General features: G+C 38.2%; 4 protein-coding genes across 11 annotated transcripts; 3 read left to right on the top strand and 1 right to left on the bottom strand.

Moving 5' to 3' along the window:
• Positions 1-9,880: 9,880 nt before the first annotated feature.
• Positions 9,881-42,105, top strand: LIPK (lipase family member K). Of its 4 annotated transcripts, none has more exons than XM_057735938.1 (10): positions 9,881-9,982; positions 21,389-21,504; positions 23,484-23,598; positions 27,462-27,660; positions 28,777-28,886; positions 29,942-30,078; positions 32,901-33,047; positions 34,929-35,000; positions 37,706-37,777; positions 41,244-42,104. In XM_057735938.1, the coding sequence occupies exons 2-10, from the start codon at positions 21,400-21,402 to the stop codon at positions 41,481-41,483; spliced, it is 1,197 nt and encodes a 398-aa protein (XP_057591921.1). In that variant the 5' UTR covers positions 9,881-9,982; positions 21,389-21,399; the 3' UTR covers positions 41,484-42,104. The 4 variants fall into 4 exon arrangements, with proteins under 4 accessions (XP_057591921.1, XP_057591923.1, XP_057591922.1 ...); XM_057735940.1 differs by lacking the exon at positions 9,881-9,982 and adding an exon at positions 22,648-22,708 and having other exon boundaries at positions 27,386-27,660; positions 41,244-42,105; XM_057735939.1 differs by lacking the exon at positions 9,881-9,982 and having other exon boundaries at positions 27,386-27,660; positions 41,244-42,105.
• Positions 42,106-51,869: 9,764 nt separating this feature from the next.
• Positions 51,870-70,365, top strand: LIPN (lipase family member N). 4 transcript variants are annotated; one of them, XM_057735944.1, is made up of 11 exons: positions 51,876-52,033; positions 52,950-53,031; positions 53,322-53,437; positions 54,580-54,697; positions 56,825-57,023; positions 58,674-58,783; positions 61,198-61,334; positions 63,106-63,252; positions 65,257-65,328; positions 65,879-65,950; positions 68,960-70,365. In XM_057735944.1, exons 3-11 carry the CDS (start codon positions 53,330-53,332, stop codon positions 69,191-69,193), a joined length of 1,197 nt encoding a protein of 398 aa, XP_057591927.1. In that variant the 5' UTR covers positions 51,876-52,033; positions 52,950-53,031; positions 53,322-53,329; the 3' UTR covers positions 69,194-70,365. The 4 variants fall into 4 exon arrangements, with proteins under 4 accessions (XP_057591928.1, XP_057591929.1, XP_057591927.1 ...); XM_057735942.1 differs by lacking the exon at positions 52,950-53,031; XM_057735945.1 differs by lacking the exons at positions 52,950-53,031; positions 65,879-65,950 and having other exon boundaries at positions 51,870-52,033.
• Positions 70,366-79,992: 9,627 nt separating this feature from the next.
• On the top strand, positions 79,993-111,628 carry LIPM (lipase family member M). 2 transcript variants are annotated; one of them, XM_057735936.1, is made up of 10 exons: positions 79,993-80,116; positions 94,270-94,535; positions 98,092-98,209; positions 101,827-102,025; positions 103,249-103,358; positions 104,295-104,431; positions 104,564-104,710; positions 106,047-106,118; positions 107,542-107,613; positions 110,951-111,628. In XM_057735936.1, the coding sequence occupies exons 2-10, from the start codon at positions 94,389-94,391 to the stop codon at positions 111,218-111,220; spliced, it is 1,272 nt and encodes a 423-aa protein (XP_057591919.1). In that variant the 5' UTR covers positions 79,993-80,116; positions 94,270-94,388; the 3' UTR covers positions 111,221-111,628. The 2 variants fall into 2 exon arrangements, with proteins under 2 accessions (XP_057591919.1, XP_057591920.1); XM_057735937.1 differs by lacking the exon at positions 79,993-80,116 and having other exon boundaries at positions 94,171-94,535; positions 104,358-104,431; positions 110,951-111,320.
• Positions 111,629-112,061: 433 nt separating this feature from the next.
• On the bottom strand, positions 112,062-134,430 carry ANKRD22 (ankyrin repeat domain 22). The gene is made up of 6 exons (XM_057735947.1): positions 134,230-134,430; positions 121,648-121,839; positions 118,700-118,807; positions 116,204-116,281; positions 113,851-113,949; positions 112,062-113,521 (listed from the first exon to the last, which is right to left on the bottom strand). Exons 1-6 carry the CDS (start codon positions 134,248-134,250, stop codon positions 113,444-113,446), a joined length of 576 nt encoding a protein of 191 aa, XP_057591930.1. The 5' UTR covers positions 134,251-134,430; the 3' UTR covers positions 112,062-113,443.
• Between the last annotated feature and the right edge of the window lie 6,781 nt (positions 134,431-141,211).

The following is a 141,211-nucleotide window of genomic DNA, read 5'->3' as shown; positions in this document are numbered from 1 at the left end:
AGCTGCAAGTGGCACTAGTGCCTTAAATTTTGATCACATCTCTCAATTAGTTTGAAAATCTGATCAAAAGAGGGAAGTGTTTTTTAAAAAAGGCTCAAAACAAAGTCACTTGTGCCAAGTCCCATGTCAACAAACCAAGACTAAACCTTTCCCAGGAATGTGAAATTTAACCAGGCAATCTGGCCAGCACTAATGAGGTAAGCCACCTGACAGACCCCTGCCTTCCCTCAGAGGAAACTGACTTTGACTGAGTAATTCTTTCTTTGGTTTAAGACTTTCTTGTTCCACCCGCTTTCTGCCCTTAAAAACCTTTCCCCTTCTGTAGCTCTTTGGAATGTCCTTCTCTTTTCTATGAAGACGATGCTGATTCATAAGTCATTGAATAAGCCCAATTAGATCTTCACATTTACTCAGTTAAATTTTGTTCTTAACAATATTTAACAAGTTGTTGTCGTTCCTGAATTTCCACCCTCCTGTCAAAATATGGAGATATGCACCAGGAGTAATTAGGATGTCATGAGGAAGTTTTTCTTCCCGGACTTGTTTGGTTACTCATTTATCCACGTCCAAATTTGATTTCATTTACATCACCAATGAGCCAACTATTCTTATTAACAACTTAAAGCTCTTTCTGGAATCTTTACTATATCCACTGACTAAACAGCATGGTGGAATCAGAAAGACAAATCTTTCCAGAGGATCATCAAGGATACAGGAAGGTGGTTAATAATACCTGCCACTTGTTCTGCAAGTGCTGTAAGATTCCGGTACAAAGTCATTCTTATGTGTTCTCAAGTTAGTAAGGAAAATGTCCTCATTCAAAAGTATTTCCTGGACCCTAGTCACAAATGATCCAAGGTATAGCGCTTCCTGTATTTTAAAGTTGAACTCAATGCCTACCATAATTAGGGAGATGCCTTTAGGCTGATTCGTGAGCACTTGTTGGGATAATTGCACTGTCCGTCTGAAGTGACTGAGCCAAATAGCACAGCCAAATTATGAACTCTTAATAAAAGATTTTGACCATTAAAATATTTTAAAATACTTACTGATCTTAAAGTCCTGGTTAGTTTATATAGAAGAAATAAACATAGGCTCATGAGAAGATTTCTTTCCCCACTGTTTATTCCATATTTTCTTCTTTATTGCAAGGCAGAATATTAGAACATATGCTTTAGAGCTGGGTCTAAATCCTATTTGTGACTAATCGTGTTGAAGGAGAGCAAAATTTGTCACCCGAAGATATGCCTCTTTGGCATAATGATTATTTTAGGCTGACTACTTTTAAGAAATAGTACACATAGGAAAGACTCTCAAAACTAGGTAAAAATTACCGTTTTGTAAGGGACATTCACATTTATAAGGGAAATCTTGGTTTGTAAGGCAGTCTCTCTCTCTGTAGTACTAGAAAGAGAAGAATGACTACATCTCTAGACACCCTTAGGTATAGGGAAGACAACAGCTTAACTGTGCATAGCCACCCTCCCCTTGTTACTGTGTTTTCCTGTTCGCGTCTCATAATTGCACCCCCCTCCCAAGATCTTTTTTTGTCTTTAGCTGGAGATGGCATTTAAGGTCATAGCTTGGGCCATTTTGGGGAGTTACTCAGTTTTCCTGGGTCTCTCCTATGTTGCATACAGGTGGTATGCATGTTATGAAACTTGTTTGTTTTTTCTCTTGTTAATCTGTCTTTTATTGCAAGGGTCTCTCAGCCAAAAACCTAGAAGGTTAGAGGGAAAAATATTTTTCCTTCCCCTCAGGGTCAATTTTGGATAGGTTTTCTATCATTTCAAAACTTGAGAATGTTTTATAATGATTCTTTCTTTCTAAGTGTGATGCTTTTCCTCTATGATCCTAAGACCCATCCAACTTATTTTCCAATTTTAGCCTTTAATGTACCTTTTAAAATTATTTTTATTATATATTATTATATATTACTGTGTTATGTATATTATTTTTATTATATGCATATTATTTTTATTACATATTATACAATGTACTATACATTGTATTTTTCTATTTTATAATTGCTTTTGGCCTATCTGTTCTGCTTTGTAAATCTGTGGTCGATTCTTATATTCCGCTACACTTTGAAAAATTTTAATAGCTTTAAAACACTTTTTAAAATATAGTTGGGTAAGTTCTATCTTGTTACTCTAATTTGAATATTTTTTTAAAAATTTCTTTAAAAAATATTATTAAATAAATAGTCTTGCCCTTATATGCTTAGTAGAATTTACATTTTCAACGTTTTCAAAAAATTACTGGGATTTTGATTAAAATGGCATTAAGCTTTTGCAATAATTCTCAAATCATTCATAATTTTTCAAGCAGAATCTTCTCATTCAAAATAGTGTATGTCCAGACATTCATTCAAGTTGTCTTCTGGGTCCCTTGGGAAAATTGTGTAGCTTCCTATGTATGTCTTTCTCATTTCTTATTCAAGATATTCCTAATAATTTTATGATATTGTTCCTGGCATGAATTAGACTTTATTCTAGTATATATCTAAATCATTATTTCTTGTATATAGCTGAGGGGTTATAAAATTGTTTATGAGTATTTTGGGTTTTTTTTTTTAATTTCACTCCCTTCACCTTCAGGGATTGGGTGACACCCCCTGCCAGACACTTCCACACACACACCCTTTACATTTGATTGTATGTATGACCCCTCGGGACTGGAAGGAGAAGCAATGTTAAACTGCACTGAGGTAAAACAAAAGTATTGGGTTCATTGTTTTTTATTTTGTTTGCATAGAATCATGTTCTTACTTTTCTTCTTATTTTTAAGACTTTTTCTTTTACATTTAGCTACTTGTTTTCTAAAATAAAAATCAAGCATTTTCTTAAAGAGGGAAAGAAAATTGCCTGTTATTCAATCATCAGTGAATCTAATAGGTGCAAAAAGAATGCTGAGTGCTTCAGGAATATACAGACTTGAGATCTTTGATACATGGATCTGAGAACTCTGTCAATGGTCGGTCAAGTCTAGGTACAAAGCAGCGCTAGATAGTTGGGTTAATTGAGCTAAGCTGAAAACAGAGCAACAAAAGAAATAAAAATATATATTTTCATAATACTAATTAATAGTCTGTGCTTCTGAATAGAAGCATCATGTAAGTAAAAATATGATAGCCGAGGTAAAGTGCTAAGGCAGGAATAAACTTAAGTTCTGAAAAAAAAAAAGTCAAATTTCAGCATTTCTCCAGTTCTTTTTCTGTCCTCACAAATCAAGTGCACATAGAAACCTTATATTTGATCCAGGATGTGCAGATAAATCAATGTCTTGAGGTTGGAAGAGGGAGAGTGAGAAACTTTATTATCTGATCTGCTCCTTGAGACAGTTTGAATAGGCCTCTACCTGAAATAAGGAGGTTGTCTCTTCTCATTTTCACAAGGTCAGCAGTGCCTACACTTAATAATGAATTGTCTATGAATGCTAATTTCTAGGTTTTTCATTTGGAACTTGCAACACATTTTCCTGTGAAATGATTTCTTTTGAAAATTGTGCTTTAGATCAGAGCATCTCAGAGTCTAGTATATGTTACAATCTCCTGGAGAACTTGGTAAAGCACAGAGACCCAAGTCCAGAAATGCTGACTCAATACATCTGGAGTAGGACGCAAGGACATTGCATTTTTAATAAGCTCCCAGGACTGCTGGTGCTCCATGGTCCATAGGAGCCATCTCAGTTTTGATAATACCCAGCACGCGTGCGCGCGCGTGCACGCACACACACACACACACACACTGATACACTGCCACGTGGAGCCTCTTCTCTCCTCCACACAGCTTCAGGCAGCCGTCAAGCTGATGTTGGTGGTGCTGCTAGTCAGACAAAAAAAAGGTTTCGGCAAAAGGAGAGGATTAAGAAAGGCAGGTTGGGTGGAGGAGGTATCTACAGGTGCCCGACTGAAGGACAAGGTAGGAGAGGGGAGGACTGTGGGACTGGGCTCCTTATTGTGACTATTCTCATCAAGTTCCATGGAAACGGGACAGAGAAGGATTATGCCCACAAATGACAATGACTTGCAGGCAAATGGAGAGGATCTAGTGGGAGGAAAAAGTGTGAGATTTAAGAAGACTGGCTTCCCAGAATGCCCTGTCCTGCAATTCTTGTCCAGTCATGATGATTTCATATTTTCTGACTACATTTAAAAATGTAATCTAGATATTTCCTAAAGAGGAAACAGACTGACAGTATGTACCAGCTATGAAACATCAAGCACAATGCTAGGCACCTGGCCTGCATCATCACATTTCCCTTTGTCCTCATTTCACAGATGAGAGCCTGCTGAGCAAAGGACAGGTGCATAGCTCCCACCTTTGCCTGGGTGAGTGGCTTTAAAGAAATCACTGAACCTCTCCAAGCACATTTTTTATATGTAAATGAGAGCAATCATTCATACTTTGTAGGATTAAAGTATTTAGGTCAACTACTTAGTGTCTGATCTACTGTTGATGCTGAATAAAGGGTACCTACAGCATCATAATTACCATGGTTGTCTTCATTATTCAAAAAAAAAAAAAAAAAAAGACCACAACGGGAACGTACTAAAACAGCAGAGTCAAACCTCAAATCTAGGCACAAACGACATTGCCTTTACCTTAGCCTTGCTACTCAAAGTCTGGTCCAAGTGCTAGCCGTATGTTGGTATCACTTCGGAGCTTGTTAGACATAGAGAATCTCAGATATCACTCTGCTAACTGAATCAGAATCTGAATTTTCACAAGATCCTAGTTGATTTGTATGCACATGAAAGTTTGAGAAGCACGACTCTACAGTAATGGTGCCTTTATTTATCTGCCTGGTAAAGTGTTATGCTTAGTTAAGTTGATGTTGAAAATGATCCGTGTGCCTACTGGCGACAACTAGAATGTAAGGCTGAGGATTCTAATCCGTCCATGGCTAGATCTCCACTGCCTGGAAAAATACCTGGTACAGAGTAGATGCTCAGTAAATATCTACCAAGGAAAGACATCTAAGGCAAAATGGGGACAGGGGGCAAATCTGTTAGGAATGTTTAAATATTGAAGCTGAAGGAAGCACTCTTCCATAGGCATCATTAAGGTGCCAAACTAGGTCCAGATAAGATGGCTCCACATTCTATCTGCCACAGATACTGGGGGACAGAAGGAAAGAACCTGTCATTCTTGATACCCTGGTATGTTACCTTTGTGCAGACTAATCTGCACATAACCTCAGAGACCCAGGGTTGTTAACACACTGTTGTGTACAGAATAGTCTTTTCAGAGAGCTTGGGTTCCGTTATCAATGTCTGAAAGCTCTTAAGAACTTGGATTCCACAATCACTTTTCAGATGAAAACCTTAGTCATGAAGATGCCTAAATTCACATAATATGTAAAAGTAACATCTTTCTAATATTCATTAGATGACCCTCTGCCTAAAAGGGTGGTTTTTCCTTATCAAATGGACTCAGTGTTTTTTAATGGGTTCCTTTCCATTGAGGGATCATAGTATTTGTCTGAACCAAAAAAAAAAAAAAAAATTAACTACAACTGTCTTCTGCATTTTTAGTTATTTGTGTGCATTTCAAACTTCTACCACTAAACTATAAATTTCTAAATGAGTAAATCCTTTTAAAAATATTGTTGTCACATAATATTTGATATATTCCAGAGAATACATAAAACATAACAAATCTAACACTCTAAATCCAGACCCAACATGAGAGGAAAAGATTATCAATTCTATTGTATCCACTTGTGTGCTTGTGGTTGGCTGGGGGAAAAAAATGGTCCCTCAGAGATATAGTCAGCTCATAATCTCTGGACTCTGTGAATATTCTGTAAATAATCTGTGTGTGTACATATAGTTATATGTACATATAGTTATATGTACATATATACATGTAAAGTTCCTTGTGAATTTCCGTAAAGGAAGACAGTAATTTAGTAAAATTAATACTGTACAAGAAATCAGTTTTAGCCTTAGTTCTGTCACAACCTTTTTTTGTTTTTAACTTTTTAAAAAATTTTATTTATTATTATTATTTCATTTATTTTTATTTTTGGCTGTGTTGGGTCTTCGCTGCTGTGTACGGGGCTTTCTTTAGTTGTGGCGAGCAAGGGCTACTCTTCGTTGTGGTGCGTGGGCTTCTCAGTGCGGTGGTTTCTCTTGTGGAGCACAGGCTCTAGGAGCGAGGGCTTTAGTAGTTGTGGCGCATGGGTTTAGCTGCTCCTCGGAATGTGGGATCTTCCCAGACCAGGGATCAAACCTGTGTCGCCTGTATTGGCAGGCGGCTTCTTAACCGCCACCAGGGAAGTCCCTGTCACAACCTTTAATTAATTCTAAGTTCTTAATATGAAGTTTTTCTTTAAATGAATAAATATGAATGCATAATCCCTGAGGATCCCATGAGCACTAAAATGTCATGATTTTATGGAGAAATTTTATGAAGTACCTAAAGAGAGAAAGACAGGGAAAGTTTAAGATAACTATCAATTGGATTTGGAAAAAATTCTTTTATTTTTTGAAGTTAAATCCTCATGCAAACAATTAATGAAAGAAGAGTAATAAACACCATTTTGTTATTGATGCTTCAAAAATCTGAAATGGTTGCAATTGCATCAGACCCATAGTTGACCTCTTTCTCTAATAAACTCAAATGGGCAAACTTTAACATTTTATACATTCTTGCTTGCACTATGTTACACTAGGGTTAAGCAACATCCCTACCCTTAAAGTGCTCAGAATCTAATGGGAGAAACATACAACAAATGGGTAGATAGTGTGTTAGTTTTCTTTTGCTGGACACCACAAACTTAATGCAACACAGAATTATTATCCTACAGTTCTGGAGGTCAGAAGTCCAAAATGGGTTTCACTGGGCTAAAATTAACTAATAAATTCTTAGATTTGTATATAGTTCTTGGGGGTTTTAAAATGGAAAGTTCTATTGAGACTCAATGCAATAAAACAATACTCCTAAGTGAAGGGCTACACTCCTATGCAAGACTTACAGTAAAGGTAGAAGAATATATTTTACCTCTTAGATTCTCATATGTTGCTTCCTAAACTCGCCCCAAACAGGAAGGGCTAGGAGAGACTGAAGAAGGAGGCAGGCCTCTTCAAATTGGTAGATGGCAGAATCTGATAAGCAAGGGAACTTACTTAGGAGGCTTGTCTTGGGTGGCCACAAGACAGGTTATGTCTGCACCCATCCACCAGAACCTTAGGAGTTTATACAGCAGCTTTAACTGGGCGCAGTCACATAGTCTGTCCAAATGGTCTCAACAACTTACTATGTATGTGTATAACTGAGTCACTTTGCTGTACACCTGAAACTAACACAACAGTGTGAATCAACTATACTCCAATATAAAATTAAAAAAAAAAACCTTACTATCTCAAGGCTGTGTCCTTGCAGCTGCTTCTAATGCAGGGACAGCAGGCAGAAGGCACACTGCAAGGACAGGGGAGGGGTGAGGAGCCTCTGGTTACCCAGGTCCAGCTCATGGGTCAACTGATAGTCACCTCCTCTCAATGACCTTCTCCAACATACATGTTAAGGACCTGAAAAGGTCAGAAACTTTGGATTTCAGAAGAGGATTTTTGAAGAAACTTATTACTATGCTGTGAATTCTACCTCTTCCTCTCCCTACTCACTCTCCCTCCTTCAAGGACCAAAGATGTAAGTTCAGGACCAAGTTCAGGACCCTCAGTTCAGAACCAAGGAAAGAACTTCAACAGGGTAACAGCAGCCTGGTGTCTGACTCCACCTGGAAAACTAAAGATCTAGAGATTTCCTGACTGGCTGCACTGTAAGCTACGAAAGAAGAAGTGGGATAGATGTGGGTAAAGGAGAGACAGAAAGCTTGAATGGGAGATAATATTTGCAAATAGTATGACTGGTAAGGGGTTAATATCCAGAATATATAAACAGCTCATACAACTCAACATTAAAAAACAAAAACAAAAAACAAAAACAAAATCTGATTTTTTAAAAACTGGGCAGAAGACCTAAATACACATTTTTTTCCCAAAAAAGACATACAGATGGCCAACAGGCACATGAAAAGATGCTCAACATGGTTAAACCATCAGAGAAATGCAAACTAAAACTACAATGAGCTATCACCTCACACTTGCCAGAATGGCTATTATCAAAAAGGAAAGTTGTTTATTAAAAAAGCCCCTATAAAATTTAGAGAAGAGATATTTGGGGCTTGCAAAATCCTAGGTGATTTCACTTCATGATTTGCCAGAGCACGGAAGTGTTTTAACTCTGCACTGTAGCTAGTCCCGTTCACAAGCATAGTGTAGAGTAAGAAAAGTAGGAAACACAATGAGATTTATTATAAAATACCATACAAAAAGCTTATATACAATGGTATGTTACAATGACACTTTTGGATAAAATGGAGGTTGAAAATGTAGAGATCAGAGACAAAGATTAAAGCCAAATTATATGAGAAGAATGAACAAAACAATAGAGGACCCTTATATGCCTAAATAACTCATTCGCTATAAAAATTTCCTAATTACCATGATTTGGATTTCCTTCAGTGAAGGATGCACTGCAGGAAATTTTTGGTAAAATATTCAATATCAACTATGCAATACTTGAAAACTTCACCTACCTTTTTTTTTTTTTTTTTTTTTTCTGCTCAAGAATGATCTGATTTTCTAGCATAGACTCGATTCCAGTTGCTTATGTGTTGCCAACATATGTACTATCTTTCCATTCGGTCTTGTTTTTCTTTCAGGGACTCAAAATGACATGTTAGCAGAATGTTTTGCTTGAAAGTGTAATTGCCTGTTAAAAACACAGGGATACAAAATATTTTCTAACAAAGTAAATAAATATCTAAACAATTTTAATTAAACTTCTGAGACTGTTAGAGTAACACAAGCAAAACCAACTCCAGCTACAATTTTGAATCAAATTGACTCCAATCTAATTACAAATTGACACAATCCAAAGAAACTTGAAGATATTTAAATCAGCTTCCTGCCGCTCTGTTCTGGCTGCCTGACCAAAATGCAAGTTCTGAAGCTGTAGCCATCTCCTGTAAGTTGAGTGGACACAAATATTCCTGAATAAATGATGAAAATTCAGGAACTAATTCAAGAATGCTCCTCCTCCACTTCCGATGCCTTTTACACGTGTAAGATATTAATTTTGGATCACTTTAGAAGTTTGGTTCATTTATTTTAAGTAAATTAGATCTGCACTCTTATAAGTATGAAAGTGGAAAATAGAAATCTATGCAATTCTAAAATTTTTTTATAGGTTATATAACACCAAACCTCCTCTGCCCAGTGTAGACACAGGAGCTGTTTACATGGTAGGAAATAGACAGGTTAGAGAATAGGAGAAAAACCTCTTTTCGTTTGTTTTGTTTTTGTTCATTTGGTTTTGCCTTTAGCTAGCTGGAGATCTTGAATGAGATACTATTTTTCTAGGCTTCAGTCGAAAGGATTGGGAACAACATTTTCTGTGTTTCCTGCCAGTTCTAATATGCAATTTATATAACAAGGTAGAGAAAATTTAGGAAAGCCAAAATAGTAATTGGGAATGAATAGAATTACTGGTGTTGTAGTTGGATGATGAAGCGGGATTAGGCATTTTATAGAGATGCTTACATGACTGGGTGATTGCATCCATCCTTGGGTGAAAATTATTTTCTGAATGGAGAGTTTATGTCCTGCTGAGAAGTTTTCAATCCATCTTGCCCTTGAAGGGACTGGCTTGACAGGAGCAGGGACTTTGGTCCATTACAACTCCTTTTTCAACACTGGCTAAGAACTCACCTAACAAGGTTGTCTGGGTAGCATATGTTGTGTTTCAAGTCATAATTAATCTGCCTCCAGTTGAGAAATTTCTGGTTGCAACATCTCCTGGGCTGTTTCAAACAGACCATGCACCATTGACAGCTGCCTCTGAAAGGAGCTGAAATCTATCTGAAGCTCCCAGGACTTGAAGACAGATCCCACACAGACTTCAGAAACTGGGTAATGACTATAGATCTATTTGCAGAGCCTGGATCATGGTAATTCATTGAGACATGGGAAATATTTGGAGGTACAGAACTTTAATTGTTGGTGAGGAACATTGTGTTTTGATAGCAAGAGTAAAACGTGACCACTCCAGATGAAGAAGATACACTGCAGAGTTTTCCAGGCATGTAATGATGAGTTTTCCTTTCAGAAAGCTGTAGTATTTACAAAGCAGATGTTGCTATTTTTGAATCTCAATGAGAGGTGATATCACAAATCTATACCTGGAAATGCTAGTGACTGATACTTTTAAGAATTTAAGAGATCTTTCTTTGGGGTTGTACATATAGGGGTTTGGGAAACAGTATTTAAATAATGTTTTTAAAACTGTTTAGCATTTTCAAAAAGCCCTTTAATGTCTCATTCCAATGGCCTTGAGCCTGAATATTCTTTCTTATGGGCAGGGTCACCTGCAGGGAAATGTGGGGCCAAGTGATAGGCAGGAGTCACTGTACTAAGTGAAATGCCTGCTTATGGACAGTGTGAACACCCTTCCAAGAGTTTGTGAAGGACCTGCCATTTTTTCCCTGCTGCTTCATAATGAATAGCCTTGCTGAGTGAAGAGAGAAAAAGTGGTTCATATTAATGTTGATGTTATTTAAGAGTACGTGCTCCTCTAGTCCTCATATCTGCAGTCCTGCGTTCAAGTCTAAGGAGATGAGGATGGACTAATATCCCCCACCAAGACATTGAGAGATCAAATGATTGTCCTTTAATTCTGTATATCAAAGCCAAAAGGCTGCTATTTTTTGTTTGCTTGTTTTTACAATATACTTACTCTTTATTTTCTATTTCCAGAATTAAGAACTTGTTGCCAGATTTGTCTCATGTTTGAAAAAATATATAATCACATATATCAAATGAATAATCATTTTAGTACATTTAACACTTCAGGCAGGATTATGATAGTGTGGAACTAAATGTGGGGATAGGAATGTGGTGTTAAAGGAGTCATTTTACTCTAATACAGCTTGCTTTAATATTTCTTCACTGACCTATCTTGTCTTCTTTACTTTATAAAAGACACTGAGGGGGAAATTATTTCCTCCACAGCTCCTCCTTTGTTATTTATTTTATTTTTTTAGATTTTGAGGCAGCAATCTTTCAGAGGCTATTTTGCCAAGCAGAAAAGTGCTTAGTTCTTAATATTGTAGAAGAACCATGAAAATTAGTGCCCTGCAGATATTTGCTACTTATTATTCTTGTCTGTTTTGGGTCTGTTCTTCCTCATTCACTCTAATACTTCTTTGTCTTCGGATGCCTCTGGGGTTGGAGCACAGAGCTATTAGCCTCTCAGTCCTATTTGAATATTCTATCACAGCTACCTAGTCCTTCTTCCTTTGACTCAAAGATATTTAATCCTAAAATCTAAAATTTGCAGCCCTGGTCAGCTGAGTGTGTAATCATTTCCTTTCTTGAACTTGTTAATAGCTTCCTTAATCTTTCTGATTCATTAAGTCTTTCACCTTGTGGGTGGGGGAATTCAGAAAACAGAGAAGCAATTTAGATCTAGATTTTTTATTAAATTTGCTACCAATAGTTGTATAACCTTGAGTCGCTATACTTTGGTAACAGATGAGACTATCAGAGTTTTGCGAAGGATGTTGAGGTAAGGGCAAGACAGAATCTAAATTTTTGTAAACACCCTGATCAGTTTTAGATTAAATATGTCAGGTAAAAAGGGAAATTGTGTCAGAGGCCAAAATATATTAACTGACAGACAATAGGCTTCTGGCAAACCCGGTTATTTCTGTTACTGACAAAAATCTCATGATTAAGAAAAACTATGGGGAACTGCCAAAATAGTTATAGCAAGGTGGAAATACTAACACTTGTGGACTTTGTCCCATAAGAAGACTTTTAGAGCCTTTATTCAAGTTCACTGTGTTTAACTCTACATCTAATTATTTCTAACTATTTTTATTTAGTATATTATATTTTATATCATAAATATTCACTATAATAAATATTTTAGTATATTTTTATTGTAAGAATAACTCAAACTAATAAAGTCATTGAGGAAAATATATAACCAAGAAGTAAATTAGTAGAAGACAGAAAATTCTTATTCCTAGTATTTGAATAAACCATTATCATTTTGCAGTAATCCTTCCAGTGTTTCTGAAGATCATACTTTTTTAGTTTATTTGTTTGAGATATGCAAAAAATAAAATTGTAGTTGCTTAAAATTTGGTTTTACTTCTAAAGGCACACATTTTGCAAAACTCTATAAATGTTTGCATATTTTTAGGCTGACATATGAAAAATTTTTATCACAATTCTAAATAGTTTCAAAGGATGTTCTTTAAGGTACCTCACAAATATTGCCAGTTTAAATTGAAATTGTAATACAATTTTTAAAACATATTCAATAGAATAGTTTTTTAACATTTCAAATCATCCATTGAAAAAATATTTTATTTAATGGATTAAAAGTTTATATCTTTTGTTTTCTTATTGAACTCATATTTCCATTCCACTTTTTTCTTACAGGTGTTTTATACATTTTCATAAATATATATCCTAGTGTCATTTATTTATATACTTAAAAAGTCTTTTATTGATAAATTGATCAATTGATCTTTCTTCTCTGGAATTAAAAAGTGGATATACATTAACATTTTAATTGTTTTCACTTCTTGTGAGTATAAGGTTGCATTTTTCTTTTAACTTTTTAATGATTTGTCATTATAATTTTTATTAGAATACAATTGGTCAAAGGATCATAAGTATATTAAAAGTTCAATGTATAATTTTTAGGCATTAAAATCAAATTTTATTAGCAACAAATCTCTTAATGACATGAATGAAACTTTTCCTTTTCATTCATACACCAGTGATAATTATTATTTATTCACAGATACAAAATTTAGGATCAATTCTTTTGCATTTATTCAACAGATGTAAGTTGCTGAAAAAGCATGTTTACCTAATGCCATTCAACTCTGAACTTTTCAAAGCTCTGTATCACAAATCACTTAGTGATGCATCTACAAAAATGATATTTAGTGATTTACCTCCTAACAACTCAAGTAGATCCTTTCTCAATGTTTTGAAAACAAAGAATTAGAAACTACATGATTCATAGAGGTTAATTGCTTTTGAAGAAGGATTAATGCTTTATTAAACTCTCCCTTTCCCATTACCAACGTCAATATTGTGAAGTGTTCCTTTGTTAGGGGCCCCAGATTTTTTTACAGCCTGGGACAGTTCTTCATAGTTAAGATTCAGGAGAGGAGAGAGTTTCACCTTACCTTTGTAAAGCAGAGTTAGAAAATGAGAACTTCCTTGAAGCTAGAAATCTTGGGCCATCTCAGATTTAGGAGAGAATATATATGAGAGGGAAAGATCTAGAATTTGAATTTTTAAAATCTATTTATGTGCCTATGTATTTCTTGGAAAGTCATTGCATGCCCTACCATGAGGACTATAATCCTTCCTCCCACAATAATTTTTTTCCCCTTTTAACATAATGTTACAAGTGTGTTTTCATGTTATTATGCAGTCCTCACATATACTTTAATGGTTTTAGCTACAAAATTTAATTAACATTATAGTTTATTTAAGCATCTCTTTATAATTAAAAATCTGTTTTTAATTTTTTATGATAGATAACAAGCATAAAAGCAATTTTGCACAGAGGGAAACTCCCCCACATTCAAGTTGAGAATTTATCCTCTTAGTATAAATTTATTGAGCAGAACTTCTGGGACATAAGATAAGGATGTTCTTAAAAATTTGTAAATATAACAACACTTTTGGGGTTTTTGGGATTTTTTTTCTTTTTTGCTTAATTATAATAATTTCTTCCTTAAATATTAAATAGGATATTTACCAATATAACCATTAGATCTGAAAATTCTGTTTGTGTATGTGGAAATTTTTTTGAAAACATTTAATTTCTTTAATAGACATAGGGCTAATAAAATATTCTGTTTTTTCTTTTTTTTATTGTTGTTTTATTTTTTAATTTTTAATTTTTATTGGAGTACAGTTGATTTACAATGTTGTGTTACTTTCTGCTGTTACAAAGTGAGTCAGTTATACATAGACATATATCCACTATTTTTTAGATTCTTTTCCCATATAGGTCATTACAGAATATTCAGTAGAGTTCTCTGTGCTGTACAATAGGTCCTTATTAGTTATCTATTTTATCTATAGTATAAAATGTGTATATGGTGATCCCAATCTCCCATTTATCCCTCTCCCCATTCCCCCTTGGTAATCATAACATTTTGTTTCTACATCTGTAACTCTATTTCTGTTCTGTAAATAAGTTCATTTGTACCACTTTTTTAGATTCCTCATATAAATGATATCATATAATATTTGTCCTTCTCTGTCTGACTTACTAAATCCAGTATGGCAATCTCTAGGTCCATCCCTGTTGCTGCAAAAGGCATTATTTCATTCTTTTTTATGGCTGAGTAATATTCCATTGTATTTATGTATCACATTGTCTTTATCCACTCCTCTGTCGATGGACATTTAGGTTGCTTACGTGTCTTGGCTATTGTAAATAGTGCTGCAGTGAACATTGGGGTGCATGTATCTTTTTGAATTGTGGTTTTGTCTGGATATATGCCCAGGAGTGGGATTGCTGGATTATATGGTTGTTCTATATTTAGTTTTTTAAGGAACCTTCGTAGTGGCTGTACCAATTTACATTCCCACCAACAGTGTAGGAGAGTTCCCTTTACTCCACCCTCTCCAGCATTTACTGTTTGTAGATATTTTGATGATGGCCTTTCAGACTGGTGTGAGGTGATACCTCATTGCAGTTTTGGTTTGCATTTCTGTATAATTAGTGATGTTGAACGTCTTTTCACGTACTTTTTGGCCATCTTCTATTTATTCTTGAAACAGATTGTCCCTGATTTTTTTCCTTGATTAGTCTTGCTAGTGCTTACCAATTTTATTAATCTTTTCAAATGACCAACTTTTGACTGTTAATTTTCTCTAATATTCTGTTTTTTATTTTATTGATTATTGCTTTTTTCCTGTCTACTCACGTTGGGCTTAATTTAATTTTCTTTTTCTACTTAATAAAGTAGAAGTTTGGATTATTGATTGTAAACTTTTCTCTTTCTAATAAAGTTAAATCTTTAAATATCTTTCTAAGCACTACTTTGGCTGCATCCCTCATTTCGATTAGTAGTGTTTTTATTATCATTCAGTTACACATCTTTTCTAATTTCCCTTTTTAATTTTTCAGCTGCCTATGTGGTCTTTAGACGTGATCTGCAAATATCAGATCAACTTAGCTATAGTATTGTTCAGATTTTCTATATTATTACTGATCTTGTGTCTACTTTTTCTATCAATCAGTGAAAGACAGATGTTGTAATCTCCAACTAAGAAAATGAATTCCCTTTGGTTCTGTCAGTTGTTTTTTTTTTTCTTTTGCATTCCTAAGTTCTATTATTAGGTACCTACACTTTTAGGATTTTGTTGTTCTCATGAACTGACTTTTGTGTTTCAGATGAGTAAACACTATGAAACATTCCTCTTTATTGCTGATGATACTCTTTGTCTTGAAAGCCTGCTTTGTCTGGTATTACTGTGTCCATGTACACATGCCAGCTTTCTTACATTTGCTACTTACATGGTATATGTCTTTATTTTACTTTCAACCTATTTCTCTGTATATTTAAAGTCTATCTCTTGTTCAAAGCATGTAGTTAGGTTTTCCTTTTTTAATCCAGCCTGACAATTTCTCTCTTTTAATTGGAGTATTTTGCACATTAACATTTAATGCAATTTTTGATGCATTTGGGTTTGTCTGCCATCATTTCCGTTTTCCAAATGTCATTTCACTTCTTTCCTTTCTTCCTTCCTTTCTTTTCCTGTTTATTACCCCATTTCTGCCTTCTAGGATCATCAAATATTTTTTAGCATTTTATTTTGATTCTTCTAATGCCTTTTTAAAATAAACCTGCCTTTGGATTTTAATATTGTACCCTGTTGTCTGATGTCTGAAAATAATGGACTTATGTATTTTATCAGTGAGACAGCTAGTCTTGTGTGGGTTACTGAGTCATGATTGGAAGTAAAAGCTTTTCATTATGACTTCTTGAATGAAAATTTGGCATGAGAAATGGTTTTGTAAAAATTAACCTGGCAGCAACATATATAATGATTCGTGTCATAAGGACTAGAAAATGAAAGCCTAACCAGGAGCCCAGTAAAAGATACAGGTATTAGGAATGAGATAGTGGACTGGAGAGGTAGCAGAAGTAATTGAAAATATTTTTGAAAGAATAACAGAAAAAAAATTGAGCAAAGTTTTGAAGAAGAGTTTTAAGAAATTTAAAAGAAGAACATCATTATTTAGTAATAGAGTGAAGATAGAGTTTGAGGAAGTCACAGGATATAAGAAAATATCTAAGATTCCAGCTTTCAGGATTAGGGGGGAGAAAAGAGTATCACTCTATTTTAACATTAGCACCTTGGACCCTCACAGCAACCTAAAGAGGTAGGCTGCATGGGGCACGTATTTTCAGCCCCGTGTGTTATCCCAGATAGGGAAAGAAAGGCCAGAGAGGCTTTTTGTCTTCCCACTTCCCCAAAGTTCTTTCACTAACCTCCAGTATGTCTCATAATTCTATGTTATTATGGAAAAGAGGATAATAAACTTTCCCCACTTTGTGCCTAGCTGGCAAAATAATGACATACTATCTGATTGCAGAACAAAAATAAGCAAATGTTTAATTGCCGTAAACTGGCTAATATCTCACTGGAAAATATATAGAGGTACGTAGGTCATGGCCATTTGAATTTACTGGGTGATTTGTAAACTAACCACTAAACATGGGGAAATTGCTCAAACATAGACAATTTTAAGATAGGAAGTAAAAAACAAAAACAGAAACAAAAAACAAAAACAGCACCCAGGTTGCCTAGAAGTGTTATTTGATGTACAATTCTTTCTTTCTTAACTTTTCTCCTATTTGTTTCTCCTTTGGGGCAGGGAGAATGCGCTTTCAGTGTGCTGTTTAACCTGCGTGTAATCATATAAGTAACATTGATTCATTATAAATTTGCATCTTTTTTCCTTTAGTCCAAATAATTATCTAAGATATGATTGCTTTCTTTCTCCCACTCTCTCTTCCTACATTTACTTTCTCATTCTTCTCAGTTCATTAATTAATAAAATATGAAACAATAAAAGTATGCCATCATTGATGACAGGGACGATATGGCATCACTGATGACAAAGAAGTGTCTTACTAGTATTGTACTTGGTATATATATATATAAAATTTTCATCGCAATTGTCACATCTCCCTTGGGCTGTGAGAATATCACACATTTTATTTACATTTTATAGTGCTTGTGAATGCAGGCTTTGTCTTCTTATCTTTTATTTGGTTGCCAAGCAACCTGCACACACAGGATGGTTTCATATTTCTAGTCCCTATCTCATTTTCAATTTTGTCACTGATAAGAATTTTATACTCAAATCTATTAAGACAAAATTATTCCTCTGTTCAAATCTTATAAGTTACACTGTATACACCTATTAATACTTTGAGAAAATTTCATTATAGAATAATTTTATAAGATGAAGCAGAATTCAGTGAAAAGAACATGGAGTAAAATAGATCTTGTTCTTCCCTAGTACAAACACATGCCTAGAAAGCACAGGTAAGCACAGCCCTGGTGAGAAGTGCCTGAAGAAGGGTTGTTTGGTTAGGAGCTGCTACTCTACAATGAGACACCTCTTGCCTGGGTGTGTCACCCTCCCACACCCAGATCCATTACACAGAAGAACAAAACAAAGGCAGCTGAATGGGCCTTGTGTCACGGCTGCAAAATAGAGTCTGTCACGCTAGTACGTTCCTGTGCCGTTGTTGGGGACTAGACTTCAGCTCTTCCTGTAAGCAGCACACAGCCCTCCTCCCTGCATCCTTAGAAGCCCCACAAGCTCTCCAGCTTGCCCATTTCAGAAGAGGGTCAGATTTGCTCTAACTCAGGGGTCACTGGGTCACTTGCCAGAGATTATAACTCAGAGGCCTTAAGAGTCAATCACTCAGCAGAGGTTGGAGCATCTAAATTGTAAATGTCTTGAGAGAAAAGACTAATTTTTTAAAATTACCCTTTGACCTTCCTGCAAGATACAGACCTGAACTAAGGACATAATCAACTTTCAAATCTTACTGTCAGAGAGGACCAATGCAGTGGGGTAAAATGAAAGCAGGCAAGAAAGATAGGATACAAAATAGGGAGTCAATTTGGGATAGTCTTTAAGATTAAATGACGTACTCATTCTCTCTTCCACACATCTATCTATTTGGCAAACATTTATAGGAACCATCGACTAAAAGATAAACACGCAACCAAAAAGTTGAGAGTTATGTTTTACTGAGCGGATACTGAGGAATTCAAGCCCAGAAGGCAGCATCACGAGTAACCCTGAGAAAACTGCTTCAAGGAGGCAAGGGGGGAGCTAGGACAAATAGGAGTTTTGCAACAAAGGGCAGGTAGCAGGAACGAAAGATTACTGTTAATAAAAGAAAGCTACACAGGTCAAGTTACGAATTCAGCGCTTTTCTATGTAAGGGAAGATGCAAGAGTCTGGGCTCACTGAAATCATTCCTCGGATATGCACCTCAGCTATCTGGGGCCAGTATCCTGTGTTTTCACATCCTGAGCTCCCTCAGGACTCACCGTCAGAGTGGCTGCAGTCTGATGGCTGCTAGGTGGCAGGTATTCTTCGTTTTCTTCCCGAGTTTCCTCAGGGCTCACTGGCTCACTGTTGAAGGGCTGCTGCAATCGCTGATGGCTGTAACGTTCTTTGTTTACTGATGTGGCAGGCAATATTTTATTTCTCAGAACCTTCATGCCAGGTGTCAGAGGGACAGAAGTGAGAATGAAACATTTTCTCTTCTCAAGGAATCCAGTCTGTCTGTCTGTTTTTCACAGGTTGGAATGCACATGAATCACTTGAAATGAGGGCTTAAAATGCAGATCCCTGGCCACACTCCCACAGAGTCTCATCTGGTTTGGCTGGGGTGGGTCCTAAAAGTCTTTATTGTTTTTAATGGTGATTACGATGCCAGTGATCTATGGGCCACATGTAACACTAATCAGGTGCTTGGCAGAGGGCGCTAGTATGTCTTTTCTGAATGGACCGAATGGTTAAGAGCATAGCAATTCAGAGCATTTCCTTTAGAGTCCACAACCTGAGTTCAGATCCCGGCTCCATCACTGCCTCTTTGTCTTTGGGCAAATGACTTGAACTCAAGACCAGGCTTCATTTGAAATACAATTGGAATAATATTTCTTATCCCTTGGGATTATTTTGAGAATAAAATGAGCTAATCACAATCACCTCTGACACCTTACTTGGCACACAATAGGTGTTCAAAGCAAGTTTTGGTGATGGTATTATTATCACTACCATATTAGCATAGTTTCACCAGAATTTGGCTATATTAATATTAGTTACATGTAAATTTATTAATATAAAATTACATGTGTACTATATAATCCATATATTATTAATCATATTAATTATATATAAATTAATTATATTAATACATATAGTCAGCAGAGATTATGACTTTGACAAATCCAAGAGAGGAGCTCATGAAATTTTCTACAGCAGAATAGTGAAGGCACAGTCTGAAAAATCCTTCCATTTCCCAAAGGGTGAGATTTGCCATCTCTTATATGTTAATTTGATATAAAAATCCTATTCACAATGTAGAATTGGAGCAATTTGACTAAGAAAGAGAAAAGAAAAAAAGGAAGTAGGGGAAGTGATGTTGAAAGGACAGAGAAGAGAGAGGTGGCTGCTCTGCTTTACAGAACCCCATAATACACGTTTGGCCCTTGATATCTGTCTCTATGTTCCACATAGAAAATATTCAGAAAAATAATTCCAGAAAGTTCCAAAAAAGCAAACCTTGAATTTTCCATGTGTCACAACTATTTACATAGCATTGACATTGTATTTACAACCATTTATATAGCATTTACATTGCATTATAACACTTACATGTTATAAGTAATAGAGAGGTAATTTAAAATATCAGGAGGATGGGGATAGGTTATATGCAAATACTATGCCACTTTATATAAGGGACTTGAGCATCTGTGGATTTTGGTTTCCATGGAGGAGGTAAATGGGGGAGTTCTGGAACTGATCTCACCTGGATACCAAGAGAAGACTACCTGTACACACACCTCGTGTGCCTGGCCTGGGCAAATGCATACTCCTGTCATAAGGGCATTTGCTTTGGAGCTAAATTTACTTTGGCTGAAATTTTGTCTTTATCTCTTTCTAAAGGAAAACAAAACAGATTAGCAGATAGTGTATTTTCTAATACAATTTGAAGACCTTCATTTTATATAGTAGTTAATGGGAGGTCTCCTGCAAAATGTCCCCCTCTGTTACTTTTGCAGTTGTTGTTTGTTTTTAAACTTAAATAGTTTCAAAGCCAAATGAGGGATATATGTCATCTTTTCCCTCCATAATTTTTACAATTTTCTATTTGAAAAATAACTGCTTTCTTATGATAAAATAATACTGAATATATAAAATTTAGAAAATATGGAGAATTCTTTAAAAATAAGAAAATAATCACCTAAATATTTACCATCTAGATATAACCATAATTAAAACTTGATGCTTAGTCCTTTTTTCTCTTTACAGTTTACTATCAAAATGCATGCATGAGTTTTGTTTTGCCCTTAATATTATATAATAGGAATTCACATGTCACAGAAAAACATAATACTTGGTGACTGAATAATTCCTTTCTTCCTTCCCCATAATTTATTTTATTAATCTCTTATTTTAGCAAACTTCGCTATATTAAGATAGACAATAAGGGAAAATTTTGTACATGATGCTTGCATATATTTCTTTTTCTTTTGGCTAGATGCTTGGAAATAGAATTATATTGAGTGAGGGGTATAAATATTTTAAAGGTCACAATGCATGTTAATAAATCTCTTTCCATTAAGGTTGTGCCAGGGCTCACTACCACCATCAGAAGGGTACTAATTTATCTGACAACTAGAGATACTAAATTCGCTTTGATGAATATATTTGCCCTTATATTTTTCTGTGAATCATACGTTTCCTTTTTTGGTTTGATTATCTATCGGAGATTTAATGGATATTGGTTTCTTCCTTTCTTCTTTCCTTCCTTTCTTCTTTCTTTTCTTACTAAAAATTCACCATTTCAGATTTTTCATGAGATGAGTCTTGAATAATTAAGTATATTACTTGTTAAGACACAAGCTCGAAGCATCTTTCTACTCCCTGCCATGGTAGTGTTACAGAAAGATTACACCGAGTTTTGCTTTTAGAATTCTCTCTGATGGCAAATATGTTTCCTTTCCCAGGCTGATTCCAAATGTGGCAGCTTTTCGTAGCAACATGCTGGATGCTTCTTCCTGGGCCTATATATGGTTGTCAACAGGAAGCAAGTACAACGAATCCTGAAGCTAATATGAATATTGTAAGTCACTCTTTAGGGAAAAAAATTAAGAGAAGGCATTATTGTTATTGTCATTTAGATATAATCCGTGTGCCTGTCTAGTTTTTAAAAATTCTAAATGGACTAAATCTGTTTCCTTCCTTGTTCCTTGTCATAGCTAACTAACCGAAGAATTGAAAGACCTGACCCAAAGTGGGGCAGTAATACTCGCTCTGCTGGTGGTTTGAGCTACTATCTCATGGTGGTTTCCTGAAGAGAAGCTTCATGAGTTCTTACTGATGATCTCTAGAGAGTATACCTGAGCTTTTCTTGAGGCTCTTTCTAGAGCAGTTTCTTTGATTTGAGAACTATATCCACATACTTTTCAGTTTAGTAAGCCAGATTTGGTTTCGGTTGCTTATAAACAAAATATCTTAACATGCAGGAATTCATACCAGAAGTGGACTGGAATAAAGTGGAATGGAACAGATCTAGGCGGAAAACAAAAACAAAAACAACAAAAAGACAAATGACATGTTTACTATATGCTTCATCCCAATGGAATACACGTTTCTTGTGCACATTGCGCACCCTGATGTCCTCACCCACACCCAAGTTTGTATTAGAACTTTAGGAATGGAACTGTCAATGTTTTTAAATTACTGTCTCTCTTGTTTCTCTCTCCAAAGTATCTGGCAGGTACCCCTAACTTTCTACCGTACTGCTGAACTTACAGTCCGTGAAAATGTGTCCTCAAATCCAAATTTTCCTTTTCTGCCCACATTCACAGACATTTTCTTCTTCCCTCATCTGGGTGCTTTTTGCCATTTGTGATTCTCTAATTATAATAATTTATACAGCACTTACTGTGTGTATAATTCTCACCACATATCTGTGAAGAGATACTATTATTATCTTTATTTTATAGTTAAAGTAAATGAAGCACAAAAGGATTAAATAACTTGCCCAAAGCTGCATAGCTAATAAGAGGAAGAGCTGGAAATGGATGCCACACAGCTTGTCTCTAAAGTCTGGGCGCTCATAACCACCGCTTTATATAGCCGCAGAATATATGCACACCTCTTGTGTGTGTCTGGCCTGGGCAACTGCATAATCCTGTCATAGAGACATATGCTTTGGAGCTAAACTAACTTTGACTTAAATTTTGCCTTTATCTCTTCCTAGTGTGTAGTCTTGGACAGATCATTATCCTCCCTGCAATTCAGTTTTCTCAACTATAAAACAGGTATGATTATGTCTCAAAGACCTGTTGTAAAGATGAATAAAACAAGAGATATTAACCATCTTCTATGCAGAAGATGACCAATAAATGGTAGTTCCCTCTTCTTTGTATACCTGTGGATGAGGTATCTTCTGTTTTTACCCCTTTAGGTCCACTCTCTGTTCTTTACGGCTTTCTTTCTGCCCTGTAAGAACTAGGGCAATTAAATTCCTTTGACCTGTGGTCTTCAGTTCAGTTCAGCCAATGGACATATTGAGCAGGAGATCAGAAGGTGGGAGAAGAGTGAGATTAGATGGTTTATTTCCCTGGTTCTGTATATAAGGTCACCTTGGGCAAGCTGTCTCCCTCTGCTGAAGGTCACAGCTCCTCTCAGTGTGGCCCTCTCTACTTGACTTTCTCATTCATGGTCTTGTAACCTCTTTCTCCCATCTCCCTTCAGGTTGGTAACAGCTCACTTGTTACTAGCCACAGGTTCTGCAAAATGCCATGTGGTTTCCCTCATAAGATGACCATATAATTTTCATCAAACATTTGGAGAGTGAACTAAAGTGCATTAATAATACCAGGCTAAGAAAACCAGCATGTATGGACACCCACCTTGCCTTTGCATGCATCGTTCTTTTAAAACCCTACTCAAGTTATCCTGATTTTCCTGCTACATTTTGTTCCAATACATAGATGAACAGTAGGTTGTGACTTAAAGTTTTATATTGAAATGTGGGTATAAAAATCAAGAGATTACATCAGAAAGGTATGCATTTCCCTTTCCTCTTTTTAGAGCCAGATTATTTCCTACTGGGGTTATCCTTATGAAAAATATGACATTGTGACAAAAGATGGTTATGTCCTCGGAGTTTTCAGGATTCCTCATGGAAGAAAATGTCCAAGAACAGGTAGGATTTATTTCATTATCAAAGGAATAGTGCCTAAGGAGAGATTCCGATATGTGCTGATAGCAGCAGGGCAGCTTTTATTCTGAAGTAGAATTTCTTCCATCAGTGGAAGAAAATCATCACCACCACCTCTACTATTTCATTTCATTTGTATAACACTTTGGAGTTTTTAAAGCATTTTCACATACACTATTTAGTCTTTCCTTTTCTCCATCACTTTGTCCTCTTTCCAAACAAACACACACAAAGAAAGAAAACTTGGTCTTACTCTAGAGATAACCACTTTCCAGGCTTAAAAGCCAGAACTCTAGGATCATTTTGATACTTTCCACTCCCACACTTCTTATATCCAGCCATCACCAAGACCCATCAATTTTGCCTTCTAAACTTCTCTCTAATCTGAAGACTCTTAGCTTCAATATTGCTCAGGTCCAGGCTTGGACATCATCATTATCTTTTGCTCCAGCTACTACAACAGCTTTCTAACGAGTATTATTTCATTTGTAATTTGCTCCCTACACAAGTCACCGCGATTTTATTTTTTAAAGTAAATCTGACCCTGTTAGTTCTATACTTCAATGTAATTAAAGAGCCATTTCTAGCCCCCTATAATATAGGGAGGTTGATATCTGTAGAGAAGCGAGGAATCCGCTCAGCAAGAATTGCTTGCTTTCTTCTCTCATTTCTTAGCTCCTTTTGTTCTTTGGAGCGTTGCTATAACCGAACTTTCCAATATCACAAGGGTTAGTTATTTAAAGAGACAATCTAGATTTTAAAAAAGAGAGTGAGATGGAATGATGTTGTTCACTTTATAGAACTGACCATCCCCTAAAATAACTGCATTATCTTTGAAAATACTCACAAGAACTTTGTTTCTCCAAACTATTATCCCATCAGTTCTGCCAGGTAGCTGCCAAAAGGCATGCGATGAAAGATTTCTCTACAATGAGAAGCTGCCTGAATGCTCAGATTAGACAGGGGCTACAGATTATGACTGCTCTTTGGCAGTAATTTAGCAGAATTAGCAACACCTCTTCTTTCTGGTTTTTTCTCAAAAGATGGATTAATGGATATAGACTTTACTCCTTGCTTCCAGATGGCTGAGGCTCTCTGAGAGTCCAGTCTCACCTACTCAATCTCGGGAAGCTGGTCTAGCTCCAAGGTGACCTGAGGGAAAGTCCTGGGGTACCAACACAGCATCACAAACCATTTATAAAAGACAGAAATAACATAGTCACTTCTCTTTGTTTTCTCTATGTTTTCAGCACCACTTCCCTGTTTCCTTCTTTTTTTTTTTTTTTTTTTTTGGTAATTCTGTGTTACTTTTTTTTTTTTTTTTTTTTGGGGGGTACACCAGGTTCAATCAACTGTTTTTATACACATATCCCCATATTCCCTCCCTTCCTTGATGCCCCCCCCTCGAGTCCCCCCCACTCTCCCTGCCCCAGTCCTCTAAGGCATCTTCCATCCTCGAGTTGGACTCCCTTTGTTATACAACAACTTCCCACTGACTATTTTACAGTTGGTAGTATATATATGTCTGTGCTACTCTCTCGCTTCTTCTCAGTTTCCCCTTCACCCCCCGCCCCCTCCCATACCTCGAGTTCTCCAGTCCATTCTCTGTATCTACATCCTTGTTCTTGTCACTGAGTTCATCAGTACCATTTTTAGATTCCGTATATGTGAGTTAGCATACAATATTTGTCCTTCTCTTTCTGACTTACTTCACTATGTATGACAGATTGTAGTTCTATCCACCTCATTACATATAGCTCCATCTCATCCCTTTTTATAGCTGAGTAATATTCCATTGTATATATATGCCACATCTTCTGTATCCATTCATTTGTTGATGGGCATTTAGGTGGCTTCCATGTCCTGGCTATTGTAAAGAGTGCTGCAATAAACATGATGGTACAAGTTTCTTTTGGGATTATGGTTTTCTTTGGGTATATGCCCAGGAGTGGGATGACTGGATCATATGGTAGTTCTATTTGTAGTTTTTTAAGGAACCTCCAAATTGTTTTCCATAGTGGCTGTACCAACTTACAGTCCCACCAACAGTGCAGGAGAGTTCCCTTTTCTCCACACCCTCTCCAACATTTGTGGTTTCCAGACTTTGTGATGATGGCCATTCTGATTGGTGTGAGGTGATACCTCATTGTGGCTTTGACTTGCATTTCTCTGATGATGAGTGATGTTGAGCATCTTTTCATGTGTTTGTTGGCCATCTGTATGTCTTCTTTGGAGAAATGTCTATTTAGGTCTTCTGCCCATTTGTGGATTGGGTTATTTGCTTTTTTGGTATGAAGCTGCATGAGCTGCTTGTATATTTTGGAGGTTAATCCTTTGTCCGTTGTTTCATAGGCAATTATTTTTTCCCATTCTGAGGGTTGCCTTTTAGTCTTGTTTATGGTTTCTTTTGCTGTGCAAAAGCTTTTAAGTTTCATGAGGTCCCATTCGTTTATTCTTGATTTTATTTCCATGATTCTAGGAGGTGGGTCACAAAGGATCTTGCTTTGATGTATGTCAAAGAGTGTTCTGCCTATGTTTTCCTCTAGGAGTTTTAGAGTGTCTGGCCTTACATGTAGGTCTTTAATCCATTTGGAGTTTATTTTTGTGTATGGTGTTAGGAAGTGTTCTAATTTCATTCCTTTACATGTTGCTGTCCAATTTTCCCAGCACCACTTATTGAAGAGGCTGTCTTTTTTCCATTGTATACTCGTGACTCCTTTGTCAAAGATAAGGTGCCCATACGTGTTTGGGCTTACTTCTGAGTTCTCTATTCTATTCCATTGATCTTCCTTTCTATTTGTGTGCCAGTACCATACTGTCTTGATCACTATGGCCTTGTAGTATAGTTTGAAGTCAGGAAGCCTGATTCCACCAACTCCATTTTTCCTTCTCAAGATTGCTTTGGCTATTCGGGGTCTTTTGCGTTTCCATACAAATCGTAAGATTTCTTGCTCTAGTTCTGTGAAAAATGCCATTGGTAATTTGATCGGGATTGCATTGAATCTGTAGATTGCTTTGGGTAGTACAGTCATTTTCACAATGTTGATTCTTCCAATCCAGGAACATGGTATGTCCCTCCATCTGTTTGTGTCATCTTTGATTTCTTTCATCAATGTCTTAAAGTTTTCTGCATACAGATCCCCTGTTTCCTTCTTTTTCTCTCTTTCTTTAGTTAAATTGTTCAAATTCTACTTGTGAGTAGCATTTCTATATCAAATTAACAATTTTACCTTGTGTAAATTTCACCTAAAACCTTGCATTTTGCTTTCTGACAATGCAAATTAACTAGCATAGTGCCTGGCATTCAGTAAACATTAAACAAATGGCATTTTTATTGGCTTTGTTATTATCTCGGAAAAAACTTAGTTTTGTAATCAGATGCTTTTTGAGAAACAAAATGTTGCTAGTGTGAATAATTATAGAGAAGATATTTATTGTGCTGGACAGAATTTTGTGTATTTTAATTCTAATTTAATTCTTATGACTACACCATAAGATAGCAATTTTTATTATTTTACTATTTTTAATATTATTCTCCATTACAAAATAAGTTAACTAAGGCACAAAGAGATTTTAAATCAGGGCAGAAAAGATTTTTAAATCAGGGCAATCTGATTCCAACAGCTATATAACAATACAATACATTGCAAAGAGAAAAATAAGACATGGAGAAGATAAATAACTTGCCCAGCTTCAGAAGTAGTTCAAAACCCTAGAACCTAGGCTTGCCTGGCACCAAATTTCATCTCTTAACTTTTCTTCTGTATTGCAGGGAGTCAGGAAGGAGAATTTTCTTGTAGGCACCAAGGATGTTCATATAAGAAATTCTTGTTGCCTGTGTTTTGCAGCTCCAAAGCCTGTTGTGTATTTGCAGCATGGCTTTATTGCATCTGCCAGTAATTGGATTAGCAACCTGCCCCACAACAGCCTGGGCTTCCTGCTGGCAGATGCTGGTTATGATGTATGGATGGGGAACAGCAGGGGAAATACCTGGTCCAGAAAACACTTGAAATTTTCAACCAAATCACCAGAATACTGGGCCTTCAGGTAAGGAGAATACTACCAATGAATAAAGTGTGTATGTTGCTCGTTTATATAGATCCCTACCCTTTGAATTTCCCCTTTCCCTTCCCCTTCCCTTTACGTGGTACCCTTACTGAAGAGGAAAAATGACACTGATCAAGAAATGGGATCAGAAACAAGGCTTTGGTTGAAAATCCTGAGAACCAGACATTCATAACAAAACAAAATGAGCCAAGCCCTTTAGCACAGATGACCCTCCAATGTCTATTCACTGAGTAGTGAAGGAACTCTACCCTCCATAGCCTAGGGGTGCTGAAATCTGGCCCTGGAGCTGAGCTGCCAGAAGCAACCCCTGGGGATGCTGTCTGCCTTAGAAGTTAGGCCAGCTGGTTAGACGTTAGAAGCAAACCTGGCACTTGTAGCAGAGCTCTGTCTGGGCTGAGGTCTGCAAGTCTCTTCACTTTATTCTGTTTTTAAAATAAACATTCTGGGTAATTTTTCTTTTCAAGGGAGTTTGGTAAAACTGCTATAGAATTAAGCGAAAAGCCTCTGTAGGCTTTTGCAAATCAGATTTTCTGATTTCAGTTTTTTAATTTTATTTTATAAATTTTATTTATTTATGTATGTATTTATTGGCTGTGTTGGGTCTTTTTTTGCTGTGTGTGGGCTTTCTTTTAGTTGCGGTGAGTGGGGGCTACTCTTTGTTGTGGTGCGCAGGCTCCTCATTACTGTGGCTTCTCTTGTTGCACAGCACGGGCTCTAGGCGCATAGGCTTCAGTAGTTGTGGCACATGGGTTCAATAGTTGTGGCTCACGGGCTCTAAAGCGCAGGCTCAATGGTTGTGGCACACGGGCTTAGTTGCTCCGCGGCATGTGGGATCTTCCTGAAGCAGGGATCGAACCCGTGTCCCCTGCATTGGTAGGCAGATTCTTAACCACTGTGCCACCTAGGAAGCCCTGATTTCAGTTTCTTAGCAAAGTTATTCTTGCAACCAAGGTGATATCCTCAAAAGTTGCACAGATGCATGATATTTAACAAAAGTTAAGCATCTAGGTCTACAATGAATATGTTTAAGTATTGCAAGCCTAACAATTAGATGGGTATTTTTTTCCTAACGTTGTTGTTCTTTTTCTTTGGCAGTTTGGATGAGATGGCTAAATATGACCTTCCAGCCACAATCAATTTTATCATAGAGAAAACTGGACAGGAGCAACTCTACTATGTGGGCCACTCCCAAGGCACCACCATTGGTGTGTTTGGGGCAGGTGTGATCTGAGAGTGTCAGGGGATCTTGTGCATATTCATGGAAAGAATCAGGATTTCTTTCCTCTGCAGTCCCTAGCTTGGGGACTTTGAGTTGGGAAACCATTGTGTCTGGCTGGCTTCTGAAGAGTAAATAAAGTGTCAGTGACTTAGGGATTATCCCCCTGGCACCTGAAAGAGAGACATTCATTTGTATATCCAACAAACAATTGCCAGACACTGGGTTAGATACTGGGGAACCAAAGATAAATATGATATGCATCTTTCCCTTAAAGAGCAAGTGAGAGACACTAAAAAGAGATCAGAGAATTACAAATCTCAGTGATTATATGTCACACTCAGTGTGACTTTACGTTAGTTCCCCAGTGGGTGCTGGGATAGGCTAGCCATGGGTGGGCCACGTCGGCAGTGTCACAAGGCACTTCAGTCTCTTCACTGTTCTCTGTTGGGCTAGAGACCTTGACAGTACCAACGGCATCTGCACCCGTCATCTGAGAGCATTATCATGTGTATTCTACAAATGGCTGAGTTTAGGAGTCCTTTCTAATGGTGCCAATGCCATTAGAAAGTGTGTATGTGTGTGTGTGTGTATAAATCTCACCTTCAAAAGAATTATTCTAGAAGGATTCTATTTTCCATATTTACAGATAGAGAAAACTGAGACTCACATAGGAGAGGTAAGTTGCCCAAGTTTTCACACAGCTAGCAGATGGGAAGCCAAAGTGATAGCCCAGTTTCGTCTGATACCAAAGACTATGATCAAGCTAGAATGGCCCTTAGAGTTAACTTAGGCATGCCCCACAATGTATGTTTGAATCCTTTCTGCAGCATTCTCTATAAGTAGACTTGCATCCTTCAGGGACAGGAAACACTTTATTCTGAATTAGCCAGTTCCACCTTTGGAAATTAAAAATCCTTCCCTAAAAATGGTACTCTCTCTGAGTTTCTTTGTTTTATTTTTTAATATAACTACTTTTACTATAATTTAAAATGAATTAAGAATTTTTCTAAATTTATGAATTAGCGTTTTCTTCCCTTTCAGCTTTCATAGCATTCTCTACTAATGCAGAGTTGTCTAAAAGGATTAAGATATTTTTTGCATTGGCTCCAGTCACTACCGTGAAATACACCCAAAATCCTATGAGAAAATTTACAATTCTTTCCAGACAAGTATTCAAGGTATGTGACAACTTTTCCCTAAGTTTAAATCTGTAGTAATTAAAACTAGCTCTATTTCCACTGATTTCAAGAGAAGACAACTTGAGACAAATAATATTTTACAAACTTCTAAGAATATAGTAGGTCCTCAAGGTGCCCATGTAGGTTTGCTGGTGATGTACAATTTACCAGCAGGGTTCAGGGTGCTCACTCTGATGCCATTCTATACTATTGTCTTCATCTTTGACTTTGAGGCTTCTCTCTCATGTCATTTCTCAATCTCAGATACAGCAAGAGCTGATTTGATTGATTGATTGACTGGTTGGCTGATTGGTTTAATCCAGTAGGTTAAATTTCTCCCTGGTGCCAACAAGTTTGTCAGGGAAAGTATACTGTAGTAGCTGAGATCACAGCATGGAGTCTGATGGCATGAGTTTGAATCCTAGGTAGCTGGATGAATTTGGACAAGATCTTAAATGTTCTAGGAAATATTTTATTCATCTGCAAAGTGGGGATAATAGTACTCCCTACTCATAGAGCTGCTGTGAGGATTAAGTGAGTTCAAATATGTGAATCCTTTAGAGGCAAGGCTTACACATTGTTAGCCTTTAGTAAATGCCAGCTATTGTTATTGCTGTCATTATTTTCATAGAACAGTTTCCCTCATTGCCAAGAGTCCAACCTATGTCGACTGCACACACTTCGTAGACTCTCAGTCAGTCAACTCCTCAAAACCTAGGTGGTATCCTAGACCTCAGATGGCTTCTACCAGCTTCCAGATAACTAAACTGATTATTTACTCAGTGGAGAGAATTGTTCTATATGGGTTGGTGTGTTTTCCTGTTGCATAGCAATAAGGGCTTCTCCTGCGGCAGACTGAAGGTGATCATACTGTTTATTAATTTCAATGAAAGCATATGAAAGTGAAACAATTTTTATAGAAACCAGGAATTCTGGTTGGTGAGAGATAAGCAAATTAGCCCATGGTGATTCAATTCCCTACCTATACAACCAAGAAAGATAGTAGCAGGAAGGCTACCAGAACAACATGGAAAATGCTCATTTGTCCCTCTTAGTACGTGGGCTTCTTTTACCATAAAGATTTCAGTCCAGCCTGGTGCCACGTTATTGGATAAGCAACACTGGACTTCTTGTTAAATTATTTCAGCATTCCCACACAGTTAAGAGATATTTTGAGGTGGTGGGATCTTTGCATTCTCCTCAATTTGCACAGCTCTGCTTCAACTTTTCATGTTTTGACATGCCTGTAGTGTAGTGCAGTTCAATTCAATTCTGTACAAAGATATCTAGGAGCTACTATTTCAAAAGCATGGTATCAGGAAACAGCTATGTCTATAAAGATACTTTTCAGCCAACTGGTATGACTGAAAATTCAGATGCATGTGAGAATGGTGGGAGATTGACCAAGAAGAGAGTAGGGGACAGTTAATGGAAACAGTTATGTCATGTTAAAGAGTTTAGGTTTTATTCTGTTGGTGATGAGAAGCCATTGTATAACATTAAACAGGGAAATGGATTGATCAGTTTTGTATTTTTTAGAAATATTGCCATAAAGGAGCTTTAACTCCAATAATGAAGCTACCACATATGACTCACTACTTCCTAATAGAGATTCCAGCATCATCATAATGATAAAGAAAAAGAAATTATCGCTAGGCAAACTCAGAGAAAATGTTTCTAGTTGGAATCATGGAAAGCTTCTTGGATGGCATTTTTGAGTTTGGGCTAAAGGACAAGATTTGAGTTTACAGCATGGTATAGAAAGTCTTTCCAAACCAACAGGGAAATATGAGCGTCCTTGAAGGGGTGAAACTCAAGCCATAGGAAACCACATGTAATTGACTTTCCTGAGGCTTTACATTTGTGAGGAGTGTGAGAAATAATATTGGAAATGTAGGAATAGATTCTGAAAGGACTTAAATACCAAGTTAATAGGTTTGGATTTTATTTCGTAGATAGTGGGTGATCATGGAAGTATTTGTACAAAGGAATGACATGCATAATGCTCTTTTTTTAAAAAAAATTCTCCTGGTGACCAAATGGAAGTGAATAGGAGTAAAGGATATCAAGAAGGGCAAAAGATGAGGGGAATGGTCATAGAATTATTGTTACACTTCAGCTGATAGATGCTGAGAAACCGAGCCAGAGTTGTGCAAAAAGAAGACAAACTCTATAGGATTTGACAATGAAATGATAGGCATGGTATAAAATTTAGAGGCTTTTTTTCTCTTTTCCTCTCCTCTTAGCCAAACGTTGGTCTTCCAGTTTTTCTCATCATTAGTCGCTCTGTAAAAAGTTGTAATTTTAGTGTGCTCATGGGGAGAGAGGAGCTCAGGGTCCTTCTACTCTACCACCTTGCCTACTCCCCTCTACACTAGGTGTGTTTTAAATATGACCTATTAGCTATGCAGCAGTTCTACTTAGTGCATATTAATTTTCTATTTTATAGTTGAGGAAATTCAGGATAATAGAAGTTAAATACTTTCCTAAGGTACAAGAGACAGAGTCTAGAATCAAACCAAGGTATCCCTGACTCGAAACCCTTGCCAGTTTCCTATGGGGACTAGTTTTATAGGGGACGTTCAAAAAAACACTCCAAGTAAAAGATATTGGGGAAAAAACATCAAGAAGTGAGTTTGGGGAACCCAAAAGGTGGGTTGGGAGAACTACAAAGACAAAGTTGAATGGGCCGCTTGGTTTCACTGAGGATTAGTACTGAGCAGATGTCACCTGTGTCCAGTCCTTGTCTGAATTACCACTCATTTCCCACTCTTGACATTCACATCCATGAAAGTTGATGGTGTCTTAAATTGATCTTGCAGGTATTGTTCGGTGACAAGATGGTCTATCCTCACACGTTTTTTAACCAAATCATTGCCACCAAGGTGTGCAACCGGAAGATATTTCATCATATTTGCAGCAAATTTCTATTTTTTTTGACTGGATCTGATCCAAATAACTTAAACATGGTACGTGTTAAGTAGTCATATCCAGGAAAGCAATTGTTTTTGTTCAACAGAGGTAAAGAGAGTTCATTCTAAATTGCATGGAAACCACATTTCAGTCTCCTTTTTGTCTCCTGGAATGTAATTAGCATGTTCATGGCTTCCAACCACAGCTGAGAGTCCACGTGCTTTAGCTGGAGGATTTGAGAAGAAGGATTTGCCGCTGAAAATTCTCACCAACTCTTGTGGTTGGACAAAGTGGCACCATTGAAAAGTCCTCCACTTCGGCTATGTTTTTGAAATTTATCTTGCTATCCCTGAGCCCTATCTCAGACTTACTGAAGTTGAATTTCAGGGAGTGGGCCCAGGCAACTATTTTTTAATCAATTTTCTACTTTCATAGTAATTTGTAAATAGTCATTTTTTGAATAATTTATGTCTTTCATCCAAAGGGATAAAAGAATGGCTTTTCAATGCTAGCTGCAGACTCACTGTTCAAGTGATACTGAGAGGGATAAGCGTTGGGGTTCTTATCGAGTCCTTTCCAAACTAACTGAGAGCCTTTCCTCTCTTAGCTATCTCTAGCTGCCCCAAAGAGTGGGAGGGAGAAAGAGACAAAGTTACTGTCCCCAGCTAAAGTGGAGACAGGTTTGAAACCAGGGTGGAGGGTGGGGATGGGATCAAAGCTGAAGATGGTCTCTGTCTATCTCACAGACTTCGGCCCAGAGTCTCATCTCCCTCAGGGGAAAGTGCTGATTAACTTTCCTTACTTTCAAGTAAGATTTGTAAAAGGCTGTTTATGCAAAGCATGCCTTAGCCACTGCCTTTCACATGACTTTCTTACTTTCTCAATTTACTAGGGAAAGCATGCTTGCCTATCCCTTAGATGGAAGCATAGCATGTAGAGCTAAGTAAAAAGACCTTTAAGCAAACTCAATAGAGACAATTTCAAAATCACCCTCTCAACAGGGCCTAAGAGTTTGCTAAAGAAAGACTTCACAAAATGACACCCTAGAACATTCATTGGGGGCCCTCGTACATTTACATAGTCAGATTGCCTTTTTTTCTCTCATTGTTGTGGACTGGATTATAGAATATTACAGTGCCTGCAAGGATGTTTACTTTAGTGGAGCACAACCAGGGATATATAAGTGGAGTTTGTAAACATTTGAAACATTACACATGTCCAGAACTCAACCCTAGAGATTTTGATATTATTTCATAGGTTTGGGTAGCTCATAAGTAGCTACATTTTTTAAAGCTCCAAAATGTTTCCGATACTCACTTTGGTAGAAAATAACTCTTGTATACTAAAGAAAATGAAATATTATTGGAAATGTTTAAAAATTAAGATTTTTTTTGATTCAAAAAGAAATCTAAAACGTTAATCGAGATTTAAATACTGGATGCATTATGTCCCACAAACTGTCAAAGCGTCCTGCAGAGTATTTACCAAATTTTTAAAATCAAAAAGCAGAATGAAACATTCAGACCTGTTCTCAATGTTTTATGATGAACAACTTTCTGGGAATGTCCCTGAGACCTTAACACAGGGTGAAAGAGAAGATCACTGGGGCTTTTATCGCTTGACAGTCTATATTCTTGGACCTGTCTGAGGTGAGGCTGGAAAGAAAAGATGCATCACTTCTTGTCTTTGACATGCAGGATGCCCTCTGTGGGCTTTATAAAGATTCTGCCCAGGACAGAAGTATGCAAGTGAGGAAGGAAAAAGTTCTTAAAGATGGGCTTCTTTGGTTAATATGACTTTAGAGGGTAGTTACATGTTTATTCCTTGATATAGAGAGAGAGAGGGAAGAGAGAGAGGAGGAGGAAAATACTCAGGTTTATTTGTGATGTGATTATATGGTTAGCCTTCAGATAAAAAATGATCTTTTTACCTTGCAGAGTCGCTTGGATGTTTATTTGTCGCAGAACCCTGCAGGAACATCTGTTCAAAACATGCTGCACTGGGCCCAGGTACTTGCTTCCTATTCCTGACATGACACACGCATCTCTCTGCAAGATCCCTGAGGAGCACTCCCAGAGAGCTCACTGCACGGTGTTGTGGGTTCTGCCACTGTCAGGTGGATGTTTCTGGAAACAGCATCAACTCATGTTGATATCCTTTCCTCCCTTCTATTCTCCGTGTCCTCTGTGTCTGGTGTTTGGGGTCCCAGATATTCTGACTAAATTCTAACCTTTAGATTACTCCTGATTGCCTTTTCTAAGAAAAGCTTGTATCTCCTCTTTAGGGAAATTATTAGCTCTAATAGAGCTTTACATACAGGCTATTCTGCAAAGATCTGTTTATCTTCCAATTGAGATATGGGCAATTTCAGAGTGTGGAAATATTGCTTAATTCAGAGGAAATTAAATGTTAGGGATTAAAATAGATTAAGCATTTCTGTTTTTACTCTCAGTTTAAGTTTTGTGTGTGTATGTTACTATATTACTCAATATTGAGCAAGCTGAGATGTAAGTCAAATTCAGTTTGTGTAGCTTTCTGAGCCAAGTATGAGCCGGGGTGGGGGGGGAGTCTTCCCAAAGTTTTAATATTTAATTAAACATTTTAATTTTTAAATACTTTAAAAAGTTTAATAGGGATCTGAGATCCCTAAAAATTTGAATTTTAATTTACAGCCTAATAAATTTGTTCCATGCTTTAAAGTTGAGAATCACTGCTATAGATAGTCTGAAATATTAGTTGAGGATTTCTGAAATTCTTTGAAGAGTCCCACCCCCAGGAGATAAGCCTTCAAGTTCCTACAGGAAGAAAGATATTCTGGACATAGGGCCTCCTACTAGTGAGGAGACAGGTAGACTCTGATAGCCATGGCTTTCCAGGTAACACAACTTCGATATCACATTTATTGAGCATTTACTATGTGTTCTTGTTGTCCAAATATATGATTTAATTCAGTCTCATTCTCTTTTACGAATTCTCATGACAATCTTTCAATGAAGGCATTGATATTCCTCATTCTACAAATGGCGTAGCTAATTCCTTACACATCTCACAGCTGACTTTCTTAAAGATATCTCTTCTCCTTTGACAGAAAGTTCTCTACAGAATAGAAATAAGTGGGGGTGGGGAGATAAAATATTTGGTCATGAGTTATGTAGACAGCTGAGGTAAGAATGACAAAAATGATGATGGTAGTAATATTAATAAAAAGTGATTTCTTGACCATTCCTAGGTGCTACATGCTTTTTATGCATTACCCTATTTAATAGTCACAACTCTATAAAAAGAATGTTATCATCATTTCCATTGCATGGATGAAAAAACAGGTTTAGAGAAGATGCATATCTTGTCTGGATCACAGATTTAATACTCCATTAAGCCTGTACTCATGCCAGGTCTGTTTGATCCTAGGACCCAAGTTCCTAACTAGTACACGCTCTTGTCTCATTGCTGAAAGCCTGCAGAATTTCAACAGCAGCAGAGTACTGCCTCTGTCAATAAAAATCACAATGGGAACCATTTCAAATAAAAAGTCAGAATTAAATCAGTTAATGTGAAAAAATCTGAGATTCAAGTTAAGGAAAAAAAAAAAACCCCTTGGAGTAGTTTGAGAATAATTTAATGAAGTGCTTCAGGTAAAGGTAAAATTATCTGTCTCCTCAACCCAACATAGGTGGCAAAAAACAGAAAAAGGAACCCCTATAAGTATTAATGTTTCTATTCTAATATGTGAAGTCTAAAAATTAAAATGAAAAAAGTGGGACTTCCTTGGTGGCGCAGAAGTTAAGAATCCGCCTGCCAATGCAGGGGACATGGGTTCAATCCCTGGCTCGGGAAGATCCCACATGCCATGGAGCAACTAAGCCCACATGCCACAACTACTGAAGCCCATGTGCTTAGAGCCCATGCTCCACAACAAGAGAAGCCACCACAATGAGAAGCCTGTGCACAGCAACAAAGAGGAGCCCCTGCACGCGGTAACTGGAGAAAGCCCACGTGCAGCAACGAAGACCCAACACAGCCAATAAATAAATAAATAAATAAATAAATAATTTTTTTTTAAAAAAACAGAAAAAATATTACACTCGCAGTCTCAGACACTCAGTCGGGGCCGTGTTACTGACAGCATGTCAGGCTGCTTGGCCCTACAGACTGGAGACAGAGAGACAGATGCTACACCTCAGAAAGCCCTAAGGGTGTTCTTTGAATGAGCATTCCTTTCAGAAGTAATAAAAATGTTTAAGAATAAGGAATACAGTCATAATATCCTAGATCATCTGACAAGGATAATAAGGTATAAAGTTGTTTAATAATAATAGCACTCATTTTTTCATGTAGGAAATGTATAGCTGGTGCCTTTTTAATATATATATGTGTGTGTGTGTATATATATATATATATATATATATATATATAAATCCTGAAGCCAAGATATTCAAGAATCATTCAATTTAGCATCTTCTAAGAAATTTCTATGTATACAGGTATCACTGCTTGAGGATTTTCACTGGAAAAGTATAGAGGGGAAGAAAAAATTGTCAGTCATTTCCTTGAATTAGTATCAATTTTTATCATTTGATTTATTAAACATTATTGACTTTTAGCTTATGTGCTAAAGAGTGTCAATACTCTTTGTATACTTTTTGTTCACTGTCTTTAAGTGTATGTTGTTTTCTTATATCATCTGCACATGTCTACTATTTTTATCTTATTACAGGCTGTTAATTCTGGTCAGTTCCAAGCTTTTGATTGGGGAACGCCTGAACAGAACATGATGCACTTCCACCAGGTACAATATCAACAGTAATCACTCAACTGTATACTGCAAATGAACATAAAAAAATAGTATTTACTCATCAAGCACCTACTAGGCCCCAGTCACTATGCCAGATATTTTGTATAGATCAGGTTTTACTTATTGGGTTTCTACCATGTGCCGTATCATTATTTTTGATTCTTAAAATGACCTTCCAAGGTAAATATTATCATTTCTATTTTTCCAGAAGCTCAGAGAGTTCAGGTAAATTGTCAAAATTATTTAGATAGTGAAGAACCAGAATATGACCCAGGGATTCCTGGATCAAAAGTCCATTCTTCTTCCACTACACTTATTCATTTACAAAAAAATAGAAACTCTCAGCACTTAATTAAGACCATATTTTAAAGAAAGCACTAAAGATATATAATTTTGTTTCTGGAGCATATTCTCTGGCTTCTTATCCATCTCTCATAAAATGAACTAACGCTATCCTAATAATTACTTGGGATGTCATTTACTACTCATTTTTTTAAATATGTGAATTAATATTAGAGATAGTCCAGATAGCGATATCACCTTTAGGGAGAAGCTGTGCTATCTGCCAGATAATGATATGTCAGAATATTTCTTGACATTATATATGCAAACTTTTGGAGAAAAAAATCTATATTAAAGCAAGTAGATGTCATTATTGTTAATTTTTGTTTTTCAGTATGTAAGGAAATCCAGTGACGGCTTTGGTCTCTTGCTGATAGACTGAGCTTAAATTAAACAAATAATCATTAAATCAAGGACATGGATGGAAATTTTTTACAAAGCAATTTCATTGCCACCATAATAACCACAATAGTAAAAATGCATAATTTCAACTAGTGTGAAAAATCTGATTTTTCTCCTAAACTGCTATAGCTATATGTGTGTTGGGGAGGTGCGAGCCCACACACACCAACTCACACACTGTGTCAAAGTACTATTTCCTCTTACCATTAACCAATTCCTTGTCCTACCAAGCGTATACAGTTGCTTTAAGAAAAGCTTTGTAGATGATGACCTCACCCTATAAGACTCAAATACCTACTTGAATGAGAGTTGAATCACAGGTATTAACTTAGTCATTGTGTTTGCAGATTCTATCAAAACACATGGCCATTCAGGTTCAATTATGAATCTTTTGCTTGGAACTTTTGGGGGAAAAAAGAAAACCTAAAACAAACTGAGGGTGAACAATATACAAGTTTTAAAAATCAATAACATTTGTCACAACTATAAGTAATATCAATAAATTAGGCGGGTGTAATTACGAATATAATCACCAATCCTGTATTCTTAAGAGAGAAAAACAATAATTTCTTAGCTGAAAGCCACCATATATCATTTGAATCCTAATCTTGATGTTCATTTTTGCTTTGCCATCTTCTGGGCTTTCCCATTCATTCTCAGCAGGGTATTAAATTATTGCAGTAAATGTATTCTGATTTCAGAGGCTCCTCAGACACACTTGTGCCTTACAACTTGCTAATATTTTTGCTGCTCTGTCCTGTGCTCTTTTTATATTCTTTATCTCTCTCCATCCTTGCATTTGAATGTTTATGCTTTATATTTTTCTACTGAGAAAACTGTCAAGTCAGGAAAAGCATCCCTCTTCTTTCATCAGGTGCACTTTTGCATTGGTGCCTTGCACCAGGGTTTTATGAGTCCACCCTTCCCTTGCATGCACTACTGGTCAGTGCTAATCTGCATTCGTTTCCTTCTTTGCCCTTCATATTACCTCCTCATAGCTACACATTCCCATTTACCACCTGCTCCTAAGCCCAGGTTCAGGGATTCCCAGTATTCCAGGGTAGGGGATCTATACTCAATGTATATGGTAATGTAAAGACCCATCCACTGACAGTGAAATGTGAGATGACTATACCAGTGCCCTGTGCCTGCATATCACTCTACTAAGAGAACTCAAGGTGCAGAGTCACCGAGTCGGGGTCTCCCCCAGGCACATTTCTAGTCCTCTTAGAAACCTCTCCCTGGCCAAGGTTACTGTTTCCTAAGGATTTATGACTTGATTCATGTTACCTTTTCTTCCTAGTCTTGCTGCCAAAATTAACTATGATGTATTAATCTCCTTGGGCTACCATAAAAAATCCCATAGACTGAGTGGCTTAAACAACAGAAATTTATTTCTAACAGTTCTGGAAGCTGAAAGTCTGAGCTCAGGGTGCCAACACAGTCATGTTCTAGTGAGGACTCTCTTCCTGGATTGCAGAAACCCACCTTCTTCATGTGTATCCATATAGCCTTTCCTCTGTGTGGGTGACAAGAGAGAGATCTTTCTCTCTCTCTTCTCCTTCTTATAAGGCCACCAATCCTATTGGATTGGGACCCAAACCTTATGACCTCATTTAACCTTAATTATTTCCTAAAAGCCTTATCTCCAGATGCAGTCACCTTGAGGTTAGGGTTTCAACATATGAATTTGGGGGGAACACAATTTAGTCCATAAAATATGCACCTCTTTCCATTGCAAGTAGCAGAAATCAACTTTATTTTAGATTTTTTTAAAATGGTTTAGTTTTACCGAAATGGAAGTCATAGTGGTAAACTCACAATAGCCAGGAACTTATACACCGTCCTCAGGCTCTCTCTTTCTCTCCCAATTCTGCTTGCATATGCTGTTTCCATTCTTAGGCTATTTCCTAGTACAATGGTGACTGTATGTACTTAGCTTAAATAGCTTTTTTAAACTGCAAACCCAAAGAAAAAGGCAATATTTTCTCAATAGCTCTGCCAAAAATTTCCCGAAAGAACTCTGGCTCAGTTTTAGTAACATGCCCACCTCTCATACAGTTATACTGTGACCAGAAGAATGAAGGGTTAATTGGTAGGACTGATCACCCTGGAACACTCTGGAACTGGGGTTTTGGGATTTGTTGAATCAGCACAAGAAAGGTTGTGTTACCAAAAGAAGGGAAACTTGCCAGAGAATTAGGATCACAACTCCTCTATTTCTCTGTAACAGGCTAGCTCCTTTCAAACATTATTTTCAAGTGTCTTTTTTGTACATTAGTCTCAATGCCCCCTAAAAAGTCTGCTCAAGTGTTACTAAATACCCTGAGCTCAGATTTCTGCATGTGAGAAGGAGTATTTATATTTGTTCTATCCAATATTTTGTTTGAAATGGATACACTCCCTGCCCAGGTGCTACTAGAAAGATGGTTCCCCATAGAAATAAGAGGTCCTCTTCCTCTGGGATCCTTTTCTTTTTTCCCCAAAGGGAAAATCAGAAATATAATGGTGGCCTTTTTTTAATCCACAATTCATATTATTGCACAAAAGTGCTTTCAAGTATTTTTTAACATGTTAACGTTTATATATCAGTAAATATGTCCTAATTGCACATTTTTAGCATTTGAAGAACTTGCTTAACATCTGATAGTTAACGTTACTTCTGCAACGTGGTTTTCTGTGAAAACTATTTTTTTCTCTCTTCAATTTTATTTAGCTCACACCTCCCCTATACAACGTTTCTAAGATGGAAGTTCCAACAGCAATGTGGAGCGGTGGACAGGACATTGTGGCTGATCTCAAAGATGTTGAGAATTTACTCCCTAAAATTAGAAGGCTTGTCTATTACAAGTTGATTCCCCACTACAATCATGTGGATTTTTACCTTGGAGAGGATGCGCCCTATGAAGTTTACCAAGACCTAATTAGATTGATGCAAGAATATTTGCAAAATTAAATACACTTTTCTTTCTCTAAGGAAGTGGGTTTTTGTCATAAGAATGCGGTGCACAGACCCTAAGGTGACCCCTCCAATAATTTTCACCTTGCAGTGTATGAATTTGTGTAATCCTCTCTCCTTAAGTGTGGGAGGTACCGGAGACGTGCTTCTAGACAAGAGAATTGGCAAAGGTGATGAGATGTCATCCTCTAATTACATTCTACTATAGAAGAATCCACCTTAGCAGACTAGAGCAAGAGATTCTCCTTGCTGGCTTGATAAGGCAAACAGATATGTTGAGAAAGCCCACATGGGAAGGAACTGTTAGTGTCTTCTAGGATCTGCAGTTGGCATCCTGCTGATAACCTGCAAAAGATTGGGACTATCAGTTATACACCTATGAAAAATTGAATTCTGCCTAAAACCTGAATGAGACTGGAAGCCCATTCTTTCCTCGTAAAGTCTCCAGTTGAGAAACCAGCCTGTGTAACACCTGGATTGCAGCCTGGTGAGACCCAGAGCAGTGACCTAGCTATGCCATTGCTGGACTACTGACCCACATAAAGTGAGATAATAAATATATATTGTTTTAAACCACTAAATTTGTGGTAATTTATTATCAGCAAATGGTAAACTACTACTAATGTTGTTAATAATGAATTATTATTACGATTGTTATCATTATTATTATTTTGCCTCTTTGGTTAGAAGCTTGAGAAACCTTGTTTCTTATTTCTATTATTTCCCTCTGTCTTGTTTCTCTTGTCATGATGAAATTCCTGAACATTTCTTGCTTTGCAGATCTGCTAGTGACCTATTCTCTCAGTTTTGTCTAAAAAAGTCTATATTGTCTTTCTTTTCCTTCCTTCCTTCCCTCTCTCCTTCTTTCTTTCTTTCTTCTTTCTTCCTTCCTTTCTTTCTTCCTTCCTTTCTTTCTTTCTTTCTTTCTTTCTTTCATTCTTCTTTCTTCTTTCTTTCCTTCTATTATTGTGGTAAGGACACAACATGAGATTTACCCTCTTAATATATTTTTAAGTGTATTTTTAAGCGGGTCATCTACCCAGGGGTGCAGGTCTTGACTAAACTGCATCTTCACCCCTCCTTCCTGTCTTGTTCCTTTTTTACATCTTTAATTGTGGAAAATATTTTCTGGTAGTTTTCGGGTCATTATCATTGATAGTTGCTCTGTAATTAGTTGTGTTTTGGTGTGCCCATGGGACGGGAGCTCAGGGTCTTCCAACTCTGCCATCTTGGTCACTTCCCCTACAACACTGCATTTCTTAATCAGGGAGGATTTTCTTGTTTTTATTTCTACACTTTAGAAATATTCTATCTTAATTTATAATTTATTTTTAGTAGGAGTCTCAAGGGATATCACCATCACTTTCATGAATCATATCAATTTAATATTTTTAGTGTGATATTATATACACATTCAGGAATTTGAACTAGCAACTTCTAGAGGGGAGAACACTTTAACATGGAACCATTTTTCAGTTCCACTATAAGCCTACTTTGCCCAGGACATGGCAAGTCAGAGTCTCCTTGGTGATAGGGTACCTTTGTAATCCCTACCAGTCATTAATATAAAAAATTTACCTTGAATCTCCTGTGTGTCAGAGGCTGGAGATACCTGATGAAACAAGGCGAACATGGATCTTACCCTTATAATTTACACTGAGTTGAAAATATGCTGGGCAATTTCAACACAACAGGGGTGTAATAAAAATAACTAACGTTATTAAGCACTTGTTAATTTGTTATTGCATTTATCAAAGACATGGCCAAAGCTGTCTATTCCTGCCCACATCTCTGTGATACAGGTACCATGTTTATCTTATTTTCAGGAATACCACTGATGCTCAGAAGACTTAAATACTAGCTCAGGTCAAATATTTAAGAATTAGAATCAAGTCCGGATCTTGAGCCCAGAGTTACCTGAATCCAAATTCTAGCTCTTGATACTTCCTTGTTTTGTTCCCCTTAAAGATATAGATGAGGAAACCCAAAATAGATTGTCTTGGTCAGGGAAGGTCCTGCTTGTTAGAGAATTTCTGAGGCTCTGTACAGTGGGTAAGGCCAGAATCTAATACATTTTTTAAGTAAACAGGGAGATTAAAGCAAAATCACCAGAGCAATAGAAAGGGAGTGGTTGAACCAAAACAAGGACAGGGGATGAGATGGGTAATGTCAGGACAGAAGAGGAGTGTAGGTGGCTGTGTGACACAGGCGACCCAAGTTCTGAGTCAAAACCAGGTTGGCACATAGCAAAGCCAGGTGTAGTAGCCTGATTGATATTTATCTGACAATCTGATGTGTTGTTATAACTTTTCCATAGTCACAACACTTTCAGGTAGCAGTCAGAGTCACCCACTTGACACTACCCAATGTAATTCATCTCAATGAAGCACTGTCCTACAACACTGGAGAATTATCCAACCCTCAGTAACAATCCTCCTTTCTATATTTAGAATCAGAAATTTTGGGAAGTCACTATTCTTTGTAAAAAAAAAAAAGGCCTTTCCTTTGTCTTCATACCTGAGATTTCCTACATGAGGCTGAACATTTTACATTAAGTTCCACCTTCCAGATCTAGTCTTTTCAGCGTTGGTTCCAATTTTTGTGTCCTGCACACCAACATGGTGTTAGATGGATGCATTTGACTTACTGAAATGAACTAGCTCTGTTAGCCCTTCCTTTCAAGGACATCAAGGATAATACCAATAGTTATAAAGATAATCATAACAAAAATCACTCTCATTTCTGTACTACTTCATGCTGTATTCAAAGTGCTTTCACAACTGTAATTACCTTCCTTTTTATTTTTGAGAGGTAACAAGGAATGGCTGTGAATAAATGCTCCTATTAGCATTAGCCATTGGAAGTTCCAGAGCCAGCTCCACAACTGATTATCCATGTGACCCTGAAAAACTCATTTATCATTGATTGCAGCAATTTCCTTTTCTACAAAATGGTGACACTCTTCTCTGCCTCCCGCCCTCCCATCTGCTGTCACGGAGACCAAAGGTGTACATGATCCCACATGCTGCGGAGCAGCTAAGCCCGTGAGCCACAACTACTGAGCCCACGTGCCACAACTACTGAGCCCATGTGCCACAACTACTAAAGCCCTTGTGCCTAGAGCCAGTGCTTGGCAACAAGAGAAGCCACTGCAATGAGAAGCCTGCGCACCACAACGAAGAATAGCCCCCACTTGCTGCAACTAGAGAAAGCCCGTGGGCAGCAATGAAGACCCAATGCAGCCAAAGAAATAAATAAATAGCTTAAAAAAAAAAGATAATGCATCAAAAGAATTTAACACAACGCCAGCTACATAGAAAGAGATTAATACATATGATTTATAAAATGCTACCTAAAGATAATTGCTTAATATTTTTAATCACGATCAAATTCTCATATGGAAAAATAGAAATCAATTTACATAGGAATTAAGTATACCAAGACACTAAATGACATATGCAAAGTCATATTGAATCATGTCTTATTTTTTTGCCCTCTTGAGACTTTGATATATTTATCTTAGTAACATTAAAAATAGAAATCATCTCTACCTATTATTTAGAAACACTTAACATTTGCCAGGCATTATCCTAAGTGCTTTCTGTACTTTATCTTGTTGGATTCTCATAACAATCCTGGAGACAGACTTCATGCTTCCTCCATTTTATATGTAAGGAGACAGTACATTTGAAAAGTCAATGACTTTCTGAATTAGTAGACCCACTTTTTGTGGGGGGGTGGGCAGAGGAGGGGATGAGTCCAAAGCTATTTCACTGTAGGGGCCAGCACTGTTAATTAACCATGATATATACTACTTCTCACAATGCGGTATTGCCAGAATAATATCAATCAATTATTCTCCACTTATTCACACAATCAATTAAATAACCTCTAATATTTTATCCAATGTTATACTATCTAATGCTATGCAGGGAGAAGGAGAAGAGGTATTGAGTGTGTGCATGGGATGGGAATTGATATTTATTGAGTTCCTACTATGTGACAAGTACCAAACAAGCCACACATTATCTCATTTAGTCCTCACAATACTTTATGAGTTAGATATTAGTATATTTATTTTACACATGAAAAGGATAAATAGCAGAAATAATTAAGGCATCCAAAGTCAAATAGCAAATAACTAGCTGGTTACTCTAATTCTCAAGAGCACTTTTCTGTGCTCTCAAGGTTCTGATCTAGGTACAGATATAATTGTATGTGCATGGAAGTTAACAGCATATTGTAACACACACTAAGTGCCATGTGACTGGTTAGGCACAAAGTGTTATTGACCTCAAAGCCTGAAGTGTTGGAGCAGACATCCCAGAGAAGGAAATAAATGACCTAAGGTGTAAGGAAAGACTTGGGGTGGCTACAGACAGAAGAAGAAGCAGAGGATGTGGAGTCTATCTGGTTTCCAAATGGACTTGGGTGGGATACCAGCTGCCTCATGGTGGCAGATCTATCTGTCTTATTCATGATTGTACCCATAATCACCCAGGCACAGTCAGTGATCAATAAATAGTTGTTGAATGCCTGGGAATGCCATCTCTGTCCTCCAAGCACTTGATTGGCTCCTGTGGAACTGGAATACTTTTGAGACATGTAATGAATATATATTTGGCTAAGACTCATTTCTCAAAAATTTCTTAGCTGTAGAAGTGATGGGGTGGGGGAGGGGGGTAGGTATTAAATGAGATCTGAGCCTTGGCGGGGAAGGCTGGCTGGCAGGGCACCAAAAGTCTTCAAAGGGAGGCACCTCTTTGGTAACCATGGCATATCAAACTGGCCAGTCCCAACACTTGACCTGTCAGTGTCCCAGAAATGATTGCGTTTACGCACGCTGAGTCACATAACTGAAACTTACAAGACGCTGCAAAGCATAAACTGAAACGTCTTTATAATTTACAACTACAATTGTCAAAAGAACTATTTTAAATATTTTGGCCAAAATAGTGCAATCTTTCCCTGTAATAAAATACATAGGGAGCCCCAGTATAAAAATGTTACTTGTTTGTGCAAGGAAAAAAAAACAGAGGAAGTATATGGTTTAACAAAAATCATCACCTATACCTATTCAAGTATTCAATACATTGAGCCTTTTTCCATAAGGAAACAATAGTGTAAGCACTTTACATGAATTAACTCATTTAATTTTAACAATAGTTTTATAAAATGGTACCATTCTTATCCCTACTGTATAGATTAAGGAATTGAAGTTTGGAGATATTGGGCCACTTGCCCCAAAATATCAATTCTCTAACTCTGGAATCTTGACTTTAGATACCAAGCTCTTAATTTTTATGCCATAATGTTGTGAGTATTTATGCTGAACTAGCTAGGCATTCAGAACATGAAGGGTAATAAAGTAGACACCTTTTCTTCCCAAGTGGAATTTACAGACTAAAAAAAAAAGGCAGATATTCTACAACTGCTTACTCACATAATTAAATCTTTAATTATAATTGTAATAAGAAGTCTACTCTCATCAAGGTGGACAGGGAATTCTTCTTTGAGGAAATGAAAATTTTGTCTGAGATCTGTAAAATCTGCCAGATGGGACTACAGGCAAGGGAGTAGCTAAGGTGGCAAGGAGCTAGGTTTACTAAAGGAAATTAAAAAAGCACAGGGAGCCAGGGAGGAAATGGGACAAGATGAGCTGTAAGAGGTAGGGCCTAGTTTTACGCCTTTCTAGCCACTCACAGAATTTTGAATGTTAAGCCATTAAAGAATTTTAATCTCAAGAGTGCTTAAAACAGAATCAGATCTGTGATTTAAAATGATGCCAATAGGTGCAATATGGAGAATGAATGAGGTGGATGCTGGGAATCTAGTTGGAAGTTTGCGGTGATCCAGCTAGTGATGAAGATAGCATGGGCTATTATGTGGCTATTGAACTAACCACGAATAAATATTTTCTCAGTTCAATATTAAGGAATCAGCGCTCTTTTAGGGACAACTTGTGTTGGTTACCATGGTCTCGAAGCAAAATCTCTCCACTAAGCTGCTATGTTACTTATATACCTATGTATCTGTTGCTGTTTATTCAATCAAAACTCTCAGAAGAGTTAGATCCAGGAAGCTGTCAAACCTGTCAATGATTTTAAATAATAACATAATTATTTTGGTGACATTTTCTCTATTAGGAAATGTTAAATTATAAAAAAAAAAAAAACTTTTAAATAATAGTTTGGCATTTGTTATTGGATAGAGTCAGTGTAACAAGCCAGCCTTCCAAATTTAGTGACAACAAGGACACTAGCGGGTATCATGCTTTTGATAAAGGACTGTAGCTAAATATTTGTGTATATGTCTTTTTTGCTGGACAATAAGAACCCAGAGCTCACATGGGGAGCAGAGGCCAAGCACTTGAGAAGGTATGTTTGATGGTTCAAATAGTAGGAAATTTGATACCCAGATATTCAATTCAGGTCAAATATATGATACAAAGTTATACATTTGGGGTGAGTACTATATGAAACAATAAAGAATCTGGTTAAAGAAAAGTTTCAACAACAAAAAAGAAAAAGCAGCATAGGACTGAGAGTACACAGCTATACTCTCCAGTACACGCCATTAGTCAGATGTGGCTATTTAGCACTTGAAATGTGGTTAATACTAATCGAGATGTGCTATCATTGTAACATAATATTCAAATTTCAAAGACAGTGTAAAAAAAGGAATGGAAAATCTCACATTAATAATAATGTTGATTATGTTAAAATGATAATATTTTGGATCTATTGGTTTAAAAGAAATATAAATAGAATTAAATTTTATTTATAAAATGAATTACTTATAAAATGAATTATAAATAAAGATTTGATTTTATCTGTTCTTTATGCTTTAAAAAATGTCGCTATAAGAAAATTTAAATTGTATATGTGGTTCACATTACATTTCTATTGAACAGCACTGGTATAGAGAAAAGAGTAAAAGTAATTATCCCCAAAGAAATCTGGTTATTTATAGAAAAATTTGAAGCATTCTGCATGTATAAGATTTTTTAAATATATAGAGAAAATGAGAGAATATAGATTGTGTGAAAGCTATCAGATTGTGCTGTAGCATTTATCAAGTTTAAGGATAATTTGGAGCCTCAACAGCAGACAAACTATTATTGAGTAATAATTTTGTATTGTATCAGCAATAGTGGATTTATTCCAGATTAGTACAAAACAAGATTGTTTATTCCTATAAATTTACTGTAAAATTTGTTATGTAACTCATAAAATTTACTATATAAAATTTACTATTAAATTACTATATATTGATGTTAAGAAAAATGTTCTTTGAAATATAATTAAAAGGAAAGAGATCTAGTAAAATTTGCAGCCAAGCTGGTAGTGTCTCAAAGTAAAACATCTGACATGAAGTAAATACTGAATAAATAATTAAGAAATCACAATTATTGTTAATAATAGCAGTAACTAAGCAATGTTCTCTGGACACCCAGATTTATCCATTAATTCATTTATTTATTCAGCAAATATTTTTGATGGTGATGGTGATTCGGAAAAGGATGAAATCAAGATACTATGGTATTAAAAGCCATCTACCCATTTTCAGCAGTGCTGGGGAGATTTGAGGTGATTTAATGGTAATTTAACAAAATAAAAATTCAGGAAAGAAACAGGAGCATATATCAAAACAGCCAGTGTTACCTTTTTACGTACTCCATTCATCATTTATTTACCTACACAAATTGATGAAACTACTAATATATATATAAAACTAGATTCATTTGGAATTTTTGGTGAGCATTCTATATGTATTTAAAAAGAAAATCTCCATTTGAATATACCTCTTGCAGGAATTCAAATACAAAATGAGCTGTAGAGCATACCATACGTAAACTCTGCACGCTAAGTAAGCAGTTATGCAGTTAAACCTACCAGGCGGAATGGATGGTATAAATTTCCTTCTCTTCAACGGTATGACGCTTCCTCTTCATTCTCACAAGCTTTGACCTTTGCCATCAATTACGTTCTGATCCTGCCACTCCAGGACTTGGCTGTCGTCAAAGGCAACCTCCTGCACTTTTGGCTCGTGGTAATAGCTTCTCTTTAAACGTAAGTGATCTTTCCTTTGAGCATTTTGGATTGGGACGGGTGTACATTTGATTAGCTTATTATGGCCTCTTTTCAAAAACCTTTAATATCTCAGTCATTTATGATGGATAGAACTTTGTATTTGTCATTTCTCTCTCTGCCTCTTTGTCATAGCCATACTGTGTTTGAAGATGGGTGTAGTAAAGTGGAGCTGAGATGGAGATTTATTGACACCGATACTGAAGAGAACATGTTCCTCTCTAGTAGATTATCTGAAAAACATCATTTCTTATAGATATCATAAACACTGCCAACCTTGCTTTATGAGTAAAGAAATGAAATTCTTAAATGTAATTTAAAGTGCGTTGTCTAAAGCCAATGTGTGGTAATCTACAACTTTACACACACACACATACACACACTCACACACACACATACACATACACCACTTATGGCCTTCTTGAGCCCTGTTGGAATTTTAGGATGCATAGTGGATTAGATAAATTATCTAGTGGGCAAGTGGCAAATTCCATGTTCCTGTTCATGCAAAGTTTTTACTCCAGGGCAAAATTTGTCTCAAGGGTGTAAGGTTTTAAATTATTTCTTTTCCAAAATTCTCCTTAGTTTCTATTTTGTTGGTTTATGGCCTAATCTTTTTAACTTTACGTCATTTTCAAGGGGAAATTATGCCTCCTTTGATACAAAGTCATGTGTTAAGGAAAGCAGTCTTTGGGGAGAAAGAAGCAAGCTATTTTAAAAAAAAAGATAAGTAATAGCAAATGTATTTTGAATTAGAACATTGGAAAGTAAATAGCAGGCATTTTCATAAATAAGACACCAGATTCAAAGATCAATGTTCAACAGTTTCTTTCCAGCCCTCTTGATACTCGAATGGGCAGCCACCATCAAAGATTTGCTCAGGTTGTGATATGATCCTTGGATCAAGATATCAGAAGTACCACGGACCTTCTGAAAGCTTGTCCCTTAACCTACATTTTGCCCAAGATCCCTTTCCAACTTTAATATCATCTAGTTTTACAAAAAAGAAAAAAAAAGCAGGGAAAATTTGAGCCTTTAGAGAATAGGAGTTATCGTTTTACATTTCACAGGGTGAAGGAAGAAGTTTCAATGTCTTTTGTTTTTAATTCATTTCAATGTATTGAATACTTATTTAAATAGCAAGCTTACATCAGAAGAATGATGAAAACATTTGGAAAAGACTAGCTTCATTTATTCGAGATGACTTTGTGTCTGTACAAGAAAACAGCTTGGAAGAATTCTCCAGATTATTTACATAAACCTCAAAACTGAGTAAGAATATGAGAAGGCAATGGTGTAGAAATTCTTCTGAGATTTAAGCTAGTCTACAATCCATAAATACATGAGAAGTTTAATTATATTCATTCTATTTCCACGTGAAGTCATGGCAACAAAGCAACCTTAGTAATCTTAACATTGTGCTTCCTAGAACTCTCCAAGGAGTCCATTGAAATTTTGTTAGAAGGGATTGTTTTTAAAGTCCTCACCCATGAGAGGATCCAGGCAAGTCCACACCCCTCTACCATTGCCACACACCTTTGCCTATTGTCATGCAGGGCAAAGCGTGGTTGAGTCTTCCATCAAAGAGACTGAATGAGTGTGGGCTGTACATAAGCTTTGCACCTATTCCAACAAGCTGAGTGCTTCCTTTCACTCCATGTTTGCTTAATTGGCTCAAGTGGAACAGATCTTAGGACTTGGACAAATACGAATATGTTTGTTTTTGGAAGGATTTGGGGATGAGTCCAAACTAATAGAACTGAAACTACTTCATGCTGGGTAGCAACTTACCCTTCTTCCCGCTGGGAGATGAAAGAGATTCAGTTGGTGCTTGGACTTTCCCAGCATACAAAGTGAAGCAGAAAATGGAGGCATTGCTGCCCCCATTATCCAGTAGTTCTTGAATAAGTTATGTGCCAAACTTAACAGCAGGTTGAACGCCTTTGGCATAAGGGTTTTGTTTCCTCTGCTGCACTGCTAGTTCCAAACTCTTTCTGGCCTCAAAAGTGAGTCAGGATGGCCTCAACTTCTCAACTGAGCTACAATCAATCACTTTCCTGCACATTACATGGTTGACATCAGTACTTTCACAAACATTGCTTCAGTTGACTCTCATAGTGAACCCTGGTGTTGAGAAGGTAAATATGAACTCTGACTTTGTCTTAGGATCCTGAGTGAATACTTTCTCATTTGATGCCCTGTTTTGAAAATGTTTTCTGAACCCTCCCAACGGTGACAGACACTCAGTGGAAACGTGGAGGATTCAGTCAAACCGGTTATTTGGCCCTGGGTGTGTGTCATTCTCCAGGGTTTCTTCACTTCCACGGGCTTCCCATCTCTCATTTCTCTAGCTTCTAACTGCAATGGTATCTGGTTCTTCATTTTGTCATATGCAAAAGTTCAGAAGTTCCTCTTCACTAAGGAGTCCTCAGGAGCAGGGGAAACTCACCTAACTAGGTAAGGTCAAGATTTACCACAATCGGGAGGCAGGTTGGGAGTGGTAGCCAGGTACAAGGGCTCTGCGCTGAGGCTGCGTTTGTTCCTGTCCTAGCTCTGTCACCTCTCCGCTCTGTAATTTTGGGCAGATCTTTCCTCTCTCTAAGCCTTTGTTAATTTCAGTGACAACATGAGGATAATAACAGTAGCTGCTTCATGGCATTTCTTTGAGGTTTCAATAACACACGTGAAGCATTTAGAACAGTGCCTGACATAAACTAAGCCCTCAGTAGACATTAGCTTTTACTAGTTTCAAAATGTTTTTAATTATATAACATTTACAGATGTAAAATCATCTTCAACCAGATAGCAAATTTATGGAAAGCTATTTAACTTCAAAAGTAAATTCTGCATTTCTAGAAGTCTGTCATTAATTTGTTATAGTAAAGACTCTCTGATGTTACTCCCTTGTTCATTCTTAGATTTTAAGAAAATAGTGAAAACTTACACTGGGCTTAGTGCTTTGCATGTCACTTAATCCTCCCTACCACCCTATAAGGTAGGTTAAATTATTATCCTAATGTTACCAGTGAGGAAACCAAGAGACAAAGCTACTGAATAATTTGCTCAAAATCAGAAATCTTGTTCATGCTGAGGCTGGACTTCAAACTCAGGCCACTTCAAAGTCAGGGCAACTCCCCTATGATGAGTATTCTGCATTGCAGTGATGGTCAGACTGCTTTGAGGAGACATGCTTTTAAGCTGTGCCAAGGATGAGACACTGCACATTTAAATGGGCAAAATTTGCCTTTGGGTGTTCACAAGGAAAGTAATCACATCACTTGAAACTGATCATAAGCCTGTTTGAAGCTTCATTGTTCCATTGCTCTTTTTTTTTGTTTTGTTTGTTTGTTTGTTTTGTGGGATGCTGGATGAGACTGGAGGATAATTCCACTTTTAGCTTTGCCATGGTATGGAAACTTGTCCTCTGAATCTTTATGTGTTGTAGCAACTCACAGGTGAGCAAAAATTTAAATTAATTGAAAAGCTTGAATTAAAATAAAACAAAAAACAAGCCTTCATACTAGATTAAATTCATTTCCCTCTGGAACTGGACTATGTCAGAGCAGCTTCTATGTGAAAAAATAGATTAATCATGCTCAGCGTTAGCTCACTCACTTTACCCCCTTCCACACTGTCTCAGCTTTCTCAGGATGCTAGTCAAATTTTCATTAGGGGACTATTTTAATTTTGTTAATCAACTTTGACATATAACATTAATCTGTGGTTATTAAATGTTTTATGCCAGGCATTCCTATGATGTGGCTGCTTTTAACAACAACCTATTTGATTTGTGGAATTTTAAATGCTTGTGGCCTCTTTAATTTTGAAAAAGAAGCAAATCCTGAAGTGTGGATGAATATCGTAAGTGATGGAAAATTCCAAAGAACATTAAATAAAGCAGATTAATTGATTATGAGGTTATTAAAGTTCTGTTATGGCAGAAAATCTCTGATAAGAAAACATAAAACATGGGTGATTTTTAACATTTCTGCAAGAGTTGAGCTGGTAGATCTCTTTTGGCTGAATAAGTAATACTTTCTAGTAATATAAAGCAGAATTATATCTTTTATAGATAGCCTCCCCTTTTGAATTTACATTTTAAAGAATATTAAGAATTTCTATTTTAAGCCCTCTGGAATATATATATGACTGCCCTCTACTGGACTATGGTTTTATTATCTTTAAACCAAGAGGGGTCTCAAAAGACAATTGACACATATATATGTATGTATATATACATGTATATGTGTAACTGAATCACTTTGCTGTACACCTAAAACTAACACAACATTGTTAATCAACTATACTCCAATATAAAATAAAAAGTTAAAAACAATATGTGATATGCATATACATACACACATAGAGATTATCATAATAAGTGAAGTAAGTCAGAAAGAGAAAGACAAATACCATATGATATCACTTATATATGGAACCTAAAATATGACACAGATGAATTTATCTATAAAATAGAAACAAACTCACAGACATAGAGAGTAGACTGGTTGCCGGGGGTTGGGGCAGAGTTGGCGCAGGGGAGGCTTTGGGATTAGAAGATGCAAACTATTATATATAGAATGGACAAACAACAAGATCCTATTGTCTAGCACAGGGAACTATATTCAATATCCTGTAATAAACCATAATGGAAAAGAATATGGGAAAGAATATATATAATACATACATATATGCATGTATGTGTATATATATATATACTTTTAAAAAAAAGACAATTGACTTGAGAATATAGTTTTGTCAGAAAAGTGGGTCAATGCTAGATATAATCTCCAACCTTCCCAAATTTACCACTAGCAGACATTTTCTAATATTCTACTTACTTTTTATGAAGACTTTATGTAGTAAATTAATTTAACAGTTACCTGGGGCCACAGATTTCAGATAATTTACCCCAATAAGCACAAACTAGTTGCTTTTTTCTAGTTCCTTTTGATAACCTTTACAGAAGATATTTAGCTAATGCTCATATTTTTACTGGGCAGAGTGAAATCATCACCTACAATGGCTACCCCAGTGAGGAGTACGAAGTCACCACTCAGGATGGGTACATACTCAGCGTCAACAGAATTCCCCACGGACGAAGAGACACTAGCAGCACAGGTACCAGATGTGTCTCTCCTGAAAAGGGGAACTGCATAGGACTAAAGTTTAGTGCAGGCTGTTCATTAAGACAATAACTGATTTATCAAAATTGGTTTGAATTTTGAATTAGTCTTTACCTTGTTGACAAGGAGTCTCGCTCTTTTCCAATTCTCCGAAGACAGGCAAGAACCTAAAAATATAAAGGGCAAGACTGATCTTGTTGACTGCCACCAGGCTTTTTTCTTAGGGAGTAAATGCAGAGGTGGAGCCTACATTTCGTTAGCTCATTACTGATTTCTCATGTGGAAAATTGCTGTATTCTGCAAAGTGGATTTCCTCACTGTTGGAAAGAGATTGGCTGGGGGGTATGAAGCTGTCTGTGGGGTATCCCAAAAGAGTCCCTCCTGCCCCCTCTAGAATCAACAGGCCTCCCTCTGCAGGATAAAAAATCCAATTAAATGACAGTGGCATTACTGGAACTTTTTCCAGGAAGGAAAACTTTAACATTCACATATGCTTTGACCTGAGGAGCACATAGCTTATGCGATGAAAGAGCAGGCGGTTACTAAAGCATCATTCTAGAATGAGGAACCAGCCAGGCAAAAGCAGAGGAATTACACTCTTCAGAAGGGGAAATATACCTGCAAAACCTCTAAGGAGAGAGAGAGAAGAGTAAGCAAAGTATCTGCAAAGGCTCAGTGGCCTTTACCTACCAAATCATTTACCACAATCGCTTTGAATCATCTCGCCTCCCAGCCACATTCAGAAGCAGCTGAAATCATGTTGTTAAAGAATTCAAGAGTTTCACAATGAAAAATGGGAGTGGGACGTGGGTAAGATTACTATATAAAATATGAGCTGCCCAGTTAAAAGTGAACTTTAGATAAACAGCAGATGAGTTTTTCGTATCTCACTTTATGATGCACTTATATGAAAAAAGTTATTCACTGTTAATCTGAAATTCAGATTTAATAGGGCATCCTGGGTCTTTTTGTTTATCTTTGTTTTTGTTTTTGCTACATCTTGTGATACCAGGCATGGCGAGGGGGGGGCAGGGGTGGGGGGCATTATGAAATAGAAAAGAAAACTTTACAAGAAAGGGTTTGCTTAAGGAGGGAGAATTTGGGGAAGATTTGGAATTAAAAGACATTTATTAGGTGTATTGTTCTAAATGCTTTACATGAATTAAATCAGTTAAACCTCCCAGAAACCCTATGCAGTTGGTACTATTAATAGTTATCATTTTACAGACCATGCAACCAAAGTAAAACAGCTTATGGAACAGGCTCAAAGTCACACAAATGGCACGTGACAGAACCAGAATTCAAACCCAGAAAGCCTACTTCCAGAGCCTGTGCTCTTAACTATTAAATTATAAAGTCTTCCATCCTGGTTCTCTTCCTCAGAAATTTGAGAGTTCTCAGGAGGGCGTTAAGCTGACTTTACTATTGTAGTTTTCAAATGCTCTTCAATGGGCAGAGGCTGAGGATTTGGTTGGAAGTTTGGAGAGGAACCAGTCATTGTCCATTTATGCTCACCTCCTCCTCCTGGAAGAGGCATAAGACTCCATCAGACGTGATCACATTCATGTCTTTGTAAGTCTAACCCAGGAGATATGTAAAAGTGAATACGCAGTGGACACGTGTAAAAGCAAACACGCAGTGGACACGTGTAAGAGCGAACACACAGTGGACACGTGTAAGAGCAAACACGCAGTGGACACGTGTAAAAGCGAATACACTGTGCAGAGCAGTTACAAGCACACACTTTGGGCAGGAAACAGAACCAGGCTTGAGTCCTAGCCCTGTCAGCTGGGTGACCCCTTAGGAAAGGTACTTAACTACCTTAAGTCTCCACATGTATAAAATGAGGATCCCCAAAGTAGGAGCTACTTTACAGAGTTATTGTAAGAATTTAATCAGCTCATGCACGTCAATCAGTCAGCACAACACCAGGTACAAAGTATGTGCTCAAAAAACTTATGTGATGACAACTCTCCACATTAATGGCAGGCGGGAAAGTGAATGCTGTTTTTGGTTTTTGGTTTTTCCAGCTGGGTGTGTGTGTGTGTGTGTGTGTCTATCATGTTCCCGAGATGCTCTATTTATTATAAATTTCTCTCTCTTCCTCCCTCCCTCCCTCCAGGTGTCCGGCCAGTTGTATACTTGCAGCATGCCCTGTTCACAGACAATGCCGCCTGGCTTGAGAATTATGCCAATGGCAGCCTGGGATTCCTTCTAGCAGATGCAGGTTATGACGTATGGATGGGAAACAGTCGGGGGAACACTTGGTCAAGAAGACACAAAACACTCTCAGTGAATGATGAGGAATTCTGGGCCTTTAGGTAAGCTATATCTGCGAAAGATCATGAAGGCACTTTGAGACAAGTCCTTTAAATACAATGCTGTGTTGGCATTAATAACAACACATGATCCTTGGAGTCACACAGCTCCTTGTAGTTTTTACAAACATCTCGAAGGAGATAAATAGCAAGAAGCTCTGATTTCCATTGATTCTCCCACAAGCAAATTGTATCATGTCAACAAGGTCATTTTAACACACAATTCTATTCAATACTATACATTATAAGTATGTCCCGAGGGACAGCTTAGGAAATTTCTGTGACCAATGTATGTGCTCATTCAGCCAATGTTTATTGAGTGCCTACTCTATGCACTGTTCTAGCCCCTGAGCATTCAAACATGAACCAAGTCTCTGCCCTCACAAAGCTCATATTTATCCTAGTGATGCTATTACAAGTTTTTTCTCTCAGACAGCCGATCAGTTTTGCAAAGATGTTGTGTGTAACTACTATATTTTACCTACAGGGACTGTGGCTGAGAATGTGTAAAATACCATTTTCAGGGAAACTCTTATATGAGATCCTTAAAACCTTGTTAGTAAGCAATAGGAGAGAATCTTCTGGTATGCTGACTGCTTCTTTTAATGAAAGTGTTTTCTGCTATCATCAGAGGACAGGCTGATGCCTGCAGTGGACATCCTTTCTCAGGCTTAAACTTCCTGTTGGTTTGAAGCCTCCTGCTAGAACAGAACCATATTAATGAAATATTCAGTACCCACTGACAAGTTGGAAGGAAAGAAATAATAGATGAAATTGTTAGAGTCAGAGCTTTTGTCCAGGGGCAAGCATCGGGAAATATTTTGTGTTGTTGGTCCTTGGCTGGGAGCGTGGAGCTTATTTACAGTAAGGCATCACAACCATTCTCTTATACTGGGAACTACCAATCTATATTTCCTCTAATGTCCTTTTAACAAGCAGGACCTTAGTTCAGGAGGTACCCAACTCAACTTTATGTTATTTCGGGTTTTTTTTGTTCTCTTGTATTAATGTTGGTTGAACCAGTACCTCAGGATTTTGGTATGTATTAAATACATCTCTATATGGACAGAAATATTAGTAGTAGCAACATCTGATTGAATGCCTAATAGCAGCCAGAGTCATTCGTTTAATACTATCCAACCCCTATAATAGCCCTGCCATATAGCACTATCATGTTCATTTCACAGAGGAGGAAACTTAAGCTCAGAGCACTTAAGTAACTTATGGAAAGTTACTCAGCTAGTACATGGTAGAATCATGATTTACAACCAGTTCTGTTCCCAAAGCTGGGTATTAAGTGGCTCTAAAGGACCTGAAGTTTCCTGGGGGAGACTGAAGTAGAGGCATGAAAACCAAGTAGGGAAAGGACAGCAAAAGAAATGCAGGAGAAGGGAACAAAGGGGAAGAATGACAAGATTGAGCTTCAGATAATGTAGTTTACACAAGCCTTGAAATCATTCCTGTTATTAGAAAGTAAGGCATATAAATGCAGCGAACAAAAGCTACAACAGCCTACACGTAACTGAATACATTATGAAATACAACCCAAGTAAGTGGACAGTACAGAATTCTGTGTGTAAAAAATAAACGAACAAGTACTCTGAGTTTTGAACTTACTTGGGAATATTTATCAGGCCCTGTTTTATTTTTCAGCTTTGATGAAATGGCCAAATATGATCTCCCAGGAATAATAGACTTCATTGTAAATAAAACCGGTCAGGAGAAATTGTATTTTGTCGGACATTCCCTTGGTACCACAATAGGTATGTTTACAAGGGTCAACATTTTACACGGGTCAGAGCCACACAAGAGTTCACCTTTGAATTGGAACAGAGTAACTGTTTTATATTTACAGTGTGCTTAATTCTCTGCCCTGTGATGGGCCCCTAACCCTAGCGCCCTAAGTGGCTATGAAACTGAATTCCAGAGACTGTGAGTATGTAGGGTGAATCTTTCATCTATTTCTGGTCACCGCAGCACATTGTAGTGGTGATGTCATTTCCCAGGAATAAGGTGTGCTCAGAATCCAAAGAAGTATTTCCAAAGAGTAAGTCTCTAGACCTCCTCCAAGCAGAAAAAGTAAAGCCAAATGCCACGAAATATCCTTGAAGAATGTTAAATATGCATCAATCATACCTTCCTCACAACCCACATGGGATTTTAAAAAGTAAAAAAAAGGGGCTTATACTCATATTTTAACAAACTGAATAGATATGGTAACATTTTTATTTGTGAATCAGAACACAGAAGCTTACTATGATAAATCAACTGGGCTTATCCATGTAGTGTATGATTTAATATTTATGGAGTAGCAATTAATTGTAAGCACTATATAGAAAGTCTTTTAAAAGTCCAAGAAATGTACTTTGAATATGTACTTCTTAATGGGTTCCTAGATTTTTTTTAAAGAAATCAATAGTCTAGCTCCACATAAAAATGTAAAGGAACCCATACTATTAAAAATATAAATTTGTTAGTAATCTTCCACTAAAGTTTCCAATTTTAAGAGACTGTGTTATACGAAAATGCAATATTTTAGTTTGGGTGAAACTGTGCAAGAGACAATAGATACTCCTACAGTAGTCTCATCTCTGCTATCATCAAGAAAAAATATGTATTTACCAGTGCTTTGTATTGATAGGCAGCTTACAAATTTAGATTAGGCAGTGAACATCAGAGCAAATATATTAAAAGAGTATCAAAGAACTAGTAAGAGGATCCCACACCCCTCCCCCCCAAAAAAACCTGCCACTAGTAGGTCAATAATTATACCATAATAGCTAACACTTAGGAGCGTTTAGTATATTTAGGGCCCTCTGTTCAGGACCTTTCCTATCACATCTTTCTCTAAATTTCAGAACAATCCTACCATTATTATTTCCATCTCATAGAAAAGGAAACAGAAGTTCAAAGAGAGTAAGTGGCTCCTTCAAGGTCTCTTTAATACATAAGAGACAGAACATAAATTCAAACCAGGTCATTTTGACTTCACCGATGGGGTGTTTGGGCCCTGTGGAGAAACTGTATGGAGAAGGGTGACTTGAGTGGGGTCTAGAAAAGTGGGTAGGACTTAGATATGCTCTCATATCTGATTGGCAGAGAAAGTAGTAAATTTGATCACGGGGGCTCTGAGTTGCACTTGGGGCATGAAAATTTTCAGGGAGCACTATTTGTCTTTTAAGCAGAGACTTTTCTGTTATGTGGGAAGGACTCACTCTTTATAGGACATATAACAAAGACAGGCCCGAATCCATTAAATAACAGCAGGACTCACCAGTCAGTCTGACCATCAAAAACCTCCATACATTTCCAGACATCTTCCAGGGGGAGCAATTATGCCTGTCTCAGTCTTTGTATCAATTATTCTGCCAGTTCCTTTTCTGGCTAAGACAGTTTCAATATTTCAACAAGAAATTCAGAAGGAAAAAGAAAACAAACCCTGCTATGGCTACGTATACACACACACACACACACACACACACACACACACACTGGAGGGGGCCCAGGAAAGCACCTCAGGGAATCAAAACACAGAGATCCTCCACACAGCCTTTCCTGTGTGGGGCTGATCCCCGCTCTTATCCTCAGGGTACTAGATATGGATGCAATGCTATTACTGAACAATCAGAGCAAATGGAGACACCTGGTCCTCACTGGGACCATGGTGGACTGAGGGAAAGCCCCTTCCCTTTTGAGTACAGGGAAGATTGCGGAGGTTTGGTAAGCATCCAATGAAGCACTGGAAGCAATGAAATCTCGTTCCACTGTGAGAAAGAAAAACTGTGGAATAACTGAATGATGGTACAGAAAGAGCTGATTGATTCACCTCCCACGTACTGATAATTTGTAGAGGCTCTGTGACAGTCTGGCATCTCAGAGTTGGGGGTGAAGTGACAATGTTGCCAGCACTTGCCCCCCACTTGGGAAGTGAGGGTGTCCCCAGTTCACTTGGCAGGACTTGCTTCAGCAACTTATCCCTCACTTTCCCCAGCCAAGTTAAGTGATCCAGAATAAGAGAAAAACGGAGACATGAGGGCTGAAGGCAGATTAACTTCATCCCTAAGATCCCTGCAGCAGAAGGATAAAAATGACAAAGCTGAGTCCCACTTTTCTTAGTAGCAACATTGCCTAAGTACTTCTAATTTTTACCAGATTGTCTGGTCTCCTGTTCTCTCAGGGTTTGCAGCCTTTGCCACCATGCCTGAACTGGCACAAAGAATCAAAATGAACTTTGCCTTGGGTCCTACGATCTCATTCAAATACCCTACGGGCATTTTTACCAGTTTTTTCCTACTTCCAAGTTCCACAATCAAGGTAGGCTCTTCCTTTTGCCTAAATGCATATGAGAAAAAAAAATGCATATGAGGATCTCCTTTTAGATGATAGATCCTTATTATTTTTAAATCTATTATGAAACAAAAGTGGGACATTTAGATGAAATCTGTAGAAGCCAGACTCTGTGATCGTGTGCTTGGTGTGTGTGTGTCCTTGTGTGTGTTTGTGCCACAATGTCTACAGCTCTCATACACTATTCACTATACTCAGTTATTAACAGACCTGCGTTTAAGTCAGAATTTCTAACTGAGCTGACTGCTATGTCAGTTTAAGTTCTACTCACAAGTTTCCTTGTTCCAATCTTGTTCCACTGGGCATGTCAGTGAATTCTCAGTGCCCAAATGGAAGATTTTTCAAGTTACATGTGATCACTGATGTCCCTGACTTTGATGTTAGGTAAGCGTGAATAATATGCTTGCTCTAATTTACTAAAGCTAAGATTCCAAAGCCTAAATGTCTTACAACTGAATTATTCATTCACGTATTTATTGATTATTTTCCAATGGTTGGAAAAGTAGTTTGATGGTCAGTTGTGAATTTGGGATTTTATTCATTAAAAGTTTTTTTCTATCTGCTTTTGTTTCTCTGAAAAGGTCATTGCCACAATGAACATAGCATTTTAACAAGATGGCCCATTAAATTTAGAGTGAAGGATAGAATAAATTTTTGTCAAAATGAATTCAAGGAGACCAATTAGGGTATCACAGTAATTCATATATAAGATGAGGTCCTGGTTTGAGGTGAAGAGATAGGAATAGAAAAAATGTATTTGTGAACAAACACAAGAAAGAACTTCCATGAGGCTTACTGATTGGTTTGATGGTAGTTTTCTGGCATTGTTTTGTAAGCTCAAGGGATGTAACTTCCCTTTTGTGTGGCTGATAGCTCTATTTCAAAGTGTGTTGACATCAGTTACTTTTGGATGTTTTCTACATTTGGGCAGAGTTGAGCACACGAGTTAGTTAAATTAAATCCAGAGGTAGACACATCTATCTCCAAACACACCAGTTTTGCATATGTATTCCTTTGCCTACATAGGTTGGGTCTGAGGCACATATTGTTCCTGACTTATCTCAGTTTCTTATCCCCTACTGTCAAACTTCCTGCTACTTTAAGTCCCATTCTCTGGTGCCATCCCCCATTTCATAATATCTGTTTCCCCTAGAAGCTCCAGTCTTCCCATCAGAGATCCCCATCCAAGCTTGCTTTTCCAAGCCCTAGAGGATTTAACCATGCTGCCTCCCATGATGTCAATTTCTTTCTGTCCAGTAGCACCGTCCCTTCAGTACACCATCCCCTACTTTTCAGTGTAAAAGCTGGCTACTCTGGAACACTACAGAAAGGTCATGTGTATGTGGGTAATAGGGAAAAACCCTGCTTTTCCTTCCTATTCAAGGTAATACTTGACCTTAAGGAGAAATTGTTCCACCTTTCTTGTCAATTAATGAGAAATATAGGCAGTCACTGATTGGACAGAATGTGGGGGAGCTTCAGCATGGAGAAATTAGCTACTTTGGGGTTGAGGGTCCTTACTGCAACCTCCTTGCAAGTCATGTTTGATAATATCCCTTGGGTGGAGATTGATTCATAAATAGTTACTTTTCCTGAACAACTGGGTCTCCTTGATCAAAATAGCAAATAAATATACAAATATAAATAGATCCCCAAGAATTCTCATTCCTGGGATGAAGGGGATGTCAAGAAGTCTGAAAATGGTCCTTGAAAGAATAATTATTTTTTATTTTTACAGAGGATTTTTGGTACCAAAGGTTTCTTTTTAGGAGATAAATTAAGGAAGTCACCTTCTACCAAAATCTGCAACAATAAAATATTAGGGGTCATATGCAGTGAATTTCTGTCCTTATGGGCTGGATTCAACAAGAAAAATATGAATGCGGTATGTATAATGATTCTGGGGCCATTTGATGCTTTTAGAAATTCCAGCTTTCCTTTGATTCATTTTGATGTATCTATTATACTCCATAAATTAATGCGGTATTCTAAACTCTTAAGGGCAGAGATTTGCTAAGCATAGAAGATTAGATATTCAATGGACAATAAATGTGAAGACTGAGGAAGAGAACAGGCAGCGTCATACTTTCATCCCTGGTCAAATTTAAGAAAATAGTTGTTCCACAATAGGTAGTGGTTTCACATGTTCACAATCAGCCACCACTTACTTCAGTCAACCTCATTTTTTTTTTCTTTTCTTTTTTTTTTAAGCTCTTTATTGGAATACATTTGCTTTACACTCTTGTACCAGTTTTTGAGGTACACCAAAGTGAATCAGCTGTATTTATACATGTATCCCCATAACCCCTCCCTCCTGTGACTCCCTCCCCCTCTCCCTGTCCTGGCCCTTTATTTATTTATTTTATTTTTTATTTATTGGCTGCATTGGGTCTTCATTGCTGCATGCGGGCTTTCTGTAGTTGCAGAGAGCGGGGGCTACTCTTCATTGCAGTGCACAGGCTTCTTATTGTGGTGGTTTCTCTTGTTGCAGAGCACAAGCTCTAGGCATGCGGGCTTCAGTAGTTGCGGCGCACGGGCTTAATAGTTGTGGCTCGTAGGCTCTAGAGCACAGGCTCATAGTTGTGGCGCATGGACTTAGTGGCTCCACGGCATGTGGGATCTTCCCGGACCAGGGCTCGAACCCGAGTTCCCTGCATTGGCAGGCAGATTCTTAACCACTGCACCACCAGGGAAGCCCCAGTCAACTTGATTTTATTTCAGTATGATACAGTACATTAAAAAATAAAATAAAATCCTAGAAAAGAAAAGTACATACAAGTATTAAACTTATTCCATGTGTGTCTTCACTTGTCTGGTGACTTTAGCCTCAAAATTCGTCACTTAACTTGGAACATATGAGATAGAATGGAATGGAGGTGTAATCCCTTTCCTATGAAGAAGCAGAAGTTCTGTTCCTTCAACTCCGTTTCCAGTTATTGAGAATTCAAGGAGGAGGAGGAGTTCGGGCTACAGACTAGTATGGTTGAGTAGTTATCTCTGTCATATTCCAAATGGCAGCCAATGAGACTGTTACAATGAAGCCAGTTCCAAAATAGCTCCTCTCCACCAGCCCGCCCTACCCCCATTCTTTAAGAGGCTAGGTTGTGTTAGACTAAAAACCTTGAGGAACAATTGTTCAAAGGCTGCTTCTTCAAAAGTAAAGATCTTTAATAGTTTCCTTGATTGGTTTCATTATATTCTAAGACATAGAATTATCATTACTATTTCACGTCAGTAATTTTCATCTCTATAATATTTACGAAGATTAAAGTATATGGAAGTGATTAATTTTTTGTTTTTCTTTTGCAGCATTGTATTTTATCCTTACAAGAGCACAGCAAATTAGTAGTATTATTTTTAGCATGTCCATTTAATAGATGAAAATGCAGAAACTCAGAGATGATAAATGACTTGCCCAAAGTCACAAAGTTTATCATGAACAAAGTTAGGTCCTGAACTCCAGGATTTTTGATGTACTGATCTGTGATCATCACATCTGTACACATATACCACCCCCCACCACGCGCGCACACGCGCGCGCACACACACACACACACACACACACACACACTTGCACAGAGCACCTTTCTTGGTTGCTCTGCTCTGCGATGTGCATTGCTGCTTCTACTTCAAAATAAGCAAATTATCCTACAGATTCAGAGCTCATGCAGGTTTGCTCTCAAGCAGCCCATGCTACCAGTCAGCCCCTGGTTCACCCACATCCAAGTGTCTGACATGAATTCATAATTATCTAGATGATTCTGCCTTGACATTTTCAAAACTGCAATATTGGTTTATTAATTCTTAGCATAATTATTCTCTGTTTCTGCAAGGCATAGCTTTCTCATTGGGTGGTTATTGCTGTAATAGATGTTTTTTTTTCCTTCAGAGCCGAATGGACGTGTATATGTCCCACGCTCCCACTGGATCATCAGTACAGAACATCCTGCATATAAAACAGGTAATGTCTTTGCCATGGAAAACCATTCCCCTTATTTTCTTTATATATGAAAGGACAGAGTTAGCATGTCTGTTCTAAGAAGCTTAGAGTCTGGTTTCAATTTTGCCCTTGTCACCATCTTTACGGTTTGATTTCCCTGGATTTTAAGACAAAGAACAAAGGTATGGTACAGACCAAGTAGGTAACATAAATGAACCCCATCTTAAATCAGAGCTTGCAAAATAGGCCCTGAGCTGAGACAAAAGGTAAACTGGGAGAACCTCAGGAGAACTGAGCCTTCGCCAGAGAAAGAAATACCTGAGATTTGATTTCCCTGTAAAGAGATTTGGTTTTCCACTAGCTTTTCCCTCAAACCGAGGAGATCATTGCATCCCTTTCTGTTGACCTTGTTTTTCATACTGGTTGACCTTGTTTTTCAAATTTATTTATATTTTTCTGGTGATCCAGAAGCCTTATTTTCTTCCCTGCATACAGTGCTTTTCTAAGATTTGCTGTTAACAATCATGATTCTTAGTCTGAATATCACTTTTCTACAAAACATTTAATTCAGCTTTACCGATCTGATGAATTCAGAGCTTATGACTGGGGAAGTGAAGCTGAGAACATGCGTCACTACAATCAGGTGAGCTACTCAGAGTGACCCCAGAAGGGCGGCTTTGAAAAATTACAGTGATAAATTAGAGTAAAAAGAATCCTAGCTGGCAATTGGTTGCATTCACATTAATAGATAGAGGATTTTTTTAAAAAAGGGCCAGTTTTAATATGCATTCATTTCAGAAAATCTAGAAATGAAGGAAATACATATTAAGGAAGTCAAATCATTTATAATGCCTCCACCCAGAGATAACTAGATGTATCAATACTTTTTTACATGTATTCCAATCTCAACATCACCACTTTCCCACAACTTTCAATCTTGCTTTTTTATTTACAGTCATAGCAAAACATACCAATGTTACTGAGGGGCTTTTTAAGGCAGTTTTTAATGGCTGCATAATAATGCAAATTGTTTTATAAAAATTTACAGAGTAAATGAATACACACTTCTTGATACCAACAGAAAAAATTAGGATTACACATAAAAGTTAAGAGAATTATCTACCCAGGAAGAGTTGAGTCTTAAGGCATCTTTTCCCCTCTAACTTTGCACACCAAAATTTATAGACTCGTTTAGCCCTCCTATATTTCTAATCAATCCTGTTGCCACCTTCCTTTTTTCTAAGTCAGGGGCTGGGCTTCTCAGTATGAACTAAGCACATTAAATTAAAATTTTTTCAATGTTTTCCCAGGCTGACGTATTTAAGAATATTAGTGCAAACATAGATCAATTAAATTGTTTCTGAACATCAAATCAGTCAATCATACCAGTCAATTTCTCAGTAATGGATTGAATTGTTAGAGAAATGATTCTACTAGCCCTTAAGACAACTAGTTATGTATAATTTTATTATTATTTTTAACAGCTTGATTAAGGCGTGATTTACACACAGTAAAATGCACTGATTTTACATGTCTAACTCAATGAGCTTTGACAAATATATTTACTCCTACAGCCACGTCACAAGCAAGATATTGAACATTTTCATTACCTACAAAAGTTTTCTCTCGCTCCTCAGACCACGTATATTCACAAACGCATATATTTGCAAAAGCTTAGGAAAAGGCCAAAAAATAAATAAACAGCAAATGTTAAAGTGATAACTTTCCAAAAGGGGAAGAAAGGAAGAGTGAAGTGGGTGGACATGAAGGAGTAAAGGAGGCACTCATTTTGGATTTTACATACTTTTGTTTTCTTTCATTATTTTTATGGAGCATGTTATACGTATATATTGTTTACATTTCCAAGAAAATAAAGCAAAAAAAACAATCACACACGCACACATAAGACCATTATTGTCAACTTTCTTTTTTTCCAGCTTTATTTAGGTAAAATTGACCCCAAAAATTTAAGATTGAAGTGTACAATGTGATGACAAGTATTGAGCATGTGTAAATGTCCTCAGAATTCACACATGGTTAGCTAGCAGGTCCTACCCCACTCCAGGCCAATCCTGTTTTATTCGTTTGTAATTTTAGATCCTTGTAAGTCAATTTTTATTATGTTCTAGTCTCAATGGTTTGTCCTCTCCTTAAGTTCCCAGCAAAATCTCTGTATCCACTCTGTGTTTTTTCCAGAATAAGAGGATTAGCCCATGTAAGCCTCCTGAGGGTAGGGATTTCCTTCTGTTTTGTTCACCAATGTTGTCTCACTTGGCAGAGTACCTGGCACTTATTGGCCCCTTAATGCTTATTTGTTGCACGAATGAAATTTCTTAACTTCCCTCTAATCCATCTTAAAATTTCTCTGTCCTCTTCATTCTCTCCCTCCTTTCGCTGTCAGGAAATGAAGGTCCTCTTATTATCCAAGTTATCCTGGTCTTGTGCCCTCAACCCCATCTCTTCTCATCTCTTCTTACTGGCTCCTCTTATTACCTTAAGTGAACTCCTGTCACTTATGAAAAACAATCAAAAAACCTTCCACCAACCCATCAATTCTAACAAGTCATCCTTCCATCAATTTGCTTTTTAATATTTAAAAGGGCTAAGTATCTCCTCTTCTCCACTCACTCCTGAACCCTGGAAAATGGTGTTTTGGTCCTTCATCTTTTTATTACAGCTACACTATTCAAAGTTGCTTGTGGCTTTTAATTGCCAAATATAATTGCCTATTCTCACCTATATCTTATATTAGTTACCACAGCTTCCCTGCAACTTAGCCTCCTAATTTAGACTTCCATAATGTAATGATCTCTGATTTTTTTTCCTTTCCTTTTTGATTGCCCCCTTTGTCCTCTCACTGGCTAGTCTCTAACCCCCACCGCTCTCAAATTGTCAGAATTCCTCCAAAATTCTTCACATCTATCTCCTCTTTGTCTTTGGAGAATTTAGCCATCCCTATAGTTTCAGTTACCCTCTTCTGTGGCTCATCCAAACTGTTTGTCTAGATTTTTTCAGGACCCATTTCCAACCTATTTCTTCTTCAAGTCATCCCACAAGCTGACACCTATACAATCCTCCTAAGACAGAGCTCTGAGAAATGATCCTGCCTTGTCTCTAAAACTTCTGAAAGATGCCCAACTGCCTTAGCCTGGCATTTAGACCTTGACTATCTCCAATCTTATATCCTACTTATTGTCTTACCCATTTTCTTTTCTGGGTACGCTGGACAGCTTTCCATTCCTGCCCATGGCATACATGCTATTCCTGCCTGCTGGAAAGCCCTCCCACCTTCATCCTGATCTGTAAAATCCAACCATCCCTCAAGAGTCATTTCAAATGACTGCTCTGTATATGAAGCCTTAGTTGGAAATATCTCTTCTTTGTCTTCATTTCCATTACACTTGGGGAATGTTTTATAGCATTTAATGTACTCTACTTTGTTTACCATGGTAAGCAACTTACCAAACTTTTGTTAAAAGTACATTTAACCATCTTGCCTTGTTGCTTCACACTCCTTGAACATAGGGCCCATTGCATGCTTTCTTCCTATGGTTGTAGTAAATACTTATTCAGTAGTCTCTCTACTTATTATAAGTCAGTTGTTGTTCAGAGGAGCTTCCTCTCATGAATACCCTTTCTCTCTCTTCCCTAGAGTCGTCCCCCACTATATGACATGACTGCCATGAAAGTACCTACTGCTATTTGGATTGGTGGAAACGATGTCCTTGTAACGCCCTGGGATGTGGCCAGGATACTCCCTCAAATCAGGAATCTCTGTTACTTCAACCTATTGCCAGATTGGAACCACATTGATTTCATCTGGGGCCTTGATGCCCCTCAACGGGTGTACAGTAAAATCATAGATTTGATGAAGTCATATCCTTAACTGCAATACAGCTACTTTTCAGTTAAAAGTCGCTTCCAAGACCATAAGAGGCTTTGGAGAAAATACTAATCAGCAATGAGGACTACTCCAGCATCCTTCACCTTGTTGCTGTTGCTGAGGTGTTCCCTGATCATGTCATCCCAGCTAGGAATTATTTCAACTGTACTGCTCTTTCTCTAAGAAATATCCACATATGAAATTTCAGAATCTCTCCCTCTCAGTCAGGGTTAGGTCCATTTTTTCATCTAAGAAGTCCTAGGAAACTCTTCTCTGCTAGTGGTACACTTTAGGGAGGAGTTAAAACAAGCCTTTCTCTTTCTTATTTCAAATATGTTATAGTGGCTTCATATAAATGATACTCATTTCCCACCCCCTTTTTCAAAGGATTGAATATAAGCATAGGAGTGCTGGCCTAGAAAAACCTGGTCAAGGGAGTCGTTTGGCAATATATTTCGGTTGGTTGTAATCTTGTGGCTTTCTTGAAATCACAATTAGGGCAATAGTCATATGGTCATCTATAGACGAGCCATGAAATAAGCCTGACTCACATCAAGCATGAAAAAAATATAGAAAACTAACCACATTTAACTATTCCAGGAGTTTGTTTTACTGTTACAAGTTGGGGAGGGGGAGCATAAAATTGGGAATGACTAGGATAAACTGAATTCCTAGTTATTGAAATTATTAACTATAGACCACTGTCTTTAAAGCAAGGTTAAATTAAACAAAACTTTCTGAAAATAGTGTATTAGAGCTCATTGACAGTAGGCAATAATCTTAAGTTATAACACATGAGAGATTATTCTCTCTGGTTTTGCTTTAAAGATAAACTAAACTGATCAGCCAGGAGGTCTTCCTTATCAAAGTAGAATTTATACTACTGCATTTGTACCCTGTCAGGTTTAAAGCAGCTTCCAGAAAGCCTAATTTAGGACCAGCAAGAGAGGCACTAGGAATTCCAAAGTCTTGCTTTATTTCAGTCTCTAAATGGCGCCAGACAGTGATTCTAGGATTTAGTACAGAGTTCCAAAAGTAGCGTGAAGTTTTAGTGTCACTTTTGTATTCCTGAATGGTGTGAACTTGGAAATGACCTTTACCTTCTATGAAGATGTAATTATTGGAAAACTGTTTATGAACCTCAAGAAATCATAAATAAATAATGCATATACATACTTTCAACAGTTCATTTTAATTTAAAACAGATAAGTGTAATAGCTCACAAATATTTGCATGTAGGACCAAAGTCTTTGGATGTTGAATACCACATAATCATTCTCCAATAAATAATCCATAATTGATCACTTTTAATTTTTTTAGTGTCTTTAAAAGAGATGACAATTTTTTAAAAACTTGGGAAATAACTTTAAGTGCAAATCCTTTTATGTCTTTATAATATTTATTTACCAAGATTAGACTAATTTTATCACACTTTTTATACTTTTATTGATCTCATTCAAAGATTACATGGTAGTTTTGGTACAAGCAATACATTCTATTTTAGTCACATTTAATTAAATTAATCAAAACTCATTAAATAATTTAACCAATATAACTAATAGAACAGAAATGAATAAGTCTGAGAACAAAGATTTAACTCTTAGTAAGCATATGACTCAACTGGAAGGAGTGGAAGGATGTGGCTGTAATAGATTAGCCTACTAGTTATGAACATTTAAGAGGCATTGGGGGACTTCCTTGGTGGCGCAGTGGTTAAGAATCCACCTGCCAAGGCAGAGGACATGGCTTTGATCCCTGGTCTGGGAAGATCCCACATGCCACGGAGCAACGAAGCCCGTGCACCACAACTACAGAGCCTGCGCTCTAGAGCCCTCAAGCTACAACTACTGAGCCCGAGTGCCACAACTACTGAAGCCCTTGTGCCTAGAGCCCGTGCTCCACAACAAGAGGAGCCACTGCAATGAGAAGCCCGTGCACCACAACGTAGAGTAGCCCCTGCTCTCCACAACTAGACAAACCCCACGCACAGCAACAAAGACCCAACGCAGCTAAAAATAAATAAATAAAATGAATAAATAAATTTAAAAAAAAGAGGCATTGGGCATCACTTGATATGTTTACTAAGAGAAAGAGAGCATTGGTTAATATAGGAATCCGGTAAGTGAGGGTCAGTTAAGAGAGCTCCTGTGGGATTTGACTTATTCAGCTACTGCTACAACAGTGCTTTGTGATAAAAAACTCAGTGGCTTACAACAGCAAACATTTATTTTTATATGCTCACAAATCTACGGTTTGGTTGGTGTGGCCCTATTTTATGCTGAGATCACCTGAGCTTGGCTCAAAGCTGTGGGTTTGGTCCAGGTCTGTTCCACATCCTCTCTTCATTCTGGAACTAGCAGCTCCCAGGGTTATGTTCTTCACATGACAGACCCCAAGAACACAAGAGGGCTAGCTAGATCACACTAGCATTTTTGAACTTCTGCTTGTTCACATGCTTTTGGCTAATTCAGATCACATGACCAAGCCTTACCTCACTGGGGTAGAACAGTCTGCTTCACCTACAGGGGGAAGCTGCAAACCACATGTCAGAAAGTGTGGATATATAATGCTATTATACAGGAGTGACAAATTGGGACAGATACTCCATTCATTCTACCATACGTTGGCACAAAATTCAGAAGATAAAAATAGGGAATACAATAAAAAGTAAGCCTCCGTCTTTCTCCCAATTCTTATCATACACTCTCCCCTTCAAAAACATCTAACTCTTTCCAATATTTTGTGTATCCTTCTACAAATTATGCCATGCATATTCAAATGGATCCACAGATACCCATTTAGTTTTTCTCCTGTATGTACCGTACTATACATACTTTTCCACATCTTGCTTTGACCACGGAGATCATTCCCCATCAGCTCATATGGAACGTTATTAAAGGTTACATGGAAATTCATCATTCACAGAGATTAAGATGAATTAGGATTTTTTGTACTTACACACAGTGTTATAGAGGTTTTTGTACAAATATCAGTTTAGACTTTATACAAATATAATTTATACCTATAGGATAAGTTACCTTTAAACCAGAATTATTGGTTCAAACAGCATGTAGAATTTTAATTTGGGATGAAAATATTTTGAATTTTACTGGTTGACATGAAATCCCAAGTCATAGCTGTTAGGGTGACTATTATCATTCAGACAAAAGACAACTAGTGTTGACAAAGAAGTGGAGAAATTGGGACTTTTATACACTGTTAGTGGGAATACAAAATGGTGCAGTCTCTATAGAAAGCAGTATGGAGGTTCCTCAAAAAATTAGAAATAGAACTATCGTATAATCCAGCAATCCCACTTCTGGGTTTTTATCCAAAAGAAATGAAATCAAGATATCAAAGAGGTATCAGTACTCCCAGGTTCAATGTGGCACTATTCACAATAGCCAAAGTAGTGAAACACCCTAAAGGTCCATTGACAGATGAATTGGATTAAAAAATGTGATATAGATAGACAGAGATATCTCACAATGGAATATTACTGTATTCAGCTTTCAAAAAGAAGGCAATCCTCTTTACATCGATGAAACGTAAGGACATTACGCTAAGCGAAATAAGCCAGTCACAGAAGGACAACTACTGCATGATTCCACATGCATAAGATATCAAAAATAGCCAAACTCATAGATGCTGAGACCAGAATGGTGATTGCCAGGAGCTGGGGGCAGGGGACAATAGGGAGTTACTAATCACAGGTATAAAGTTTCAGTTATGCCACATGAATGTCTAGAAATCTGCTGTACACAGTGCCTATAGACAAGAATACTGCATTGTACACTTAAAAAACCCGTTAAGAGGGTAAATTCCATGTTAAATGTTTTCACCACAATAAAAAATTATCAAGCTATATATTTATAATGTGTGCATTTTTTCTCATATATATATTTCAATAAAAATATTTTTTGAAGCTTTAAGCTTTTGTACTTTCAATCAATAAGCTAAGTACAGAAGAAAAAAATGCCCCACTATTACCAACGCTAGTACTTTTTACATATTTTATACTTTAGCTCTGCGTGTGACAGCAAGTATTAATATACTGATTATTATAGGTCATAAAGATAGTTTAGTCTTGGTTAAGAGTTCCACCTGAAGTATCTCTTTTCAGACTTATAACCCTGTGAGGTAATGCTATGGTATGGTCATCTTCATTTTACAGATGAGAAAATTGAGACACAAAGTCAGTTTGCCTAAGATTGTGCAAGTGAAGGAGTCATGGTTTTAACCCAGGAAGTCTGACATCCCCAAACCCACACTGCAGCATATACTTGTACAAATGGGCTCAAATGGCATGTGGAATATCATAGAGGTCATACTTGTATTACTCTAGACTAAAATTACTTGGAAAATTAAGGCAGGACATGGGAAAATTCATTTTTTATTTTTTATTTTTTTTGTTTGTTTTTGAAAACTTTAGCCATCAAATTTAGATGAGTGGGTAGAAGTACTGTATGATCCAGCAATCCTACTTCTGGGTAAATATTGAAAGGAAATGAAATCACTATCTCCAAGCAATATCTGTACACGCATGTTCACTGCAGCATTATTTGCAATAGCCAAGACCTGAAACAACCTAATTGTCTATTGAATACGAGACTTAGGTAATGAAAATGTGACTCATATATACATATGGAATATATATATACATACACACACACAATAGAATAATATTCAGCCATTTAAAAAGATGGAAATCTTGCCACTTGTGACAACATGGATGGATCTTGAGGACACTACGCTAAGTGAACTAAGTCAGATGGAGAAAGACAAACACTGTATGATCTCACTTATATGTGAAATCTAAAAACATCGAACCCATAGAAACAGAGAGTAGAATGGTGGTTGCCCGGGCCTGAGGGGTGGTGGGAATGGGGTGTTGTTGGTCAAAGGGTACAAACTTTCTGTTATAAGATGAACAAGTTCTGAGGATCTAATGTACAGCATGGATGGTGACTATCGTTGACACTATCGTGCGCTTGAAAGTTGATATGAGAGCCGAGCTTTAATGTTCTCACCATAACAACAAAATGGTAATTATGTGAGAGGAAGGATGTGTTAGCTAACCTTATTGGTGGTAAACGTTTCACAATATATAGGCATATCAAATCATCATGCTGTATACCTTAAACTTACGCAATGTTAAATGTCAATTATATCTCGCTAAAGCTGGTAAAAAATTGAGATGAGTTTAGGATTTCCTGTCAATTATGACACATTTTCATTATTTTATCTGAAATACCAGTATCCTTACAAGTAGGCATAGAGTCTAGCAATCCTTCATGGATGAGGAACTTGGCTACAGACCTTGTAATACAAATTTATGGAAAATTTGGCAATGTTTCTCCTTTTTGTCTTAACCTTGCATTTATGCAAAGCAAGAAACTCATGCTCACAACCTCATAACAGCCTCATTATATACTACTGTGGTTTCCCAAGCTTAAAGATCTCATTGATATTTTTTAATGGAATAGGTAAGTGATAACATTAATTTCAATCAATGCAAATTCATGTCAAATGTAAATTCTTTGGTTAATTTCTTTCAGGAAGTGTAATCAGTTTCAGAGAGGTGAAACCAGACTAAAATAATGGCTTTCTGAAACTCGTTAATCCAAAAGCAAGGAAGGTACTTTACTATCAAGGGCCTTGTTCAGCTCCAACCACTGCCCCATCCTCCTCCCATGGGAAGCTTACCCACATTTTCCAAGTTCTGGACAAAACATCACCATATCTGAAAGGTTTTTCCTGAACCTCATGCTCCAAAAATTAATATTTCCTCTTTTCAAAAAAATTTTTATTTATTTATCATTTTTGGCTGTGTTGGGTCTTCGTTGCTGTGTGACGGCTTTCTCTAGTTGTGGCGAGTGGGGGCTACTCTTTGTTGTGGTGCAGTGGCTTCTCTTGTCTCAGAGCACAGGCTCTTGGCACGCAGGCTTCAGTAGCTGCAGCACGTTCGGCTCAGTAGCTGTGGCTCGTGGGCTTAGTTGCTCCTCGGCATGTGGGATCTTCCCAGACCAGGGATCAAACCCATGTGCCCTGCATTGGCAAGCAGATTCTTAACCACTGCGGCACCAGGGAAATCCCAATACTTCCTCTAAATAAATCATTTTTATTAGGTTCCAGAATTATCTCTTTGAAGAGTTTTGTGTAAGTCTATCTTCCTAATAAATTTTAGGAAGATGACAGGAGTGATGCCTTTCTTATCTTTTAACTTTTTTAAAACTTTTTATTTTGAAATGATATAGGTTGATGGGAAATTACAAAAATAGTACAGAGAGGTCCCACATACTCTTCACTGTTTCCCCCAAAGGTAATATCTTATATAACTATAGTATCCTCTCAAAGCCATGGAACTGACCTTGGTACAATCCAGAGTTTATTCAGACTTCACTAGTTTTATATGCGCTCATGTGTGCGTGCGAGCATGTGGGGGGGGGTGTACAGCTCAATGTAATATTGTCACATGTAGATTGTGTAGCCACTAATGCAATTAAGATATAGAACTGTCAATTGCCATATAGTCAACAACCACTGCCATCATCCCCCATCCCTCCTTGAATGTAACCCCTGGCAACCACGAATATGTTCTCCATCTCTATAATGTTGTATAAATGTAATCATACAGTATGTGACTTTTTGATGTTGGCTTTTTCTCTCAAAGCAATGCCCTTGAAATCCATCCAAAGTATGTTTGCTCCTTTTTATTGCTGAGCAGTATCCTACAGTGTGGATCCTCTATGGATTATTTAACCTTTCACCCACTGAAGTACCTCTCAATTGTTTCCAAGTTTTAGCTTTATGTTGTAACTTTTCAATGCTTTCAGCAAGGGGACTTGAAAATAGAAAGCACTCAATTCGGATGCATTAATCTGAATTAATTCCTAGTCTCCCCCAAAGCTGAATTCTGTGCTGATACTATCTCTAACATGTATACGGACCTTAAGGGGAAATGTCAGTTCTCTAAAAGCTTCCATTGACTTCCTACACAATTCTCCACTCGTATTTTAATCTAACGTTTAGCGATTACAAAACATTGATGTGGTTCTCAGTACGTTTTAGAGTTCTAATGTGATTTAAGTGCTTTGGGGTAGAGTGAAAACAGATTGCTGGTATTCTTGATGAGTTAAGAAATACTTTCCATAGCCAGTGTCAAGATGTGACAGGGTTTTAGTCCCATCAAAACTTCAGTCACGAGGGACTTCCCTGGTGGCGCAGTGTTTGCAAGGCAGAAACAGAGACACAGATGTAGAGAACAAACATATGGACACCAATGGGGGAAAGCGGGGGTGGGGGTTGGGGGGGTGTTGGGATGGGATGAATTGGGAGATTGGGATTGCCATACATACATTACTAATAAGAAAAAAAAATCAAACTGTACAGTTTAAATATATGCAGTTTATTGTATGTCAATCATATCTCAGTAAAAGTTAAAAAAAAAAAAAAAAGAATCCACCTTCCAATGCAGGGGACACAGGTTCGATCTATGGTCCGGGAAGACCCCACATGCTGTGGAGCAACTAAGCCCAAGAGCCACAACTACTGAAGCCCACGTGGCTAGAGCCCTTACTCTGCAACAAGAGAAGCCACAGCACTGAGAAGACTCGCACTACAGTGAAGAGTAGCCCCCGCTTGCTACAACTAGAGAAAGCCGACGCACAGCAGCAAAGACCCAATGCAGCCAAAAATTAAAAAATTAAATGAATAAATAAATAAAATTTTTAAAAATCTTCAATCACTTTTAAAGTTAAAAAGAAAATCTCATCAGCATCATCACATCTTCCACAGAGCCAATCCAAATACAAATAATAATAATAATGAAAATAACGTTGTGCAATCATTAAAAACGTTATATAAAGTATAAATAAAAGTGCCAAGGACTTCCTAGGTGGCGCAGTGGTGAAGAATCCGCCTGCCAGTGCAGGGGACGCGGGTTCGAGCCCTGCTCAGGGAAGATTCCACATGCCACAGAGCAGCTGGGCCCGTGTGCCACAACTGCTGAGCCTGTGCTCTAGAGCCCGGGAGCCACAACTATTGAAGCCCACACACCTAGGGCCCGTGTTCCACAGCAAGAGAAGCCACTACAATGAGGAGCCTGCGCACCACAATGAAGAGTAGCCCCCGCTTGCAGCAACTAGAGAAAGCCTGTGTGCAGCAATGAAGACCCAATGAAGTCAATAAGTAACTAAAATAAATTTAAAAATTTATAAAAAAAATAATTAATTTTAAAAAGCACCAATAATTTTCGTGTGTGCCAACCACTCTCCTAACCAAAACAGTCAACTGAGCTGAGAAAGTTAATTTATTTGGAATGCTATGTGCCCTCAAGAAGCTTCATCAAAATTAGCACTTTAAAAAATACCTTCCACGCCCTGCCACTTCCTCCTCCCTGAAGAAAAGACACCTGGAAACTCTGCTATAGATAATGAACACCTGGTCCCATATTATCACAGCATGTCATCATCACAGTGTGGGATGGAGAAGCTCTGCACATTGAAAATAGAAGCCAGCAAATCAGCACTGGGGTGGAGCAAAGGGAAAATTACTAACCACATACTCTACAAGACTTATCACAAGGCTATGTGGTGATAAGTCTCATGCTTATGTGTTATAATGAAACAACACTATTCACACTATAAAAATAATACACGTGTACGATGGAATATTAGAAAAATGCAGATGTTATTAAAAATTGTTTAATACTAAGTAACTCCTTTAAATAGATTTTTTTGGAGGGGTGGGTTTTGGTGTAATGCATATCTGTATTTCCAGTTATTTAAGGTTTGAAAGACAAATAGAGAAAATTACAAGTTTTTTAAAAACCTATTCTTTTATTGAAAAAACTTAGTTTTTCTAATAAGCAAAGCTTTGATAATGACAATGTGAAGTACAGGAAATATTTAATAAGACAGAATCTTTGCTTCTTAGGCAGATTACATAAAAGGTAAAGAAAAACCTTCTATAATCTTTTATTAACAGAAGACCCATAATGTAAGATATCTTATGATTTTAACAAAGAGAAAATTAAGCTCTAGTTTTGTATCCGCACATCATGAGCAAGGCTGGCAAGGTACTCAGGAAACCTTTCCAGTTCTGACGATGGCATCGAGGGAAGACCGAACGTGTTGGCGATGATAAGCCCTACCTCAGATGCTTCCTGGGCAAATTCCTGGTAAAGTCCCAGAAGGAAAACTGTCTTCACCATGAAGAGTTCCTTGAGCCTCCCCATTCTCCCTTTATCCCATCTTCACCCATTTCCCCCGCCTTCAAGCTGAAAGGGTCATCTCCAAGTCTGAGCTCTGCGGCTCTTTATGAGCCCCTTTCCTGTGGACCTGGCCCTTTCCCGCCTCACGTTGCCCTGACCTGCAGCTGTCTACCAGAGCGAGACCACCTGCGCGCAGGGACTTTACTCCTCAGCAAGGCTTGAAAGGAGATCTGCACTAATCCAATGCCCAATACATGCTACTCTACAGATTTTCCACTGGCGATTCGCATTCTTCATGAATGAGAGGGCAGGTCTTTCTCCCTGTCTTGCTGGCTCACTCTTTACCATTTACAGAACCAACTGTTAACAGAGGCAGAAGGGAAATTTTGTCAGTTCATCACGGGAAGCCTCATGCAAAACTAAGTGAGGGGCAGAGCCATTCCTGGATTCCCTGATCCTTCCCTAATTTTAAGCAGGGTGGTGTTCTACTAAGGCAATATTTCCCAAACTGGAGTCATTCACGTTCCTCTTTCACAATGTTTGCCCCATCTCCATGCAACCTATAATACTGCTTACTTAGAAGTCTCAAAATCAACTTGCCTGTTTAATTAAATACCTTTTCAAAAGAAAATTTCTACAGTTACTAGAAATGAGAAGAAAAGGTATTATTTGCTAAAATGTGAGGATAACCATAAACATAACAACAATAAAAAGGAGATAATTGATAATAAAATAGATGACTAGTCAGGACACTTGAGTTTCAGAACTGCCTTCTCTTTGTTAAATACGTGCTCTTTGTTTGAAAGAGAGATTAGCAAGTGCTAGAAACAAAGACATAAACCAAAGTTAGACTTTCTTCTTGATGCACTCAAAAGATTGAAAGACATTTGAAAGGGAGACTATGGTAGGATGAATAATTTCCCCCACAAAGATGTGCATGTTCTCATCCCAGAAACCTGTGAATATGTTACCTTATATGACAAGAGAGACTTTACAGATGTGATTAAGTTAGGATACTTGACGTGGAGAGTTTATTCTGGGTTACATGCACTGGTCCAATGTAATCACAAGGGTCCTTATAAGAGGGAGGCAAGAAGGTCAAAGTCAGAAAAATGAACTATGACAATGGAACAACCAGAAGTTGATATGATACACCAGGAGCCAAGGAACGCAGGCAGCCTCTAGAAGCCGGAAAAGACAAGGAAACAGATTTTCCCCTGCCTTCTCCAGAAAGAATACAGCCCTGTGAACCTCTTGATCTTAGATTTCTAACCTTCAGAACTATAAAAGAATAAACTTATATGATGATAAACCACTAAGTTTGTGGTAATTTGTTACAGCAGCAATAGAAACTAATACAGAGACTAACTCTCACATCATATGATTTAACATTATTTAATACCATGCACACGTACTAGTTAAAATCTTCTATAACCCCAGCGTTGTATACTTACACTTAGGAAGCACTGCCTAATGAACTCCACTAGGGCATCAAGGAAAATGGTAGCCACAGATTAAAGCAACTGCAGAAGAATCTAGGCCTGAGGCAATGAAGCTGATTACTAAAATGATGGCTGATTATAGAGGAAGTTCTGTGTGGTCAGTGTCCTGCTTCCTCCTCTACTTTGGCCTCCCTTTATACTGTAGCATCTGAGCTGAGCAGCCGGCTTTCCTGAACCAGCCTCCCTTCAGCGAATGGACTCTGTACTGAGGTAGGTCATAGCTATAATTCTTTCTGCTCCTAAATTACGCTGCCTTTCTCTAGACTAAAATAGGCTTGGGAATATTGTCTCAAGTTTAAAAAAAAAAAAAAAAAGACCTGCTGTGCTTTTGTACAATTGCAAAAGTAAAATATGTTTATTATAGACATTTTTAAACATAGAGAAAAGCTAACAAAGGAAATAATAAATAACCAGTAACTTCATTCCTCAGAGAAAGCTACTTGATTAGTATTTTGATAGATTTTTCTCTGGTCTCATTTCTACTCATGTCTGCTTATAACTTTAAAAATATGCAATAAATACTGTGTAGTAGCCTTCATTCTCTGCATTAAAACATTGTGAACACTTTCACATTAGTGATAATACACGTCTACAATACTTTTGTAATGACTGAACGGTATTGTGTTGTAAGGATCAAGTAGAATTTCTGTAACTATTTCACTCATGGCTATTTATGCTATTTCCAATGTTTCACTCTGTTCCTTATAAATATTTTTGTTCAGTATTGGTGGCTTCCAGAAATAAATTTCTGGGTTAAGAATATTTATATGTTTTATACATATTGCCAAATTTCCCATAAGAGAGTTAAAAAAATTTACACTGAAAAAACTGTTTTTTAAAGAGATTTAATTGCATCTTTGAGTAAAAAAAAGAGAGGAAAATAAGTGGTAACCTTTTGGGAGGAAAGAGTAAGAAGAATCTTTTTATTTTATATTTTATGTAATGAGCAAGAGAATATGTTTGCCTTTCTCCTCTCTTGACCATCTACTGGAGAAAGAAGAGAGCAGAAAGAGATGCTCTGGAAATGGAGTGACTTCTTAAAGGGGAAAAAAATAACTGAGGAAAGTTTTTAAGGGTATTTAGATGAATTTATAAATACTTCTAGAGTCAGTATTTTCAGGTTACAGAAAGGTGTAGCAGATGGACAATCCCCATTATGGCAAAATGTGGAAGATCTTTTCAAAGTCGTTGCCTATGTCAGAAAAGTCCTGTGGAAGGCACACACTCAGCCAATAATAGAGTTGATGATTTAATTGATACAGACGACCAAATTGTGTAGACGTAAAGTAAATTTCTACTTTGGCTGTCTACACAGGTTATTAGATGGAGAACTTCAGATTCCTCACTCGCTAGGTGCTGTCGTGGCAAAGCCCATGGCATCCAGAGCAGCTTAGCCCAGCCAGGCAGCTTCGCCTAGACCTCACCCAGCAAATTCTATCCACTAAAGAGCATGGTCTGTTGTCGGGATCACCCATTCCAGGTTCCACAGACATTAAACTAGGAGGCAGGAAGTTTTCAAGTAAGCCTTATTTTCAGTCTTCTGCACCTCAAGCCAAACTGCGCGTAATCCTAATAATAAGGACAGCAGCAAGAAATAACAACAACAGATATTAGGTAGCTTCTGGACGCCAGGCTTCACGCTGTGCACCTCACACAAATTTTACTTAAGCTTTACAACAGTGCTGCAAGAAGGTGTTATTATTATCAACTTATAGGTAAGACGAGAGAAAAATTAGAAAATCGTCCAAGGGTCCACAGCTGGTGAGAGGAAGAGCTGTGATTTGAACCCTAGTCTGTCGGATTCCACTACTGTTAATGCTCCCTTCCCGGTGGATCTCCCTGCTAGGTGTCCCTGTGACTTGAGCCCTCAGGTGGTATTTCCAGGCTTCATAACTAAACCTACACATTCTCACACTTACCCCTTTAACAGCCCCGGGAAAAATTTTTAAAGAAACTCAATGACAGCTAGAGTCTTTTATGATCCTCAGTTATACCAACCACGATTAGGTATATGATAGATTCGAAAGATCAGGAAAAAAATTGTTTTCCTTCCTTATCTTTAAGGGCATTGTTTTAAAATTGTAAAGTTTATGAATTTCTTATCATTTGTTTTAATCTATTTTATTTAGTCTGTATTAATGTGATTAATAATAGGCTGCATATTCCCTGTTGGAAAGATATACTAGACATATCACAGACAACCAATAAACGTTTCAGGGCAGGAACCCTTGGTGAGAATTTTTGGAAATAACATTTCATGTTAGTAACAGGGTGAGGTAGGCAATCAACTGCTATGTTCTGGAAACGAAGAGAATCTCAAAATCAAAAATGCTCTTGCACTGCTGGTGGGATGCAAATTGATACAGCCACTATGGGGAACAGTATGGAGGTTCCTTAAAAAACTAAAAATGGACCTACCATATGACCCAGCAATCCCACTACTGGGCATATACCCTGAGAAAGCCATAATTTAAAAAGACACACGCACTCCAATGTTCATTGCAGCACTATTTACAATAGCCAGGATGTGGAAGCAATCGAAATGCCCATTAACAGATGAATAGATAAAGAAGATGTGGCACATATATACAATGGAATATTAGTCATAAAAAGGAACAAAATTGCATCATTTGTAGAGCTGTGGATGGACCTAGAGTCTGTCATACCGAGTGAAATAAGTCAGAAAGAGAAAAACAAATGTTGTATATTAACACATATATAGGGAATCTAAAAAAATGGTATAGACGAACCTATTTGTAGGGCAGGAATAGAGATGTGGACGTAGAGAATGCATATGCAGACACAGGAGGGGAAGGGGAGGGTGGGATGAATTGGGAGATTAGGATTGACATACATACACTACCATATATAAAATAGATAGCTCGTAGGAACATGCTGTATAGCACAGGGAACTTGGCTCAGTGCTCTGTCATGACCTAGATGGGTGGGATGGGAGGATGGGTGGGAGGGAGGTCCAAGAGGGAGGGCATATATGTGTGTATATATACGTATATAGCTGATTCACCTCAGTGTACAGCAGAAACTAACACAAAATTGTAAAGCAATAATACTCCAATAAAAAAGAGAGAATGCATAGAAAGGAGAGGCAACCTTTGAATATGGAGACACTCACCATTTAATGATTTTACTGGGGGACAGTGGATGTTGCTAGGATGTCCCATGAATGCTAGTGAGATGATAGAAGGGACCTCTGTTTATCCTATTTCCTCTCTAGACCTCTGTCTTTCCACTCTCCATGCCACTTGCTTTCCTTAGCTTCCATCATGCTGAAGCTGGTCTTACATGTTTGGGAAAGTTGTTTCCCTCTTGTGGGCCTGTTTTATCTGTAAAATAAACTAGTCGATCTGCCAGGTGTTTGTCAATCTCACTGTGTTATATTCCTATAAATGTGATTACTTTAAAAATCAGGGCAGATGAAAGCAGAGTTGAACACCAGGCACTTCTGCACCCCAGCAGCCAGGGAAGTTCCAGTGCCTGCCGCTTCAGTGTCTCTGCAGGACCCTTCCTATGGTTTAGTTCCCCTCTCCCTTCATAAGGATCTGTAGTGCTTCATGCTACTCTCTGTCTGACCCCAGACCCTAAACTTGGATCCACCTAAGCCTGATTCACCCTTCAAGCGCCCCCGGACTAAAATAATTCCAGCCATTTCTCTACTGCGTACATCAAAATTTCCAAAATCTCAAAAGATGACAACATAAGTAGAAACCCTGCTTCAGTTGGTTTAGTGTGGGAACCGAAACCACCATCACCAATCAGATGATTCTCAGTCTGATTTTCTTGCATATGAGAGAGAAAATCAGATTTGAACACTTCTTCCTCTCCTGGTCCAGTAAAAACCAGTGCTTTGAAATGAACACACAGTTAATATATGTATTTGTCATCCAGAGGATACAACACTGTGTTGGTGAGCATAAAATATTTTAGTTATGAGAATAGAGAGCATTGCATAGAAATGACAATGAGGAAAGGTCACATTTTTTTCTCACCTGCAAAACAGCTACTAAATCATGATGACAACTTACATGCATAACAACCCTTGGAGGATTTGTCAACAGATACAAAAGAACAATAATTTTAAATACTGATTTTAAAAATATGTTCACATACCTTTTCTTAGTAGGATTTTTTTTTCAGATGTATGTTCATATACTGTGATGACTCTAGGCCAAGATTTCTCAACCTCAGCATTATCGACATTTGGGGTTGAGAAATTCTTTGCTTTGCGATCCATCCTGTGCATCGTAGGATGCTTACCATCATCCCTGGCCTCGACCGCTAGATGCCAGTCACCTTCCCCTAGTGATGACATCCAAAAATGTCTCCAGGCATTCCCAAAACTGCCCTGGGAGATGAAATCACTCCCAGCTGAGAAGGATTGCTCTAGGAAATCATGTAAGCTCAGAGGCTTCAGGATTTTGTAATATAAGATGAAAGAGTGGACTTCCCTGGTGGCGCAGTGGTTAAGAATCCTCCTGCCACTGCAGGGGACACAGGTTTTAGCCCTGGTTCAAGAAGATCGCAAGTGCTGTGGAGCAACCAAGCCCATGCACCACAACTGCTGAGCCCTCGCGCCACAATTACTGAAGTCTGCGTGCGTAGAACCCGTGCTCCACAGCAAGAGAAGTCACCGCACTGAGGAGCCCGAGCACCGCAACGGAGAGTAGCCCCTGCTCTCTACAACTAGAGAAAGCCTGAGCGCAGCAACAGACCCAACACAGCCAATAAATTAAAAAAATAAAAATAAGGTGAAAGAGTAAATGTGGCTTTCATAGCAGGGGAATCAGAAAAAAACTATATAAGTGATAATGGTAAAATTAAATAACTACTTAGAAAAAAATAACCCCGATTTAATACCTACCCATACTAAAAAGTAAATTCCAAATGTTCCAGAGTTCTAAAGGAAAATATTGTAAAAATATTAGAAGGAATATAAAATATATTTGTATAGCCTTGGAGTAAAGAAAAACTATTTTAAAACTCAGAAATCCCAGAAACCCAAAATGAAAACCTCAAGAGAGTTTAACTTATAACATTTTAACACTACTGTAAGATGAATTAATAACTAAAGAAAGGCATTGCAATCAAAAATTTTAAGAGAGAAAGAGAAAATATTTGCAATACATATAATAAACCAATGATCAATACTCATAAAAATTAAAAGCCCAGACAAATTAAAAAAAAAACAGAGAAAACAGGCTAATAACTTGCAAAAGTAATTCATAAAAGAAAATCAAATAGCTGAAACATTAAAAACTCTAAATTTCATTATAAGTCAAGAAAATGCAAACTAAAATTACAATGAGACATCTTGATCCCATCATATCGGCAAAATTAAAAAGATGTATGGAGTACAGAATTGATGAAGGAAGATGTGGAGAAACAATCATGTTCATGACCTGTTAGGAGAATTTACATTGGTTCAGTCTTGTAGAGGCAACTTAACAGTAGCTATGGAAATGTAAATGGCATACTTTGATCCAGTATCTATATCTATAAATCTTTTCTATAATAATACTGTCATATGTGCTCACTACACACACACACACACACACACACACACACACACATAAAAAAACAAGACCCTTATATATGCTGCCTACAAGAAACCCACTTCAGACCAAGGGATACATATAGACTGAAAGTGAAGGGATGGAAAAAGATATTCCATGCAAATGGAAGTCAAAAGAAAGCTGGAGTAGCAATACTCATATCAGACAAATTAGACTTGAAAGTAAAGACTATTAAAAGAGACAAGGAAGGGCACTACATAATGATCAAGGGATCCATCCAAGAAGAACATATCACAATGGTAAATATCTATGCCCCCAATATAGGAGCACCTCAATACATAAGGCAAATGCTAACAGCTATGAAAGGGGACATCGACAGTAACACAATAATAGTGGGAGACTTGAACACCCCACTTACATCAATGGACAGATCATCCAAACAGAAAATAAATAAAGACACACAAGCTTTAAATGACACATTAGACCATCTCTACTTAATTAATATTTATAGGACATTCCATCCAAAAACGACAGACTACACTTTCTTCTTAAGTGCACACGGAACATTTTCCAGGATAGATCACATCTTGGGTCACAAATCAAACCTCAGCAAATTCAAGAAAATTGAAATCATATCAAGCATCTTCTCAGACCACAATGCCATGAGACTAGATATCAATTACAGGAAAAAAACTGCAAAAAATACAAACACATGGAGGCTAAACAATTCACTCTTAAACAACCAAGGAATCACTAAAGAAATCAAAGAGGAAATCAAAAAATATCTAGAAACAAATGACAACGAAAACACAACAACCCAAAACCTATGGGATGCAGCAAAAGCAGTTCTAAGAGGGAAGTTTATAGCAATACAGTCCTACCTTAAGAAACAAGAAAATGATCGAATAAACAACCTAACCTTACACCTCAAACAACTAGAGAAAGAAGAACAAAGAAACCCCAAAGTGAGCAGAAGGAAAGAAATCATAAAGATCAGAGCAGAAATAAATGAAAAAGAAAGGAAAGAAACCATAAGAAAAATAAATGAAACTAAAAGCTGGTTCTTTGAGAAGATTAACAAAATTGATAAACCATTAGCCAGACTCATCAAGAAAAAAAGGGAGAAGATGCAAATCAACAGAATTAGAAATGACAAAGGAGAAGTCACAACGGACACCTCAGAAATACAAAACATCATGAGAGACTACTACAAGCAACTATATGCCAATCAATTGGATAACCTGGAAGAAATGGATACATTCTTAGAAAAATACAATCTTCCAAGACTGAACCAGGAAGAAATAGAAACCATGAACAGACCAATCACAAGTACAGAAATTGAGGCAGTGATTAAAAATCTCCCAACACACAAAAGCCCAGGACCAGATGGATTCACAGGTGAATTCTATCAAACATTTCAAGAAGAGTTAACACCTATCCTTCTCAAACTCTTCCAAAATATTGCAGAAGGCGGAGCACTCCCAAACTCATTCTACGAGGCTACCATCACCCTGATACCAAAACCAGGCAAAGATGTCACAAAAAAAGAAAACTACAGACCAATATCACTGATGAATATAGATGCAAAAATCCTCAACAAAATACTAGCTAACAGACTCCAACAGCACATTAAAAAAATCATACACCACGATCAAGTGGGGTTTATCCCTGGGATGCAAGGATTCTTCAATATACACAAATTAATCAACGTGATACATCATATCAACAAATTGAAGGATAAAAACCATATGATCATTTCAATAGATGCAGAAAAAGCTTTTGACAAAGTTCAACATCCATTTATGATAAAAGCTCTCCAGAAAATGGGCATAGAAGGGAATTACCTCAACATAATAAAAGCCATATATGAAAAACCAAAAGCCAACATTGTTCTCAATGGAGAAAAACTGGAAGAATTCCCTCTAAGAACAGGAACAAGACAAGGGTGTCCACTCTCACCACTGTTATTCAACATAGTTTTGGAAGTGTTAGCCACAGCAATCAGAGAAGAAAAAGAAATTAAAGGAATCCAAATTGGAAAAGAAGAAGTAAAATTGTCACTCTTTGCAGATGACATGATATTATATATAGAAAACCCTAAAGAGGCTACCAGAAAACTGCTAGCACTCATTGAGGAGTTTAGTAAAGTAGCAGGATACAAAATTAATGCACAGAAATCTCTTGCATTCCTATACACGAACAACGGAAGAGCAGAAAGAGAAATTAAGGAAACTCTCCCATTCACCATTGCAACCAAAAGAATAAAATACCTAGGAATAAACCTGCCTAAGGAGGCAAAAGATCTGTATGCAGAAAACTTTAAGACATTGATGAAAGAAATCAAAGATGACACAAACAGATGGAGGGACATACCATGTTCCTGGATTGGAAGAATCAACATCGTGAAAATGACTGTACTACCCAAAGCAATTTACAGATTCAATGCAATCCCGATCAAATTACCAATGGCATTTTTCACAGAACTAGAGCAAGAAATCTTACAATTTGTATGGAAACACAAAAGACCCCGAATAGCCAAAGCAATCTTGAGAAGGAAAAATGGAGTTGGTGGAATCAGGCTTCCTGACTTCAAACTCTACTACAAGGCCATAGTGATCAAGACAGTATGGTACTGGCACAAAAATAGAAAGGAAGATCAATGGAATAGAATAGAGAACTCAGAAGTAAGCCCAAACACATATGGGCACCTTATCTTTGACAAAGGAGGCACGAGTATACAATGGAAAAAAGACAGCCTCTTCAATAAGTGGTGCTGGGAAAATTGGACAGCAACATGTAAAAGAATGAAATTAGAACACTTCCTAACACCATACACAAAAAGAAACTCCAAATGGATTAAAGACCTACATGTAAGGCCAGACACTATAAAACTCCTAGAGGAAAACATAGGCAGAACACTCTTTGACATACATCAAAGCAACATCCTTTTTGACCCACCTCCTAGAATCATGGAAATAAAATCAAGAATAAACGAATGGGACCTCATGAAACTTAAAAGCTTTTGCACAGCAAAAGAAACCATAAACAAGACTAAAAGGCAACCCTCAGAATGGGAAAAAATAATTGCCTATGAAACAACGGACAAAGCATTAACCTCCAAAATATACAAGCAGCTCATGCAGCTTCATACCAAAAAAGCAAATAACCCAATCCACAAATGGGCAGAAGACCTAAATAGACATTTCTCCAAAGAAGACATACAGATGGCCAACAAACACATGAAAAGATGCTCAACATCACTCATCATCAGAGAAATGCAAGTCAAAGCCACAATGAGGTATCACCTCACACCAATCAGAATGGCCATCATCACAAAGTCTGGAAACCACAAATGTTGGAGAGGGTGTGGAGAAAAGGGAACTCTCCTGCACTGTTGGTGGGAATGTAAGTTGGTACAGCCACTATGGAAAACAATTTGGAGGTTCCTTAAAAAACTACAAATAGAACTACCATATGATCCAGTCATCCCACTCCTGGGCATATACCCAAAGAAAACCATAATCCCAAAAGAAACTTGTACCATAATGTTTATTGCAGCACTCTTTACAATAGCCAGGACATGGAAGCAACCTAAATGCCCATCAACAAATGAATGGATACAGAAGATGTGGCGTATATATACAATGGAATATTACTCAGCTGTAAAAAGGGATGAGATGGAGCTATATGTAATGAGGTGGATAGAACTACAATCTGTCATACATAGTGAAGTAAGTCAGAAAGAGAAGGACAAATATTGTATGCTAACTCACATATACGGAATCTAAAAATGGTACTGATGAACTCAGTGACAAGAACAAGGAAGCAGATACAGAGAATGGACTGGAGAACTCGAGGTATGGGAGGGGGCGGGGGGTGAAGGGGAAACTGAGACGAAGCGAGAGAGTAGCACAGACATATATATACTACCAACTGTAAAATAGTCAGTGGGAAGTTGTTGTATAACAAAGGGAGTCCAACTCGAGGACGGAAGATGCCTTAGAGGACTGGGGCAGGGAGGGTGGGGGGGACTCGATTGGGGGGCGTCAAGGAAGGGAGGGAATATGGGGATATGTGTATAAAAACAGTTGATTGAACCTGGTGTACCCCCCCAAAAAAAAAAAAAAAAAAACTCTCAATTTCATTATAAGTCAAGAAAATGCAAACTAAAATTACAATGAGACATCTTGATCCCATCATATCAGCAAAATTAAAAAGATGTATGGAGTACAGAATTGATGAAGGAAGATGTGGAGAAACAATCATGTTCATGACCTGTTAGGAGAACTTACACTGGTTCAGTCTTGTAGAGGCAACTTAACAGTAGCTATGGAAATGTAAATGGCATACTTTGATCCAGTATCTATATCTATAAATCTTTTCTATAATAATACTGTCATATATGCTCACTATACACACACACACACACACACACACAAGGGTAGTTGCTATGGTGTGATTTATAGTAACTAAACATTGCAAACAAGCTAAAAGCCATCAACATGGACTATTTGGCACATCATCATACCTTGATACATACAATGTGGCTTTATGCAGCAGCTACATAGAATCAAATAGTTTAAAATATTGAAATGGAAAGAACTTTTTATATGATAGAGACTTTCAGAGCTGTATATAAATATGTAAATATACACATATTTATGTAAATAAATGTATTTATTCATGTAAATAATGTTATATGCAGGTATGATTATCAGTATGCATAATTACATATATATGTATACTTATAAAAAGTGTCATAAAAGATATACATAAAAATATCAATGGGAATTAATTCCAAAAGAAAAGTAGGATGTACATCTCATTCTATGTGTTTCATAGTGTTTGAAGTTTCACCACAAATATGTATGCTGCATTCTATATAATTTTTTAATAAAAGTGATGAAGTTGAACGAAGTGATTTCAGAAATGTATGAATTTAGCTCTAACAAACTATAACTTAATCTTGGTTTAGAAATAAATCTGAAGACTTAAGCCACCAAGCTTGTGTCCATATCACAGGATCCTTCAAGAAGAAAAGATAAAGGGAAAGGAAAGACAGTTCTTTAAGTACCCACTATGTGTTTATTCCGTTTGCATTCATTTTCCCATTTATCCTGATAGCATCTCATTTTGACTGAGACTCTGAGAGGTTAAGTGGTTTAACAAAAATCACAGGGCCAGGAAGGGACAGAGTCAGGATTTATATTTGGACCAGTCTCTGGGAGAGATGATTGCTGCTTTCTACATCAGATGTTTCACAATTTCACTAGCTGATGAAGAAACACTGGCTTACCTTATAAAAGTCAGATCAGAGCACAGAGGGCCATAACTCCACAAGAGAGCCAGTGTGCCCGCAGTTGGGCTGGCTCTTGCTGCCTCCCTAGCCCCCACCGCTATGTGTGTGTCTGCAATCAGTCCCCGCCACTATGTAGACACCCGCAGCTGGCTCCCACAGCTGAGTCTGTGCACAACACTGCCTCCAGACACTACTGTTGCCTGTCTCGGTCCCTAGTTGCTGGGCCTGGAGGCACCACTGAGGGCCCCAGAAGCCCTTGCCGTCACTGCAGAGCCCTGCAGCACTCACCAGGGACCACACAGTTGCTGATGCTGTGCATCCCAGCAACCTGAGCCTAGAGACATCACTCCTCACTGGAACCAGTACCAGCACACACTCCTGCACTTGGCGCCCTGCACAATTAGACCTGAGGTCATAGCACGCTTCAGTATACACCCACCCACAGGTAAAAGTCTTCCTTTACCACAATCAGACCATAAAGTCTGGAAGAGGTGACTGCATCTCCAAATACAAACACCTACATGAGGCTTTAGGGATGATGAGGAATGAGGAAAACAGTAAACCTCCAGTAATTGGCCCCAAAGAAATGCAGGTCCAGGAATTGCCCAGCAAAGAATTATAAACAATTGTTCTAAAGATACTCAGCTAGAGGAGAACACAAATAAATAATCTGATGGTATCAGGAAAACAATACAAGAACAAAATGAGTTCAACAAAGAGATAGAAAACATAAAAAGAACCAAACAGAAATTTTGGAGCTGAAGAATACAATGACTGGATCTGAAGGATTTAATAGAGAATATCAAAGGCAGACTTGAACAAACAAAAGAATGAATCAATGAACTCAAAGACAGGTCAATTGAAATTATCCAGTCAGAGGAACAGAAAACAAACAAACAAAATAACTAAAAGGAACAAAGAGTCTATAGGACTTATAGGCTAAATTAATAGAAACAACATACACATCACTGGAGTCATAGAAGGAGAAGGAGAAATTCCTATATCTGGGGAGAAATTTGGACATCCAAGATCATGAAGCTAATAGGTTGCCCCAAATTTTGATTCAAAACAACCTTCTCAGGACTTCCCTGGTGGCGCAGTAGTTGAGAATCTGCCTGCCAATGCAGGGGACACAGATTCAATTCCTGGTATGGGAAGATCCCACATTCCATGGAGCACCTAAGCCCTTGCACCTCAACTACTGAGCCTGCACTCTAGAGCCTTGTGAGCCACAACTACTGAGCCTGTGAGCCACAACTACTGAAGCCCATGTGTCTAGAGCCCGTGCATGGCAACGAAGAGAAGCCCCAACTTGCTGCAACTAGAAAAGCCCATGCACAGCAACGAAGACACAAAGCAGCCAATAAATAAATAAATTTATTAAAAAAGGAATTTTTCATAACTAATCAGTTTTTTGGCATCAGTTCTTTCATTAATAACTCTATACCGTATTGATGTATATTACGTGAGAGTTGATCTTACCTGAATATATTGGGACAATGTGAGGTTATATGTCCCACATTTATAACGAAATTATTGAGAATCATTTTGAATTTTAAATCCAGAGAGAACTTTTAAAGAGACAATTCACAAAGACTGATGTAATTGCTTTCGATAGTAGGTGCGGCTTTGTCCTTGAATGGGGGACATTGAAGTGTTACATTTTTTCCCATGCGTTAATAATATTCAATGATGAACTAAAACACCTGAATTTTAGTTCTGTCCTTGCTACAATCTCGCTAGGTAATGTTGGGCAAGGCTTTTTAACTTATCTTCCCGAATGAAAATGAGAGGACTGAATGAGATTTTCTCTCCTGGCTGCATAACTTTTTTTTAAATTGAAGTATAGTTAATTTACAATGTTGTGTTAGTTTCAAGTGTACAGCAAAGTGATTCAGTTATAGATATATATAGATACATACATACACATATATATGTATATGTATACATATATCCTCTTCCAGATTCTTTTCCATTATAGGTTATTACAAGATAGTATATAGCTCCCTGTGCTATACAGTAGGTCCTTGTTGTTTACCTGTTTTATATATGATAGTGTGTATATGTCTGGCTGAATAATATTTTAAAATTCTAAAATATCAACAATGGGAGCCCAAATTCTTCTCCAGAATTTTATTTTGCATAACTTCAGAGCGAGCTCAGTGAGTGCTGAGGACCTGGGACTCTGTAGAGTGTCATACAAATGCTCCCTCTGCTCTCCTAAATGAGGTCAAAGCACTACTCCTTAGCACACATCAGATCACTAGTGGTGGGAATGTTGAGAATGGTCCAGATAAGAGCTGCAGACTCACCTCATCACATCTGTGCAGGCGGCCCAGAGTGGGTGAGGCTGAGAGTGCGGGAGGGTGTTGACTCACCGACTCACCTTTCCTGTTCCAGCTTTGGCTCCTTCACCAATCACATTCCCAAAGCCTCTCAATTCGTGTGGCTGCTGGTAGCTCAGTTCTGAAGAGTTGATGTAAAAGTAAAGAAATATTTTACTTTAAGTAGTATTTTTTCTTAAATTCGAACACATTCCTCACTTAAAACGACAGTAATACTATTCTCCTGGCCTGCTTCAATATTAATAGGCTAAGGAATTGCCCGCATGGCCAGGTAGTTGATTGAACTGAGGCATTTAGTTTACGCAAATAACTAGACTGCAACTCCTTTTAGTTATTGCAGATGACTTAATGACCAGGTATCTATCAAATTAATCTCTCAGCAATTAACTAGTGATTACAGACCCAAACAAAACTTTTTGTATCTATTTAGTTGAGCTACTTAGAAATGGCATAAACATGGAAGATTCATTTTCTTCCAATCATTGAAGCCCTTGAATGTGACTCTAAATGTTTATAAAATTTTCTGCAGACTTCATACCTTTCTACCTATCAAAGGAAGCTAAGAACCAGGAAGAAGTTCATTTGTACCTTTTTTTTCAGATTCCACATATAAGTGATATCATATGATATCTGTACTTATCCACAAAACAGAAATAGAGTTACAGGTGTAGAAAATAAATATATGGTTACCGGGGGTAAGTGGGGGAGGGATAAACTGGGAGATTGGGATTGACATACACACTACTGTATACAAAATAGATAACTAATAAGGACCTACTGTATAGCGCAAGGAACTCTACTCAATACTCTGTAATGGCCTATATGGGAAAAGAATCTAAAAAAGAGTGGACATATGTATATATATAACTGATTCACTTTGCTGTACATCAGAAATTAACACAACATTGTAAATGAACTATACTCCAATAAAAAACTTTTTAAAAAAGAACTAGGAAAAAAATAAAATGATGCTTCCTCTGGGTCATATTACGTGAAGATGCACAGGGATTTTATGGGTTGTATTATATGCACATAACTCCAGGTTGCATCAAAGAAAGTTCTTTCTACACACCAAGTTGTGTGAAGGAGTGGGAGGAGCCAGATGGTATTGGGACATCCTGGATGTTGTTTCCATTCTGCTTTATGTTCTTTCATTCCTATCAACAAAGCTTGTTTAATTTGCTTCAGAATTTGGAGAAGAAATTACAGCTGGAAAATATATGAAAGAGGTTTTAAACCTACAGACTCTTCTGACTTGAGAATCAGTTGTTATATTACCAGGAACAGATAAATGCAGATGTTGAACCATGTCAAAAATCTTGTCAAGAGAGTGGATTGTTTCACACAGAAACGAGATGTGGCTTCTGATTCTGGTGGCGCATTTGTTCCAGAGAAATGTGCATTCAGGACATATGCCAACTAAAGCTGTGGATCCAGAAGCATTCATGAATGTTGTAAGTTGGGATTTTCCATGTCTGGGGGGAAACGACGTATCTTACATGCTATTGGTTGCATCTGTGTATTATCTGTATTATTCGTTATATTTATATGTGGTGGTGGTTTTTGCTAGTAGAACATAGCTGTAAATTGAAATGTACTGGAAAGAACGCTAAGCTCGGTGTGAGTAGATGAAAAGTTTCAGTAAACTTGGGGAAATGACTTAATCCCTTTGAGCTTCAAACACATTTTAACTTTTTTCTTGAATTCTTAGTTTCCGTCTATGAGCAGTTAAATGCTTGTAGTATGGGTCAAGCTCAGACCCATGATTATTTCCATATTGTCTGTGCTTTTTATTCTTTTTCTACTTTTTCCAATATTAGAAAGATGTTAGACCTCTTTTCTTACTCTCAGGACAGCGATTTCAGTAACATCCCATGCCATCCTAATCCATTCAACCTAGTTTGAACTGGTACTTCTGTTGACTGCAGTAAAAGGACCCTTATGAATGCTAGAGAGGTCCTCCTATGAGTAAAATTCATGAACAATGTGACATTTCTAGTTATCTCAGAGAATATTTTTTTGGCTTACTTTCACATTCTTAGTTGAGTTTTAATAATGTCCGATGTATAGTAATACTTATCCCATAGCAGACCTTGTGGTGAAAGCTGTAGACATACTATTTGATTTTATCTTTTTTTTATCATCTCCATAAATGCAGAAAAATCTTTTGATTTTATCTTCACTGCCTTATGCCATAGTTATGACCATCCTCATTTTTCCAGTCAAGGAACTGAAATGAAAGAGCTTAAGCAACTTAAATTAGGCCACGCCCCAGTAGGTGGTAGAGCCAGAATTTAAATCTAGGCCTGCCCAAACACAAATCTCATAATTGTAACCCCTATGCAATAAACCCTCCCGGGGAGGAGAGGCTACTTCTAGTTGAGTGAGGTGATTGTGTATAATATTCATTCTCCCTAGATTTAACATGCCTTTATATAGATTTAAGACCCTCTTTACAGACACCTCCTGGAATGAATTCTGAAACTCTAACAGGCTATAGAAATATTCTGAGTCTGCATGAATGCTAAATGTCAGATTTCTTTTGACCATTCCAACTATTGACAGTCTTTTGACAGTTTGTCCAGATAGCAAATTGGTATAGATCCTTAAGGGCCATCCTTCTGGTCCTGAGAAGTTCCCATATAAATTCCTCTGGGTTGTTAGGTGAAGGGGATCTCCTTAGTTGCAGGTAGAGTCAACCGCCTTGGGCCTCACCCACTGGGTGTCCCCAGCACCTACATACTGTTAGGGCTTCAGGAGCCCTAAGACTAAAATCCAACGAATTGGACTCTGCTGTTTAGCAGTCATGCATGGAGAGGCAAAGTACGACAGAAAATTCTTATAAACTCTCATATAAATTCAAGGAAGTAGAATGAAAGTGCTTCAGAGTCTGAATGGGTTTAACTCTAAGAACTAATTGATATGGATCCAATTTATTCTAGATTTTGGTACACGTGTCCTCATTCAGGTATTTTTCTAGCTAGTGTTAGTTGAGCACCTATTGGGCCCTGATACTGTGCTGTGCACTGAGATTACAGAGAGATTTAAGCATATCAAAAGCCCTGACTTCACGGAGTTTGCAATCTAGCCGAGAAGACACACAGTCAATGACTAATCACAAGAGAAGTGAAATCAAAGAAGAAAACATAAAATAGAGGGACCCATTCAGGGGATTTAGGAACGTTTTTCTGAACAAAGTTTTCTTAACCTGAATTTTGAAAGATGAATAGGAGTAACTTGAACGGGTGGGGGTGATTTTTAATTGTAGTAGTAGCCAATGCTCACTGAGTCCCTGTCTACTGTGTGCCAGCCAATCTTGTCAGTGTCGTATGTGCATAATCTTTTACATTCTTTGCAATAATCCGATGGAGTATAAACCATTCATATACCTAATTTACAGATGAATAAACTGAGGAATAGGGACAGGTTAACTAAATTTCCTAAGATCACACAGTTAGTTTTTGTATTAGTGTGAGAGCCAGGATTCAAAAACTCAAGCCCGAGACCGCAGGCCCTTTCTCTTAACTATCATGCCCTTTTGTCCTACATAGTACACTGGGCATTTGGCACCTGGCTTTCTCTTTTCTTGGTCCTTTAAAAGGCACAGCTAATAGAAATAACCCCCTACTTCTCTAAGTAACTAGGATAGGCAGAAACTGAGGATACTGAGGAGATCACAGCAGCTTTATATTTTACAAAGAGTTTCTATGTGTAACAACTGCATGGAGTAGTGGTCCTTAACCAGGAGTCCATATAAAGAGAACAAGAAATCTGAAACCTCTGAAAGTGTAGGGTATGTCCATGTGTCTGTCCATTTTTATCATTTTCCTCAAATTCACTGAGGGATCCTCAACCTAAAAGTGTTAAGAACTACAGTGAACCCTCCGTGTCCGCGAATGCAGAACTCACCACTACAGAGGACTGACATATTACCCCACTTTATGTAAGGGACTTGGCCATGCTCGGATATTGGTATCTACTCAGCGTCTTGGAACAAATTCCTCTCAGATACCAGAAAACAACTGTACTGCTCTTGAGTCTGTGATTTTAGAGCTGAAAAGAACCTCAGGGAATACATGGACCAGGGGTTCTCCTAAGCTGTCCTGCCCCATTGGCTACATTGGAATTATCTGATCCCTAACCCAAAGTGGGCCCAGGAATATTTATGTTTAAGTGCCCCAGATGTTTCAGACACATGCCCTGCTTTTGGAATCAGTGTTATTTTCCAGTGGTTCTCAAATATTAGAGTACATCAGAATCTTCTAAGGAGGGACTTCCTAGGTGGTACAGTGGTTAGGAATCTGCCTGCCAATGCAGGGAACATGGGTTCGAGCCCTGCTTGGGGAAGATCCCACATGCCACGAAGCAACTAAACCCATGCACCACAACTATTGGGCCTGCGCTCTAGAGCCCGTGAGCCACAACTATTGAGCCCATGTGCCGCAACTACTGAAGCCCACGCACCTAGAGCCCGTGCTCCGCAACAAGAGAATCCACTGCAATGAGGAGCCCGTGCACCACAATGAAGAGTAGCCCCCGCTCGCAACAACTAGAGAAAGCCCATGTGCAGCAATGAAGACCCAATGCAGCCAGTAAATAAATAAATAAATTTATTTAAAAAAAAAAAAAGAATCTTCTAAGGAGCTTGTTAAGACACAAATTACTGAGCTCCAGCCTCCAAGTTCCCAATTCGATAGGTATGAGTGGAAACTGATCATTTTGTGTTGCTACCAAGTGCCCAAGTGATGCTATGCTCTTGGTCCAGGGCCCACATTCTTTTAGTTCAATCTCCACATTAAAAATAAAATGAGAACTGGAGAGGGTTGGCTGATTTTTTTTTTTTTTACTGTAACATAATTAGCTATGGAAAAGCAAGGAATTTCATGTCTATCTTTTCCATCATCAAGGAATCTATTTTTTACTTTATAATCATTGAGAACATAACCATGAAATCATTGAGAGTAGAACTGAACTGAAACAAACAAACAAAAAATTGTGCTTTTTCCATAGAGTGAGATCGTCCATCATAAAGGTTATCCCTGTGAGGAGTATGAAGTCTCAACAGAAGATGGGTATATCCTTTCTCTCAACAGGATTCCTCAGGGCCTAGTGCAACTTAGGAGGACAGGTATGATTTACCCTGTGTCACCCCAACATGGCAATCTTCCCTGCAATAAAGACTTCCTTGTGATTTGAGTGTGTAGAGGGAGGCTGGGTCTCTGGTACAGACTAGGCCCATTGTCCCAGCCAAAATATGCCCTCAGCTCCCTCACAGTCCCCATCACCACTGCCCCATCCTCAATTATCTCAAATAAACACAGTGTTTGCTTTTCAAAAACACCTTCAAGAAAAGTTCATTTCTCGATCCCTTCTAGTACTTAATTCATTCCCCCAAACCCTCCTATATAGATATTATCAAATACCCACTGAAGATCTCTTAAGCAGACCCTTGCTCGTGAAGAATGCAAACCCCACATGGCATCTAATGCCCACCCTAGCACACTCTATATTCCCCATCCAGACAGCACTGTAAACATTAAAGATGTTGCCCAGTTTTTCACTAAAGTCTTTTCATGAATTGGGTCCTATATGTACATTTTAAATTTTTGGTACATGTTTCCATAGTTCATATAATCACTTTTTTTCCATGTGGGATTTTCGGCTATTGTTGGCTTTTAAGAAATTCACTTTCATTCCTCATTAAAGTGTGCTTATCCATCTCTATTTGGCTCTATTCCTTTTACTACTCTAACTCTATAACAGCAACTACATTATCTGTCATGTGTACAGATAACGCTATCTCTTATTGTGTTCTTTCTGTATGCCAGGTACAATGCTAAGTGCTTTATTTGTGTTAGTCTTGTTTAAATTTCACAAGAATCCTAAGAAACTGCCACTCACAGAGGTTAAGTAACTTGCCCGGAGAGTTTCTGCTAATCCCTGTTCGTATGTTGCAAAATCTGCACTCAAATTAAGATTTGTCTGCCAGTGTAGCCCATGCTCTTAACTAGGACAAGAAAATGCTGGGTGAATGCTATTGGGCTTTGGTATAAAGAAGCTTCAGGGTTCTATTTTATTTCAATTTACATTTGTGCAGCTTTTTGAAAAGCAGCTTTTTTTATACCAGCTGAACAGTCGTGCCTTATATAGGTCCAGCATGCCCTTATCTCAGTGCCTTTGAACTTACACTTCTCGTTCCATCAGATATCCGTGCAGTTGGCCCTGGCTCCTCTTTCAGGCCTTCTCTATCCCATGCTTCCCCCAACCACCCTATTCAAAATAGCAAGCCCTTGTCAACTATTGAGATCTAGCCCCTTATCCTGTTTACTTCTCTTTCCAGCACTTAACACCACTGATATGTTAGATATTTGCTTGTTTGTTTATAATCTGTCTTTCCCAACCAGAATGTAAACTCAGCAGGAACAGAAACTTTATCAATTTTGTTCAAGGCTATAACCAGTACCTAAAAGAGTGCCAAGCACATGGCAGGTGCCAATAAACATATGTGGAGTGAATGACTGAATTCTATATAAATAAATATATAGCCTGGAGACACAGAGAGAACTATCTCACTAAGCCCCATAAATCCTAGGGGTAAGCAAGCCATGGTTCTTTGAATCCATCGGGAGACTGTGGCAGTTCATAAATTTAGGGGTCACCTGCAGCACCTATTCATGGATGGAGTTTTGTTTGGTTTTCTCACGTCCTGTTTATTTAGACTGTTCACTCATTGCCCAGGCAATTGGAGTTCAAGGTATCAGCCTTTTTGGTCCAGTCGGTGCAGAATACTCCCCTCTAGTGGCTGATGTTGTTCCTGCAACTCCCGTTGACCGCTTTAAGGAAGAAATCTCTCAGCAATGATGGAAAAATAGATTTCTCACTGCCTCTTCAAAAAGAGAGCCAATGAATTTCATCCTGAAGACAACTGAAAGATGTCCATAAGCTTGTGACAAAAGCCTTTTTAGAATTTTATTTTATCCAACTCTCGTTGTTAGCTTCAAATATTTACATCAAGAGAGAAAGTAGGCTGGGCCATCCTCAGAAATGACAGATCTTTGAGGAGCCCTTACATGCTCACCTGCTAGCTATAATTTAGATGAAAGTCCATGACTTTAGAGGGTATTTGAAATGAAATTAATCATTTGTAAGCCAGTTCTTTCACTAGGTGAACCACAAGTACAAACCATGTTACTGAAGGAGGGCTGAATTGGTCCCAATCTTGGGAAATGTCCTTAGGATTCCAAAGGGGAGCATAGTTCCACCTTGCTTGGATCACCTCATGTTGAGGTCACCTCTTTGAGGGCTAAGAGGATGAATGAGCTCAATGACCAGACATAAAGGAAAACCTAAAATAACTCTGAGTTCCTTTCTCCTGGTCCTGCACTAGCAGCCCTCATGTTCTCTCCCTAGAGGGATAAAATGAGGCAAACGGAATTCATGAAGATTGCCCAGATGCTGGGTAAGTTTGTTATAGAAACACCTTTGTCCTATAGGGAGACTCTGTATGGACTCAGTTCACTGAATGACGGGAGCTACAGTCTTCTAAGAGGTCAGGCAGTTCTATTCGGCAATATTAGTTTTGATCACTCTGTTAAGGGGGTGTCAGCTATTTTTCTACCATAAACTTAGTATTCTTCCCTTTGTAATTGGTAAATAATTTGTGAGGAGATACTTTCAGGATACATAAATATCCTGTATTTCTTCAAACTTTTACACATTAATTTTAGCATCCATTGATGAGTTTATAACACCATCAGTCTTTCTGTACTTATTCATTGGTTTTATACTGTAAGTAAGAACTTTTCCTTCTTCTGTAATTATTTGTTCATTTTGTATTGATAGCAGTGTTGACTCATGAATTTTTAATTTATTCAATGGGGTATAATTTATATCATCATTATTCATTTTGATGCTCAAATTTTCCCATGTTTGAACAGTGGGAGCTCCTTCAAGTTGGCTTGTGGGTCCTTTTGACATGAGGGCCCATGATTGTTAAACCATTACATGAGTGGGGGGTGTGTGTGTATACACTTACATATATATGCATATATGATAATATTAATAATTATATATAATATATGTTTATATATTATTAATATATAAGTAAATATATTTGTGTATATATGTATTTTTATATGTGTATATATGTTTGTATATTAATAGTATGTAATAATTATATATACTGTATAATACTATATTTTATATTTATATTATATATTAATTTTATGTTAATAGCATATGTTATATAGTATACGATTTGTATTATAATATTTATATATACATATATTCATATATAATTCTGTAATATATAAATAATATATTAAGATATAATAACATAATTTCTTTTTATTAATATATAGTAGCTGTGATTATTATAAATAATTATCTTAATCATTACACTATACTACCTCCTGGGGCATTTCTAATATCCTCTGATCCCAGACAAGTCTAGTAATAATAACTACACAAAAGCAAGAATAGAAGCCAAACTTTATTAATTCTTTCCCCATGCCAGGCATTGTGCCATTTGCTTCTTATACACTATTTTATTTAATCATAACAAAAATATACTATTTTTTCATGAGGAAATCAAGGCACAGAAAGGTTGAGTAACTGGCCAGGATAATCAAGCTTAGTGAGCCAAGATTTGAACACAGGTTTGTCTAACTTGAAAGCCTTCTCACGTTAAGGGATAACCAGAAAGGTGCAGAACAGTTCACGCTGCTGAAATTCACTTTTTTGTAGGTCCCAGGCCTGTGGTGTTACTGCAGCATGGCCTGCTTGGAGATGCTAGCAACTGGATATCCAACCTGCCCAACAACAGCCTGGGCTTCATTCTAGCAGATGCAGGTTTTGACGTGTGGCTGGGAAACAGCAGGGGAAACACCTGGTCTCGGAAACACAAGACCCTTTCCATAGACCAAGATGAGTTCTGGGCTTTCAGGTATATAAAAATCTTGAGCATGGAGGTGGACATGGATATCTTTGGGAGAACTGAGTAAAAAATTGTAGCTTTTGGTAGGTAAGTAATTTACTTTGGTTGGCTCATCAATATCCCAATGTAATATCTCCCAATTATTTTAATTGACTAGTGATTCTTTGGGGGATGTAAATCGGGTTCCCCAAGTAGAAGGTTGGGCTGATGAATGGGATGAGAATGGTGGTTGGGGTTAAGTGATTGAGACTGCAGTGGGAGAATTGTAGGTCCATTTCCTTATGGATGAATATCCTGGGACTAACTCTTCCCTGGCTGATGACAAGGACTAATATCCCCAGAAGGAATTGAGGCCAGGCAGTATTAAAAATATACGGGGAACTAATAAGGCTTAGGGACCATCAATTTGATTGACATATCTCTCACACTCTTACAAAAGTTTTTAAATGTTTTTATTTAAATTACCTATTGATATTCAACTTGCTCTTTATCTATTTCACCAGAGAGGGGTCCCTGCAGTACCTTTATTTTTTTCATATAAATTTATTTATTTACTTATTTATTTGTATTGGCTGCATTGGGTCTTTTTGCTGCGTGTGGGCTTTCTATAGCTATGGAGAGCAGGGGCTACTCTTTGTTGCAGTGCATGGGTGTCTCATTGCAGTGGCTTCTCTTGTTGCGGAGCACGGGCTCTAGGTGCACAGGCTTCTGTAATTGCAGAGCATGGGCTCATTAGTTGTGGCTCACAGGCTATAAAGCACAGGCTCAGTAGTTGTGGTGCACGGGCTTTGTTGCTCCATGGCATGTGGGATCTTCCTGGACCAGGGATCAAACCTTTATCCCCTGCATTGGCAGGCAGATTCTTTAACCACTGTGCTACCAAGGAAGCCCTGCAGTATCTTTAATACTTTTCATATAAAGAAACTGCATGGCCCTGTGCCGATCTGCTAATAGAATAACAGGACACTTCCAGCATGAGGTGGAGCTTGTGCTCACTAAATATTCATTAAGATGGTTATTTCTCTATGATAATATCTAGAGAAAACAGCAGTTTGCTAACAGCCTGTGACCCCAGAGGCACCCATGCATCACAGGTTTGAAACAAGTCCATTCTGAGTGTTGTGAGGGGCACAGTAAGAAACTGATGGGGCCAGCAACTCACGGGCTTGTTTGTAAACACTGCGGCTGCTTTTGTTTGTTTCTGATTATACCTTTGTCTTTTCCCTTTGTAGTTATGATGAGATGGCTAGGTTTGACCTTCCTGCAGTCATAAACTTTATTTTGCAGAAAACGGGCCAGGAAAAGATCTATTATGTCGGCTATTCACAGGGTACCACTATGGGTAGGTTCCCAAAAAATCAGGTTTGTATACTCAGAAGAAATGTGAACATGTGGTGCACAGCCAGGTGGGATCAGACATCGTACACCTCTCTCAGATCTGGCCTTATCCTCTTTGGGGCCACGAGATTCTAGTTTCTCTCTGCCCACGCTTCTCCCCCACAACCTGCAAACATCAGCTTAAACAGAGAGTATACAGGCTCTTTTGAAATAGATGTATAGTATTTCAAATACAGTGGCCATGCCCTGGCTGTATATGATAACCTTTTCTCCCAAAGGCCCCAAAGATATTGTCTCTTTATAATTCCAAGAATTGGTCTCTATTTTATAGGTATAGAAACTGAAGCACAGGCTGACTTAACCAGTGTCCCATACCTCGTCTATGGCATAAAGAAGAGTTGGAATCCAGTTCAGTAGACAACTTGTCTACTAGATTATGTTCCAGTTTGGGTTCCGGAAAAGTTACTGATCCAGGAAAACAAGCAAAACTCTGCTATGTCCACACCCATTATGTTACAGAACATGCTTCGTATCAATAAATGAGACAAATTCTTTAATTCTCTATTTCTCAAGATTTATTAAAAATACCTCACAAGCATCTGAGAATTAAATAGGAACCATGAAAGTCTCCTGCAAAGTGTCTAATGTATGGTTACTTCTATGTACATATAGTTTCTCAAAGTCCATATTATTGGACTCAATAATTTAATTTAATAATTCACTGAGAACCCAGTACTGGGCAGCAAGTATACTAAGTGTCAGAGGGAACACAGAGGAGTTGTCGTTGCTGTGGTTTTTCCCTGTCAAGGAGCTTATAATTTCACAAGAGAGTTAGAACACGATCACACGTAATTAGTGAAATATCTTAATAATAGTAAAATAAGCATTTTGTTAGTTCTAGGATATTCCATATCCATGCTGACGTGTTTCTTTTTTGCAGGCTTTATTGCGTTTTCCACCATGCCAGAGCTGGCTCAGAAAATAAAAATGTATTTTGCTTTAGCACCCATAGCTACTGTCAAACATGCGAAAAGCCCTGGGGCCAAATTTTTGTTGCTGCCAGATATGATGATCAAGGTATGTGACTCCTCAGAAAATTCCCTGTCTGTGCACAAGAGTTTTCCAGCCCATTTGTTAGGACGTAACTTTTACATTAGAGACACTTCTTTTTGACTGTAATGTAATGACTATTCCATTTCATGTTTACAGGGACTGTTTGGCGAAAAGGAATTTCTCTACCAGACCAGATTTCTCAGACAGTTTGTTATATACCTTTGCAGCCAGGTGATTATTGATCAGATTTGCAGCAACATCATGTTACTGATGGGAGGATTTAATGTGAACAATATGAACATGGTAAGTGGAGCCTAGGAATTCTCAGTGCTGCCAAACAAAGCGAGGAGTGACTAGTCTCACTCCTTGAGGGTGAGCTAATGCCAGGGAAGACTCAGAGAAACGATACTTCAAGGATCTCCGTTTTCTTCAAATCATTACAATATGTGGAAAACGCTTCCACGTGGGCTGAATCAAGGTTAACATCAGGGCATGACTACACATTAACTTCATAAATTAAAAATTGAAGAGGTCTGAAAGCAGCTTTACTATAGTGAATCAACAGATGTAAAAAAATATGATTAGAATCCAGAAGTCAAAGAGAAAACTGCTATGCATCACCCACTTCTTCCTTCTGCTCAGGTCCTTCCGGTGTGTAGCGTAAGTCCTGTGATAGGCTGTCTGGGAGTTTCAGTTTTGCTAAGGCATAGCTACGACTTGGTGATTGTGACCATAGGTTTCCTAGGAAGCATACTGAGAGATGGAGATTCGTGTGCAGAATGTTTTGGGGTTATGCCCTTGGGAAAACGCCTACAGAAGGGAAGGAAACGGGGTTTGGCAAATAAAAAAAAAGACAAAGAAGTCCAGCCAAGATGCAGTCTCAACAGGAACCTCAGTTGATCCTATAGGGATCTGTGTAGATGGGATGACCCTTCAGAATTGTCCCAAGTTAGCGTGAGAGGTCCAGGTCTTTAATCCCTCACATCAACGAGTCATTTAAGGCAGACGATGCCAGTAATGGGGAGACACTGGGCAAAGTATCCCCGTGCAGAGGGAACAATCCCCCAAGGAGGCCAGGCAGCAGGGTGCTGGGGGGTGGGGGGCACTCTCTGCCAACAGCTGGGGAAACACATTTTTAATCCCTGAAGACTTGTTTCCTTTTTAAATGAATGATATTAATAGCTACCGTTTGATAAGTATTTTATTATATGCCAGGCTGTGATTCCCTGGAACAACCGTATGACACAGGTATTATCAATATTCCCACTTTATAGATTAATATTCTGAGACGTAGTGGATTAATAATGCTCCCAATGTCACCTCAAAATTAAACAGCAGAGGTGAGATTTGAACACAGGCCCAGTTCTTGAGCCTTCATCCTTAATTACTCTAGGAAAGTTTTTTAAAAGACGACGTGAGATGTCTAATGTGACGCTTTTCTCCGATGAAAACTATAGGTTCCGGGGATACATTTAGTGTCATTTTTTACTCGTGTGCACATGTATATTCCTGTTGCATAGATAGCTGCTGATAGTGATGTTCCCATTTCTTAGTCTGACACCCTGGAGATTTGGTCTTGACAAGGTGCACGTCTTGTGAGTTTTTCCATGTCCCACAAACTACTCATGCTTTGTTACAGAGCCGAGCAAATGTGTATGTCGCTCACAATCCTGCCGGAACATCTGTGCAAAATATCCTGCACTGGAGCCAGGTAAGGATGCTGAATTTTAGTCTTTGTTAAGGGGCTTTGTGCAGCTGGTCTGGAATAGTCAAAGGATGCCCTTTGGACAGCCCAAGGGTTATTTCACATTTATTCCAAGATGACACGTGATTCTGTCAATGCTTTTTCAACTGCGAGTTTGATCTAGAGCACGGAAGCTTTCCAGGATGTGGGAGGAAAGAATTGGCCCTAGGACATCTTTAGTGGACCTTAAAAGTGTGAATTCAGATGGTTCAAGTGAGACCTTTTTCAGTCTCTAGCCATCTCAAAGATGAGGCTGAAGATCGCATTTCCACATTCTCCTTTGGGTTCCTCCAGCAGGACAGTGTGGTCAAGTAGTAATAAAAATGCAAATGTAGACCTAATTACCCAAAGAGATTTTCAAAGGAGTCCTTTCTGCCACAGATTTCACCTAAGGGAATGTCCTGATTACCAGTCACAGGAACTGTCTCTAGGCACAGAGTGGTGGGTTCCTTCAGAATTAGTTCAAGGACAACGTGACTGCTAATTATTATTTCACATGTGAAGAAGCACTGAACCTACTATTACTCATTATAGATGATGCTATAGAGTGACCCTGAGTGGCTGTGGAAATAGGGATGCACATAGGACAGAGAGCTAGAGTATCACTAACCTTAGATTCTCACCTACTAAAAATATCACTTTGTTAAAAAAATGGGAGACTTTTTTTCTTTTGGCCACCTTCACTTTTTTTTAATTGGGATATAGTTGTTTTACAGTGTTGTGTTAGTTTCTACTGCACAGTGGAGTTCCCTGTGCTATACAGCAGGTTCTTCTTAGTTGTCTATTTTATACATATTAGTGTATATATGTCAATCCCAGTCTCCCAATTCATCACATCCAATAATGGGAGACTTAACTAGAGCAAAAAGTTGTAATAGTGATGATGACATCTATAAATCATAAACATGGGTCCTATCTGTTTTTCTAACTTAGAAGCTAGTTAAATTGTTCTTCAAAGGTCATTGTTATATTTTAGTATGAGAGAGAGAGAGAGATTTTATAATCAAACAGAGAAGAATTCTAAACTGGATTAAGTGTTGGTCATCCTCTCCCAGAATCACCACACTGTACAACTCTAGGGGGTGCTCTCCCACTGTAGCCTACAGAGTTGTGCAGGGTATCTACCTACATAGACTACGATGAGGATACACTTTCTGGAGTTGTATAATATGGTGGTCAAGTATTTCTAGAGCACCGTCTTCTCCCTGAAAGGGCCTTATTTTTGCTTTTACACTCTCCTGAAGGTTATCCTAAAGTTGAAGGGAAGAGCGGCCTCAGCTTTTGTTCTCTGTTTCCCTCACAATTGCAGACTTGGTACCACAATTTCACCCTCCTCCCACCGTTATCCTGTGACATTTTGAATGTCATATAAATTTTTGTTTCCTTTTAGGCAGTAAATTCTGGGGAACTCCGGGCATTTGACTGGGGCAGTAAGACCAAAAATCTGGAAAAAGGCAATCAGGTAAGAAAATGAACTACCACCAGCTGAAAATATATCCTTTTGAAATGTGTGAGAGGGAAGTTATAGTCGCAGTTTATTCTAGAAATGGGAATAAAATACAAGAGTTCAAGTAGAATGGAATACTACTCAACCATAAAAAAGAATGAAATAATGCCATTTGCAGCAACATAGATGGACCTGGAGATTTTTATACTAAGTGAAGTATGTCAGAAAGAGAAAGAAAAATACCATATGATACCACTTATATGTGGAATCTAAAATATGACACAAATGAACTTATCTACGAAGCAGACTCACAGACACAGAGGGATGGTCTGTGAGTTTGGGATGAGCAGATGCAAACTATCACATACAAAATGGATAAACAAGGTGTCCCGCTCTACAACACAGGGAACTATATTCAATATCCTGTGAAAACAATGGAAAAGAATATGAAAAAGAATATATATATATATATCTGAATCACTTTGCTATACAGCAGAAATTAACCCAATATTGTAAATCAACTACACTTGAATAAAATAAATATTAAAAAAAGAATTCAAGTAGAAAGTAATTAATTCTGGTTTGACTTCATTTGAAAATGGAAAAGTTCAGAGCTTAGCCAGGAGACTTTTAGGGGTTAAAAAAAAAACGCTTTTATAATGCAGTAAGAGAACTTTTTTGCTGAGGCTGCCTCTGTGAACAAGGTACTGGGTTCCTTGGGAGCAAAATGGGATAGACTTAGTGAAGGGAAGGGTGTAGCCTGCGGTGGCTGCTAGAAGGTATTTTTCGAGATTAAAAACAAAAACCACGACAGAAAAAAAACCACAGATGAGGATGGCAGGGGTGAGGTTGTTTCATGGTACAGTAAAAAGAACGTTAAGTGACAAGTGAGAATTACTGTATTAGTTTTGCCTCTACACTACAAAGTTGTGAGATCATGGCTAGGCTGCTTTGATTCTTCAGGCCTCGATCTCTTCCTCTTTAGAATAAAAATTATTGGACTAGATAACCTTTAAGAGTTCTCCCTGGTCACACTTTTAATGAATCTGTAATTTGCAAGTGAAAAATATGAAAAAATATTACCTAAGAAAATGTGTGTGTGTGAGCAATACTATGGAATAAAATTAAAAATAAAAGTTATGGAGAATTAGAAATGAGTATTAAACTTTTCTGAGCATAAAACCTTCACTGAAGATCATTGGTTAGCTTGTATGTGAACGTAGACCAATATTGACCACACAGACATAAAGCTGGAGGGAGCAGAATACACACACAGGCGAACCTTTGAGAGTCTCATATTATACTTAGCATCCACTTCTGTACAACAATCTAAACATAAAAGTCTAGGCAATTGGACAGACCACTGCAGTGCCCCTGAAGAGCAAACTCTGAATCACAGGGATCAGCTACATTCTTAGGATCCTTCTTCATTGTTTCCTAAAATGTATCTTTAGAGAAAGCATCCCAGTTCCAAGATAAGATTTAATTGATCAACATTTAAGGTCAGGAGTTAAAGTGATGTGTGCAGAGTGGGTGCCAGAAAATGGTCATGGAAAGAAAGAGAAAACACACGTACAAAAAGGTGTCACAGAATCACAGAGCCTTAGAGCTGGACCTGACATTCCATTCAGTCTTTTCACCTGTGAGATGAGAAAAACACATTACAGGCTCCAGAGAATATGCCAACCTTTCATATCTAAGTTATTCTATAAAAAAAAAAAGGTCTGACCACCAAATTCCAATGTCTGTGTGTGGAGGGGGGTTTCCCCACACAAACAGACAATTCTCCAACACCAGCTGGGTGACTTACAGTTTAACTCAGTTCTGAAACTGTCTACTCAGAGATAACATTACATCCCACAGGTTGAGGGCTTGGTCCCACAAGACTGTCCTCTAGTTCGGATGCCAATCGCAAGCGCAGGTTGTCTGACCCACTGATTATAATTCAGAGGCGCCCATGACTCCCCTCTCAGGTGTGATTAATTTGCTAGATTGGCTCACAGAACTCAGAGAAACACTTTACTTACTAGATTATTGGTTTATTATAAAAGAATATAACTTAGGAACAGCCAGATGGAAGAGATGCTCTGGGCAAGGGAAGGGGCGCTGAGCTTCCATGCCTTCTCCATGTGTGCAGCTCTCCCCACAGTTTCACATGTTCACCAACCTAGAGGCTCTGAACCTTGTTCTTTTGGGTTTTTATGGAGGCTTCATTACATAAGCCCAACTGATTAAATCATGGGCCATTGAGAATTGAACTCAATCTCCAGCCCATCTCCCTTCCCCAGAGGTCATGGGAGGGACTGAACCTTCCAACCCTCTAATCACTTGCTTGGCTCCACTTCTGGAACTCAGGCCCCATCCTGTTCCAAAAGTCACCTCATTAATGTAACAAAATACACCTTTGTGGCTCCTGTCACTTAGGAAATTCCGAGGGCTTCAGGAGCTCTGTACCAGCAACATGGATGGAGACAACATATGTATGTCTTATTATAACTCATAGTATCAGATGCTATAACTTCAAATTCTTAAAAGCCACAAAGAGAAGGAAGGACTGCCAGGATTGGAACCCCGGTCCAGGGTGGAGTTTCTGATTGAGAAGTGGGCGCCGACATTTCTGTTGAAAGTTCTGGGTACTGATTAATCTCAAGGGCTCTCAGCCAGCCAGCCTGATCTGGTAGTTCCATTTGAACAAGGAGAGATGTCAAGAATTAGGAATCCTGAATACCCTTTTTTGGGTGATGGGGGACTAGAGCAGGGATCTAATTTTTATCTCCTCTTGGTTCAAACTCCCTGAGTTCCAGGGCCAGTGACTTCCCAATGTTTCTGGAGACACAGTCAAGCTGGGCATGTCCCAAGGGCTTTCTGTTAGGACAGAAAATCCCTCTGAACACCCAAGTTCTTTTCAGTAGGTTCCATCCTCTTGCCTTTCTCTGTAGAATATCTCCAAATCTGGCCTCATGAAACTTTGTGAAATTATCTTTCAAAAAGATATGAGCATTAACTCTTAAAGGCACTTTATATGTTAAATATTTATTAATAGGAAGGAAAGAATTGAACATGCAATGCCTAAAGTGCCGGGCAATTGAAATGTTTTCTCATTTAATCTAGTAAGTTATTCCAGATATCATCCCCATTTTGCAGATGAAGAAACTGAGGTTCAGTGAGGTTAAGTCATTTTTTACCTCCAAGTAGAGACTGGTACAGAAACTGTTAATGCAGTTCTATATGGCTCTAGTGCCCATGTGCCTTTCATCACAACACAGGGCATGTATACTATGTTTGTTAGGTAAATGGTGAGTTTGAAAGTCCAGACATTATCTACAGTTAAAAACTATTCCTTTTTCTCTAGCCAACTCCTATAAGGTACAAAGTTAGAGACATGGCGGTCCCTACAGCAATGTGGACTGGGGGTCAGGACTGGCTTTCGAACCCAGAAGACGTGAGAACACTGCTCTCTGAGGTGACTAACCTCATCTACCATAAGAGCATTCCTGAATGGGCCCATGTGGACTTCATCTGGGGTCTGGATGCTCCTCAACGCGTGTACAATGAAATCATACATCTGATGAAGCAGGAAGAGACCAGCCTTTCCCAGGGAACTATCAGCATCGGCTTGTGAAGCATCTGATACTGACAAGCATTCAGAAAAGCCTCATGAAAGATGGGACTGGGGACCATGAATGGAGGATTTTAAAGATTTCCATCATTGGAAACCTACCATATTACCATATTAGTAGAAGGGAGGTAGAGAAGGGAAGGCAGAGATACAATATACATTCCTTCAGATTTTCTGCACATGGCACTAAAACTGGCATTTAATCTTTTTCAATTAATTAAACTACTCACTGGGTGAACATAGTTTTCATGTGCTATTATGTAATCTGCCATCTTGTAGGGTAGGTTTTACCTGATAGCTAGAAACTGTCTAGACATTCTTTATGTCATTCAGATAAATTTCCTTAAAATATTTATTATTTTTGTCTATGGGCCATATTTGTGGAGCAATAAAGTAAAATGATAAATTGGGGTTACAGGTGTTGAATCTCTGGATTGTTGTTGAAGTTGACAAAATAATCTAGATGTTTTCACCTTATTGCTACAGAGACATAACGCTACCTCAGGAAACTGCTTTAACCAAAAAAAGAAAAAGAAAACACAATGTACAGTATACATGAAAAGGCCAAGTTTTGTAGTTGAGTGTCAGAGAAGATAATTTTGTAGGATATTTATGAGTTTTTCCAATAAATGCATTATGCATTGCATAAAGCATGCATGTGTATTGCAGTACCTAGGTTCTAGTCCAAGCTTGTTTGAGAGTTTACAGCTTGTTTCTAGGAGACCTACTGGTTACAAATGTCTGGCCCAGTTTTCTGCCTTCAAAAATTAAATGCTGGGAAGAAAGTTTTAAAATGTCATAAGCATAATAAAACATTATGCTTTGATCTGGACAAAGGTACTCTTAGAAAATTACCCCAACTTATTTGTAAATCTGAATTTATTTCTTTAGAAAATTGTCCAATTTTCACACAGTTTGAAAGACAACAGTTATAAATTACATGGTATGGTAATTTTGCAAAACTCTGACACCAAATTGAAGGTAAACTGGCAAATTGTTGAAGGTATACTGATGTGTGAAGTTTCCCTTTTTTTTTTTTTCAATCTTCAGAGTCACCTGATAACTCAGTTCCATGTGAATGGATCTTAAATAACATAGTAAGAGACATTTAAAGCCTTCAGAATCTATATCTATATACACACAACTACTTCCCTCACAAAATATGTGCCTTAAGGCCCTGTACATAGTTCAATAAATATTCCTGGATTTGATATTTTTATTAGACCTTTTTCTGTTTGCGGATGGTAAATCTTTCATTCCTAGACTGTATTTGTTACCATACATAGTGTGGCTTAGTCCATGTCTAAAAATATTCAGGATTCAGTCTTGCTTTGCAAAATTCAGTCATTTTTAAATGTGCTTATTTCTGCTATGTCTCACTGACAGAGGACTTGAGACAGATATTGCTTCGATATTCACAATCTCTCCTCTAGAAGTATAATCCAGATACCACCTCATCATAGAGCTCTATTTCTTGTAAAGAATTCCTTTATCCAAATAATTTACAATAATAGTTTTAATTTCATCAATAAAAAATACACAGTAGTAACAAGGTTAGTAACTGCCTTGCATTCACAAGAGAATTATAAAGACATTTTTGAACAAACAACTTGATAGTTACATAATCTTGTTCAAGATCAAGACGGCTCTTATTTGTAAACTGATAGCAAAACATTTAGAGGTATGCTGGTATACCGGCTTCCTAGAAAGGAAAACAAAGCTCTGACTTGTAGCATCTGGCAATTTCTGTGGTGACAACTGATAGGCAATTTTGTTGAAATTATTTCACCAAAGGAATATTGACATATGAATAGCTAAACCCACACACATACACACAGCATTCTATACAAATATACATGTTTTGATTCTTCCTCTTAATACTCAAAGGAGCCTCAGAGGAACAGTTAGTCTCCTGGGGCAGGATATGGACGGTATGGCCTCTTTATAAGAGAAACACAACTGCAAAGAGAGAACACAGTCCTCTCCTTCAGGAGAGACTGAATTTGAAACATCACTTTTTTTGACTGAAGTGGAGAACCCAACAGCTTTAAGGTTTCCCCTAGAAGGATTGTTCCACAGTAAAATCCACTGAGTAAAAAACATTAGAAATACAAAGCTCTTCGAAAACTCAACTCAGCTTCCAGGTTGAGTGGTCCACAGGCCAACGGTCCAAGATGGAGATAGAATCCAGTCCCTTTCCTACTTTTTCATATGAGATCACAAAGATTATGAGGCTTTCCTCAGCATTAATTCAATCTGGGAAAACTTTAATCTCCGTGCAATATCCAGGGAACTCTCACCACGCTGAGGAGAAAAAGAAATCATAGTTATTGATCTCCAAGAAAGTCAAATGTCAATGCAAAGCATCTGATAAACAGTTTAGAGCCATTGACTCACAGGCTTGGCAAGGGCTTTGAATGTCATTCGGTTCTAGCATGAATAGGATAACTTGATTCCTTAATGAAGGCAATTAATTTGCTGCTAACAACTTCAGAGGCAATTAATTTGTGTCAACACAAAGCCAAATTAGAAGGTTATGCTGGTGGAAGAAGCTCAGACCTTGGTCCACAGATCCTTACCTGATTCTTTTTTAATTTTATTTATTTATTTATTATTTTTTGGGGGGTCCTTACCTGATTCTTTATCATGGGGTCTGCATGGGCTTCAAGGAGCAGAGGGATGAGAGTCTGGTTCTTCATTTCGCAGGCATAATGTAGCGCAGTGCAGCCATACTGAAACACAAACGACCAGCACCAATCAGAACCCTTACACACCCTAGCATGTGGCTTCTTTAGCAAGTATTTTTCCTATGTTGTAGTGTACAACTAAGCCAAACCAACAGTCTGCAAACCATCTATGTGCAAAAGTCTTTTCTGCCTCAATGTATATATTATCAATGTCCTATAAGACAATCATATCTTGCATCCTCGTTTTCTGTTCCAGACCAAATGAATTCAGCTCGTAAAAGTCTGATGCTGAACTATCCCAAGGTTTCTTTGTGGAATTCTGTATGTCTGGCCAATCACAACCTTGATCATGTTACCATCTTTTCCCTTAAATAGTCTCCACGTGGATCTTTTCGCAGATATCATCCCCTATGGTTCCTGATGAAAATCCCCACCGTCTGAAGAAGGCTGCTGACGTTCAGATGTTACAGCACAACTACCAGATCAGTGCTGGTTCACGTAGGAGTCTCACATCCTTGCTCTGTTGCAGCTTATATTATATATTATACAATAGTGGATCTACTCTGTGAGACTAATTTAAAACACTAACTACAGGTCAAAAGAGATTCATAACTAGAGTATTTGTGCTCAAAATTTTGCCTTTCAAAAAGCAGCCGAACAACTATGGTTTTAGTAATAATATTCAAAAAGTGAAGAAATAATACCCTTGACTCTCAAGACTAATAGAATTAACGCTGGACCTCATGCCCCAGAAACTCTTCTAAGATCATAGGAAATGATGCTGCAGTCACTTATTTTTATCAAATGAAAACATGATAAATGGAAGATCTGGCTCTGAATTTTTCCATGTGAGATAAACATGGTCTAATAACCTAAAAATACAATATACTGCATTACTTAGAGTTGGAAAATGGATTTTAACATGCAGATGGTTTTTGGAAAATAGTAGGAAAAAAATGTGTGTGTGCATGTATGTGTACATGTGTGTGCACAGGGTTGTGATTCTCTATCTAGAGATGGAGAGAGATATAGATAACCAGAAAAATGTCCTAGAGAAATTTCGGTCACAGGCAACATTTTAAACCTTTCGAATTTAAGTGAATGGACTAAGGAATACAGAACTTTTACTGAGATTTTAAAAAAATCTTACTTTCTACATTTCAAAGTTATCTAAAGAAATGATGAGGCACAGTCTATCCAAATTAATATAAAAATTCTATTTGAAATAAAAGGAAAAACATAACATTTCACAAATGTTTTCCCTTGTGTGTGCTCTTCCCCCCAATACACACACACACACGTTACCTCCATTTAAACAATGATACCAATATAACCAAAACTAAAGTGATGTAAATAATTAATAGAAACAGGCGTGGGGACATCTTCTCTATCACAGAACAATGGTAAAACACATGCACACACACAGACGTACACAGCATAAAATAAATCAGGGAACACAAACGGAATATTGGTTTTCATAAGCTCAAATTTCAACTTGCCTGCTTTTTCAATAAAGAGCTGGGAATCCAAAATTTCCTCTCACTGGTATAATCAAATAAAATTTTATGCAAGTCAGTTTTTGAGAGAGAAAAATGAGTGCAAGGGTGTGGGGCAAAAGGTGAAAACAAAACCTTATATTTATAAACAGGAAGAAGTTAGCCGACGGTGCTCCTGTTATCACTGTTCTTCCTGTCATTTGGATTTCTCTTTGACCTTATCTGTCTTTAGTTTACAGATGGGGACCTTCTCATCAGTGGGTTGGGATCTTGGCTGCAGTAGCAGCTGTTAGGATTCGCTGAGCACTTACTGTGTGCCGGGCACTCTGCTCAGTGCTTCAAGTGATGATCCCTGTAAGTAAGGACTAGTGATGTTCCCATTTTACAGATGAGGAAACTGAGAGTCAGGTAAGTTTAAAACTTGTCAAAACTCACATAAATAAAAAGTAGCAAGCCTAGGTTTATACATAGGCTTTCTGACTCCAGCTTAACTACTGAGGGTGGAATTTTATAATCAGAACCTCCATTTTTCTTAATTCCCCACTAGTGGTGGAGCAGTTCTTTTAAAAATGTTCTATATTCAATAAAAATGTTATTCCCATGAGTTCAGCGGCAGAATATAAACAATGCCAAGGTTGCCCGATGCAATAAAAAGGAAGGAAGGGAGGGAGGGAGGGAAGGAGGGGAAAATAAATGTACAAGTGTTTCAGAAAATACAGCAAGCAGCTTTATAGATGACAAGTAGACCACCTACAAATACCATTTTCAATATGATTTCAAAGTGACTAAAAATATAAACTTACATGATCTATAGCATTAACTTCAACACCAGCGTTAAGTAGCATTCGTACAAGAGCCTCATTCTGCTTGGTCTTTGATACCTGTTACAAACAGCAAGCACAAGAACAAGAGAGGTTTCTTTACAAACATTGTCTCCATCTTATGTCTGGACTGTTCCAATCAATAGGCTTCATTTTAATCCCAACACCCCTATGCATCTATGCATCTTTGCATCTTTCTTAAACGCTCCCCCACCTCCTGACTGCCCTCTAATATCAATTAGGTAAAGCCATGGTTGTCAGAGTGTGGTCCTGGGTTAGCAGCATCAGCACCCGGGGACCTAGGAAGGCAAACTCTGGGGCCCCATCCCAGAGCTGCCAAATCCTACTGAGGATGGAGTCTAGCGGCCTTTCCCTTCCTCACTCAGAACCCTTCTGTAACATCCCAGTGCTCCAGGGGCAAAAGCAAAGTCTTCAGCCTGTGACAAGGCCCCATATATTTTTCCCTCCACTTATTACCCCAGCCGTCTCATCCACACCCCCTGCTCCCCTTGCTCTAGCCACACCGGCCTCTGTTAGTGTTTCGTTCCCACCAGGCTCCCCTGTGCCATGGAAGGGCTGCACTGAATGTGTCTTCTGCCTAGAATCCTCCTCTCGCTCTCTTCTTTGCCTGATAAATTCATCTTTAATATCTCAGTCCAAGCCCCTCTTCCTCCAGGAGGATCTCCCTGACCTGCCTGGCCAGGCAATATCCCTCCCATCTGCGCTATCTTAACACTGACCACCTCTCTGTACCAACTACCTCATGGCAATGTCACATGTATTTCTGTTAATTTCATTTGATTAAGGACTCATTCTTCACTACCATCTACAGCTCATGAGGACAAGGATTACACCTGTTTGGTTCATCATTGTATTCCTAACATCCAGCACAGTGTCTGGCACATAAAAGGTCTAGAATGAGTAAGTGTTGAATGATTGAACACATGAATGAAACTAACTAAGCTCCTCAGAAACCCACTTTTCCTGCCTGAGATTCTGACTACAGGACACTTTGAGCATCCCCCCACCATGCCATTGCGTTAGGGAGCATGGCTCTCTCTGCTCAGGTGGGCGTGTCCTAGAGTTCAGCCCCTTTACCATTTAGGAAGCTCCACCCAGCTGTCTCCTCTCTTTGGGCTTCCCTCCTATGTCAAGGTCTAAACTGCCTTTCTCCTCCCATCATCCTCTAATGTAACATAGCCCTTTCTGATCCCTTTTCCTACAATTTCCTCTCATGTCACTTACCCCTTATGCATCACAAAGTTACAATTTCAGGCCCCATGAGTCAATACAACACATGTGCAATCAGAGCTGTTATTCACTATTATTCATATTTTTGCCCAGGCCTCCAGCTTTAAACATTGTTTAGAAAGCAAGGTTGTGTGTCGACAAATTCTGAATGAGCCTTGTTAATCATAGCTGTGATTTTTTTCTTCATAATCTCTAAAAAGATTTGCAAATGAATGACAGATTCACCCCACCCCAAAACTACAAATATTCAAATGCTATGTACTAAATACAGAATTTTTTGAGAAATTTTCAAGGGTATAAACAGATTATGTGTTTATTAGTGAATTATAGTTTTCTCTCTCATAAATCCAAGCATCAAAATCAGTGTATAACATTTAATTACCCAAGGAGATAATAACATTACCTACTGGCGGATTTTGTTCTGGAGCTTATGTTAACAGGAATAACTAACACCCATAGCTGATTATCAAGAAGAGAAGGGAGCTGGTCATTTAACTGGAATAGATTATGTATCTGTCGAGTCATCTTTCTAAGGTGGAACTGGCCACAAGAGGAACCAGATGGAAAAAAAGTGAATGAGTCAGTGCCAACCTGTCACTCTATTTGGAGAAGAAAAAAAGCCAAAAACCCTCAAGCTTCATCTCCTACTTATAATATGACTGCATTCCTATACCAACTACATCTTTCTTTATATAAGCAGATGACTGCATGCCAAATATTCCTTCAACCATGAATAAATCTACCAAAGTGAAAGGTGGGCTTCAAATTCTTTATAAAGATCTCCTGTTTTGTCAGCTTCTGGTGCAAATCTCCTGAGATCTGTTTTTAAATTCACATCAGGGAGGGTCCTTAAAAATCAGAAACTCAGAGAGATATGTACAAAGACTTAAACTCTTCTTACAAAAAAAAAAAAAGGAGAAAATAAACAGTAGGGATGGGATTGTTTTCAATATTCAGGAGTTTTGCTTTTCCTTCAGAAGATTCTTAATCAAGATTAATTTATTTTTCCAAATAAACATTGCACAGATTATTATGCCATTGATTGATTTACCTGGCTACCTTTCTTCTTGCTTTACTGCAATCATAGCATTGCATGTATGTTGGAAATGCCATTTATAGAATAGAAACCAAGAGCTTATTTTGTTACTGTTTCTTTACAACTCACCAACTTGGCAAAATTGAATGACTCATGCTGTGATCTTTAGCTCTCAGGAGTGTGGTACTCACCATGAGGAAATACCCAATAAGCAGGACAGGCATTAACAGGATGATGAGCAGATAATCAAAGAAGGTAAATCTTTTCTTCACAGCATAATGCAAGCAGGTTCTCTGTTTCTAAAAGATTAAGAACATGACCATTTATTAATAAAATATTATGTTCCAAATTGCATATTTTTATATTACATTAAAAAATGCAGTCTGTGCCTTTTATTTTTGTGGTTCCCATGTGTGACATCACTTCCTATGGAGTATATCTAATTAATAAACCCAGATTTCCATTGACTGAAATATTTTTAACACAGTACATTCTAAAGACAAAGTTGGACCACAGAAGGACAACAAGTAAAATGTACATTTATGAATCATCAAAAGATGGGTTCTCATGCTCATTTTGGTTTGGGGGAAAAATACATTGAGATATATGCATAGGACTGAAATTAGTATGAAAAGCTATAGTTACTCCTTAATCATCGATGGTACACAATTATTCATTTCGTGATTTGTTTACAGGAAAATTTTAACCACATGGCAATTTTTCCAGGTTCCTACATGCACACAAGCAGTGCTGGAAGAATGAAAATAACTCAATTTAATTCTTCAAATATGTGAATAATTATCAGGTGATAGATTTAAGCTTCCAGGAATTGCAGGGGATATAAAGCCGCAGGGCCTTGTAATTAAACAAAGGTAGACAGAAACAGGCACAAATAAGTGTAATGCAAAACAAGCTTCAGTGACTGGAATTCCAACCAAATCAACGAGAAGAGAGGTGAAGTCAGGGAGAAAAGAAGGGTTCATTTCTACTCTTCTTAAATAAGAGCACTTTTTGTTTTTCTACTATCAAGGTATATATGTTCTCTAAAATTTTTGTAAACTAGACAAGAGCATAAGGATAGAATTTAAAAGCACTCATTATCAAATAGGTCAGAGTTCACTGCTGACACTCTGCTGTCTCTTTGTGCAGTCTTTAAAAATGCACACATGGGGAATTTTTCAATGTAGGCTCGTACTACACATGCAAAATTGTATCTGCTTTTTTTTTTCAATTAACGTGTAGAATGTGTGTATTTTCCTATGCCATTTACTATTTCTAAACATGTAACTGGTATGGCTGCACTGTTTACCGTTGAATGGAGCTCTTTGAATTTATGGAGCCAAATCCTACCTGCTGAATATTTCAAGTAATTTTAACTTTTCATTTTCACAAATAACACTGCTTGAACATCGTCATGTGTAAAGCTTTGTCAGCATTTCTAAATTTGTCCTTAGCATAAGTTTCAAAAAATAGAATTCCTGGCATAAAAGACATTCACGCTTCTCACACTGCACTGTTAAATTGTGCCCCAGTAAAATGGTAATGATGAACTTCCTTCCTGATCAAGGTTCGATTTTCTGTCTTCATCCAGGTCAATGGGTAGAGCCAACAAACAAACAAACAACAGCAAGATGTCTGTATGTTTTAACTTAATTTGCTTTCCATACCTTCCATCCTCTATTAGGCATGTACATCTGTATCAACACCAGAGCTTTGTTTGCTTACTTTTAAGGCCTCTGTTTACTACTTCTGAATCACTCAAATATAGATTTAAGAAACAGGAAAGCACCAATTCAAAATATTAACGTACAAGGATGAGTATTGGGGAAAATGGAAGAGGTTAAACCTTTAAAAACCATTAAAAATATTTTTAAAATAGAAAATTGCAAACCAAATACTTCTTCTCATAAAATCTCTACTAAAGTATCCACTGAAGTCCTTCCCATGATTTCCATGAGGAGCCTGTCTCAGGTTCTCTGCAAAACAGCGATAAAGGTGCCTCCTCGGCCCTGTCCCTGTGTTGACAAACATCTCCCTCCCTCAGCTTCCTAACCAGCAAGTCTCCTGAGAGGGCACAAACCCAGTGATATCTGTCTTGGCCACCCGCTCTCACCACAAGGCCACACACCTGGTTCCTCAGCTGAGTGCTGGGGCAATCATGTCACACTCCACGAAGCTGCCTATCTATCAGATTAACACAGCCGTGACTTGCTTTTAAACCCAACCACACAAAAAATAGGAAGCACAAACAAGAAAGTCCAGTAGCGATCCATTTTCTGATAATATATTATTACTCCCAATGAGCTGGATTTTAAACTTCTTGGAAGGGGCAAGTGGGGCCCTACAGGCTATTTTCCCTCATTGAATGCACTTGAGTGGGTACAAGGCATTCGTAATTAGTACAAAGAGTGACTTTTTATATTTACTCAGTGTACTTTAAATGTTGCCTTTACTATGATGCAGATACTGAATGTTCCCATGGGGTTCTGAGAGGATGTTCACAGCATGTCCTGCTCTTCCTTAACCCTGAAGACTCCAAGTCAGCTAGTAATGCATATTTAAGTATATCCTTTATGCCTTTCTGTCTGGTCTCAAGTAGGCTCTGGTTCGTAAGCGTATTTGTTCTTGGCAGATTTCTCACTGAAAGTCTTTTATTCCATAAGCAAATTATAGGATCTTCTGGAGATCAGAACATTGACCTAGTAGGTAAAAATCTAACTAATGAAATATCACCACCAGGTCAATACTTGTTTTCCAAGAAATCTTTCCCATTACTTCTGTAATAGTAAGGAAGAGGAGCAGAGAGGGGGAGGGGCAAAGAAAAGCTTGGAGAGGAGGAGGAGGAGGAGGAAAAGAAAGGAAGAAGCTCTATCCAGACGAATAAGTGAACCATTGCTTTTTTTTTTCTTTGCAGAAATACGAGGACATAATTAGCCACGAAACCCACAAAATATGCCTGTTCACTGAGCTATGTTTTATTTTGCTTTTTAGCCTGATCATATGGCCTCAGTGTGTGTCAGTCTCTCTAAAGTAAGGCCAAAAAAAATTGTTGGTATTAGGAGCTACAAACAAAAAGAAAATGACATCCACTACTTCCATTGGTTCGAGGAGAAAGGAATTACCATGATCATGGCCTCACCTGGTTTTTGAGGTTCACATCAGCATTTCTTCTCAGAAGGAAGGAGACGATTCTCAGGTGCCCTCGCCTGCAAGCACAGATCAGGGGGGTGTCTCCATTAAAGCCATCCTGAACGTTGATATAGTTGCTGTCTTCTCTCACCCACCGCCACACTTGACCCAAGTCATTCTGATAGGCCGCCTGGCAGATGGGCTGAGGAGAGGAAAACAAAAGCAAGTTTTGAAATATGGGAATAATTAAACCACACCAAGAAAAAAAGTCACCCGACATTTTAAAATCAATGTTGCCAAATTGTAATCTATTGCTTTGCGGATGAGATTTTTGGGTCTCAATTATGTCTAGCCTTAAGTCTAGAACACGTGTAAGTCCACCAGGAACCTCTTATGATTTCCTAAATTACTTGGCACACAGGAATGTTCACTGAAGGGATGAATGAGTGAAAAGATGGAAACAATACTGCCAGCTCAGTAAGGAAATAGTGTGTTGGGTTCATGGATAAATGATGCCTGTCTAAAAAGCAGGTTTTCACTCAAGATAAAATCGGCATATCGGAGGAATTTAGGGCACCATTAAGTAATGGGACAAAGACACAGGCCCCCTGTACTCAAAGAAATCTGCAAGGGGGGAAGACCTATTTTAGACAAATAATATACAAATAATGAGTTATATAATTAACTACAACTAGATGCTTTTTACTTTAGAAAGCATTAGGAGGAGCTTTGCAAAGCACAATGAGAGTTTTACAGCAAGACCTGAGCAGACCTCATCTTGCCTACTTTCCCTCTCTGCTCTCCGCCTGGACTTCTCCCCTTTTTTCAATACCTCATGTTTAGTTTCTTCCATAGGGGCCTCTGCCCTTACTGCTCCTTCTACAAAAACAAACAAACGAAAACCACTTTTTGCCTCTTCACCTGGCTAACTGCTAGCTCATCCTTCATGTCATAACTTATTTTCATTTTATCTAAGTCTTTAGATAAACTCCAGTATTCCTTCACAGCATTGGCATAACTGTACCTCTTTTCTTACTTATTTATAATTGGGTGTTTCAAGCTACGGGGAATCAGGAGGTGTTGAAGCCACAGTGAGTGAGGGAAAGCACTGACCTTCAGGCTACAAATTCCACATAAATAGAGGCTACATCACTCCATTCACCACCATAGCCCCAGCATAAAACACAGCACTGGGCGCATGGTAGGCAAACACTAAATATTTTCAGATTGATTTTAATTAGTGTAAAAAAATCACTTAGAACACCTGGCACACAAGTGATGCTCAATTTACGGAAGTTATTATTGCATATTAAGTATTAATTGAATTAATTAGTAATATCTGCTAAGAGGTAAAAAAGGTTAAAAAGTAGTGGTCAGGACTTTCCTGGTGATCCAGTGGTTAAGACTTCACCTTTCAATGCACAGAGTACGGGTTCGATCCCTGGTCAGAGCTAAGATCCCACATGCCTCGTGGACAAAAAAACCAACAAATAAAAACAGAAGCAATATTGCAACAAATTCAATAAAGACTTTAAAGTGGTTCACGCTAAAAAAAATCTTTAAAAAAAAATTATTAAAAAAAGAAGTAGTGTTTAGAGAGGTTGCAGGAGAAGCCAGAAAAAGACATGGCCCAAATTCAAAGGAGGAAAAGTCTTAAAAAAATTAGAAAATTAACTTAAATTGTGATATCTAATTTTTACTTAGACATGACATAGAAGTGATTTGATACATGAGGTGTACAAGCAGCTGAGAACGTTCTATGCTGTTATAAACGCTGTTTCCACTAGGGGGCATCTCAGTGTCATAAAAGCACAGACAGAGTTCGATAATCAGAGGGAGGTAAAATCTGTCAGATTTAGCTCTTTGGAAAAACCTGTTTCATTCTTCTTTAAATTTCACCATACACCAGTGAAACTTTGCCACTGATCACTACTACTCACGGACTGGCACTTGGGAACTGATGATCTTCTACGCAGAACTTGAAAACAGGTGGCTATAGAGTTAATTTTTCTACTAAAAAGTAAAGCGTCTTCCTGGCCCACTTAGACATCACATACAAATTGTTAATTTTTCTTTTCCTAACATTTTAATTTACAATATTTTAAAAGCTGGAGTTTTTCATGTAGTAATCTGTCTTTCCAGCTTCTCATAAAAAATTGAAAGATTTGACAACACTGGGCCCGCATTCACTTAGCACACCACACAAATCTCCCTCCTCTTGGGTTCCTCAAAATCTTCACTGAGAGTTAACTATAAGGAGGAACGGAAAGTGGAAAGTTTTCCTGCAAGAGTCGCCTGGTGCCTTGGAATGCTTTCTCAATCTCACTTGAGCAATATTATTTACAATATTAACCAGACCTTATCTTTCCTAGGCTTCCTATATCCTAGACACACAGTTTCTGTGTTTAGCAATATCTGCTAAAAGGAAAAAAAAAAAGTTTCAAAGTTTCAAGAAGGAAGATAGAGTTAAGAGAATCACGTGTAAAAGGACTGCTGGATTGGATCACTAATGACCGTTCAGAGATCAATTTCATGCAGCGTTGGGCAGAAGGCAGAATACAGGGGCCCGAGTACGCAGTCTGCGAGGAATTAGAGAGTGCGATCAGAGAGGGATTTGTGGTAAGTTGGTAGTGAAAGCTAAGAGGGCGGTAGGGAGCACCCAGAGGGCTATAGCAGGGTCCAGCCAAAGTTCACATTTATAGGCAAAGTGGTGGCTTCAAGTAGTTATAAATACAGACGCTGGAAGCAAAATTTCTGGGTTCCAATCTCAACTCTGCCACGAAACAGTTATGTTATTTGGACAATTTAAACAATCTGTGCTCAGTTTCTTTCTCCATTTAATAATCACATCTTCTTTATCAGGTTATAGGAAGGATTAAGTGTGACTAGATAGATGAAACACATAGGTCAGGTCTGACTCATAATAAACCCTCAATTAATCTAAGCTACTCTTATAATTATTTTTTAAAAACGTAGCAGCCAGTGAAGATGGGCAGAGGTGGTGACCAAATAAATAATTATTGAAAGAGAATGAAAAGATGATAGGATAGAGAACAAAAGTCGAAGCATTAACCTTGCTAAGTAGAATGACAATGTGTTCCAAGGCCAAAGCAAGGGGGAAAGATAAATGGTCAGGATAGAGAGAACGTAACATGAGCTGAATTTCTGGCCAGGAAGTCTGAGGTTTGATCTTCATGCTTTTTGTTAACACGTATTTATCATCAATAAATAGACATAGATATTCAATAAACAGAAATTATGTTAAATACATGAATGGGTTAATGATGTAGGGGAACAAAATTTGCTGCCCCAAAATGTGTCTCTTTGGCATGAAGATTACTTTAGGCTGATTATTTTTAAGAAACTGAAGACTCAGAAAGTCTTTCTTTTTACCTCCCCTCCCCCCCCCCCCCAAGCTGCCTAAAGAATTTAGATAAAAGAATTTAGATAAAAGATTCTCTGACACAAATCATACCAATGTTTTCTTAGGTCAGTCTCCCAAGGCAATAGAAATAAAAACAAAAATAAACAAATGAGACCTAGTCAAACTTACAAGCTTTTGCACAGCAAAGGAAACCATTAAAAGAAAGAAAGAAAGAAAGAAAGAAAGAAAGAAAGAAAGAAAGAAAGAAAGAAAGAAAGAAAGAAAGAAAGAAAGAAAGAAAAAGAAAGAAAGAAAGAAAGAAAGAAAGAAAGAAAGAAAGAAAGAAAGAAAGAAAGAAAGAAAGAAAGAAAGGCAGAAAGGCAGCCTACGGAATGGGAGAAAAAATATTTGCAAATGATGCGACCAACAAGGGCTTAATCTCCAAAATATACAAACAGCTCATACAACTCAACAGCAAAAAAACAAACAACCCAGTCAAAAAGTGGGCAGAAGACCTTAATAGACATTTCTCCAAAGAAGACATACAGATGGCCAGTGGATACATGAAAAGATGCTCAACATCACTAATTATTGGGGGAGGGATAAATTGGGAGATTGGGATTGACCTATACACAGCTAAAAATCCTGCATGCAGAAATGAAGATCCGACGTGCCACAACTAAGACCCGGCACAGCCAAATAAATAAATAATCTAAAAAACAAAAAAAAAAATCTACAAATAACCAATGCTGGAGAGGATGTGGAGAAAAGGGAACCCTCCTGCACTGCTGGTGGGAATATAAATTGGTGCAGCCGCTATGAAGAATAGTATGGTGGTTCCTCAGAAAACTAAAACCAGAATTATAATATGATCCAGCAATCCCACTCCTGGGTGTATACCTGGACAAAACTCTAATTCAAAAATACACATGCACCCCTATGTTCATAGCACTATTCACAATAGCCAAAATATGGAAACAATCTAAATGTCCATCAACAGATTAATGTATAAGGAAGACATGGTACATCTATACAGTAGAATATTACTCAGCCATAAAAAAAAGAACAAAATAATGCTATTTGTAGCAACATGGGTGCAACTAGAGATTATCATATTAAGTGAAGTAAGTCAGAAAGAGAAAGACAAATACCATATAATATCACTTACATGTGGAATCTAAAATACGGCACAAATGCACCGATCGACAAAACAGAAACAGACTCACAGACTGTTGGTTGAGATCAGACTTGTGGTTTCCGGGGAGGGGAGAGAGAGTGATGGACAGGGAGTCTGGGGTTGGTAGATGCAAACTATTACATTTAGAATGGATAAACAACAAGGTCCTAACTGTATAGCATAGGGAACTACATCCAATCTCCTGGGATAAACCATAATGGAAAAGAATATTAAAAATAAGAATGTATATGTGTGTAAAACTGAGTCACTTTGCTGTACAGCAGAGATTGGCACAACATTGTAAATCGACCATACTTTAATTCAAAAAAAAAAAAAAAGGCCTGTTCTGGAAGAGAGCTATCACCAGATATCTCTGCAAAGAATATGGGGGAAACTCGGCAGTGCCTGAAGATCAGAGTCCACTCTGTGTCCCATTGCCTCTGCAAACATTTATTTACCAAACATTTGCTTTTTCATCTTTATGTGAATTACCTTTCTCCCCTTTGAGGTCCCAGATCACTACCCGAACACCCTCTCCGTCTTTAGCTGAAGATGGCATTTAACATGAGGGTTTCAGCCATTTTGGTGAGTTATTCAGTTTTCCTGGGTCTCTCCCACCTATACATGTTATTAGATTTTTGTTTGATTTTCTCCTGTTAATCTCCCTCATGTCCATTTAATTCCTAGATCAGCCAGAAGAACAGGAAGGTACGTGACTGCCTGGCTTTCAAAATAGTTGAGGGGCTTCCCTGGTGGTGCAATGGTTAAGAGTCTGCCTGCCAATGCAGGGGACACGGGTTCGATCCCTGGTCTGGGAAGATCCCACATGCTGCGGACCAACTAAGCACATGTGCCACAACTACTGAGCCTGTGCTCTAGAGTGCATGAGCCACAACTATTGAGCCCATGTGCCATAACGGCTGAGCCTAGAGCCTAGAGCCTATGCTCTGCAACAAGAGAAGCCACAGTAATGAGAAGCCCGCGCACCACAACGAAGAGTAGTCCCCAGTCTCCACAATTAAAGCCTGTGTCCAGCAATGAAGACCCAACACAGCCAAAAATAAATAAATAAATAAATAAATAAAAATAAATTTATAAAACAAACAAACAAAAACAGCTGAGAACTGGGTGCTAAAGGCCCACCCCTGTCCCATTTTGTATCTCCCTTTTCCAGCCCCTAAAATTTAAGAAGTGCCTCTAGGAAGCACAAGACATATTCAGCTTGTTGATGATTAAAATATTCTGAATGTGCTATTGAACATAACCATGTTTTACACTGCTCCAAGGATAATAGATATCATAGCTGGAAAAATATTTGGCATTATTTTAGTAACATGGAGGAATCTGAGCTGCTTGCACCATAACAGAGGTCTCAAAAAGCAAAGTTTCCCCACCACCCCCACTCTCAGTGTTGCTTGCCCGAAAGTGTAATGGCTCTTCCCTAATCGTCAGTCTCAAGAAAGATCCCTTGGGACTCTGCCTTGATACGTTGCTTATCAAGCATCTCCATGCTGAAGCTCCACCAATTTTCCCTAACAATTTCTGAGGAGGATCTGTGGTTTCTGCTGCAACACTGTTCAGATAAAGAGCCTTGTGCACTAATGAAATGTCTTCCCAGAAAAGGCAAGATGTTTTCTTCCTCTTCAACTTAGGAAATCTTAGGGAATAATAATGAGGGTTTTATTTTATTTATACAATAAATCTCAAGCTTTTCCTTCTGATGACTCATTTCTTCACATACTGTGATTTAAATTTCTTAGTAAATTCTTTTTTCAGATAAATAAAAAAGGCACAGGAATTTTTTTTTGTCTTAGGTCCACTTAGTCGTTATGTAACATGAAGGACAGTCCCTGCAGTGGTTGGATTATGAGGAGTAGTAGCAGTGAAGGAGAAATCAAGGAGGGTACACATGTATCTATTTTCTATTCTTCCTCAAACAAAGTCTTCTTGAGAATGTGATATTGTCTTCACAGCCAGGAAGTTAAAGAAGCTTCATTACCACACTTGAGACCTGAGAAGTTTTGAGGTCAGGGATGAGGACCAGGAGAGGGCAAGAAGGCCTTTGCCTCCAATCATGCAGAGAAAGGACAGAGGAAGGGTAGATTCTAGCTGCTAGATCTAGCAAATCGGAAGCCCCGATATCTCCCTATTACCTCAGACCACCAAAGAGGTAAATGCAGGGCTTTGAGGAAGCAGTAGTGACACTCTCACTGCCTCCTGGGCTTCAGGACTTTCTGCCAAACAATGGCTGCCCAAGGGTGGAAAGGACCATGTTAAACTGACATTATTTAGAATAACTGGAGCACCGTGATGACAAAAAAGCAAATAAACCTTTAGTCCGTTTTACTGGCTTCTAAATTCTGCATAGACAATAAAACTTCTTATCACCTGTGCCCAGATGAATTGCTCTCACCTACACCTTTCATCTACTGCTCAGTTATTGCAACTGGCCCAACTTCCCATGCTTCCAATTCTCCATACATACACCCCTTATCCGGAACACTCTCCCCAAGATTCCCAAGACTGGATTCTTATTCCTCATTGTTCAGCTCGAATGTCACTACCTCACTGGAGCCTTTCAGGTCAAATCTAATTACATATATACACCCCTCTTGCATACTCTCTCTTTATCCTGTCGCTTCCTTGATTTCTCTTTTCACTACTTACAATTAGTTTTTTCAATGTGTATATTCATTTTACACTGGTAGCTCCAAGAGGTCAAGATCTACTTTTATTTACTTATTCACCATGTACCAGGAGCTAGCATGTGCCTGGAATATAGTATGTATATATAAATATCATTGATTAAATAAATGGGCGACTGAATAAGTGAATAAATATTTACAAATGTTTAGTCCAAGTTTCCATTTATACATTGAAGCTATCGTTTCCTTTTTGAAATGTGATTTCGTACCACATTATCATTTGTAAAATATTTGAAATATACAAGGAAAGAATTAAGAAATCAATTGGGGCAGAAGCTCTTCGGTACTCTTTTTAAATACACAATGCCAAAATTTTGCAAGGGGTTCAATACACAAAGTATATAGAAGGAGCTGGTAAGATTGTGAAGGAGGCATTTTTCTTCTTCCAATTGCCTTTGCGTTTCCTTTTCCCTTATCGTGGAATGACACAATATTTCGTGCTGAACCGGATCTCACCCAGCCCTCTTATTTTATAGATATCAAAACTGTGACCTGGAGAGGTTAAATGGTTTCCCCCAACTGCACCGAGTTTCTGGCACAATGGGGACTAAATTCTAGGTTTCCTAGATTTCCAGTCCAATGGCCTTCCCATTCATTACATCTCTATTCTTGTCCCCTCCCCGAGCTCTCCTCCTCCATGGGACCAGCTCTCCCAAAAAGCCCTGCTTGGCCTAAACTGCTTTCTCTGGACACTATATTTCAAAATGATCCGCCTCTTCATTAAATCATATGCTCTTTTACTACGGTAACATCTTCCTATCTGAAAAACAGATTCATTCCTAAAACATTAATATTAAGAGTGTGTGGGGGACTTCCTTGGTGGCACAGTGGTTATGAACCCGCCTGCCAATGCAATGGACATGAGTTTGATCCCTAGTCTGGGAAGATCCCACATTCCACAGAGCAACTAAGCCCGTGTGCCGCAACTACTGAGCCCACGTGCTGCAACTACTGAAGCCCTTGTGCTCTAGGACTCTTGCACTGGAACTACTGAAGCCCATGCACCTAGAGCCTGCATTCCACAATAAGAGAAGCTACCACAATGAGAATCCCATGCACCGCAATGAATAGCAGCCCCCACTCACCACAACTAGAGAAAGCCCGTTTGCAGCAATGAAGACCCAATGCAGCCAAAAAATTTTACAGAAAAGACAGTGTGTGTGTGTGTGTGTGTGTGTGTGTGTGTATACCTCTGTTCATAGGTAACTTTAACATTAGACTTTCCCAAAGTTTAAAGGAATACATTATTACAATATGATTTTCTAGATATTCCTTTTAAGGCCTTGTTTCCCCAGCTGACAAGGACCAGAGCCTAGAGAAGATTCTATAGGTCTCCTAAGCACAAATTCTTAAGCTAAGTTCTTATACATCTTCCTTCTTTCTAATGTTTGTAATACTTTTCAGTACGACACTTCTCTACAGGGCGGGAGTAAAATGTACCACGCTGTAACTTGGATTTAGTTTACCCTACTTTTCTAAGGGAAAAGGACAATAGTGTATCTTCATGGCGAGGAGTACTGGCAGAAGAGCAGAGTGGTTGAGGCCAGCTTGTTTATGGAGGGTGACATGTCTGTTGAGAGAGTTTTAGGGAAAGAATTTAGCATGTTCATCAGGACATAAGCAGAATTTCCCTGAACGTACACAGGTCTCTAGCCAGTAAGTACTTTTTAGCTACATAACTCTGGGCCAGTTCCTGAAACTGTCTTTGCCTCAGTTTTTTTCACTTGTAAAATAAGGCTCATCACAGTGACTCTCTTATATGGTTGGGTGAGTATTAAATGAGTTAATACACATAAGATGTTTAGAACACAGCCAGGCACACAATAAGGCCTAATTAAGTGTTTGTTATTATTGTGAATAGTGTGAACAGATATGTGTGATAAGGTTTTAAATGAATCATCCCTATTTAAAAGTCCTGCTTACAAAGCTAAGGGTGATCATTCCAAGCTTAGTTCTCTCACTGAGCTCTAAGCCTATCCTCCGTTGCAGACATTAGGACCTACCCTGGGACACCCCCTCATTCTCTCCTTCTTCCTTAAAAATATATTAGAAACAACCTAAATGTCCAACAATGAATACATGGATGAAGAAGATGTGGCACATATATACAATGGAATAGTAGTTAGCCGTAAAAAGGAAGAAAAGTTTACCATTTGCAACAACAAAGATGTTATATAATACTTAGAGGTATTATGCTAAGTGAAGTAAGACAGAAAAAGATAAATGCCATATGCTCTCACTTTCATGTGGAATCTACATAACAGCAATGAAAAACAACAAACACACACACACACACACACACACACACACACACACAGAAAATGAGCACGTGAATATAGAGAATAGACTGGTGGTTGCCTGAGACAGGGCAGGAAGTGGGAGGTGTGCGAAATGGGTGAAGGGGGTCAAAGGTACAAATTTCTAGTTATAAAATGAATAAGCCATTGGGATGTAATGTACAGCATGGTGACTACAGTTAATAATACCATATTGCATGTTTGCAAGCAGCTAGGAGAGTGGGTTTTGAAAGTCATCAAAAAAAAAATTGTAACTGTATGATGATAGATGTTAATTGGGCTTACTGTGGTGATCATTTTGCCATATATACAAATATTGAATCATTATTTTGTACACCTGAAACTAATATAATGTTATGTCAATTATACCTCAATAGATATATGTATATATATGTGTGTATATACAGTAGCATAACTATTAGCCATGCAAGGCTCTAAAGTGTAGCAGAATATGCACCCTAATTTACACCTCTTAGTGTAATGGTTATTTTGAACTAAAGGCAATTGAGAAGAAGCAGATACAAAGAACATTCTCTGTCTTCCCCCTATTTAGCTAAAAGCAGGACATAAATATGTGAATGTGTTCCCCCTTCTTTCTCTACCAAGAAGGAGAAAGTTACCTTTGTCATCCTGGAGAAGTCACCAAAGTAACCTCCAGAGTGTAATGTACTAACTAGCCCTTGTCTCCCATTAGCTCCCCCACGTATGTGCCTTCCCTCAGCTTGCTGCCTTAGAAACTCAAGGTCCTCTCCTCTGTCTTTCCACTCCTCTAAAAATGTATTGTTCTTTTGTTAAGAAGCTATATGTGCCCAATTTCTAAGTACCTCTTTGAGTTACTGAAAGTAGTATCACTTGTGATACTCCGTTGCATGGAAACACCATTTATCCCAACACGACTGTAGGCTTGAGAAAGAAAACATTGCCTGCCATATGGGTAAACAAAGGATGTCACAGTCATCAGCGGTTACAGCCACCACCAGCAACCAAAGGGAAGCTGGGGAGCCCTGAGGAAAGTCAGGATTTGAAAACACAGGATACTGGCCCCAGATAGCTGAGGTGCATGTCAGAGGAATGATTTCAGTGAACCCAGACTCTTGATTCTTCCCATACATAGAAAAGTGCTAAATTCCTTAACTTGACATGTCTAGTTTTCCTTTGTTAACGGTAATTTTTTCTTCCTACTACCTGCCCTTTGTTGCAAAACTCCTATCTGTCCTAGCTCCCCGCCTCATCTCTTTGGAACCGTTTTCTCAGGGTTACTTGAGAGGCTGCCTCCTGGGCTTGAAGTCCTCAGTATGTCCACTCAATAAAACGTAACTCTCAACTTTTAGCTTGTGCATATATTATTTCAGTTGACACTATCTGTGACTCAGCGTTAATTCTGAGTGTTGAATAATTAGCTATGAGTTTCTAGGTAAGGTAGGCTCTTTTAGGGGTGTGTGTACACGTGTGTGCGTGTGTGTGGTTGTTGTATTTGCTTTCAAATATCATAGCACGTTCCACATTGCTTTGTCTTCATATACCTGAAAAGTGAAACGTTCATTGCACTTCTGGGGATATTCTCATTGATACTTATAAGTAATTCAACATGTCTCGCCTGGCCTTAACTCAACCACTTGCCAGATCAACACCCCATTCACAAACAATTACACTGCTCACACAAAGATATCCTTAAGTAATTATTCCCGGGGCCTAGACTGTACACGATAATCTGGCTTCTCACACAGTGGGCCTGGACCAGCAGCATGTAGGTGAGCTGAAATGCATTATCCTAGGCCCTACCCAGACCTACCCAGACCTACAGAATGGTAATCTGCATTTGAACAAGACCCTTGAGTGATCTGCAGGCACATTAAAATTTGAAAAGCACTAGCCCAGAGCAGTGTTTGCCTCCCAGGGGTGGTAAACAGCTCACCTGCATCAGCATCATTTGGGAGGCTCCTCTAAAAAGCAGGTTTGTGGACCCTTCCCCAAACTGAGTGAAACAGTCTCTCTGGGGTGGAGGCCCTTGAATCTGCATTTTCAACAAGTTTCACTCCCTGGCACTTAGGCAATCCAGGGTTTAAGAAAGGCCAGAGTAGCATTTGAGAACATTATATGTATTGACATTTTCATATATGTGAGTTCTTCACCAGCCTGAAGTCACTGGGCAAGACATATCTAGAAATATAAAGTAAACAAAGAAAAGGTGACTACAGAAAGACACACACACACACACACACACACCCTGGCGTTAGAGAAAACTGCCAACACTGAGAAACTGCCTTCAGTATTAGAAGAAGCACCCAAAGAGGTTCTCCTGAGCGTCTGCAATGAAATGCAGACCGACCGGTTATCTGTGTCACAGAGGAGAGGGAGCAAATCGTGAATAACAATGTCATTTCACCTCTTGTTTAAACATCACTCTTTTGTACTCCTTTGAAACATTATTAAAAATCTATTTGATTCTAATAGGTTACTCTCAATACAGGAAAAAGCATTTCTGTATCCATTAGCTGTGAAAAGAAAAAACTCAAAATATCTAAACTACAGTCTGTTTTTAGCCCTCTTCTATACAGGGATAGATTTTATTCGTTACTGCTAGAGGTGAATTTCCTTTCAAATACCAAGCGGAAAGGCATTACTCTATACACACATTTCCATAAATGAACCAGGCCACTTTTGTCTGTTTAGAAAATCCAGATGAGGACAATTTTTACTTGTCTTCTGGATGTTTGAAATCAGAAAACACAACTCCATTAACTCTGTTTTCGTAAACTTCATTTTACAGATCCAAAGGCCCCCCGCAAACATCTGGACATCATGACATGTATACTACGTGGCTCTCTACTTACATCTAGCTAAAGTTTTAGGATTGCAAAATAATTTGCCTTAAAATATTAAAATATCAAAAAGACTAGCACACTGGACTTCTGACTTAGTGCTCTTACAGAAAGTTAGATGGAAGAAAAGGAGACATATTAACAGGGATAGGAACTTCCACTTGAAAAGCAGGAGCAATTGTTAACATCTTGGGAATCTTATTTCGATTTCCAGAGAAGTTACATACCTCAGAGTATAGGATTCCCATGCTGGTGCTTCACAAACTTACTTCACCTCTACAGCTTCTTGAATCTTCTGGAGGTGTTTCCAATTAACATCAAAATCCTTCCCAGTCGAGAGAAAAGTCCCTAGAAGCCCAGGTCGGTGGCGAGTCCTGTGAGTGTTCTTCCAGCAATGCAGGCAGCAACACACCTTCCAGAGAGCCCAGCCCAGTGAAACAAGGGCATTAGTTTACCGTGTAATGAATGACCCAAGTCGTGCATCATCTAATGTTACAACCCCGAGGAACTGGTTTCTGAGTCATAGCTACTCTGCCAGTGGTGACATGTGGAAAAAAGGAAGCAAAGATGAAGGGGAAGGAGAGTTCTCACACGGGCAGAAAGGGCGCAGGGCTCAAAACGGGGTACTGTGTTTAGGACATTTCCTAATTGAAATCTGGTTTTCCGTGGCTATTGAGAAAGGCTAAGTGCAAACAAACTTGCTTGTTAGAATCGTATATGTCTGTATAGGACTTGAACTTCATGAAAAATCATCTTTTTAAAAATCATCCATCTTTAAAACTGATGGATTATTGCTATCTTTATGCACAGATAAGTTTATTATTCCTTGATGTTTTCTATTAATATAAACTAAAATTATCAAAGTCAATTTATGAGCTATATTATTTTATATACATAAATGTGCTCATAATCACTTTCAAGGGCATCTTTGATTAAAGTCTGAGCAACTCAAATTAAAAAACCTAAACTCGAGGATGGAAGATGCCTTAGAGGACTGGGGCGGGGAGGGTGGGGGGGACTCGGGGGGGGGCAGTCAAGGAAGGGAGGGAATATGGGGATATGTGTATAAAAACAGATGATTGAACTTGGTGTACCCCCCAAAAAATAATAATAAATAAATAAATAAATAAATAAATAAATAAATAAAAATTTAAAAAAACCTAAACTTTTTGAAAAATCAGTCCTATTTACATTCTAGTGAATTCAATTATCTTAAAAGGTTTAAATTACACTTATAGTATTACCATATTTGATTTTCCTTTATAAGCACTTTAATTTTGAACCTAACGAGTAATACTTTCCCAGCTAAACAATCCTGTAACTCTAATAAACTAAACTTACTCTAATACAATAAATATTAAGTTGTCTTAAACATTCTAATACTGTTTTCAAATTTAGTCAAATTAATTTATAATATTCCATTTTAAAATCAATTACTCTATTATATATTTGCAATGGAATCAGCAGACCACTTGGTCAAACATGCTAACATGCCAAATCTCTTAAACATCATAGATATTTTATACACCAAACATGATACTAAATATTCACACATTTTCTCTAAACTTAACACAATCACAGCAAAGTGCTAAACGTTCCCAGAATTAAAACACCCACACACACCCATGAGAAAAAGAGTTCAACTATCCCAAGCAAACTGATGTGATCAGTTAAGGTTCTTTGTGACCAAGATTAGGGACCAGGATCCAAGGCCTGAGCCTATATATATACATGTATTTTTTTTTTTTTTTTTTTGGTTTTGTTTTTGTTTTTTTTCAGGGAAATTCTTCCTACTCCACTGATGGACACAATGGGCTATTCTTATCATTGTTATAATGACTTAGACACTTTACTATGGACTTAGCTTTGGGGCCAGCCTCCCAAGAGTTTTAAGAATTAGCTAACCCTTCTGTTGGAGACGGAAGTCTGCAATACCCACTAAGATTGCAGCTAATTTCCTCTTTGGCTTAGTTTCATTTTGCATTTCTTTATTTCCTAAGACATTTAAGTGTCTTTTCCATTGACTTAAACATTAGTGTTATTTCCAATGGGTACTTCACTCTCTTATGCAAATCTTTCGAAATCCCTTTTAGCTTCCTTCGTAACCTCTTCTAATATGTAGCTTCTCCAAGCTCTTTGCACCCTAACTGAACTCCAGAGTCTTCTTTAGGAAACTCCCTGGCAGTCCAGTGGTTAGGACTTTGCACTTCCACTGAAGGGGACATGGGTTCAATCCCTGGTCAAGAAACTAAGATTCCGCATGACCTGTGGCACAGCCAAAAAAAACCCAAAAAAGTCTTCTTTAATTTCCTATCAGGGCCACAACTCCTCTAATAGGATTCTGCATCTCTCCCTTGACTACATCTTGAGGTGTAAGGGTTCAGGTCAAGATTCCCCAAAACGTGCCACTTTGACATCAGGATTATTTTGGTGTCAGGATTATTTTGAACTAAAGGCAATCAAGATCCTGCAGGTTCAAGGGAAAATATTGCCCCGCCCTTAACTACCTAGAAGAGCATAAGTTGGGGATTTTTCCCAGAAAAGAGTTATTACTGGAGGTAGATTTTATCTAAGTGGCCCAATTAATATGGCAGGGCAAACATTCAATTACTAAACCTCTTTTTGTTATTATCCCTTGAATGAACTTCCTGTCCTTGGAAGCCCCAGGCCCTTGTCCCATTCCCTTGCTTAGGATGGCACATATACCTCATTTTACTTTTCTCTCTCTCAACCTCTCACATATGCACAGTTCCTATACGTACAAAGTTAAATTTGATTTTTTTTCCTGTTAATCTATCTCTTGCCAATTTAATTCTTAGACCAACCAGAAGAACCTAGAAGCGTAAAGGAAAGGTTATTTTCCTTCCTGACAAAGGGCAGCAGAATGCATCACCCTAAAATATGTCCTTTGGCATAAGGATTATTTTGAATTGATTATTCTTGAAAAACTGCGGATCTCTGAATACAGTAGAATTTACCCTTTTGTAAGGGAGACTTACATTTATAAGGGAATTCTCCATTTGTAAAAGTGTCTCTCTCACTGTACCAGGAACAAAATGATGACTCTAAATCTCTAGAAATTTATCAATGACTTAAATCTGCATAACACCCTTACCCTTTTTGTGTGCGCCTTTTTGGTCACCTCCCATAAGTGCCCCTTCCTCAACATCTTCTTTTGTCTTTAGCTGAAGATGGGTATTTAAGATGGTGCCTTGGCCATTTCCGAGAGTTTTCCTGGGTCTCGCCCATGTGTACATGTGGTATACATGTCTTTAAACTTCTGTTTGATTTCCTGTTTTTAACCTATCTTTTTTACAGGGGGGTTCTCAAACATAGAACCTAGAAGGGCAGATGGAAAATTCTTTTTCCTGCCCTACAGTCTGGTTCTAAAGGCACAATACTCATTATAGTTGTGAAAGATGAAATGTTTGAATGTAGGGTTGACACTAGAAACAAAGTAACAAAAAAGCAGTTGATGTAGAGACATGGATGGACCTACAGACTGTCATACAGAGTGAAGTAGATCAGAAAGAGAAAAACAAATATCGAATATTAACACATATATGCGGAATACAGAAAAATGGTACAAATCAACAGGTTTGCAAGGCAGAAATAGAGACACAGATGCAGAGAACAAACATATGGACACCAAAGGGGAAAGCGGGGAGGGTTGGGGGGGAGTGAATTGGGAGATTGGGATTGCCATATATACCTTACTAATAAGAAAAAAAATACCAAATTGTACACTCTAAATATATGCAGTTTATTGTCTGTTAACTCTATCTCAATAAAAGTTCTTAAAAAAAAAAAAAGCAGTTGATTCATGGCAAGTGGTGAAACACTTGCATTTGTCTCTAGGCCAGTGAACATCAACAAGGGGATGATTTTTACCCCAGGCAAGACTGCCAGATCTAGCAAATAAAAATACAGGATGTTCAGTTAAATTTGAATTTTAGCTAAATTTCTGAAATATTGCATGGGACATGCTTATACTAAACAATTATGTTGTTTAACTAAAATTGTTGTTTAACTAAAAATGAAAGACTTCTGGCGATATCTGGAGACATTTTTGGTTGTCACAACCAGGTGTGGGGCATAATACTAGCATCTAGAAAGTAGACACCAGGGATGCTGTTAAACATCCTACAGTGTACAGGGCAGCCTCTCCCTGTGAAGAATTATCCTACCTCAAATAGTGCCAAGGTAGAGAAACCCTCTTCTAAGCCAACAGGAGAATTAAAGGTGAAGAAAAAGGACTAGATGACTCATACTGTGAAAGTGGAATATAGTTGTAGAAGAAGGAAAAAAATATTTTTCTTTCTACCCTTCTAGGTTCTTGCTGGGGGCTCTTAACAAAAGACAGACTAACAAGAGAACAGCAAAGGGAAGTTTGTTAGCATGTCTATCTTACATACACGTGAGAGAAACTCGGAGGATGTGTAACTCCAAGAGGTGTTTAGAATTTAGGATTCGATGCCATATTAGGCTAAAGGAAAAGGTGTTTGGGGCTTCTGGAGCAGGGTGGAAGGGGAGGGCAGGCAAGTGATGGAGAGGTACCAGGAAAAGTGAAGTAAACAAGGGTCGTTTAATAAAGTTTGTCGGGCAGATTTAAGTCAGTGCCCTCTTTATTGCTACGAGTTTTAGTGTCCTCTACAAATGGCAATTTCCTACATAGATATAAATTTACTTTACAAAAGGAAAACTTGTATCCTGTTTTTAAATCTTGTCCTGCATCTGCTGGTTCTCAATGGCCTTTAGCTCAAAAAAAGTAATCCATATGCTGAAGAGGCACGTTTGGGGCTAGCATGTTCTGGTACCCCGCACGGTGAAGCACTGCCGTAATGAGGTCTGAGAAACAGATAATTTCTTAAAACTGTTTAGGGTTCACTCCCTGGCAAACTGAGCCATAATTACAAAGACAGAAAAGTTCTAGGAAACAACTTACACACATGAATGTCTTCTATCAAGGAATAATGTTTGAGGGTATTCCCTGGCGGCACAATGGTTAAGAATCCACCTGCCAATGCAGGGGACACAGGTTTGATCCCTGGTCTGGGAAGATCTCACATGCCACGGAGCAACTAAGCCCATGTGCCACAACTACTGAGCCCCTGCGCTGTATCTACTGAAGCCCATGCACCTAGAGCCTGTGCTCTGCAACAGGAGAAGCCACCTCAATGAGAAGCCCGCACACCACAATGAAGAGCAGCCCCTGCTCGCCACAACGAGAGAAAGCCCGTGTGCAGCAACGAAGACCCAACACAGCCAAAAAATAAATAAATAAAATTAAATAAGAAATAATGTTTGAGTCAGACACTACAGGCTTAAAATTAAACATGTCCATTTCATATGGTTGTGGATATAGCCAACCCCAGCTGACCAGCACCTAACTGCCTGTGAGGAAAAAGAGGCTCCTTCAAGGTGTAACCCAAAGACTTGACCCCCCAGAGAGGTTCAGTAGTGCATACCTAGGGAGTGTGCGCCACAGAGGTTCAGAGTTATACTCTGAGATCTTGACTCACCACATTGTCTAACAGCTCCCATTGGAGGCATTTGATTAAAGGAGGATCATGATCAGAATTTCATTTATATAATAAAGCCATCACTCTGGCCATTGTGTGGAGCGTGGGTTTGAGGCAGACAAGAGAGAAAATAGCAAGACCAGTTAGGAGGCTACTGCATTAGGTCAACTGAGAGATTATGGTACCAAAGGCAGAAGAGCAGTGGTGGGGATGGAGAGAAAAGGAGGAACTCTGAAGGACGTAGGGTGCCACGTCAGCCAACCAAAACTTACACAACTTTCGTGTCCTTGTAAATGCTCTGCTTGACCAGAAACACAGTGTTTCCAGCCAGTCAGTCCTCAAATACCAAGAACTTGTTCTGATATCCTTGTTCCAAATAAGGTCAGATATGCAACCCCAGGGTAATCAATTTAAGCCAAGGGATTTCCCTGGTGGTGCAGTGGTTAGGAATCCACCTGCCAGTGCAGGGGAAGGGGACACAGGTTTGATCCCTCATTCCAGAAAATCCCACGTGCTGCGGAGCAACTAAGCCTATGCACCACAACTACTGAGCCTGCGCTCTAGAGCCCGTGAGCCACATCTACTGAGCCCATGTGCCCAACTACTGAAGCCCACGTGCCTACAGCCTGTACTCTACAACAAGAGAAGCCACCACAATGAGGAGCCTATGCACCACAACGAAGAGTAGCCCCTGCTCGCCACAACTAGAGAAAGCCCGTGCGCAACAATGAAGACCCAATGCAACCAATAAATAAATAAATAAATGTTTAAAAAAAAATTTAAACCGAATACATTTTCCTTATTCCCTAATTGACCTGCTAGCCTTATTAAGAACTCTCCAACCTCCTAACCAATCATGCCTTATTCCTGTGTTGCTGCTTCTAACAACCTATAAAACTCCTGCCCAGACATCTTCGGAAAGAGTACTCCACTGCTTCTGAGGCACTGTACTTCTCCAGTCTATGGGTTGTTTTCCCTTAAATAAAGGATAGCAAACCAAACTGTGTTATTTTTGTCATTTGACAGCTTGTATCTCCTGGCACAAAACACACTTGTTTATATTTTGTTTGCTCTGTGATGCTAACATTAGCACTCTGTAAACCACATTTCTTTTCTCCCCACTGGCCTCCTGTTAGGTTGTCCCAAAGGGAGAACTCAATGGAGACTACGAGGCTAAGGAGGAGAAAGAGACAAGTCCATTCTGGCGTGTTTGCTGATCCTATCAGCTTAAGCCCAGCAAGAGCTTTTCATCCTAGAAACAGCCATTGGTCCAGATTTTTTTTTTTTAATTCTTTGGTCACGTTACATGCGGCACGTGGGATCTTAGTTCCCTGACCAGGGGTCGAACCTCTGCCCCCTGCAGTGGGAGGGTGGAGTCTTAACCACTGGACCACCAAGGAAGTCCCTTGGCCCAGCTTCATTTCACACTCCCTGAACCAGCCTAATCACACCCTCCAGAGGTACCAGCACCAGCTACCTCCCTCCCACAGCCAACTTGATGTAACTCCTCCACTGAGCTCCTGCAGTATTAGCAGCAGACAATGGCCCCTCTTAGTGCCTGGGTCCCAAGAATTTCAGGGTCCTTCCCCCAAGTTCCTAAATGCTGATAACCCCAACCTCTGCTCTCCGAGTTCCTCTGGTCCAAGAGGTGGTGGCTTCCCCTGCAGTTCTCGCTCAATTACCTCAG

This window comes from Hippopotamus amphibius, chromosome 5 (genome assembly GCF_030028045.1).
Source record: "Hippopotamus amphibius kiboko isolate mHipAmp2 chromosome 5, mHipAmp2.hap2, whole genome shotgun sequence".
In the NCBI taxonomy this organism is placed as follows: domain Eukaryota; kingdom Metazoa; phylum Chordata; class Mammalia; order Artiodactyla; family Hippopotamidae; genus Hippopotamus; species Hippopotamus amphibius.
Note: the sequence above shows the minus strand (reverse complement) of the source record. Positions and strands in the feature narration are given on the sequence as shown.

Bases quoted from the DNA above. Each gene is read 5' to 3' on its own strand.
- LIPK (XM_057735938.1), top strand. From the start codon at position 21,400: ATGTGGCAGCTTTTCGTAGCAACATGCTGGATGCTTCTTCCTGGGCCT. The intron at 23,599-27,461 runs GTAGGATTTATT...TGTGTTTTGCAG, and splicing joins AAGAAAATGTCCAAGAACAG to CTCCAAAGCCTGTTGTGTAT. The intron at 33,048-34,928 runs GTACGTGTTAAG...TTTACCTTGCAG, and splicing joins ATCCAAATAACTTAAACATG to AGTCGCTTGGATGTTTATTT.
- LIPN (XM_057735942.1), top strand. From the start codon at position 53,330: ATGATGTGGCTGCTTTTAACAACAACCTATTTGATTTGTGGAATTTTA. The intron at 54,698-56,824 runs GTACCAGATGTG...CCCTCCCTCCAG, and splicing joins AAGAGACACTAGCAGCACAG to GTGTCCGGCCAGTTGTATAC. The intron at 58,784-61,197 runs GTATGTTTACAA...CTGTTCTCTCAG, and splicing joins TTCCCTTGGTACCACAATAG to GGTTTGCAGCCTTTGCCACC.
- LIPM (XM_057735936.1), top strand. From the start codon at position 94,389: ATGTCAAAAATCTTGTCAAGAGAGTGGATTGTTTCACACAGAAACGAG. The intron at 104,432-104,563 runs GTATGTGACTCC...TCATGTTTACAG, and splicing joins TGCCAGATATGATGATCAAG to GGACTGTTTGGCGAAAAGGA. The intron at 107,614-110,950 runs GTAAGAAAATGA...CTTTTTCTCTAG, and splicing joins ATCTGGAAAAAGGCAATCAG to CCAACTCCTATAAGGTACAA.
- ANKRD22 (XM_057735947.1), bottom strand. From the start codon at position 134,250: ATGGGAATCCTATACTCTGAG. The intron at 121,840-134,229 runs GTATGTAACTTC...TCCTCTCCTCAG, and splicing joins TGGGAATCCTATACTCTGAG to CCCATCTGCCAGGCGGCCTA. The intron at 113,522-113,850 runs GTAAGGACCCCC...TTTTCTCCTCAG, and splicing joins ACCCCATGATAAAGAATCAG to CGTGGTGAGAGTTCCCTGGA.